Source organism: Ptychodera flava, unplaced genomic scaffold (assembly GCF_041260155.1).
Source record: "Ptychodera flava strain L36383 unplaced genomic scaffold, AS_Pfla_20210202 Scaffold_83__1_contigs__length_492613_pilon, whole genome shotgun sequence".
Lineage (NCBI taxonomy): Eukaryota > Metazoa > Hemichordata > Enteropneusta > Ptychoderidae > Ptychodera > Ptychodera flava.
Genome location: NW_027248405.1, coordinates 42,614 through 186,792, shown reverse-complemented (window position 1 = coordinate 186,792; position 144,179 = coordinate 42,614). Strand labels below are relative to the sequence as shown.

The 144,179-nt window shown below is 38.0% G+C and overlaps 2 protein-coding genes and 1 long non-coding RNA gene across 9 annotated transcripts; 2 read left to right on the top strand and 1 right to left on the bottom strand.

The window, feature by feature from the left end:
• The first annotated feature begins 52,729 nt into the window (after positions 1–52,729).
• Positions 52,730–59,852, top strand: LOC139128988 (uncharacterized). 6 transcript variants are annotated; one of them, XM_070694668.1, is made up of 6 exons: positions 52,730–52,853; positions 54,926–56,191; positions 56,461–56,529; positions 56,978–57,313; positions 57,624–57,753; positions 59,537–59,852. In XM_070694668.1, exons 2-5 carry the CDS (start codon positions 56,113–56,115, stop codon positions 57,740–57,742), a joined length of 603 nt encoding a protein of 200 aa, XP_070550769.1. In that variant the 5' UTR covers positions 52,730–52,853; positions 54,926–56,112; the 3' UTR covers positions 57,743–57,753; positions 59,537–59,852. The 6 variants fall into 6 exon arrangements, 3 of the variants coding, with proteins under 3 accessions (XP_070550769.1, XP_070550768.1, XP_070550767.1); XR_011551477.1 differs by having other exon boundaries at positions 56,978–57,753; XR_011551478.1 differs by lacking the exon at positions 59,537–59,852 and having other exon boundaries at positions 57,624–57,830.
• A 10,986-nt stretch (positions 59,853–70,838) lies between these two features.
• Positions 70,839–89,318, bottom strand: LOC139128990 (uncharacterized). 2 transcript variants are annotated; one of them, XR_011551481.1, is made up of 4 exons: positions 89,125–89,318; positions 75,757–75,875; positions 74,194–74,344; positions 70,839–71,931 (listed from the first exon to the last, which is right to left on the bottom strand). It is a non-coding gene; the product is annotated as an uncharacterized lncRNA (long non-coding RNA). The 2 variants fall into 2 exon arrangements; XR_011551480.1 differs by lacking the exon at positions 75,757–75,875.
• Positions 89,319–129,085: 39,767 nt separating this feature from the next.
• LOC139128998 (galactosylceramide sulfotransferase-like) lies at positions 129,086–138,278 on the top strand. The gene is made up of 3 exons (XM_070694674.1): positions 129,086–129,346; positions 132,834–132,984; positions 136,841–138,278. The coding sequence occupies exons 2-3, from the start codon at positions 132,854–132,856 to the stop codon at positions 137,946–137,948; spliced, it is 1,239 nt and encodes a 412-aa protein (XP_070550775.1). The 5' UTR covers positions 129,086–129,346; positions 132,834–132,853; the 3' UTR covers positions 137,949–138,278.
• The last annotated feature ends 5,901 nt before the right edge of the window (positions 138,279–144,179 follow it).

Sequence of the window (144,179 nt, the reverse complement as noted above, 5' to 3'; positions counted from 1 at the left end):
CAGCACACTAGCACGATGCCATCTCGTCGTACTTTTTGCATAATCTCGTGCAATTATCAACCACGAACAAAGGTCTCAAAAATATCTAACACCTGTGAAGCTCATTTTAATATGAAAAGGCCATAGTCTACCCAGACGACCATGGAACAAAAGCCATGCCGCGTTGCTAGTCTGTTTGTTCTATTTGTCTGTGCTTTTATCTTACATGATTAGAGAGTGGATATGAAACATGAATTAAACAATTGATAAGTTATGCTAAACTACTAGTGGACTTTTGATGAACATCATACATGTAATACAGTGTCGTGGTCATTAATAATTTGAGACATTGCCCAATAGGAAGATGACCAGCCATTAATACTTGATGTATAGGAAGTTTCAGAGCCGATGGTTACGTAAGATAATACAAATACCCAGCATATTTATAAAATGACCTGAAACATAAACTTGCGTTCATATAGTTTCCTACACGGACTGCATATCATAAATCTAAACAATCTTGGATATCTTTACCCTATGTTTTCAAAGTACCGCAGTTTCACCAAACAAAATGAGTAGCACAGAACAATGATTGTGTACACAAACAAACAGAACGTTTTTACTATTTTACGTACTACAAGATATTTGACTTTGGGGCCAAACTTCATTTCTTCAATTTTAAAAGATTTTGAGAGAAGTGGTCGCAATGACAATAATTGTGTGTTCCTTGACATCTGATAATCCATGTTCTATGGGATACAGACTTTTTTTGGCAAATTGATTTTCCGTACTTTGTTGGTTTCAATGACATATAATAAAAAAAATCGACACGACAGGAACTAGTTTGGGATAATTGGATCTTTATTTTGAAATTTGTCAAAAGCGTTGTGTCCTATAGTTGAATGTTGCGATATTACAAATTACTCATAAAAACAAGTGTGCAACTTAAAAAGAAAAGCAGATGAGGTTTTATATCGACATTACTTCACCATCCAATTATCCCAAATTAATTCCAATCGTGTTAATCAAAGTCGATTATTAGTGTTCTTTAGTAATGTGCTCACCCGTTATTTCATGGTTGTCCTCTCGCACTTGCATCTTCCTTTATTGAGAGTAACAACCCAAGTTGGATGTAACTTACCAAAGTTCATTGTTCTCAATATCTTCTCTCACAAATAAATCTACGCGATACAGTGCAGCTTGAGTCATACCAACGTAAGAACATCGTAAGATTTGTGCATGTATGCACAGTCATTAGAACTTGCAAACGAGGTGGATGGACGCCCTGTGTACCAGTTAAAATAATTTACCTGTAATAGAAAGCCGAAGGTGGTATGAACGATTACTTAGAACTACATTGTTGCCAGCTCTGCCTATTACGGTCGTTTCCATGAGGTGTTCATACCGGCATAAACTGCAACATAGTTTTGAGATCTCTTCATCTAGCAATTACTTCATAACTTATTTATTATGACTACAATTAAATAATTTATTTTATATCTTGCAGTCGGTTATTTGGTGAATTAAGACTTCATTTACTTAAAATGATAAATTAATATTAATGCAACACACTGAAACAAAATAAAAAACAAAATATCCTCAGCTCGAACTCTGCAGAAATTACGATATTGACCAGGGTCGCTATGTACTCTGCAGGAATTGTCTTGTAGATTTACGCGCTAGGTTCTATCACTACTACGCCCGAAGCTACTATTCGTCATTAATAGGACAGTCGTTATTTTTTTACGTTTCTAACAGACACGTAATTAGTTACCTTTTAACTGTCATCCGTCCCTGTAAATGATAGAAGCCAGAACCTGAAAACGTGTTGATAAAAATGTTGGCATGAATTTCCTTCAAGCCCGCTCGCAAAGAGACAGAAATAAATAAAACTATAGTTTATAATATCTATTAGCAATATTCACTCTTAAACGAACGGAAGCTCTTCAAGCCGCCAAAACTTATCATCACTATCATACTTTTTATTTACTCCGTCATCATGCACACAAAGCGTTTGATGTCTTGTTTGCGAGTGAATAATCGCTTGAAAAGACACAACAGTGTATCGTCTCCGAAGTAGATTACTCATGGAATGTGTTTCTATAGGACCCTGCTGCACCATGCAATTGGCCTTTTATCCTAGATTAGACTTATCTTATTATTGTCAACGATAAGTAAATATTATTAAAGTGTCGTTTTCAAATCATCAACTTCATCCTCCTAAACACTAAAATAATGCCATGCGGCTTCTTTGAAACGCCAGATTTATTAAAGCTCACCTCGGAGATAGGCATCCTCGAAAGCGTCGTCGATCGTTGCAAGTTTCGCACCTCGAATACTACATTGACTTTTTGCTGTAGCCCAAGTGAAATGTTGGTCTGGATAGATGAAGTAACAACTTTTACCGCGGAAACATCTCCATCCTCGTCCGACTACAGAGAAAATGGAAACAATAACGAATATTTGTACAATTTTTGGACAGGCTTGGACAGAAAGTAGTTTATCTGCATTATAAAATGCCAGCTTCACCAGCTTTAGGTGGCGGTAAAGGCTAGAGCGTCAGTTATAAACTCCAATAATACTATTAAAATATAAAAGTAGTCAACATTCTCTGTGGAATAAAAAACTACACATTTGGGGTCAAAGGCATTGCAGAGTTATAGCCTGTTGAAACTTCTGAAAAACTGACCAAAGAAGAAGAAGTTGGGGAGTCCTTATTATATTAACTATGGTAGAGGTCCCCTAGCTTTTAAAAAAATGTTTGAAAAGGGAAAGTCATTTTTCGTTGTTTTCAGGAAAGTTTGACAAGGCAGTGCTTGCATTCAGAATGCGTGACTGCTATTGTAAATGCATTTTAGATTCTTTGAGTGTCAAAGTGGTTTCAAGAGTGAGATTAACTAAAAGGACTGCTCTGTGACTTCAAAAGAGGGGTGTAAATATGGCTTGTTTTCAACATTTTTGACAGAATAACAGTTTTCCTACATAATTTTATGCCAATTTAATCCAACCTTTGAAATGAGATATGGACATGGAATTTTTACAGCCTATTAACAAGGTTACAGACAAGATGACTGGGCTTATGGCACAATTTTCCTGTATTTGGAGTACTTTTGAAAAATCACATTTTGAAATTTGAAAGAATTTTTTAATAATTTTTTGATATGTAAACCCATGTAAAATCATAAAAACAATTTATTTACAAAACATGCCGTACACATCTTACAATTAATAGTGTCAATATATTTATAACTAATTTGGTAATATTAAGTACTGTCCAATTATTATTAAATTCAAATATGTAAAACAATATGAAAAATTAAAGTTTAATATTTACTGGTATCATATTTCAAAAACATGGCTGCAAATATACAATTTTTATATTTTTTGGAGAAAGTATTAAGTAAGGGATTTATCCTGAAAATTTGAAGTTAATATCTTAATTCTAACACTTGATACTTGACATTAACTCTGAGAAAAGAATTGGTGCAAAAATAGCCTTTACCGCAACCTTAACCGTTTCAACATCTACGTCATCGTTCACGTCACTGTCAGCTGTGATAGCAAAGTCGTCGACTTGCAATTCATCTGTGTCTTCTACAACAGCAGAGTGGATCCCGACACAGAGAACCACTAAGAGTAATACAGCCGTCTTGCTAGATGAGACTTGACAAAGCATAGTGTCGGCAACTCTGTGTTCATACGGGAGTCAGAACACTGATGATTCTAATGGCACTGTTGCTACCTTTTTTATGATTTTTAGCCTTCCCATCCAGCTGATATGACTTTACCGCGATATCCCTCACTACCTCAAAACTCTGTGGGACGTTTGATGGATTGCCATAATCACCATGTCAAAAGCTATGTTAACAATCAGGAGTCACGAAGTAAATAACTTTTCTCTCAGCACCGTAACATGATTTCATCATCTGAAACACTTTTGAGGTCACACAGAAAACCGACACATTGTCTCCACTATATCTTTTAAGTATGTAAAATGGTGGCACTCTGAGTTATTGCTGAAAATCACTTTCTTAATCACATATTACAGTTACATATTGCAGATAATCGTGGCAAAAGCCCTTGTTAATGTTTAACTTGATCCAGCAGTACGATTCGCAAGTACACTGCTATTGGACCGTCAGAGAGTAAAGGCTCACTGGCTGTATTAAGGAAGTTGAAATAAAAATATTCGGATGACGGGACGTGTTACCTACCATGAAGAAGATGAATTCTTTTGTGTCCTTGGCAAGGAGTGAAAGAACAACAGCGTTTGATGGAGTGTTCGTACTGTTTTATACATGGTAACATTTTCAGTTCTGTCGGAATAACTGGTTAGTTAAAATTAAATTGCACCATTGATATGTTGACTTACCAGTTGATTTAAAAGAAAAAAAAACTCTTTTTTGACGACCCAGGAAGCACTTTTGTGTTTGTGGAGGCATTTATTGTCCAGTATTTTACACAGTGTGTTCGACACTTAGGACTACTGAAGGGACATTTTATCAAACACCAAATTCTATAATCATTCCGTAAGCTGCTCCTCGATACCATTCTGAGTTCGTCAATATGTCAAACTTTAAGCAGTTGACATCTTAATATCTTAATTAATAAGTCTTGCATAATGTAATCACGACAATTTATATCATCCAAAAATATATGACTCTCTCTCTCTCTCTCTCTCTCTCTCTCTCTCTCTCTCTGTCTCTCTCTCTCTCAAACATACATTTGTGTCAAGAACACCTAGGCCCAGTGAAGAGCTAGGGCTTTTTAACATCACGACATACAGCAAACACGGTTTAAACAAATGTTGTGAATGCAATAATGACAAATCCGAAAAGTTAATATTTCAAATATTAAGTACTCTATCCAGTGAAACCGATTACCTGTGCTTAGTTCACCAGAAATTTCTACAAAATCAGCAGGACTGATTCAGTTTAAATTAACATCACGTGTTATAAAGTTAATACTGTGCATGGTCAGCTGAAAAGAACCGCTATTAAGTCGTTAAATTTGTATTGTAAATTATGTTACTTGTCGTTTTCAAATTATATTGCAGTAGTAAAATTTATTTGGCTTTCGGGATACATCTTGTTTTTCTACAAAACATCTTGTTTTTTCTACAAAACATCTTGTTTTTTAACACAGGGAACTCCTTCTTACACACATGCGCGTAAGAGTTCCCTGAGTCAGCGCTAGCTATGACTGCGCCTAACATCAGTATATACTAAAAATAATTCCCAGAACTACTCCAATATGCGGTAACCCCCGGAACGGGCTTTGATATGGCTAACAGATGGTTATCTAAAAATAATCCAGTGAGACATGAAAGCTGCTGGTAGGTCACCCTACATGAATTGAGGGTGACCTCACGTACGTGGACAGCCGGCACTGACGTCACTCATTGACAGATTACTCATTGTAATAGCTACCGGAAACTGACGTCAGTTTTTCCTGGTATTTCAACATCTGTATAGAAAGAAATAGCCACATTTCAATAATGGCTGGAGACTCTTCAACACAGACTGGCACTTTCAAGCTCTACAGATGGATTGGAGTCCAGAAGCCCTGAATGAGTGAATTAGGCATTGTGTGTGTGATATAGTTATTGGAACCAACACTGAAAGAACCGGTAGAATTTGAATGGTTGTTATATTTGATGACCAGTGGATCCATCCTCTACAGTGTACATGTAATTTATGTGCAGCTACATACCCTACCAGAACCGTAGGGATGTTGCGCAATACCCCTATCGGGACGTTTCCAGAAGGACTTTCCAGTGGGACTTTCGCAATACCGTTCCGGTTGCTTAGTAACTTGTGATGTCATGATTGAGATGAAACATTCTAGGTTTCATATCCATTTAATCCATAATGTCGTAGGTATCGTTCCAGCGGTGGACTAAATCCTTCTTGTTTTTGTATTTCTAATGCCTGCTTGAAAATGTTCTGAATAAGTTCTGACCCCGGGGCCTCTGTTGTTGCGGCTTTTTCTTGTATTTGTGTAAGCAGCTGTTTATATTGAACGTAATAATGTTTATATTTCTCTCGTCTCTTTGCTACACCAGTTTTTCCTTGTATTACATCAATAATAACACCTGGTATAGGAGTTAAAGCTAAAAGAACTGGAACTGTTGGAATTGCTGCTATTACAGCAGAGCTTACAAGAATTCCCTTAGTAATATTAAGAGCCATATCAATTCGACCCATTAATTTATAACTTCGTCGATATGCAGCGCTAGTTCTTTCTATGTAATCAGCCAATTGTTCAACGCTTTCAACAACTGAGATGTGCATTTTTTTACTGTATATGTAAGGGATGATAAAAAATAATTGTAGTAATATAGAAAGACAATATGGCAGAAGGAGGAGAAGATATACCACTCCAGGATTTCGATGATGCAAATTTAAATGATGATGACGCTACTGCTGAAACATTCTTTATAGACGATGATAATGCTCTTGCAGAAGCCGATCCTTTCCTGGCTAGCCCGAAGGCGGGTCTTCGGGCTGAACTTATAGTAGATGAAAAATTAAGTATGGTTAATAAATTCTTAAAGGAGAATAAATTACTGATTCGGATGCACTAAATGTATTGGCTATGGAATCTGAGATTAAGGATGGAAAGCTGTATTATAAAAACCTCAAGCTGTCTAAAGATAGAGGAGGTGGATTTTATAAGCTCACCACATTAATGAGAGAAAAAGGAGGACATGAATTTATGAGAGATGTATTCGGAGGTCGCTCTAGCGCAGAGCCCGAATATGTGAGTCGTACATTGTATTCTGAAGATGTGAAAAATGATAAAATACCGGCTGAGAAGATGACACCAGAAGACATGGGTGTATACAAAGATGAACTGACATTCTTACGGCAAGATGCTTCCGGTAATGCACATAAAATACAAGCTTTTGAAAATAAAATCGAACAATGGAACAATCTAAACCCCGAATATAGAGCTTTTGTTGATGAATTAAAGATGGCAAATATGCGTCTTGATGAGCTTTACAGTGAAAGAGATAAAATTATGTCAGAGCAGACAGAACTTACACCTGAACTCAGAACAAGACTAGCTAAAATTAATAATCGAATTGAAGTACAACATGATATGATCAGTGGGGCACGTGAAAGACTGGCGTCGACTAGGTCTCTTCGTGATGTAATTTCTGATCCAGAATTATCACTGAGACTGAAGCTGACAGAATTATTTAAACGAAATGGTATTACAATCGCTGCAATACTGACTGCCCTTGGAATGACAATATCAACAATTGCCCTGGCTGTGACTAGAGGAGGAGGAGGAGGAGCGGGAGCAGGAACTGGAGCAAACGCAGGAGGTTCAGGTCCGCCCAAAGTATATACAAAAGCGAAAGAAATTGTAAAGCAATTTGGTGAATGGTTAAAAACCTTGGCCGCAAAAAGTGCTGCTGCAATACCAGGTTTAATCGGTTCCCTCGTCAGTTTTCTATTAAACATAGGGCCAAAGTCCCTGAAGCTACAATAGACATGGATACAAAATTAAGTATTTCCTGACTGTATGAAATTATCTCACTAAGGTCATCCTAGGGACATGTAAACCAAATATTAAAGCTGTCTGACCAGCGGTTTGAAAAAACAAGTGACTCAACAGTTGACAGAGCTCTGCTGTGTTATGTAGAGAATAACCTTTTGTGACACATGTATTGATGAAGAAGGTGGATATCTTTGATAGCTCATTTCAGGATGGCCTGACCAAAAGTGGAAAATAATTCCGTAAAAATACAGATTTGCATATTTCATCAGACTATATTAGTCTATAATAGCAAATAAACGAGAGTTAATTACTTTCTAATCAAAGTAAACAAGACTTGCTTAAATCAAGATTAACGTCATAAAAAAACAGCATATCTGTCAGGTTATAAAGAATCTTGAGCTGGTTATCTTTTAATATCAGTATTTTCATCCTATTAACCAAGCACATTTTAACTTTCAAATTAACATTGTAAGGAAGTTCTGTTGAATAAGTTGAGACTGTATTACTCAGAGAAAGCACACTGAAGAGACAAATGTTTGAAACTTAAGAAGTTCAAGGTCACCCAAAGCATTATAAGGAATCATGTTACACTTTCATTGCACTGTTTACACAGATTGCACAAGTGCTATAAATAGCACATGAGGAATCTTACAGCCCAGCTTTACCATAAAAACCCTATCACTTTGACCACTCTTTTAATTGACCACTCTATTTTTTTCCTCAAAAAGTAATCTTATTTTATCCTTACCAAGTCAACCATAAATGGAAATTAGAACTTTCTCTATCTCTATTTATTTGACCACCCTATCATGACAAACTATTATGAGCAATTTCTTGTAGATAACATAAATGACGGTTCAGAATATATCAAAGTTGGGATTCAGGAAAGTTGCCTTTACATGTTTTAATCCTCCAAGATGGTAAGCATTTCACTTTGAACTGTCAAAAAAAGTTGAACTTTCTGATAATTCCACACTAAAATTATTTTGGCTTTGATGATTTCCTAATTAATTCAATTATTTAAAATCATATTAATTATTTTTTCTGGGTGAATTGATAGGGTTTATACTGTACAAGAATTCCATACAATGTAAGTCAAATTTTGACCAAAAATGACAAAAAAATTCCTTAAAAATACACATTTGCATATTTCATCACAATTTGAACAAATCTAAGTTGGGTCATCCCTAGGGACCTGTATACCAAATAACAAAGCTGTCTGACCAGCGGTTATGAAGAAGAAGATTTTTTACCAAAAATGCCTTTTTTGGCATTAATTTGCCTATTTTCAACAATATCAAAAAATTAATAAAAACAGTTTCTCAAAATCATATTTTTCATCTACACAACAAATATCAAATCAGTAAGTACTGCGGTTCTCAAGATATTTGAGTGGACGGACGCCTCACAAACGGACATACATACATACATACATACAGACTGACGACGGACGCCGGACAGATACCCATCCCAATAGCTTCTATAGACTATAGTCTATAGTAGCTAAAAAATGCAGGATCGGTTGTCGGATTTGTTGGAGAACAGTTATGGATATTTTTAACTGGATTAACATTAGTCATTATAAATAAAATTATGTACTAATATATCACACTCCCCTATGGCATCGACATGTTTGGTGAAAAGAATATTGCAAAGTTTCTTTCTAAAAATAAAGACCTGTTTGGTTTCTCTGTCGAATTGGAATGGTGCAAACTTCGGCGGGTAAATCGCCATATCCTTCGAGCAAATCCAGGTGTCCGACTCAAAGATGATAATCTTTATCATAACATTTTAGCTTTCGTGAAGGAATGTCAAAAGACTAACTTCTTTAAGCGACTAGAATTCATAGCTGTATTCCAGGATACTGAGGATGACCAAGAGGCTCATCATCTCCAAGAATATTGGGTCCTTCGATTGATTCGCGACACAGGCAATCGATTTATCTTTCAGTCAGACGGAAATATTTATGTAAAGATGTGATTAATTTTCTTTTTTCTTCTACTATATACATTACACGAAAAATGGGGTACGATAGAACATTATTACCGAATTTCACCAACCGAATACCGAATGGAACGAAGTCAGAAAGAACTCATCACGTGATTGCTCATAATCCAAGTGAGGCAGATCCAGGCCAGACACTTATCATACGATGTCCAAAGTTAGAAAGCGGAGTAGTACTAGTTCCAGATACTTTCGACCTAGTTTTTGATCTCGAAGTAACGGGAGATGAATATAACCGAGTAGTACAAAATGTTGCAAAAAATTTGGTGGAGCGTATGGAACTCAAATTTGAGGGGCAGACACTTTCCGATTTGAGTAAATATAACTTTATTGAATGCTATCGTGATCTCTTCAAACATAAAAAGGAGAGAACGAACATGACACTGTATGGAATTCAGAACGAAAATCTAAGAAAATTAAGAAGCGGTGCGACCGATGCAGATGCCGCCGTCGTGGGCGATAAGTTACTTTTCGACACATATAAAACAAAATATGCTATTCGTCTCACTCATCCCCTCGTGACAGGTCATGGAGTTGCATATCCAAAAGCGTTAGGGAGTCATATTGAATGGGAAATTACGTTGGCACCCGCCTCCCAATTACTTGTCAGTAATCAGGTTGTTACAGCCAATTATAAATTAAAAAACATTCAAATGGAATACGAAACAATAACTGACCTCGATCTCGCGAGGTCAACTGCTGGTTATTACAACAGTGGGAAAAGTTACCTTTACGAGTATATACATTATTTTAGAAAAATGAAATATAAATGTACCACGACGTAGCATTAGAGGTATCGCTATACTCTTCACTAAAAATCAGAATCAGACAGAACTGAACAGTGAACTTTTCTTTAACCCATCCATTGAATCTGTGACTGTAATGATTGAAGGCATTGCAAATAAAGTGTACGCTCAGAAGATGATACCAAGACAATTTTGGCGAGAGGTGCGACGGTATTTTGCTGAAGATAAAGATTGGTGTGAAATTGATATAGATGAGGTCGATTATTTGAAGAATAAATTCTGTCTGTTTATCGATCTGCGTAGTTTTAAAGATATTGAATTTCATGGAAATGGTCTTAAAGTTATAAACACAAAAGATGGAATTCAACTTGAGATCTTGAAGAAAGATGCCTCGTGGGGTGGCGACGACGCTCACAATGATAATATATTTGCCCACATTTATGTTATCAGTGATGCCCTGGTCTCTGTTGAAAATAGTAGATTAAAGTCTTTACAATTTTAAACCGTAACCATGACCCGTCATTCCTATCGGCCATGTTTCTGCCAGCCATTCGCCCGTGTCCGGATTATATAACTGCACACGTTTGATATCATTTGGCGCCATCATGATTTTACTGCGCTTTTCACTACAGATTTCTCCAGCCTTTTTCCGTACAAACTGTACAAATTGTGCCGGCTCCGGCTTCTTCCCAGTTTCAAATAGATCTTTATAATCTTCAAAGTTCAAATGTTTTCTAACACAAACATCTTTCACCCCTTTATTTTTTTTCGTCTCGGAAACGGGAGTTCGAAAAGCATACACTTTCGAGCGTATGCCGACAAAATCAAGAATAGGTACACCATTCAACTCATCTTTAAATTTACCTATCACTTTTTATTAATCTTCGGAAAGTTGGGCCCACTCATCCCACTAGTATCATATATAGACTTCTCACCATTCTTTTCCACATCTTCTCGGACTATATCATTGAAAGTTACGTCCGGGGAAGGTATCGGTACACTGTAAACAAAACTGTCAGTATCCATGTAGGCTAATCGTATTCCAGGGAACTGGGTCCGAAAGTAATTGTAATGCTTCTCATACATAAGCAGCTTAGAAAGTTCCAGTACTGCCGCGCCAATGAAAACTGGTTTTACATATCTATGCTCATCCGTTTTCAGTTCCAGTAGGGCACTGTCGCAGGAATCGCCATCCTCTTCGGAAGTTATGAAAGTTATATGTTTCATCTTTGGATTATACTTCTGAATCTTTTTACGTCCACTATCCGTGCCGTTCCAGTCCGAAACAAATTTAAAGTCTCTGTACTTTCGAACATCTTCTATTGTCTTACCGAACATTGCATTATTCATCAGCTTATAGAAATTCTTTTCGAAATCTGTCCCCCCCTTTGTCCTCATTTTAGTGTTAAAGTCAATATATTTCGCGAGACATGGAGCCTCATCGAAAGCAAGCACCCGATAAATCTTTTTCAATCTCATTCCCATCCGAAGATAGAATTCCAGCAACTTGTAGTGTAAGACGTATCTCTCTCTGTCCAACACACTTGTAATCAGTCGAGTGCCCTGCCTCGGAAATTCATAGTGATGCGGCGCTAATGGCAAATCGCTGTGTTCTAGATGTAATTCGGGGGGATATTCTAAGTCTACTTCTAGAAAACTTGGTGGAAAGGTGGAACCAGGTCCCCACCCTCCGGAACCCGCTCCGCCGGCTCCCCCTTCTTCCCATTCCTCCCACTCTTCCATCGTCATCCAATGAAGTCCGCCCGTAGGCATTGGTTGACTCATTGCCCAGCCGTAGAGATTGTTTGCATCGAGATATTTTATTTCGGTCACCGGCTTCTCTGGATCCCAGTTCCCGCCAGCTCCGTCAACGTAAGCAGGATGATTTGTCTGTAAGTAATGAATATTACACTGGCTGATACCGCCTCGAATCCCCCTCTGTACGAAATTCATCTGCTCAGCATCTTGAATGAGCCCAAATTTATTACCTGTGTAAAGTAACATAGCATCCCATGTTAGACCGGGCGCCGACATATAGTGGGCTGGATCTAACTTGTACGCTTCTAAACATGTGTCACGGAAATTTTCGAATATATTCGCAAGAAGTAGAACGTCAGTCTCGCAATAGAATTCCATATAATCACGAATCGTCTTACACTCAACTTCGTCCCATACTCGCAATGCATGTTCGTAATCAGACTCAGAAATCCCCTCTTCCGTCAATTCGCTATAAAATTCCCCTCTCTCCGGGAGCTCCTCCTCTCCCAGTCTGTCAACCGAGTCTAAATATTCGTAGGGGAAGAAACCTTTCGCCCTTTGAATGTCCGGGTACGAAAGTGGTACCGTCCACCCATCCTCCGGCACAGTTTTTGCCAACTTCGCCAATGACCCCATCATCAACTGAGCACTGTCCATAAACTTTATAGAAAAGAAACGTTTCTTTATCTCCCTCTTCCGGTTCGGCCACTCTCCGCCGACAACAACTGAGGCACTAAAAATAAATGTTTTCGAGAGACCCATAATTCCTCCATTGCTCGTCTTAGCTATGATATTAGGCTCTGGTCCGGTACCCCCATCATCTATTTCATGTAATTCTTTCAAAATAAAAGAACCATCGTATCCCTTGAGGTTGTGAAAGTAGATAGGAATGGTTCTCGACGGGCGACATCCCTCACAATAAAAAGTCGTCCCCTCCTTCACTACTCGGTATCCTGCCGGCTCTCCACATGCAATACAGACTGGATCACATCCGTCACGCTGGTAATTAGAAGGATCTTTCATCGGTTTTATTTTCCAATAATACGATTTCGAATAATTCTCGGCCCGTTCTTTCATATCCTTTAGAAATTCTGTAACACAGGAGAGACCTGTGAATGTTCTTTTACCATAAACGGTGGGCCGCCGTTCCAAAGGAGCCCCCACCCCCGTTCCACCATAACATACGAAAGACAAATTGGAATATGTCGACCAGTCCCCTTCTCAATAATTGCCTCAGTATCTGCATAGACGACGTAGGGAGAAGGAACCTTCTTCCGATGTCCTTCAAACTGAAACACTTCCTTAGGAAAAACTGGCTGGGCGTCGTCTGTTCCACAGTATACCTGATGTTTTTCTAATTCTTCTGTTGACTTAAAACCTCTTTTACAAACCAGGCAAATACACTTCCGTCTGTGCTCATTCTTTCGATTAGTATGAGAATTAAGAAGACGATTTAACGAAGTAATTGGCACGAAGTGACCGTCTCTTCCCTCCCCACCAACTATCAGTAATATATTTGCTACCCGATCCGCTCCCCCTCGGCTCCGCTATATAACACAGTTATGTCTGACGGGTCGGGATCGGACTCGTGGATCTGAAACACTTGAAGTTTCGTGCTCGGATTTTGCTGCTCGAAGCGCCTGAATACAGTCAGATCAGCGGGCGTGGGCGTGGGTATTCCCTCCCAACAGTAGTCAGCAATAAATTTGTAAAACGTATTCCATTTTCTCCTTACCTGACCACATTTCTTTTTGCGAAACTCAGGATCGGCCAACTTTATACTTGCTACAACAGCATACTGAAAACAATTCTCAGCCCCCACCGGTAGAATAAGATCGCTAACACAATGCTTATTTTTTAACCATCCGGGAAGTTGGACTGCGCCAGCCCGAGTAAAACTTCTACTAGAATTACTTCAAAATTAAGTATCTCCTCGAGAACGAGGCCAGAACCCTCAACAGCTTCAATTGTATCAAGCATATCGTCGTAGCGTTTTACTAATTGTCGTTTCACATCCGATTCCGCCCCTACCAACCCTTTTGTGTATGTATTTTTTAATTTAACAGGCAATGTACGATTTTGTGTATTACCAGTTTTCGGATCCGATAATTTGACTTCCATTTCAGTATAAACAGAGTACATCTTTCCCCCTTTGGCCATACCTTCAATATCCACCAGCTCCCCGATATCCTTGACTCGCTTGACTTCAGGAAATTCTTTTCGTAAAACTGCTCCCTTGAATGCTGTATGTAATCGACGGGCCATAATAATCTTTATGATATATACTATCCTAAAAATTTTTAAAATGAAAAATAATTATTCTATGATAGGTCATCAAAATCCACTATAATATTTTTGTCAGCATTTATTTGTTTATATATCTCACCTAATCTTTCTAAGTCGACTAGTTCTTCCGCATCTTGAATTTCTGGTTTATTAGGCGCAGCACAAAATAACCTCTCAACAGTGAAAGAAAGAGCACGCTTACTTAAGCGTGGTTTAAAAGCTAAGAATTCTATCTTACTACCTTTCCGGATATTACGAGGTACAATAGCAGGATTTTCTCGGACTGGCAATGGGCTCACTGTTTTAAAAGCACAGTCAATTTCTTGAACCATATCAATACATGTAGCGAAATCAGAAGCCCCTCTTTTAAACCGAAATTTAAAATACTTTATCTGCATCTCGCTCCCTCGCTTCTGATACACTTTAGATGGATTGTAAAATCCAGTAGTATTCTTGGAGTGAGCGGCCAGGCTTGCAGCATAACTTTTAGCAGTGCTTGCATCGAAACTTTCACCTAGGGTACGGAATATTATTAAATCAGTAAACTTTTGAAGACTCGGTTGCCAACGGACACACATTTCATCGCATGTAGCAGGATCTTTAGAACCGTACTTAGGTCCGATGGGGAAAACTACTTCTAGCTCACTGTCTACGTATATGAAAGGATCTACCAAATATTCTTCAAATATGAGTTTGCCGTCACTGATTCGGACGCCTTCTCCGGTTTCAAGTATTTTTATTGCAGTTGAAATAGAAAGGATTGTCATTGTCTTATCGTATATATCTTAATAAAAAAAAAATTTAAAAAAAATTTTCTATGATATAGTATCCCCAAAATGTCATACATATTCATAAATGGACCAACTGGAAGTGGTAAGAGTTACGATGCAGTAAATTTGGCGGCGACTCACGTACCAGAATTTGACACTAGTTTTTCCAGCAACATTGCTGACTTTTATAATGGGCGCCACGTTTCGATTGCTGATTTTCAGAATCAGTTTATAGAACATACTCTTAGTTTACAATGTCAGGCTGGGAGGGAGGGGGAGGGTTCCCTCCCTTCGGAACGCTACATTATTTGTGACTCTTCCATAATTCAACATCTAACTTTTTCTCGAATCCGGGGCGTGGCAGCGGAAGAAAAAAAGATTGTTTCTAGAGCATTTGACCATTTACATAGTTTCATTATCATATTCAAAGATATGCCTTGGGATTATTGCAGGCGGAATGTGTTGACTCGAGCCAGGTCGTACGAAATAACCGCCTTAGAAGAACTAGAAGAGATTCACAACAAGTTCAAACAGACTTTCTTAGAAATTTGCCACGACTACAGGCTTCCATGTTTGGTAATTCGGAACGCTCTTACGCCCCTCGTTCTCAATAATATACTTAATCCAACAATTGATACCGAGACAGTCGGACCAGTAGAATATCCACAAGCTTTTGACTTTGGAATTGCATGGAGCGGCGGCAGCCAAGGATTTTTAATAGACGGTTTCAGCAAGGAAAAACTTGAAAAAGCGTACTTCCCACCTGGACAAGAACAACTAGAACAACCACGAGTCTCACTCAAGAACATACACAAACTTCTTAACGCTTGTGAATCTGTGTGTGCTTATAATGCTCCGTTTGACCTACGAGCACTTGACATTATGAAAAGGGGGGACTTTGAAGTTACTTGTCTATGGCTCATGTCAGTTGTGTACATTATACTTCAACCAGAACTTATCGATAAAGCTGAAAAAGGGGGACTCGAAAGAACGGACTGTGGTAACATGAGAAGTCGTTTTGAAGATCTTGCAAACTTAATATGTTCAGGAACTGAGGGGCCCCCACCTCATCCACATACTGCTGAAAAAGATGCAATAAGTGAACATTACTTACGACAGTACATGATAAATACTTGGCCAGGTGGTTGGGAGAATAACGGTAAACTGACACTTTCTTCTTTCAAGAAATTAAGACTTCCTCCATGGTTCTTATTGAGTAACTTTCGTAAATACTTACGTTAGTACTTACGTTAGTACTTGCGTTAGTACTTACGTTAGTACTTACGAAGTACTTGACAAGTACCAACACAGGAATTTACGAAGTACTCCTTCGGAACGTTACGTAGTTCTAATAACATTTTCCTCCGGCTCCCAACTATTGAAACTTTCTGGATAACCTTTCCATTTTATCAGATAGTATTTCTTTCCTCTAATTTTTTTCGTCTTCAAAATTCGTTCTACTCTGTACAGCTCGTCGGCTCCCCGTTCCGAAAGGGCGCTCTGAAGTTCATCGGAGTAGAAAGTGCCGAGTATTTCCTCTCCATTCAGATCTTTTATTTTGTAAACTGGTGGCGTTCCCAAGCCAGCTGCGTACACAACTTTTGAAACCACGAAAATCTCCTCTGTCCAATTTGGTAAATATCCTTTCTTAAAAGTGGTCTTGTATTTTGTAATTCGAACCCGTTCTCCCGGCTTGAATTCAGGGTTAACTCCCGCGGCTGCCAACTCAGGGTAAAGTGTATAAAATGCCTGCCAATCGTTCTCCTCTGTTACGTCCCTGGGTTTCATTTTGATACTTCCGTGAACGGTGTTATTGTAATTCTCAAGAAGTTGTGGTAGAATGGGGAGCCAGGAACGTGTCTGTCTGTATGTGAAGTATTTCCACATCATCGTCTTGAGGGTCCGATTAAAACGTTCAACAACGCTAGCTTTTTGTCACTGTAGGTGTGAAACCAATGAATGCCTGACTCCTGGAGCCACCCCTGCATTTTTCGATTAGTAAATTCCCGCCCCTCATCTGTCTGAAGTTTGTTTGGCCTTCTCCCGGTTTCTTCATCACGTCTTGTAGCGCCTGCAACGTATCATCAGCTGTTTTTGACTGTATCGGCCTGGCCCATGCATATTTGCTTAGCACATCGATTACTGTTAGCATGTATCGAATGTTACTATTCTCTTTTGCGAACGGGGAGGGAATTCCACGAGGTCAGTCTGCCAAAACTCGTCCACTGATGTTACAAAAACGCGCTCCCGCCACGAGTACGAGGTACCGGTTTATGTAGATTATAAGTTAGCTGAGTTTTTAACCAGTCCTGCACCTCTTTCTTAGTAACGTGGAGTCCGCTGGCCCGTGCTGCGTCATACAATTTTTGTACACCTCCAAAACCAGTTTTCGGGTTGTAATATAATTCTCTAAGAGTGCCTTCAGCTTCCATAATTGCTATATTATACGAAAAATTTTATGTCGTACGGATGCTGTAAACGAAATACTAGTTTACTGAATTGTGTATTTTGCAATCGACTGATTAGTGAATCTGCCTTCTGTTTTGACATCCTCATTCCATATTGTTTTATAATAGTGTTGTTGTCTATCTCGCTCGGTGTGAAAATAGTACTAACATCTGTATGTTTTCCCTGAATGGTTTACTAATACTAGTATATTGTTGAGTCAGAACCCAGACAGATAATCTGTCGTGTCTTGAGCTGAAAGCAATTTTGACTAAATTGTCACTGCGCTTCTTTATATCTTTGGACGCGGCGCAGTCGTCGAGTACTATTAAAGTGTTTGTACCGGCCCATTCGTTCCGTACGTAGGCTAGTGTATCATCCACAGCATCGATGTCGACCGGAAACACAAATACTTGGTCATCGGCGAAAATGAATCTTTTATTATATGTTTCATTGTTCATGAATGTCGGACAAATGAAAACTACATATTCAAATTTCCTTAAGTACGGACCGGTGAGGAGGTCCATTACAAATTCTGTTTTGCCAGAACCTATCGGTCCAGTTATAATCATGTTGAATGGTGGGTTTACGTATATTGACATTTACTCTGGATCTATATATTGTAAATAAATGTAATAAATATTGCTAAAGATAACAAACCAATTTTACCATATTCGTGAATAGGGTCTGCGCTGGTCACGGCTGCTGCCTTCCGTTCCGAAGGCGGGGGGAGGGCCTTCGGGGACCGAATCCGAGTCGTGTCATTGTGAGGTGGTGGTGACTCTCCGGGCTCGTCCTGCCACTTCACGGGATCCTCTTCCCCTTCCATCTCATGTATAGCACTTTCTCGAACTTCCGTGTTTATATCACCGTTCACCCCGAAGGACATAGATTCTGTTGCGTATTGCAATTCATTATTATAACCCGAGATTGCCGGGCCCGAAAGGATGACCATCTCAGACGGTAAGAGAAGTAAATTTGGTGAGACTGCCATATCAAGTTTGACACCAGTATTCATTATTGTGTCTTGATATCGCCTATAACTGATTACTTTGTCTGTATTACGAATTTCATCTTCGAGGAGAACGCCGAATTCTTTTCGGACTTGCTCTGCACTGCCAGTATCGCCCACTATGGTACTACGAATATACACCTGTGCGCCAAGTATGCAATATACGTAGGCTTCAAGGCTTTCATTGAGGCGGGCTAGGCCAGCCTTTGTCAATCCAGAGTCTCCCTTCAGAGGAATGAAACTATTGTATTGTCCCTCCGATCCATCATTTCGGAAGAAATAGTAGTGCGGTCGTTCTTTGTCGGACAGTACATGTTTTTTCTTTCCAAAAATGGTATGTGTATAGAAAACGCCTCCGTCGGCGGAGAGGAAAAAGTCATGACCGTTGTATATCGCTTTTGGCTGTCGAACAGGCCCACGATTAGTGTAATATTCATATCCATAACCAAGACCCTTATTTTGACCTTTTCGATAACGAAAGTCGGACTTCGTTGGGCTTCCAAATTCTGTACATAGAAGTTCATATTGGACGAGATTGTACGGATTGTCGCCGGCTTTGAAGGTGGGGGTATCGTCTGGAAGTGCAACGCCCATTTCGTGAAGGATACGACGTATTGTAAAATATACATGGAAACGGCAGAATGATCGTATTTGCGGAGGAAATTTCTTATCGACGAGATGGGCGAATGATATACCGCAACCAGTAGTGCTGCACCATACGGCGAAATTTAATTGCTGGTCCCAGTATTTCATGTGCGGGCTGCCCAGCCAGACATTACTTTCTTTAGCTGATCGATGAGTGATTACATTATCTTTAAAAATATCCCGAGGATGAAAAGTAAATTTTTCTGTCGGCGTTACATATATTTCTAAGTCCATGAGAATAGGTTTTATTCCTCCATTCGGTTTGGTAGGAATATCAGCATGCTGTACTGTCGGTACGCTCGTCTTATTCAATTGAAAAGCAACTGGGAATAAGTCTGTACTCATTATTTGTGTTTCTATATACATATAGATTTAATGGAGGAGAATTTTCCGGAATCCCTGTCGGAATCGTTCCGTTAGGGGTACTAACATTCCAGACTATGTTAATACTTTATTTCGGATTCAGGTTTAAACGAATTTTTATTTTTTTATTAAGAATAGATAACATACTGCAAACAATGGAGAATTTATTAAAGACATCGGCAAATACAACTGTGGCACTACCAACCGCAGCGTCGGACGCTCGATCCATAATAGAGACGAAACGTGAAAAAATACTCTGTGTCATCGCAAGTGGTCAAAGTAAGTTATTTTTTGGTAAGGAGTTTACAGTTGTGGATGTAGAAAAATGGAAAGATGAAACGGTGGATAAAGCCTTCAAAATGTACGAAGCGAAATACAGTTCTCTTATAAGTGATACCATCACTCAAAGTTTGATAGATCTAGGAGCCCGTGCAATAAGTCAGGTAGTTCCAATCGATGATCGAGATAACTATGCCACTGATCTTAAAAGGATTTTATTCTAAACAGTGAAATAAAACGATTATCAGGACGGATAGCCTACACATGGGGGCCCTGATTGCTCTAATTTCCACCGGTTTAATTACGGGTAAACATTTAAATTTTAAAAAAATCGGTTTTAATATAGTACCTGAAATAAATGGATTCAACTTCGCAAACGGTTCCGACTCAGCAAACGACTCCGTCAGAAGCCCCGCCGACGACGGGGCCCACACCGCAAATGGAAACGACGACCTTCCCTACGCCACAGCGCAACATAGAGAAAGTGACGTTACCGCCGAAGCATCCAGGGAGAGTTGCTGCGGGCAAGAAATTAGCGGAATGGAACAGGAAAAACAAGGAGAAGAAACGCCAAGCAATGGAGGGGAATGGGGGGAACGATGCGGTAGCGACTGAAGCAAACTGTATAGACCTACCGCCTATAATGAAAGAACAGTGTGATAATAAATGGTATAATAAATGTTATCTTGTTTTAGGAATTGTGGGAGTTTCATTGACTGCATTAGGACTATATTGGGGGCGTGCTCGGCATATTTGTCCCCTCCGGAAAGATGAACCGCTTCAGAAAGCGAAAAAAACAGAGCCCGTAGCGGCTCCGGGGGGAGGGGGGAGGGGGGAGGGGAGGTTTCCAGCTCCTCTACATTGTATGAGATGGATTAACTCCATAATTATTTTTATTTTCTATTTTATATACTAGTCAGCAATCATGGATACTAAAACAGTTGTAAACACAATGTACGATGGTATTGTAATCGCAGGACTTGCGATGGGGTATCTTATGATCTCCAGCAAATTTCTGAAAATAGATATGGGCGATCCAAGTCGACCAAATTTAACTCGATTGGCAAAATTAGGCGGTGCGACTGCTGCCGCGGTTGCAACCAAAGATCTCCTTGAACAGAAAAATATTATTCCTGCAGAACCTTATACTTTGTAATGGGCACCTTCGGAATATTATTCATCAAAAAAATTATACTTAGTAATATATACAACGTACAACGATGATCATTTGGATTGAAAGCCAAACAGGTGAACCAGTCACTGTTAATTTTTACCCTTGTATCGACACGACACAGTTTACGAAGATAAGACTGCTAGAGTGCGGACTATATAATTCATGGCATAACATAACGAGGGCGAATAATGTACTAAAATATCAAGAAGGAAACGACCCAAAAATAAGACAACAAAATCAATACGTCCGGGTAACTACAATATTGATACGTTAAACAAGGCAATCGGGTTGAAGCAAAAATTAATTTTGAAAAACATCTACCGACAAACCACGTTTATCTAACTTTGGCTGAAGATGTTAAGTTTATTTCAATGCTACAGGTAGCTTTGCCAACGTAGTTGGTTTTTCAGATAAACCTGAGGACAACCCAGTTATAAAAAGTACTATTAGTCCGAAGAAAGTGGATTTCTTAACAGTCACTAAATATATAGTTCATTCAGATGTAGTCGATGTTACTGGAAATTATGTTTCATTTGGTTCGGGTGAATACATACAGGGGAAAGTATCGAACTGTTTACAAATACTTCCCATCCGGGATACGAGAGAAATAAGTGAAAAGGTTACTTACGATTTTAAAGACGGAGCAATTTCTATGCCATTGAGAAAAGGGGGAGATTGGATGAATTCAATTCGTATCTGGATAACGGATCAGGATGGAAACATGGTGAATTTCAATAACTGGCCAATTAGCTTTTGTATTGAATTATTGTAGCTAACGTAAACCCCTACCGGTGTAACATAAACCATCCCACGACCAATCCTCCAGCAATATAAATCATTTCATATTTCTTTTGCTCAGGACTGGGCTGATAATAATCTGAGAATTGAACTGGACTTGACGTAGAGTTGCTTTGCACCGCTTCTGCTTCTTCTAGGATTTCTGCATCTGTATCTCTTAATTCTGCCGCAGCATGCGCATCCTTTGCTTGATTTTCTCTTTCCCAGTCAGCCTGTAGTAATCTTTTTTCTGACCAGACGTTGCGATCATGTTCAAACTTTTCTAATGCTTTATCATGTCTAATTTTCTCTTCAATAAGAGCCTCACCATTACCGGAAAGCTTTTGTCCGATAATATTTCCTCCTGTGAATGCCGTTGCATTTAATACAGCACCGAGAACTGTCATTCCTATAGCTGAAGCCATGGTTGTGTATATTACAAGGTATTATTTTAATTTTCACTGTATATAGTATAATTATGTCTGATCCAAGTGGCTTCGGTCTAGGTACAATTCGTGTACAAAATCTTGAGCTTGAAGATTTAAGTGATGTTAAAGTTAACAATAATACTAAGATAGCAGGTAATCATAATAAGGATTACGTTCTTCGTTATAAGGACCGCGAGAAACTTTTTGTCTTAGCTTTAGCCGACGTGCCACCCTCCCACGAGCATGCTGTAGAATTTTCTGAACTGAAAGACATTGATGAGTCCATAATAGACGCCACAAAGGCTTCGAATGATCCTACTCCTTTTGCTCTGACGTGGGATGGAGATAGTCAGAAATTCATGCCTTATAACGTACCGCGTAACATCTTAGATATATTGGATAGTGAAATTAGTGGTGGAGTTGCTGAACTGCCAGGAACTCCAAATGTTATTTATTTCGATAGCAATGTTAACAAGTACAAGTTGTTAGATTTTCGTAGTTGGCTTACTCCTACGAATCCATACATTGCACTTCTTGGTATACCGATTCACCTTAAAATTAGTCCTCTTAATACAATAATGAAGGCAGATAATACACTAAGAAGGTGGATAAACGAGGGGGAGAATTATTGCTCGTATACAGCTAGTTCCAGTAAGATTATTTTGGGACACAACTTTAAAGAAACTGGGTCTGAAAAGTGTCGGTGATGAGGCAGCTGTTCTCACTTTACAGACAGCAAATCAACAGATGACTGATAATATGAAAATACTTCAACATGGTACAGTTCTCATTAGATGTGTAAAGTTAGCTACGGGAGATGAATTTGACGATTTGGTTGGATATTATGCTATGAAAACAGATAACAGAACAACTTGTGATATTATCATAAGTATTGATAAAGATCGCAATGAAATGAGTATTGAATGTTTTGTTGGTGGGAATAGAGTAGAGAAGACTTAGGAACTACATTTGTACGTAGAGATAAAAGAGTGAACACTTTAGATATCAGTACCATTCATCTGAAACGACTCATATTATTTGAAGTAATGGTCTTTCGTCATATTTTAAGTTCAGAGGAAATTACTACAATTTTATCTATCGGGTGAACAAGTTCACACAGATAGTAGCCCGTTCCGTCTCCACGGTTACCGCATATTGGAGCAGTTCTGGGGAATTATTTTTAGTATATATTGATGTTAGGCGCAGTCATAGCTAGCGCTGACTCAGGGAACTCTTACGCGCATGTGTGTAAGAAGGAGTTCCCTGTGTTAAAAAAACAAGATGTTTTGTAGGAAAAACAAGATGTTTTGTAGGAAAAACAAGATGTATCCAAAAGCCAAATAAATTTTACTACTTATTGCCCTTACTGGAGTCGATTCGCGATATTCCAGTTGCCGGCATGCGTCAAAAAATAAACATTTTCACTTCCCTCTGGTATGCGTGATTGAAAGTCATAAAAGGCGAGTGATCAAAGCCTAACTGCAGTGTTGGAAGCACTACAACCGTGATCGACCAGTTCTTGCCAGGCCTATTAGCTCCAAGACCCTCATGATGAAATACAAAAGTGCCGTTGGAATTCCGTTCGTGTTGTTCATAACATGTCTCTATTCTGTCAGAGCTGGTGGAGAAGCATTCGAAGCAGACAACTCAACCTTCGGCGTCAGTTCCTCTGCCTGCATCCGTAAGTGATATCTGGTTTCGATGTGTACAATCATACTACGATGGTAATCAATGACTCTGCTTGTGATGGTTTACTCATGGAGTGCGCCATAACCTTACGTCATCTTAAAACTGGTTACCTTCCATCATGAGGGTCTTGGAGCTAATAGGCCTGGCAAGAACTGGTCGATCACGGTTGTAGTGCTTCCAACACTGCAGTTAGGCTTTGATCACTCGCCTTTTATGACTTTCAATCACGCATACCAGAGGGAAGTGAAAATGTTTATTTTTTGACGCATGCCGGCAACTGGAATATCGCGAATCGACTCCAGTAAGGGCAATATAATTTGAAAACGACAAGTAACATAATTTACAATACAAATTTAACGACTTAATAGCGGTTCTTTTCAGCTGACCATGCACAGTATTAACTTTATAACACGTGATGTTAATTTAAACTGAATCAGTCCTGCTGATTTTGTAGAAATTTCTGGTGAACTAAGCACAGGTAGTAGATAGATAGATAGATAGATAGATAGATAGATAGATAGATAGATAGATAGATAGATAGATAGATAGATAGATAGATAGATAGATAGATAGATAGATAGATAGATGGACGGACGGACGGACGGACGGACGGACGGACGGAAAGACAGACAGTCTTGATAGACAGAGAGATAGATAGATAGACAGACAGACAGACAGACAGACACACAGACAGACAGACAGACAGACAGACAGGCAGATAGATAGAGAGATAGATAGATACATAGATAGATAGATAGATAGATAGATAGATAAATAGATAGATTGACAGATAGATATCTGTGATGCAAGCGTACATCAATAGTAACGAATCATCCATCAATCCCTTGGCCGTGTACGAGTCCGTTCGTCAAGATACACCTCCATACGTTCATATATTAATCTGTTTGTACAAGCGTGTATACGTAATGTTTCAAATATTGATATTTATTCTTTGTGACGATTTAATAGGGTTGTATTGGACGATTGGAAAGATACATCAATGTTGGAGTGGTGAAGGTGGATAACCTTACAGATCTGGATCTTGAAGTTTATCTAGAATTTAATTAAAAACAAAACAATCGAGATGTTTGCCGTTTAAATGTCACAATTGCAAATACTCACATACACAGTCTATCAAGGTGGGATTAGCACTAGCGACATATTTCCAAACGTTGAAAGTATTTCCATCTTCATCGTTGTACATTTTACAATCTTATCGTATTTGCTTTTGGCACAAGTCCAAAATTTTCACGACTGTACCTAATCGATGTAATTATTGCTAATAATAAAAGATAAGTTTAGGATACTTTGTCCAGGTGAAAGGTTAAAACTTCATTCTGGAGGTGCGTACAACATAGCAATAGTCTAAATATTGGTTTGTGACTTTTCATTCACCGTATATACTAGGTGATCAGTATCTCTTCTCACACAGATATCCATACGTTGAAGTACAGGTCGTGTCATGTCCATCGTAACTTCTATGCATGAACACACAGTCATACGTACTTGACGAAGACGTGTATAGGGGTCCATTAACCCAGTTCAAGTGTTACGATTGTAATATTATTGTACAAGTCTTACACTAGACATTTATAATTTTGTTGAATCCATGACGAACATTCACTAGGTGGGTGGGAATACAAACAATTGCACAGGGTAAAATATGGACGGTCTTCCTTTTGTTAACTCAACTATCATTACCGGTGATTCTTTTATTATTCAAGTATCATTGCAATGTGCTAAATAACATACAATGCAACTACCAGTCGGTCAATTGAAAGAGACTGGAAAACAATCAACAACTTTACTTTTCATTAAATACGGACAAGATGTTTACTGACATTGACCATGATACCGGTACTTGAATGGACACTTAAGCTAAAACAATAAAGTGTGACACCGATATGGTTAAGTCACTTTGGTCAAGGCCTAATTAACTTTGGAATGAAACATTAAGTCATACATATATACTCAAATTTTGGCTCCACACCATGTAACGTTAGCAACTATTATTTTTAGAAGTCAGCATTTGTCATAAGAACGTCATAAATATTAAAATACGTCGGTTGGTATGCCGAGTCAGCAGAATAATATGAACATCTTTAAACTTTCTCCCAATCAAGTATTTGGATTTTCATTTTTAATCCAATCAATTACTTTTCATACTTTTTAGCCAATGTACGATTACTTCCTGTAAAGTATTTTACATGTTCAGGTACGCTTTGAAAAATTGTCTATTTAATGAGAAGTTTTGAGATGTAAGAGCAGACTTTTGGTTGGTCCCACCTGACGGCTTATTAATAAACTTCATCCACTTCAATCTTACGTCTCCGCGTAGTTTAATCTTGTTATACCTCTCACCCAGCTAATTCCCTGACTGTAGCTGTGGACGTAAAAAGACGCGGGCAACACAAGTATTCCACCTACAAGAAAGAAAAGAGAAGAGTAGATCACATGCCATTGCTTTGTTCTTATATTGATGTACGTTATACTTCTATGTCAACAGTTCGATAAGTACTTCTACCTCATCAAATCAATGTATACTGCGTAGATGCCTTGTATAAAAAGAGAAACGTATCCAGAGAATGGTAAATTGTTGGAATTTTATTTTATTTATCATATGAAGTGATCATGACTTTCTTAAACACTCCTCTAAATATTTGTAAAAAACAAAATCTTTTAAGCTGTGCATGTTACTTTAGCTACACTCACAGTAGAGCCACTGTCCCATCGCCTGTAGCCTTCGATGGTAATATCGGTGAAACCAATCCACATACTGCCTTCAAGTCAAGCAAATTCTGTGAATATTTGACATGTCTTTAAGGCATTGTATTATGTTACATACCGGTAACGGAGAGGCTCACCACACCACACAACTCGATATAAAATACTTAAGATAGCGTGGATACTCGCTGGAAGCAAGGCTGGGAGTAATTTTTCATTCAAACATACTTTAAATCACAGAAGGGTGGCAGTTGAGATCTTTCAAATATTATTTTCCGTTTATAGAAAGAATCGTAGGACTATCGAAAGAAAACATAATATTCCAACGTCATGTTCATAAACCAGCTATGTTTCGACTTCTCCTACCTCTAAGGTATGCATCCTCGAATACGTCGTCAATTGTTGCTAGTTTTGCATCACGACCACTACACTAATTTTTTGCCGACAATCACGTGAATTTCTGGTTATATGAAGTAACAACTTTTCCCGGGGAAACCTCTCCGTCATCGTCCAACTTCAAATAAGTTAGAGTTTTATCGATGACGAATTCATTCCTATACTTTATTCTATCACCAGTACTCCATGGCGTTAATGGTTAGCGAACATGCGCACAGGCTTTCGTGCATAAAATGAAGTGATGAGAACAAAACATTAAAAATTAGAGAATATGAAACGGAAAGAATAACAACAAGTAGAGGTGTGAACGAAACCAGGAAATACATCAGACAAAGTATCAAACAGAACTCGAAAGTTGTAAAATATTTACAAATTTTATGGAAGTGTCTTTTCTTGCTATAATATCACTGAACATTTGAATTTCGAGGAATTCGGATGTTTCCCTATTTTCCATTTCGACTTGTTAGTTCAGATTTCGGTGGCAGTTTGGTATAATTTGAACAGATACCCACACTTCAAAGCGGACACATCAGGCATCGTTATCGTTGTCGTCAGCTCTGACAGCAAGGCCGCCATCTTGAATTTCATCGGACTGACTAAGCCGTGCGTGAGTGCTTCACGAACTCTACAACGTGTGGAGCGGTCTCAGTCAGAAAAAATGTAACAACTTAGCCGGCTATTGAACCACTCTTTTTTGGGAGTGGAGATTTAGCCGAGTGGTTCTCTCTGTGGCCTCTCCGCTAGGCGACTGATGCCGTATGTTGTGGGTTCGAACCCGATTGAAAACTTGCCGTTAAAATATAATATCTCAGGGTATATCTAACGCAGCTTCAACAATTGAAGCATACTGAGACAAGAAATGCTGTACGTTTCCAACAACTTAATTTGGCTAATTTCATTAAGCATATCAAACAACAGTTTTCATTGCACTGCTAATGCAAAATCTGGTAATATAAAAGCTAAACAAAATGGTAAATCTTCTAAGAATGCTGTGTTACGTACCTTTGCGCCACTGTCCCATCTCCTTTATCCCTCCGAGTCAGGTGTGATGTCATTGAAATCGATCTACATGTATCCTTCAAGTCAAGCAATCTCTGAAAAAGTGACATGTGTATTCAATTATTACTCAAAATTTCACTCTAAAAGTAAAAAATAACCAACGGCCATATTGAGAGAGTCTTAATGTTATATGGCTCGAGGCAAAATATGTATTGCACATGACTTACGAGCTATTCTGTCGCTTGAAGATGTATGAAGATGTCCTGGTGAGATTAAACAGAAAAACATTATTTCAATCGATTTCCATTTTCGATTGCAATAAAGGTTTGCACGGTGTGAGTTAGGTACATATGGGACAATGAGAGTACCTTGTCAAATAATATGTCCCTTCCGATTGTAAACAAAACCATCGAATGACTCACTATTACAAAGCTGTCGCAGTAACAAAACTTGATCATCGAGTGTACTACACTTATGATAGATACTACACTTATGATAGATACTACACTTATGATTTTGCAAAGTGTTTGTTTTCCTCAGTCCTCTAATCTCACAGGTTTGCATCAATCTTTACATGCATAGACGTTTGCTGACATCCCATCTGCTTGTATATATGAAAAAACCACCCATTTGGTAATACTATGTCTCTGCTTTATCCATGCGTAACTCTCGGTGACCTGTCACCTCTTATAAAAGCATCCTTAAAGTTGTCGTTGATGGTAGCAAGGGAAACAAATATGAAAAGTAACGTAAAAAAACTTTAACAAAGGTCAACGTGTATGGCACATTGGTCAGAGATCTAAAGCTGGTCAACAACGTGCCCATTTTGTTATGTCATCCATCTAACAACAAAAGTTTCCAGAAACCTTCCTCTCGCAAAAATGTTGCCATGAGTTGGTGAGTTTTTATATAATCGTGAACGTGCAGACACGCAACAACCAAACGACCATGGAAGAAGAGAAATCTTCCTAGTTGTTGATAGTACTTGAAGTTAAAATTTTTGCTAGGGTACAACTCATGCAGTCGTATGTAATCAGTGCGATAGATCGGCTATAATGAATGGCACATGAAGCTAGACCAACATCAAATCAGACAAGACGAGAAGAGATACTAGTAACACTTACGGTTACACGCTGACGAACTAACACTGACTGTCGATCTATACCAAAAACGTTTTCTCAGTTCCACCTTGTCTCCGCGGTGGAAAGTTATAAAAGCTAGCTGATTAAAGCCTGGACTACTGTTGAAAGCATATCCAACTCGAAGACATGATGTTGAAATACAGGTCTGTCTGCATTGTCTTCTTGCTATTTTTAGCATATCTTCATGCTGCCGTAGCCGATGTGGAAATAACGAAATCTGGTTACGTTCAAGTTGTGCAAAATACGTGGGTAGTTGAAGACGTTTTGGTTATTTCCTCTCATTAAAATGATTCGAAAGTCCCTTGATTTTTGAGAGTTCTACGAGTTCTATCATCACGTGATCCTGGCGATGTAGAAAATTAAAGCGACGATTGCTTTAACAGTTGATAAAATCTTCATTATTTCAACTCCAGAAAAATTTTACTTTTCCATGAAGTAACTTAAAATACAAAACATAAGCAATGCTCATAAGATGCATCGTGTACAACATTCAATGAAAATGCTATTGTTGACAAGTTAATTCTTTCCAGTTAAATAGAATTCAGCTCTCATCAATAGATAGAGTGCTCGTATAGTCCTCTATGATACCACCACAGTGATGAAATGTCTACATTGAATTTATAGTTTTGATTAAAGTCTCTACTCAACACACGTATTACAGTTGGCATTATCAACATTGACAGTTTTGCTTCTGCACTGTGAGACGGAAAGGAGTAGAAGTATCCAACTATGGTTTTTGTATTTGCTTGCTTCGAGCCGTAAATTATCCATATTACATGCCTATTGTTGTTTAAGATGATTTTTATATCTTATGTTAATTTTTTCATGCTCTCGATCTTTCATGACATGATATTGATATTGCTTGAAAAGTTTCGAAACTTGCCAGACATTGAGGGCGCTCTTGCCTATTACTGTGCATTTAAGTATGCTGCTGGATCTACTTGTATTTTCATCTGGGTTATGACGATTCGAAATCATACCAGCGGTATATATTGAAATACTTCTCTTCTGAAGCAGGTACTATGTGGTAGTCTCTGGTGATAATGAGATGGCAGTGTCACGGCGTCTCATTCACCTTTAACTTTGCAATGAAAATACTATGTAAAGAAATACAGACAACATTTTACAAGTGATGTAGCCACAAACTGATGACGTCAAATTACCGTACACAATACACAGGGCCTAAATTACAAGGCATCTGTGTTTTGTGTACGGTGATTTGACGCCACCAGTTTGTGGCTATACCACTTGTAAAATGGTGCCGAAATACAGAAGCTTTAGAGTAGTTCAACAACAGCACTAAGACTACGTCAATGTCGTGGTATGCGTACAATTCCGAAACCATTCTGCAGGAATGCCATTAAGAGATGATAACTAAATCAACGGCAATATGAGCAATTCGACTCGGTTGTCTCTGATCACATCTGGCTAAATAAAGGCATATTGCGACCGAAAATAGAACTTCCTTGATTTTATGTTGTTCGTCACACCGCTTATTGATATATGTTTGATGTTGAATTTGAAAGTTTAAAAAAATTGTTTCAAATCAAAATTGTGTGAAGTGTGAACTGACTCCTGTTTCCTGTTTGTTTTGATAGCACATGCCAAGACATAAAAGCTGATATCATCAGTAGGAAAAAAATTCTGATGCTGACTTTTATTCGGGCCCTTATTCGTGAAAACTGATTAGTGCCAGCCTTTAAATGTCACTCACCTCAATAGTCTGGTTAACCAATAGCAATAATGGTTTTAACTTTAGTCATTGTAATGTATTGAAACAATTTACACGTATGTATGTATGTATGTATGTATGTATGTATGTATGTATGTATGTATGTATGTATGTATGTATGTATGTATGTATGTATGTATGTATGTATGTGTGTGCAGGTATGTGTGCATGTATGTGTGCATGCATGCATGCATGCATGCATGTATGTATGACTCAACTCAAATCGTTCACCATGATAAAGTCACTTCCTACTGATACAATTCATTGTTTTCATCACATTATTTACATTTGAACAATGAGATACCATGTCACATGGTTCACTGGCAGTCTATTTTTGGTGCTAACGCCATAGTACTTACATGCGCTATTGTCCTTTTTATCTAATTTGACAAGTCAGAAAATTATTCAGTAATATTGAAATAGTTGAAACGTAGAAAACAATAGGTGGACATTGAACTTACACACGCCAGCTTAATGTGATAGTTGAAAAGTAGAGTTCATGGCAGTTTTTGAGAACACGATATGAAAATACGTGGCAATTTTTTCGGGAAAGGCTTGTAGTCTACTTAGATTGCTACAGAGCGAGTTTTATTTTAGTCTTTGTTTCTGCTGAACATCGCGGTAAGTTCTTTTGCCTGTGTATTATTCTGTCCTTGATTTTTTATCATTTTTTCGATCGTCACGTGTACAAGTACTGCGTAAGTCTCTCTCTCTCTTTCACGCCTGCGTACTAAGCGGGCCGTCTTTCAGTCGAATGTAACTTGACCATCAGATTGTTGGTATTTTCCTAAATAATCGGATATTATGAAAATAGTGGAGAATAAAAGACAATACTCAAATACCCTAAATCACTCCTTTCACCTATTAAGAGTAATAAAATCCGATCGGGCGATTTAAAACGACTGACCCATGCCAAAGTCATATTGCAGTGAAGAATTGTAGGGACGGTCCGATCAGTGATCATAAAACATCGACACCCCGATGACATGCCACTGAACGATGTTCTGATGACCACTGTAAATGTCACTCTTTCAATTCGTTAACCTGCTATAAAAAACGTTGAAATATCTTGATTTCATAAAAAGTTTTTAGTATCACGTATATGTAACTTCTTATTCGTGTGTTAATTGGATCTGGAATTAAAACTTACTTGGAATCAGCGCCGTGAAATAGAAATCAGACAAAAGATGGCATACGTGTGGCCAAATAAATATCGGTTTCCGTTAATAGCAATTGACATCACAGTGTAATGACACTATTTTGTTTTTTGTTGATCATTCAGGTGATTGTGAATAGCTGCCATACGAGTCTAGTGACCTATGACCTCTGGCTGGGAAAACAATAGGAGAATATATGACGCGTACTTAATAATAGAATCTAGACTAACACAATATAAAATGTATAAAACACTGCTTTATTCAATTGTCCAGCATACGCTGTCCGTGACACTACTCAGTCCACTCTGCATACCATTACCACTGAAAGATCTATCTCCTTTGAGGTGAGTCACATAATGATATAGTCCCTCCGAGTACAGAAGTGAAAATCAGTGATTAAAGAACAGTCACTCCAGAGGGACTGTGGTTAAATGTAACATATTTTGAATTATGCTCAACATTCGTGCCTTTATGACATTCTTGTCCTGGTTGAATCTTGAGATCTTTCTTTGATGAAACCGAAAAAAAATTTTCGAACAACTGGCTGACTATCATTGAAGTATCATGTTTTGCATGATAAAAGTTAATTTTTTCAAGTCCCTTCCAAAGTGACTCTGGATGTTCCTTTCCACACCACAAACATTGAATTAAATGAGTGATCATTTTCAAAGCAATGCAGTAGAAAGGTGTAGCACTTCGATAAAGAAAACACAGTAGATGAACAGAGTGGGTTTTGAAGTGACAGATCCTGTGAAGATCACATTTTTACGCTAACTTGCGTCATCGACAGTTGATTGTCTAATTTTTTTCCTACTTTTCTTTAATGATTCAAAATCAATAACATTTGGAGATATACATAGACTAGCTTTTCTGTAGGATAATTGAACTCGAGGTATTTGATGGCAAAATGTATCGTAGTTCAGAGACGATGCATTCTGATACATTGACTTAAGTTGTCTTAATATTAATGGTATGTAAACAGAATGGTTTGCTCCAAATATTGTAGTCAACCATGCAGATACCGTGTCCCCTTTCTTGTTTGCATTCTTCAATAAGTAGTTCTGCTAAAATCACTGAACAAAAGGCGTATAAATTGTGTGCACTATTATATGTGGATGACAGTGAAGACGAAATGAAAGCCATGCTTGAACATGTGAGCAATTTTTGTTCTAGTTAATTGTACCTGGTAAAAAACTCACCCATTTCAGAAATCAATGCAAGACGTGTATTTTGATTTTCATATTGGGAAAAAGTTACTTGATTATGTCCATACCATAAGTATCATGAGCTATTGATGAAGTTTTCGATTTTTCTGTAAATCCTAACAGATTTACAGCTGCGAACAGAGCATCGCGCCTTAAAATTCAAAAGATAAAATGCTGAAAAAAACGTTTGGTTTGAAGTATAATGCAAGTGTACTCTCGTACGAAACTTCTGCAGTTTTGAGTTTAATCAATGCATAAATCCAAACATAACCTTCTATATAATTATTTTAAGTATTTTCAGTTTTGATAATTTATTGAGTGTCCACGATAAGTACACATTTTTGTTTATGTTGGGGAATGAGAAAATAGAATATTGTATCAGTCTCTTCTGCTTTTGATGAATAAACGACGACGCCTTCCTTATTATGGAACACTGACACTAACCGTTTCCTGATAAGCAAGCCGACAATCAGTACAGTTTCAGCGATACATTTCGGATAAAATACGAATTAACTAGAGTTTATGACAGAAAATCGGAACAATGTACACTAGACGTTGTGATATGTTAATGTTATACCTCCTGTGCATTTGATCTTCATGTTATTAAGTACGCATGTCTATAGAAAGCCTTGACTAACTCAAGTGGTCTTACATCATGTTGTAATGAGTATTATCATGCAGTGATTTACATTTATTTAAACATGATGTTTAAAGCATGTACAATGTTGTCCAGCAATTAACAATATTTTCCTGAGCATTCAACATCATGTTGTGCTGGGTATTTTAAATGCTGTCGTAGGCGTTTAGAATGTCGCCCTAGGCATTTACAAAGTTGTGCCAGGTATTCAGCATGTTGTCCTGGGCATACAACATGTTGTTCCGGGTATTCAGCTTGTTGTTCTCGACTTAGACATTCATAATATTGGCATTAGCATGTGTACTCTCCTATGTGTTGTTCTAGGCATTTGCAATGTCGTGCTAGCTATTCAGCATTCTGCCCTGGGTATTCAGATTGTTGTCTTACACATTAACAGTGTTGTCCAAAGCACTAAACATGTTGTCCTAGGTATTTGCAGTGTTGTCCTAGGCTTTCAGATTTATTCTCCCCGGCTTTCAATATATGTTGGCCAGGAAACGAAACTGGCCACAAATATCTAGATAAATAGCAAGATAGCTTTAGTTCACTTCATAATCAGATTAAAAACAATTTAACAAGGCCTGTAACCTTTGAGACTAACCCATGGAACAGGCCGGATCCTCAGCATAAACGGTACAGAGATGTTACAGTTTTGTGAGGCATGTGTGTCCAAAATGCTGTAAAGACACTGCTGTGTTCTGCGTCATGGACACAGTGTGCGTCAGGTAGACTAGTATGTCCGGCTAGCGCTGATATGGCCATACACAGAGATCAATAATTCTCCGGGTAAGCACTTCATTCAACACTGGTGGTTGAAATCAAAATACAACATTTTAAACAAACACCATTTAACACCAATAAAAACGATCATACCTAAATTTACTAACAATACTGTCATATAAGATATATGATGTTACCTTTGAAATGATCACCAAACAAATTTATGTAAAGGAGATAACACATGCTGGCTCATTGATACATGGGCTAAAACAGAGTAGTCACATAGTTCATCGTTTATGTCTCTGGCAGACTATGTAACATACATCACTGCATGAAGGCGCGACATAGGCTTTTTCTTTATTATCGGATAATATCGTCTAAAATGTCTAAGTTAGAGAGTTCCAGGAACATGAGACCAAAGTGATCTAATAGGGATAATATTATCGATTTTATCCGATAAAGCAGCGTTTTTAGAATTTTCCACCCATCTGCTTCTACTATTAGACTCTAACTTAGATTTTAGACGATGTTATCGATTTTATCGGATATTATCCGAAAAAACAGCATGTCGGGCATCTGCCTCTTCCCCACTAGTCTAATATTAGACTCTAACTTAGATTTTAGACGATATTATCGATTTTATCGGATATTATCCGATAAAACAGCATGTCGGGCATCTGCCTCTTCCCCACTCGTCTAATATTAGACTCTAACTTAGATAACTTAGATAATATTATCCGATAATGCCTATAGTGCCAATGTCGCGGTATCCTCCATCACTGTAGACAATACAATTTAAATAGCTTTATATCGCAGTATAGTATGAAGATTGATAATTGCATTCTGGTTCAATTGTTTTGAGCACTGATGGCTCTAGGGCGGGAACCAATGACAAAAGTTGTATCAGAAACACTCACCTGAGTCAAAGACGAATTATGCTGACTGGTTATCAATTTGTCTATCGGTCTACAGGATAAATTTATAGGTCTTGAGACGTTAATGATTTTAAGTTTGAAAAGACCAATAGGTATTAATTCATTTAGTTTTGGAAGAGCCTGCAGAAAATCGAGTTTGTGTTGATAATCAGATTTTTTCGTTTTTGGACATTACGGAGATGTAGTAGGGCTATTAAAGACGATCGGTGACACAACGGTGACGTGGCATGATAAAGAAATGTTTCGTGAAGTTATATATAGAAGAGCACAATCTTTTAGCTTATATCATTTTAAATGGTCTACATTTACCATCGGGTTATAGTCATGTACTGTTCACATGAAATTTTATCAAAATAAATAAGTCTAATTGTGAGCTTCAGATGCCCATTCAATGAAAGACGCCAAGAGTAAAATTAACACGTGTTATTATTCAAAATGTATACAAGAACAATATTCAACACGTCTTGCCAAAGCTGCTATTGTCAGTCTGTCCTGCAATAATGGATGATTGGTACTATCAGAATATGTCTCAATGGTGAGATATGGATAAATTCCACGAGCAGTCTAGATTTTGGTGCTGTTTCTGACGTATTCAAAATACCTTTGCACGTGATATTCTAACCTTTAGCTAGCTTATTAGGAGGTATTGAAAAATGTTAAAACCGATGGGTGGACATTGTACTTAACGCCAACAATGCAATGATAAGAGATACCACTAATGGTGTACTTTGACCGATGAGATATTTATATCTAGCCTAAGGGTGCTTTCTGTTATCACAAGGGGGGCCGGGGGAGGGGAAATCAGGTTTGTCACATCATGTAAAATGTAACGCTCATCTAATACTGCTAGCTGCAATGTGACCCTCTGCCTTTTTCAAATTTGTAAAAAATTACAAACCGCATCTTCAAAGTTCAAGTTCGGAGCTTGAATGCGAGTGTAATCTCACCAGAACTGCTTCGCCCATAGACTTCCCTGTTTACCCTATGTTGACGGCCCTCGTTTATGCCCTCTGTCATTTCCTTACTCTTTGGAACTTGACCTTGATTTTCACTATGCCAATATACTAGTACGTTCATATCAATTAATACAGCATGTGGTTCAAGTCTGTGATTTGTGAATGTTTGAATGGAGTGAACGCAATGATATGTATTTTGCTTTCATGTGAAACACGCGAGTGAGTGAACGCTATACAGGGAGTTTCACCCGGAATCCGGCAGAAACTAACTCACTATAGGCCTACTGCGCAGACTCAAAGGTAACGCATTCAATCGTTGCAAAGACAAACATAGACAGATTCGCAACGGGTATTGTTTAAGGCGTGAAGCGGTTACGTAACCATCCATATTCGCCTCGCCTCAGGTTGCTCTCGCCTCTCTTTTCCGAAGAGTGCCGACCATGCATCCTTCGGTAATTTTCGGACTTTCGCCAATTGTTAAGCGAAAGTATGTTCGGCAAAGTTTGTTGTTGTTGTCGTGTGCTGCTGAGCGGAATTGACTTGCTGGCGAAAACGGGAGTGTTTTGAGCTTCAGGAAAGTGAGTTTTACCATTTTAAAAATTCCTCTCATATTTTATGAATATATAATGAGTGTGTTTGAACCAAATTTGAAAGTCTTTTATCGATACTGTCTGGTTTTACTCAATGGTTTACGGTCAGTCATACCGTCTTTTACACGTGCGTCAAGGAAGGACATGTTTATGAAACTGCTGGCGTGTTATGTTTTGATTGGCGTGAAGCAGTGTTTCTGGCCTGAGAGCTCACAAAGTAACTATGGTTGCTACGCGACTGGCAGTACGATGCCATCTCGTCGTATTTTTCGCATAATCTCGTGTAATTATCAACCACAAACAAAGCCTCCAAAAAGTTTAAAACCTTTGAAGCTCATTTTAATATGAAAAGCCAATAGTCTACCGAGACGACCATGGAACAAAAGGCATGCAGCGTTTCCAGTCTGTCTATACTAATTGTCTGTGATCCTTGGGAAAACCTGGCCTGGGCTACCAAATTCTGAATAGGTTTGTACGAAATAGGAGAGACACAAGAGAAAAAATGATTTTATTTTTTAAAAATTCACCGACTTGAACAAAGTCTAGCTATTTGGCTATTGAGCTCTTGTTGTTTTAATTATAAGTTTACTGGTGCCGATTACCACTGGTGCATTAGCCTTTGCCTGAGATTGACTACCTTTGTAAAACATATGATTGTGGATTTATGCTTTATTACTGATATGAATTTACTTAATCGTATGAGATGTTTAGAATTTCATAAATATACATAAAATATGATATTGACATTTCACAAAAAAAATGTTGGTTTACTACACTTTGGCGTTTACAATGAAAATTAATAACAATCTGCTCAATTATAAAGCTATTCTGATACAAACCGTATACAAACCATATTAGTTGCAAGTGCACAGAGATGCCAAATTCCCTTTACGAGGATGTTTACGAGGTTTCGACGCAACATGTGTTTGAATGTTATTCAAATAATGAAAAAAGAACTAACACTGAATGAAGATTCATGAGAATTTCACGTGATGGGTTTGCAACGTATAACATGAGTTTAAATGTTTTTCTGACATGTACATTGAAGACCAAGAGCTGTATTGGTGTTTTTGATGAAAATTATAGTTTTATCTTTATTTCATATCTTTCGCGTGATCGAAGCCACGTCTTTTATATGTTGTACATACAAACTCAGTAGTTCTATAATATCAGCAGGGGAGCACGAGCACGAGGAGAGAGAAGGCTCCACAACCTCTATCTCTGAGACATGTAACTTCTACGCGTATGAAATAAACGATGTTAACTTTGAAGACTGAGAGCCACTACTCTGTTCGTGTATCCCGACGTCCTCTCGCATGGCGGTATAATAATTAAGCTGGCATAAGCTCTCGCAGAAATTTGTATGAGAAAAAGCTGTCATGAGAAGATTAGTGACAATGTAAGCTTAACATCAGTTTCCAGTATTGTACGTGTGAAGTGCCGACACGCTAGAAGGAAATGTTAGCATAGAACATTAATAAGTGCACGAAAACTACAATAAAGAAAATTATAGAATACGAAAACAAACTTATTATGTAAAATCGTGAAGAGTTGAATAATTACTGTTGAATCGCCAGCTTTGCTGTTCGATGACGTCTAGTGCCCAAACATCAACTGTCCTTCAAGAAAAGTTGCTCCTTTTTAATTTTCTACTACTCTGTGATAAATAGTAAGATACATGAGTAGGTTGCTTGTTTAACACTTTAATGATATTATAATTTTACACGTAATCACCTCAATGCATGATTTTGCATGTATTTGGTACCATTGTGTGTCAATATTTACATTTGATATACCTTTACAGGTCACAGTCATGCGATGCACACCATGTTAAGGCGTGGCGTACGTGGTCAGAACGTGATACTTATATCGTTGTTTTCCTACAGTACGAAACCTGCAGTACTTAACCTACCTTTGACGTCATACGATGTGTTACCTATCTGATGCTCAGATATTTGTGTGACATATCTATAATGTCAAATGTCTGTAAAATAAAATCATTCTTGAACCCCATATGATGTTGGCTGGGGTTTTTTTTTGAATAATCATTGAATGTTTCCTCGACAACAATTTTATTATAAATCAATATTTTATCAACTGTCCTTGAGATCTTAGGTGGTCGAGAACACATTATTTCCTAAACTAACATAAGCACCCGCGATTATTTTTTTAGGGGGGGGGAAAACATAGAATATATTTTAACACGCCACATGCTCATTCCGTGTCGCGATTCGCCAGAATACGTCACGTGATGAGAAAATAGATACGTCTAGTCCCCACTGAATCGACAAAAATGAAGTCAGAGGGTATTTTTAAAGCTTTTTCCCTAGGGAAATAGTTTAGACCACATTTGGAAAAAGTGCCCGGTCACGTGACCGTAGTGTCGTCTGCAGCTTTGCAACAATGGCATGTGACTGGAACGTGATATGCGTCCAGGATGAGCGACAAGCCTCTCTCTAAAATAGATTTTCCGACATTCCAACGGTGTAGGAACTTGAACAGCTCATCGACGAAAAAGATTCAAGTGCAACCAAGGATGTTGCTGGTATGCTTAGAATATTTTTCGAAAGAAATCGGTACCACGTACAACTGTAACACATGTGGAAATATCGCCAAGTATACTTGTCACAATGGATTGTTGCGGTGCAAAATATCAAAACACATTAAAAACTATAACATAATACTAGTACAACATGAGTATCCGGTGTGTTATAAAACACCTATAACCTGGTCTTTATTCGGGCAGTGTGTGTTACCAGAAACACATCGCTATACCCCTCTTTATTCGGGCCTACGGCCTCGGGGAATAGCGATGTGTTTCTGGTAACACACGGCCTCTCGGGGTAATAAACGTGTGCTATAGCCCTCATGACAAGGTAATAGGTGTTTACTATTTCACCGTGCATGCTGACTATCATGTGTCGTCCTAAGAGTGCAAAAAACACAGGCCATTGTTCAAATCCATGTCACCGGACTACGTTTTTATTAAAAACGAACAAACGATCATTGCGGTGCGACTTATATGCACATCAAGTTGTTTCTATGTAAGATACAATGCTCGGGTACAGTGTTGAAGTGCCACGACATTTTTCAAATCTATGATGTCATTACTATCAACATTTTAAAACAACACTCAAAGATTATTTATCGAAAAATTTTGAAAATTTTAGACTAGCATTTAGCATTATCAGATGGCCAAGAAGGTACAGCCTGTCTGTCAGGTCTCAACCGTTTTTTTTATCTTATGAGCAGGCGGATTATTAAAAACATGTCGCCAAATGATAGGAAAACTATACAATTCTTGATTACTGTTGGAAAAAATTTGCTTTTGGACCTCTATTTACTCCAGTTATCCCTCGATGTTGCGTGTGGTGTTGACTTCACTGGAAACGTCGTACAGCTGTTTACATCAATATTTGCACAGTTATGCGTATGGCGGCATAGCAACAAAGCTCGAAAGTTTACGGGTTTTCTGTACCACACTTGTAAAACGGATCTGCGCATGGGTAAATCGCTAAACCATTTGTTGCCAAATATTGCCTCGTCAGACACGAGACTAATATGACGCAGCACATTATGACGCTTATGCTGACACGATAACATCGAAACAGGTGATTTGGTAATAGCGTTTTCCTCTAATTATATATTTAGTATCAGTCCGTAAGACATAAAAATAGAACTTTACACAGGTATGCAAACATCGACCTCCTGTATTTTTTCTCCAAAAATGAATTTGAATTTACTCATTCGAAAGGAGAACTGATATTTAGTTCCGATAACTTTGGTCGTACATGAGGTCTACTTCTAGGTCAAATGTGACAGTTGTCTGTACATATTGGCACTTTCATGTGTCTGATAATATCCAGTTAACTCCAGATGGATATTTAAGTATCTCCATTGCATTTGATAACAAGATGTGGACTCTCCTTTTTCGTCGATTTACCATCGTCGTAACATCACCAGTAAATATATTACAAAGACTAATGAATTCAATGATTTCAGCGGGGAGTTATGTCTGATTGTCACACGGTGTGAACGGCAAGAGATGCCATTTGATTCATGAACTATTTTTGTACTGACATCATAGTTTTTATTCAGACCTCTCTTCCTTATCAATGATTTGGTAATAAATGACATGTTTCATAACGTAGAAATTGATAAATGGTCATTGAAATAACATAAGGCCATTGAAAGAAAATTCTTTGTTTGCCGTCCCTGGATTTTTGAAAAACCTACCTACCAGCCAGGGAAAAAAAACAAACACAGACAGAAAACATAAGTGTATTAACGTATAAGCTCAATTTTTAGGTGGTTTCTTTTGGAAAAATAATATTTTTACGTGGAATAGTGTTGCGATTGTGTTTGCTTTCTTAAATTTCTCTGAAAACGTACCAGCATGCGTAAGCAAACAAAGAATTTAATTAAAGCGCCTTAGCAAGTTGGCGAGGTGGTTAAGAATAGAGCTCGTGATAATTCACCTGACTGACACAATATAAACATTTGACAAATATTCAACAAAAAGGGCTTATATTCAACTTCGATTTCAACACGTTTAGCTAGGTTACACCAGTCTGTATGGCGGAGGGACATCTGGGAGGGGAATCATTTGCTCTTGTCACTGTGGTTTTCAGTTTTGCTTCATCATATGTAATACGTGTGGGTTTCTGCATTTATGTCTGCCTCTCAAGTATACGAACGCAGCGAGCTGCTACCCGAAAAACTTTGTGTGCGATGACTGACACTATGAAAGACAAAGCTTTGTCAGGTTTCTGACTGTTTTACAGTCTGCTCTGCTATTTTTGAGAGACATGCTTCTTGTCGACGTCAATGGCTTTGTCTATTCCTAATCACCTAAAAAGTTAAAACAATAAAGCAAATTGTATGTTATTATCTCATGACTGTTTTCATTTATTTTAACTTACTTTCGATAAAGTAAAGATGAATGTTTTTGTTACCTAGCAAGACATATTGTAAGTCGTTTGGGAACTTTAATTGTTTTCTTTAGAGTGTAGTGCGACCATTAAAACAAAACAAGATTTTTGAAAGATTGGTGACTATAGATATTTACTCAATGTTTATTCGACAAAAGGTGCGCTGAAGCCTGCTACGTCACTTTTACAGTAATGTATATGATATAAGAAAATATCAAATATTCTAACTATTCGACTGTGATTTTTGAGTATTCACTTACCCTTATACAACTTTTTAAAAAGCATTCATGATTTCTGAAACTATTTCTGGAATTCAAACATACTGCAACAAACATGAAGTAATAGTAATACGATTTAGGACTGCGTTATAACTTTGTAAGTAATAAAGTCGTCGATATTGCTATAAATATCAATGACTGATGATATCTTTTTGTTTCTCGTAATAAATGTGCGGTTGAAAAATTGCGAAACAAGTCCGGTGACCGATGAACTTTAATCGCGAAAAACAATGGGAATGGCGAGTGTCTAATAATAGAATCAGGTTTTGCGCAATATAAAGCGATGCTTTATTCAATTCCACAGTATATGCCGTCCTGGATACTGCGCGGCTCTGTCATTCTTTGACTAGTCAGAAAACGCTGTCGTTTCAGGTGAGTTGCATAATGATACAGTTCCTTTGCATAGAGAAGCAGAAATCAACGGTTAAATGTAAAAAATAAATTATCCTCAATACGTTTATCGTAATGTCAATTCTCTGTTGTAATATTGAGATTTACCCTTGCTTGGTTTTTTCTCTTTTGTCTTTCGCCTGTTATGTTACCAAAAGGTAGCAAACGGTAGAAAATTCGTCACCAGGTTACCATCAAATATCATCATGCTGAAAACGTGTCATCAGCATTTCATGCGCTAATGGCTTTTTTCTACATGTAGTAGGAAGATACACGCTATTTTACAAATTATATCAAACTTCAAGAACTGCCAACTGAGAAAGAAAATGCTTGACCGGTTATCTTTCTTCAGTTCTTATACATGTACTCTTTAGATGAGATTGGCGATGGAAGTTATTAGTTTTGTCGTTGATCGATGTTATATCACGAAAATATGTACAATAATACAATAATCATCGAGTCGAGAAATGATTTTGCCTAGGAAAGTAATAATCTAGAAATGTTATCTATTTAAAGAATATAAAAAGGCTTTATTCTAACCGGTTTATCTCCAAAAAAAACTTACCCAGAGTATAGTTTCATTGAAGGGCGATTGTCATTTTCATTTTGTTCCTAACGCCACGGCAAAAATTATGCAAACAGTATTAGTTTCATGGATCAATAAGAAACTTAAGGTAGCTTTTTACCTTTGCGACTTCTTCTTTTATAAGGTGAATTTTGCCGTCAAGTTATGTATTTATGACTAAGTAAAATTTATTTTTATGAAATCTTTTATTTGATCAATATTAGGTAAACTGACGAAAAAAAGTTTTAAGTCAGAGTGGAAGGGGCTATTGTCTAGGTTTCAACGAGTAATTGCACTTCAGAGTTAAATCAAAGTTTATCAACCGATTAGTCTCACAATGCCTTCTAATTTAGCAGCGATAACTCGACTTTAAGGATCACGTTTCAAAGACATTCTATTCGACAAACATCTGTAAAAATCTGGTGAACTTCCGTTCACGCGTTCTCGAGTGAAACTCTATTGAGCGTACTAAAATAGCGATTTAGTAAATTGGTTCGGTTTTTTCTTTTGAATGGCCATAAACATTTTACTCGAAGGATAAAACACCAAAATAAGATATTGAAATCAACTATTCAGCCCAAACAGTATATTCACTCATTGAAATCAGTGTCAGCGGTTAAAATAAGGCTAAAAAGAGCGATTTTCGGGAGCGATGTACCCTCCCAGAGCACAATGTACACAGTGACCAATGACTAAATAAACTTGAGGAGTGCCCGGGAAGGGATTATGCATAATATGTTGACGGATTAGCTGTAAGATTTAGACAGAATATTAACTATTCAAGCAAACTGTCGGGACAGCTACGGCATCTCGATGCCGTCGACACAAGCGTAAATATAATATAATTTTATGTCAGCATTCGATCTCGGAAAGGGTTCATAGCCGCCAAAGGTTCTGATTGAGCGATCCCGATAATGTGTGACAAAGCGAATTTAAAATTGGTTGACACCACAACTAAAAACCTGCATTTATATGTAGATGTAGATTGGCAGTGTCTGTGATCATTGAGGTAAAAAACCTCCATGCTTTGATTCAGTCAGTTGCTGTTTTTTTTCGAACTTCACGCGCCTTGAAACCCGATTACCACTACCCAACTTTTCAGTTTGCTTTCGCTCTTTAAAACATTTCTTTGGTGAAAACCGTTTCTAGAGTCATTTGGCTGACATTAACCAATCGCCAGTCAGTGGCAACAAAGTCAAAGGAGAGAATTTGAGACAACTTGAACATAAAGACAAGAACGTCATATCATCTGAGCCGCTGTTATCGTCAAGGGGTGTCCAAAACCGTGTCATCAGTATTAAATGCGTGTCATCCGTACGAACAAACTCTCACATCATCGAGCATCGACGTTTAAGCTTGGTTGTAGTGTGATCCTTTGTCTGACATTCGCAGGCTGTTTTTTACACTTGTTGACATCGGTATGGTTGTTGTGGACTTTCAAGGACCCTTTTTCCGTTTCCTTCCTATAATAATGTTGTTTCCATCTCTGCCTTGATTGCTGAACAAGCACAGGTATGTCACGGTATTCAGGTATTCTCTATGATATCACTGAGGCCTCTGATGGAACGTACCATTTATACGGGACGGCCGCGGCCTCTCCAAAAGATGCAGACTTAGGGTGCTTTTTCGCCGACACGAGTCGTCTGACTTGAATTATGCTGCCAATATAGCCTTTGGATTCTGATCAAAACTATTGTCTGCCCTTAGGATCATTGAAATGAACAAAACCCATGGGCAATCTCTGAAAAGCGAATATGATGACCGGGACTTTTTTATCACTTGTATTTGATAATAACTACAGGTCCTGCCATTACTCATGCTGTAGATTGTAACACTCGATATATGCTGCTATTTTGTTACGCACTAATCTGAAATTAGATCGACAAAAAATATAACAAGGTGCCTCGTTGTGTCGCTAATACTTATAAGTTGCCATCTCTTGGGTCGGCCACTTCTATGGGAAAAATGGTACGATCCACCTTTCTAGGCCCTATCGCTACACACACACGATCATCTCAGTGAACGATAGGTGTCAATATGATTTTCACAGCGAATGCTGTCCAAGCGCTTAGCTTAATCCATTGCCAATCGAGATTTAACGGCAGTCTCAAAACGCAAAATCGTGCATCTCTTCCTCTTGTAAATTTTTATTGCAAAATTTCAGCCAGAAACAGAAACTTCCAGACCTAAATATTCTTCAAACTTGAAGGTCAATATTGCAGCAATACTTTTCAGAGAAAAAAACAACAACTTTTCCTGTTTTCGACATACAATACCGCGATAAAGGTGCAAAGCTACCTTAAATTAACCATTCCAATAGATAGGTATCAACAATTTCCTTGGATTGACGAATACAAAGAAAATAATCTGTAATTTTTTATGAGAACTTTTGAACCACTCGTTCTAAGGGTGGGGATTAAGCCGAGCGGTTTTGACTGTGGTGTTTTCGTTTGGTTTGCGGGTATCGTACTTTATGAGTTCGAATCAGACCGAAAATATACAAATTATATACACGGGTTGAGGGTCTAACTAACACGGGTTTTTCACCAAAACGCAAAGTGCTAGTGCTAACATAGCCTCGCAAGGCGTATATAATTGAATAGTGATGTTTCGCATTCGAAAATAACATTTCTGTGACCCGAAACCAGCCAATCCTGGAGTTGTTTACAATAATTTACGATTACTGCGTTTCAGTTTTTGTTTCGACAATGTCCATATTTTTCAGTGACTGCAAAGATTTAACGATTCGCTGACTTAAGAAAGATTTGACGGCTCATTTCATTTTAGCGACTCCGAATCCGAGCATTTGGAATATATAATGTTACACCTTACCAAAATAAGCCAATTGAAATGTAGCTATAACACTTTTATCATTTCATTCTTTTTTTTTTTTTTTTTTTTTTTTTTTTTTACGTTTTTATTGGAGTTATCAAAAATTTTCAAATACATGTCTCATTAAATCTGAGAAAAAAAAAAAGACATTACAGAAATCAATAAAGTAGTGATCATACATCATTATTGTGTATGTCTGTTGTGCTAGGGTCTTGGTGGATATTAGTACTGTAGATTCTCCACTTTTTATTATGGGCAAAAATTTTATCTTTTCTCAAGGCAATGTGATACTCAGTTTTTTGTATAGAGTTCACAAATCTTTGTATGCTGTAAAGTTAGGCAAGGTCTTTTTACAACGACAAATATAAATGTACCTTTTACCAATAAGCAGTAGGAAATTCACAATACTAGAAAGTTTGGGATCACCTAGTATGATCTGCCATATTTTGGTCTTACTCTCAATTTTAATTTTTGTCCCCATAACATGAAAAATGCTTCCCAAAATAGTTGCACATGTTGACAATCATGTAAAATATGGAGTAAAGTTTCTTCTTTGTTCTTGCAGAAAGAACAAAGAGCATTATCAACTGTGGGTATGTTCATTTTACTCAGTCTAGCATTCGTATACAGGATATTGTGTAAAATTTTAAACTGAAATTCTCTCAACTTACAGTCGATAGTTACCTTAAATGGAAGATGATAAATTTCGTTCCAGTTAGTAACATTGATTTGAAATTCATGTTCAAAATACAGTTCTGATTTTGGTGGTATAAAATTAATGTCATTAATCAGCTGTGTGATTACTTTTATATTACACAGTTCCACACTGATTGACCTGTGTTTCGATACAATTTTTACTTCATCTTCATCATCAGCTGTACTTTGCTGATTCACTTGTATGTTGGCTGGGATAACACTTTTTAGTCCAAACCATTTCAAAATGGATGATTGAGGGATACCATTATTGTGTACAGAATCCCAGTCCCGCTTTTGGCCATTTTCGTTGTACAATTGTTCTAAATATAGGAATCCTGCATCTACAAAAACCTGGTAAAAAATAGAACGTTTTCCAATCAAAATATCCTTATTGTTCCATAAAATAGTTTTTCTTGGATTCAAATTATTTTCACAGTGTGGTTTTTTCAAATTTAACTCTTCCCATGTTTTCAACATACTGTAAAAGAAACCACTGATTTTCAATGGCAGTAATTCTACTTTAAAATTACATTTCAGTAATAACTTTAAACCTCCAACTGGTTTTAGTAAACTAGTAAAAATAGTTTCCATGGGTGGTTATTTTGTTCATTAAAATACCTTCTGATCCAATCTATTCTTGTGGCATTATACATTGCAAAAATATTTGGCATTCTTAGTCCTCCATTTTCTACATTTCCTACCATTGTGTACCTGGCAACCTTATCTGGACCTTTCCATAGAAATTGAAATAACATTTTGTTAATTTCTTTTAGTTTGTTTTTAGGAACCATAGTCATACTCATAATATATTGAATTTGGGACAGGGCTAATGATTTAATTATCTGAATTTTACCCAGTAAGGTGAGATCTCTAGTTTTCCACATGTTTAAGGTAGTTTGTAGTTTTTCTATTGGTCCAACAGTATTCAGCTTGCCAGCTATCTCATGGTCGTGTGATACATAAACACCAACAATTTTATAGGGCCTTTTGGCCATTTACCCGGAGGGGAGTTTTCTTCGATTTTTTCATAGTACCTAGCCACATGGCTTCAGACTTATCATAGTTGATCTTCAGACCAGAAACTTTATGGAATTTTTCAAGAAGACCAAAGAGATGTTTTGCAGATTTTATGTCATGCAAGAAACATGTCAAGTCATCTGCGAATGTAGCATTTTTTATCTGTTGATTATTTATATTTATACCTCTAATATTGTTATTGTTACGCATTGAAATCAAAAACAATTCCAAACTCAGAATAAAGAGAGCCGGAGAAATACAGTCTCCTTGTCTGACACCTCTGCCCAATGAGAAGTACCCAGTGGATGTACCTCTATTCATTACACAACTGGAGATGTTTCTGTATAGTGATTTTATCCATTTTATGAAACTTTCTCCAAAATTAAAAGACTTCAATGAATTTATCAAAAATTTCCATTCCAGACTATCAAATGCTTTCTCGAAATCTATAGTTAGTAGAAGTCCCGGTACTTTCCTCTCATCTGAATATGTCATAATACTTTCAACCAGTCTTATCACATCCCCAATGTATCTATTTTAACAAATGCAGACTGTGTCTCATGAATTATTTTTGTAACACTTTATGTAATCTTTTAGCCAAACTCATTTCATTCTTTGCCATATCCATATCTTTTTCTCTGAAATAGAAACTCAAATGGGTACACGCACGTTTCCTCTTATAATTTGTTTAACCGATATGGTACTGACAGGAAACCGTTTGCATGTATAGATATATACACTATTGCCAATGCAAGAACAAAAACTATCTAAAGATATAGCTTGTCTGCGAAACTTTGATTTGATTTGATCAAAACGTGATGAAGTTTGATATACCAAACATAAAACTATCAAACAAGGAGTTTCAATAAAAATATTGTGGCTACAAATGAGAAATTCGCACGAGACAGTCTACTATAAATTGGCCCTTCACACTGACGCTGGATGTAGTCTGTGAACTTTGCACGGACCATCGTCAAGCTTGCAAGCCAAAGGACTTCCTCACCCAATCGTGTGCCCGTCTACATCAAATTCACAGGAGACTAATAATTTATTGGCCGCCCTTGCTGAGATAAGTAGCCTGTAAACTTTTACAGTTTGTAATTTATCACTTAAGCTAGTATATGTTTTTATTTAATAAATTTATTTTAAATTTATGTCATTGGACCGTATGCTAGTACTAAAAAGCATTGATATTGACCTGATCTCTGCTATTTAATTAAATATACTAAAGTCTAATTATTCTGACAGTTTGATGAGCACGGCATTGCCCTTATTTTCTGCTTTGCCTATTTAATGAATTTCTTCAATAAGGTTATACATCAACTGGATTGTTGATTTTGACTTGACCTCTGCTACTCATTGAATATACTCTGTCAAACAGTCATGAAATCTCAGTCAGGTTCCCTCTTTTGTTCATATCCAAGATGCAAAGAGACCTACAAAGGCTGGCCTGTTTCATTAAAGGTTCTGTCTTAAACACTTAAGTGATCCCGAAAGTCCAACAGAAAATCTGTACAATCCTGTATTTATACTAAAATGATTCTTTCCAGAAAATATCAGAAGGATTTAGTTGATATGATAATTACTGTTCTAAAGCTATCTTCACTTGTAGTAAACATAACCTTCTAGAAAGTGCTGAACTAATTGGAGTCACGGTAATGGAGGAGAGTGACCCTAAACACATGACCTTCAGAATGTTCTAGACTAACAAAACCCAGGTCATGGATGGGGTAGAATGGGGTAGACCCAGGTCGTGGATGGGGTAGAATGGGGTAGACCCAGGTCATGGAAGGGGTAGAATGGGGTAGACCCAGGTCATGGATGGGGTAGAATGGGGTAGACCCAGGTCGTGGATGGGGTAGAATGGGGTAGACCCAGGTCGTGGACGGGGTAAAATGGGGTAGACCCAGGTCGTGGACGGGGTAAAATGAGGTAGACCCAGGTCATAGACGCGGTAGAATGGGGTAGACCCAGGTCATGGAAGGGTAGAATGGGGTAACCCAGGTCATGGAAGGGGTTAGAATGGGGTAGACCCAGGTCGTGGAAGGGGTAGAATGGGGTAGACCCAGGTCGTGGATGGGGTAGAATGGGGTAGACCCAGGTCGTGGATGGGGTAGAATGGGGTAGACCCAGGTTGTGGATGGGGTAGAATGGGGTAGACCCAGGTCGTGGATGGGATAGAATGACCTGCATAACAATGTGAGTTTATAATATGTATTTCATGCTAACCAAACTTTAAGCATAAGTAAACCTGAGTGTGATCATCAAGGAATTCGGAGGTCTACTTCAAATTGGTGGATTCAGTAACATACATGGCCTAATTACCGGAATAATTTAATAAGCATATCATAGACATCAAATATATTTCTAGATTTAGTATTACAAGCACAATTCAAAGTTCTCAGGAAATTACTCTCTTGAATTTTGATTTATGGCTTAATTTACGATAATTCTTCAAATATTCAAATGGCATTATAGTCTAAGCCAATGAAACGTTTAGCATAGCATGACCGTACAACGATATGAGTGTTTGCAGTTACATCAACCTTGTTCTATTATCCGGTAAGCTACGTCTGGTGGCAGCATAATAAATAATACAAGCAAGTCTGTACTTGACAGTATAGCGCCCGCTATCGTTTTATGTCTTACTCAATTCCTAACACTCGTGCCATTATAATGATGAATATGAGCACCACTTATATAGAAACCATCAACTAACAGGTCATATTGGCCCTCATTTCTCAACTTTGTATGCTCGAAAACCTGTGAGACATGTCATTAACATCCATTACACGATTGAAGTAATTTGTGAAGTAATGTCGATTTCAACTGCACATGTAAGCTAATCTGCTTTTTAAGTTAGCCTTATACACATGTTTTTATGAGTAACTTGTAGTATTGCAACATTCAGCTGTAGGGCCCCTAATACTTTTACGAAATTTGAATATGTGAAAATCCAATTCTCCCAAATTACTCACATCAATGCCATACACCGTATAACCAGTTGTATAAGTGGATAACCAGTTGTGAATTGTATAGCGGTGACAATGTCCATGTTAGCCAGGCTTTATCCGTTCTTGGCAAACTGATGACAACGTTGTAGGTCTCAAAGCTGACGATAAACCAGGTGAAGTCCTTTAAAAATATTCAACACTCAAACTGGTGCATTTCAAATGCATCGCTATTTGAACTCTTCGCCTAATTAATGGGGCCCAAAAGGGCAAAGAATTGCATCCCGAAAACAAACTCCTTTACTCCAGTGTACTTGTAGGGTCAATGACCCCGAGTGACCCCATGTCAATCCAAAGTGCAGGAAATTGTCTGGGGTTTTTTTGCTTGTTTTGAGAGGTGTGATGTTCATAAGCAGAAAGTTTCCGAGTAATTTCAGCGTAGAGTTAGTAGTGGAAGCAAGTTACGAAGACCGTGCAACTTCTACTTACTGTCAGTACCGTTGTCGTATAATATGTAAGGGAACGCCGCACCAACATACACTTGCAGCACTGAACTCTCCATCTATCAACTCTGCTAATTATTTAGGATTAGTGCTGTGAAGCTTTATAAAATCGTTTCGAAGTACGGGTCCAACATACGTATTTTTCTGTTCGTCATCATAATCGTGTCACAAAGAAAGTAAATCCCCTTCTGTTTGATGAAACTCATACTCTCAGGCAATAATTTGATAACAGATGAATTGACAGAAGTAGCATGTCGAAATTTCTGGTTGTTCATAATAATACGTTGTGTAAAACGTTGATACCACAATCAATTAGACTTTTAAAAGCTAATTTTCGTTCAAGAATATGAATCGTTTTCTGAGGCTATCCGCCGTCTCTTTTTTGGTACATTTGTACAACATTTGTACATTTCTCCGCCTTTTCGAACTAGTATTATATTATGTGCATTTTCCAGTTGTTTTTCATTTGTAACGTGTATTTGGCAAGAGGATTTAATTACCCTTCAGGATTCTAATAGCGTGTCTTAAGCAAAGTATTATTGGGTCGAGCTTTTCGCTAGCTCGTCAAGTCAGACCAAAAGAGGTTGCATTATTGTTTGTTGTTGTCACCTTTATATGAATGGAGTCCATAACAGCTAGCTTCGACAGGACTGCTGGTAGATGCCCATGCTGCAGCATTGCAGCTAGATTAAAAAAGAACTTATTTTTGGAAGGCTTGTTTTGTACTATGTTATTTTTATTATTGTATTTATTATTCTTTGTCACCTGATAAATTTTCACATCTCATATATTATTGACCTTTGTATTTAACCTATTACCGCATGCCCAAATGATCTATGAAATATTTATCAAAGCATATAATACATTTATCAGAGTATACTGTCATGTACCAGTTTGAATGTAGCATATGCAGCTATCTTAGAAAAGTACTCTTCTTCGTGTGACTAGTTGCCTTATCATGATGCATTGTTAGAAACAGTCATAACAAGAAAATTTTCACATATTTCCCCGAAGAAACTGTAAGTTTCACTAATTTCCTTTAATCGAATGCGAATTGTTTTGGTCAGAAATCGCTTGAGAAGCTGCAGACCATACTGAATTTCAGTTCCCTATTCAAATAAGCTAAAGGAGCAAGTGATGCAACCGCTAGCGCTGTTTTATTGTAAGAGTGACATCCCGCGATAAGCAATCCTGTTTGTTGCTTCTCACATAACTTTAACAGAAAAATTACACTTGCATCGGAAAAGATAACTAATCTTTAATATTAGCTATATGGCATTTTGAAGTGTTTAGTCCTGCAATTATTGAAATGTACAATTCAGAAATTTTAGTACTGAGCTTTGAAGCAAGCAGTTTAACTTTGTCTTCAGACAAACCAAGAATAGAGAATCTGTGGCATATTTTGGCCATTTAAATGGATGATGATTGGGTCACTGTCACTCAAAGACCAGTCAAGTAATAACCTGCAGACAGTCGATTTTATTTTAGCGTAACAACAACATATCTTTTCAGTTTAAGGAGTTAAGGAGAATCACGATGAAACTGCAGAAGAGACAGCGGTTGGTGACTTTGTATATATACATGTTTGCCATAGCATTTCACTGGGAAACAACAGTGTCATCTACAAATAAAGGTTTATATGCTTATTTATGTATTTATTTATTTATTATTTATATATTTCTTTACCCCTATCACGTTCTGGAGTAATTTACCGATAATGTGGTTCGGAGAGCATACAAATTTCATAAATTAGACAATGAATTAAATTTACAAAATAAAACTTACAGTAACAATGTAATATATCAGAAAAATTATCTCCACTCTTTTGGTAATTGATTACAAATTAAATTAATCCGAACATTCGGCATAATTGAGGCTGAGTACTATTTGTGTTAATTTCCATTTCGGTAGGGATGCAAATTTGTGAAATCAGTGACAAAAGAGAAGGCCTGGGCGTTAATAAAATAATAGGCTTATATCAAAGTCAGTCAAATACAATCACACATTCTAAATTAGATTTGCAAATGTGTGGTGGTAACTCACACTTTTGATCATAAATAGACATGCTATAAGTCATGGACTTCCTTTCAAAATATTACTTATGTAACATGATTAGAGTAAAGACAAAATGCAAAAATGTGTTTTTGAATAGTCACATTTCTATCCTTTGCAAAATTTGTGATGATATAAATCCGTAGCACATTTCGCCCAACCAAAAAACCAATTTGCACCTTAAAAATAGCAAATTGAAATGGAGCTAATTTTTAATGTTCAAATGGTTTTATCATCTTGATTATTCATTTTTAGGCCTATTTTTAAATTTAAAATCTTTGGTCTGAGATTGAAATACAGGAAACAGATGTATACTGCTGTGAGGATAGCACTTTGAGGTCATTAAAATTTCCCTATGACAAACTCTATTTTACACAATGCACATTTCCGGGGTTTTTTTCAATTTCCAATATACTAAATATCCAATCTTCCCATTTCATTTGGGGCGTGGCGCAGTATATTTGGAATCTTTGGATACTATGGCGGAAATAAATGTATCGAATTGGAATTAAAGTGTAATGAATGTACTTGGGGAGGCGCTCGGTAAAGATAATTGCAGAAAATAATTTTTTCAAATTAGCGGGAATAACATCGTCTCACGACCGACATAGTTATACGGGAAGAAAATCAAACAGTGTTCTTTTTGATAGAGTGCATGTACTTCAGGCAATGAATTTAAGTTGGTGCGTTCAGCCTCAAGAAATGGTTGATAAAGGAAGAAGTCACCGAGAAATATTGGTGTTCATCTCCAAAATGTTTTGCCCAGTGCAAGTGGTATCTCGGAATGAAGTGTAAGACGATACTGTCTCAAACTTGATATCAATCGTCTTCAAGTTCAAGATTTGGATCGGGCTGTAATGGATGCAATTTATGAAGTGGGCCGCCATAAAAACTATTACGGGGCACTTAGATCATTATGCGGAGAACATCGTTGCGTACAAAGATTGACAGCTGAATAGATTAATCAGATAAAATGAAATATGGATGCCGCACTCTGATTGGGCTGATGGCTGTCACAATTTTTTTACAACGTACAAGTTTGCGACATTGACGGGAAGCGCGCAAAACTTTAGCAGGTCAGGTCAAACTGATTATATCGGACTTTCCTTTCCTGCGGAACACAATTGTTCTTTGTATGTTCGTTACTCGATCCATTGAAATAAGTTGCCCGCGCAAATAATTGTCACAATTTGATGCATTCCTGGGCCAAAGATAGATACTATCAGCTGTCACGCCCAAAATAAAATAGGAAAATGAGATCTTTGGTAAATTGAAAATCTGGAAAACTTAAATATGTATTGTGGGAAGTAGAGTTTGTTATATGGAAATTTGAATGGCCGCAAAGTGCCATCCTCATAGCATTCCTATTTTCTATATTTCAATCTCAGACCAAAGATTTTAAATTTAAAAATAGGCATAAAAGTTAATAATCAAGATGATAAAACCATTTGAAAATTGAAAATTAGCTCCATTTCGATTTTCTTTTTTAAGGTTCAAATTGGTTTATTGGTTGGCCGAAATGTGTCTCGGGTTGATATAGTTCATAAGCTACTCCCACTTGAATGCACAAGCTACTTTATCTGCTTTAAAATAATAGATTCATAGGGACTTAGCATTTATAACATTTAACTTGCTTCCTACTACCCATTGCAGGCACTGGCATTTTAGTTGTGAGCACAGAATGGTGGCCGAGGTCTGGAAATATCCCTAGAAGTGTACTCCAAGGAGATTTGATGAAACTACTAACACACCAAGGACGGGTTTATATGACTATCTTCGAACCTTCTGAGGCTGAAAAAATGGACGCCGAGAAAAAGCAGATCAAATTAATAGAGGCAGAAAATTTTCAAAATGATAAGTTATCACTCACAGAGCGACTTCTCCGACACAAATCCTATTTCCCCTCTCTTAAAAATGAGTGTGCTGACGTCAAAATTATAATAGGGTATTCTATGGTTAACGGGACGACAGACGCTGCTAGGAGCATTCATGAAGAAATTTTTCCAAATGCTCATTTTGTTCCAGTCTTGTCATACATACCGGAAGACCTTAACAAAGAACCGAGTGACATCCAAGATTTGGAATATGAAATAATGGAATATGTTGAGAAAGCTAAGTTTGCCATTTCAATCGGACCCAAAGTACATTCCCACTTTTCGATTAAATTTAACGCCCTAGAAAATAAACCAGAGCATATAGAATTTTTACCAGCGGTAGATGATCAAATATTTGATAAAACGATTTCTGATCTTGATATTAATGATCAACTACATTTATTAACATTCGATTTCTTTTCAAGGACAGTCGAGAAATGTACAGAAAGTTTAGAAACTGTCGCTCGTGCATGTGGTAAAATCGCTAATTACTTTGCAAACCGAATACGCACAAAGTTAAAAATCCGAGGTCTTCCTGAAAAGATTGGAAAAGAATGCCAAGAAAATTTATTAAGGATTTCTGGTTCACCTTATCTCGATATTATTCATTATCCTTCTCCTGTAGCTATTACTCATTTACAAAACACTATTTTGAATGATTTTAGTCAATGTCACCTACATCTATATGCCCCTATCATATCACCTTTTGGCTTTATAAGCTTATTAGCAAGTGCTGCTTGAGTTCCATCCCTGAGCACAGGACTGTCAGGGTTTTCAGAGTTCATTAAAAGGGATTTGACATATTATTATGACACTGTCATTATCAAAGAAATTGGAATTAATCAGCACTATAATGACTCGGCAGAGATATTGAAAGATAAATGTATCGAAACTTTGGTAGAACCCCGATTATATGAAACGTTTTTGAAGAAGACGAAGGACCTACAACGAGACTTGAAGGAGAGTATGACAAATGGAGCTATTAAGGAATCACATCATAGGTTGTCGAAAACTTTTAACACTGTCATCTCAGAAAATAAGCTAGGTAAGTGAGCCAACCTAAGAGCTATGATATACTTAAGAAATGATACATAGTTGTTGGGATAGACAGGCAAACTAAAAAAACACACTGATGGAGTAAGAGACTGTACGGAACAAACAGACGCACTGATTGACTAAAGTTAGACGAAATGGGTCAAAAGCATTTGGTGAGTGACAAACCTAATGTGTGGCCGACAGGCTACGCAAATGTATATAATGTTGTATATCCTCTTGATTGTTCACCTTTGACTTTGTATGCATTTGATCCTTTAGACTCGACAGCTACACAGGAATCAACTGAAAGTGAAGACAATCACAATTCAACAAGTGCATCTACAGAAGGTAAGCGGAAAATCTTTCAGTAGATATTTTCTACAATGCTTTGTAAGTGCCTGTATGACAAGTAGAAACAATGCTTATAAGCATACTGGCTCGCTTAAATAATTACTCAAAATCAGTTTCCTTCTGATAAAGTAAAGGCTTGCTGAAGTTTAAACTATTTCTTGTATATTTGATCATCAATAATGTCAATGACATATTGCATTATTTGTTCTTATTATAGCCATTTTGCGAGGCCGTGTTTACATTTGGAAAGGAGACAAATTTTACATGTGGATTAGCGGAATGAATGTTATTGTCTGAACGATCGATGAAAAGTGACCATATGATTCATTTCTAAGAAACTTTCAAACAGTGTCTGCTATTATGTGGATGTCATTTTTGACGAATCAATAAATTTGATAAATTTACGTTATTGATAAAGATGGATGCTTTTTTTATTTGTTTTCAGTTTTCATCCAAATTGACGTAAAAGTCACTGCACCAGCTGATGATCTATCAAAGGTTGAATCCTGTGATAGCCTTACAAGACTAAATGAGTTCTTAAGTCTTATTGGAAGTAGATGTCAATGTGTAAAAAATAACAGTCCGCTGAAAATTCGTGTGTCTTGCCCAACATTGCAATCGGTGGAGGGCCTCTGGGAAAGCTACAAAAGTGATTTTCTCCTCCAAGTGATCTGCTCTGATGTTTTGCTGAAATTTGATAGTGATGGTATCTGTGACAAAGTAATTATTGAGAGTTGGCGATATCGTAAAGCAAAACTAGAGTTGAATTCTCTGTACTTAGGTAATTTTACAGATATATGACAATATTTATGTAATTTTGAAAGCGTGACACGTTTGAGTTAAGTGGATGACGGTTCTCTACTGTCAATATCCAGAGATTTGTTTCACAATACGTTACTTATCTTTAGCTAAGCATTTAGAATAGGTCATAAAGTCATCAACATATTGGAAGAATTACGTTCCATCCTGATGCCTGTCTGTCATCAAAATTAATTATGAAAAAAGGCTTCTACAATTTTTGGATTGGTATTTCATCTACATAATGGTTTTAAAAGGATTCTCACATATATTGTTTTGCTACTTTCGTGGAGGTAACCATGGCAATAATGGCAATGGTTCAGTGAGAGACCCTGTGAATACCAAACCTGATAACAAAACTGGTAATGGTAGGAATGGTGGTAACCAGGTACAAAAAATGACCATTGATTAGCATCACTCAAGGTAAGTAATTAAACAGGCTCCAGAAACAAACAGAAAGTGACAATGCCAATAGGTAATCTAGACCACCATTGCTGTGGTGGTTGTTGACACGCATCCGGAATGGTTAAGCGTAAACTTACAGCATGCCACACCGTCAAGAATGACCCGCCATGATAGGTGTAGTGCGAATCAGCGAAGCAACTGTTGTCAGTTAAAGTTCGTTATACTGTCGCTCATAATTTGAAAAACAGACATGTCATCATTAAATGTCTCTCGGTAACTACCATAAAACTTTGTCAATATTATAAATATTCTAGTTCTGAAAAAATCCTTACCTCAACTTAGGTGCTAATAAGCTGTACCTCACCATCGTATCTCATGAGTTTTCACGCCACATGTGTTAAGTAGGTTAAGACCGGTTTGATGTAAATTGAAGTTTTGAAGTCAAAGGTTCATTACCATGCTATTATGCAGACCTATGAACACCACGGTCAGGGTCTTCTTCAGCAAGCTGTACTGTCTCCTTAGATCTGCACAACAAATACCTGACATTGTCATATTAATTCCCAATACCTCGATAGACCATCAACAGTTTATAATTACATTATTGTGTTTAATATTCTGTTTCAGTTTTTAGCATCAGGTTCAGAGATATCATTTTACGTGTATCCCGGATAACTTGTGAATGACATATATAGACCGCGAAAAATTCTAGCAACCGTCCTATCGGGCTCTCAAACTGTTCGAGGGAAGGCATAGATTAAGCAACACAATGTATTACATATGGGGAACGCCTGGAAATGGTAAAATATTACGGAACAGACTTTCCTACCGCTTTTTATCGCACGCAAAGTTCTATCGTTCTCTTTTGAGGAGCTCTTAACATACGCTATAAATCCAGACAAATTTGATATTACACAATAACTGTCGATACTCGACCCAATGTACACTCCAGTCTCGAATGTAATATGCATTATGATAAGTTTAATCCTTTAGTTACTGACTTATTTGGATTTTGATTTCTTTCGTAAATTATTCAGTACAAAGAAACAGAGGTAGCACAAAATTCCTTACTTAACTTTTAAAAAGTCACAGAAATTCATTTTCCGAGGACTACACATTGACAAAGGGTTAAACATATTTTCACTGTGTTCCTCACATATCCGATGGTAGGCTATTTTAAATTTTCACAGAGTGTCTACGCCGAAACTGTACAGTGGCTTCTCTGTATGCAAATCTACAATGGTTGGGTAGCTTATGGAAGCCAGGGCAATAGTAAGAGAGAGCGGAAATAATTTCCAAATCGATATTAGTAATGTATTATGACTTGCAAAGGGAGTATTACATACATCCTTGTTAGATCGATGTTGGTGACATATTTAATCTAACAAGATCGTTCTTTTTTGGTTTTCACCAACAGTGCAGCCAAACTTGACAAAAAATTCTAACTGTGACATTTGTTTGACATTTCTTAAAGGTTTACCACAAAACATCACTGTTGTTTTCTTCATCAGGATAGAGCGATATCATTATCTATCTGTGCATGATATTCATGAACTGGTAGATAAAGTAACTTTTAACTGTTTCATAAATTGACGGTAGTTTTCCTCATGCAAGCAACTGATTCTCATCATAAATGCTGATTTGGAAATGTTGACTTATCACTCCTTTCCTTATTTGGACCCACTATAATATCATTTTCTGAATGCCTCCCAGGGGGCTCCACCAAGGGGCTCCACAATTTAATGCTACTCATTATACTTCATTAATTTCCCTCTTCTTTTTCTTTGGATGTCGCGCAAAGGATATTACAGATCGTTCTTCCATGATCGAAGTCATCGCATATCGCCATTTACTTGTACAAGAGAGGCGTTCGGGTTAGCTGTTAGTTGCCATAGCGATTTCTTTCAACATAGACAAAACAGCCATCGATCAACAATTTCACATTTCATCTACAACTGTAAACGAACTTCAAATATAGAAGATTTACGACAAATAGGGTAGTTGATATATATATTCTCAGAGGGGTAAAGTGCTCGTTGGAGGGATGTAGAGCAATATTATAATACAATGCAATAGTATATATATATGTATATATATATATATATATATATATATATATATATATATATATATATTCATATATATATATATATATTCGTGTGCCTTATGCTTTACTTTGTAAGATGGAGTTGACATATCTTAATGCTGTACAATTTTATGACATGAGTTTTGAGTAACTGTTGAATATCGTGTTAAGTACGTTTGTTTTATATATCAATTGAAAGTTCTCGTTCTACTCCCCTAAGCATGTTCAATCTGATTTCAGTTTATCAAAACAGCCTATGTCCGTATAAATGCACTGTTTTTTGTTTAAATTTGAATTCTTGTTCAGACCACAGTTCGCTTATTAACGATACAATGCAGTTTACACATGTAAAGGCTGAGTTGACAAGCTGACTGCTGTTTATCGCAATTTGCTTTTGGGAGTGAACACCACTAAAATAATAGTGAAAAGGTTAATTTAAGTTGAAACATCGACACAATTAGTTTTCATCCGAATTTTGGTAAAGGTTTATAATGTATCAGTTATTTCTTGTTCACCCCTGTTACTTATGTCTTATTCCTTGTCATGTGACTGCATAGAAAGGGAACTTATTGTAGACTTACACAAGTTCACACCAGGGAAGAATACAGGATCCTTGACAATAACTGTCAGGTGATTACTTAGGGAGTAATGTAAAAGTTATAAGGTGTCATATATGAAGGAACAATTTAAAGTCACGCGATGTTTTTTATTAGTAAATGCACCATTAAACATTTGCTTACTGTACGTACAGTTACAATTGAAAGCCCACCGTATGTATAAAATTCATCGCAAACACACAGAAAACAAAATTTCGAAGCCGATAGTAACATTGCTCTTGTTAACGCCTTACAGTGCAAAAAGATACGTTTCTTTGATCGCATCCCTTCTGTAAAATTGAAAATCCAAAAACTTTGTGGCAACAAAATTACCGTCCGTGTGCCATGTTTTTCAAAAGGTACCTTAAAAAATAATTTTGATTATTACAGTCTTAGGGTCACAAATCAATCTCCCTTACAGTAAATATTGTAAGTAGGGTGATTATCTTAACGTGGCTCTATCAATTTACTTTCACTAATCACTTGAACAAGTTCATCTCCCTATCCTTTGCATGGTGACATTTTTCTCTACCTAAAGCTTGGACTGTCTTTCAATTATCATGGATATTTTGGCGATCTTCAAATACATTCAGTGTGTTTGCAGTGGAAATATCATACCATTTAATGCACTGACCCTAATTACTAAGATGTTAGTTAGCCTCACAGAATAACTGCACAAACATTAACACATTTTCACTTGTTCCACATTCTCTTGAATACATATGCTAAATCTATTATTACCAGGTATCGTCCGTTCCTTGTGTCGTACCAGCGCAAGTATTATTTAGCTGTGTGAGAAAGTAAACTTAATTAGTGGATTTGTAAAGTCCTCGATAACATTTTCCAAAGCTTTTATTCTCAAGTGAAACTTTATCAACGAGACAGATTGTTGTCAATATAACATTTCAACACTTACTAATTAGGTTTTTTCTGTCTGTATTTTCTTCGTTTTTTCATTTATTTCTCCTTGTCATGAGTAATTTATATGTATATTTACACTTGCAATCCCTGTGTTACTATCAATGCTGACTTTACATGACAAAACTCGCACTTTCCGTGATGATTTAGCATATATGTAGTAGACACGCTGTAAGTTGCGATGTGTTTTCCATTATGTTCGTTGCTGTCATAAAGTACAGTTTCTTGAACAACTCCCGAAATCATACCTACTGAATTTAAGTCTGGTGTAGAATTCATTCGTCAACAAACACATTACCTGATGTACACAATGTGTAAACTAGAAAGGTTTATATTTGTCTTTCGTAGCATAGGGTGAAGAAAATAAAACTAACGAAAATAATGAAGATATCATTAAAAATTACAGCTATTGATCATTTAAGCAGCCTTTAAACTATGTATCCAGTACTGTAAACAGAAGAATTATTTTGTATATTTGTGTATGCCGAGTGATTCATGGTTATAATAAAATATTCTTAAATTATATGACTGATTACCTGTTTATAAGCATAAAAAGCGACAACTGCTTATATTATCATATATATTTTTGTAATTTAACAGTTTTAATGTGATTTAAGAAATAAAATCGTTCGAAGTCCCCTCAGTATGCTTTCTATATTTTCTTAATGATGATGATTGATTTTTCTAGATATTAGACTTCACGTATATTGTGAATAATATATTTAGGACTTCTGCCTTTTTGAATTGCGGTTTCAGTTATGTAATCTTTGTTATAGGAGAAAAGATTTAGAAATCCGACTATGACGAGGAGATATCAAGCAAGAAAGAGCAAGATAAGTAGACTAAAGATTAAAGTGTAAGTCCCGCATAAATTCAAAGTTAATTTTGCTTAAAATGAGCCATGCTATATGATTTTGCCACCCCTACTTTATCAAATAAACGCATCATCCCAAGAAAACGAGGCGGTTAAATATTATAAAAATGCAATATGTTGTGCGATTTTGAAGTTGGCTGCCATTCGTGTCGTTTTGGAATTCGCGGGCATTGCAACCGGAAATGACGTAACTAATTGAACGTACGAGTGAACGTGTTCACCACGGCCATAGCGAATCCTTACGCAGGCGGCAGAAGTTGCAACTGTAAAATGACCTGAGGGCAGCGCTGCCCTCAGGGCAGCTTAGAGCAGAGTGAACATGTGCACAACATTCAATTACGTCATTGAGGAACTCAGATATGGTGCCCTCGGGGCAGATTGGCATATAGGACAGGAAATGTATGTCTGCCCTGAGGGCAGCTCTGATATATTGCTGCCCTCAGGGCAGATTGATAGATATACAATTATGCAATGATGTGCGAGCATAGAAAACGTATGTTGCCCCGAGGCAGCAATATTTGTGAGCTGCTCTCAGGAAGACATACACTTCCTATCCTTAAAGTATTGCATAATGTATATCTACCAATCTGTCCTGAGGGCAGCAATATATCAGAGCTGCCCTCAGGGCAGACGTGCATTTCTTATCCTATTTGCCAATCTGCCCGAGGGCAGCAATACCTAAGCTGCCCTAAGGGCAGATATACAATTCCTCAGGGGCGTCATTAGATGTGCACATGTTTACTCCGCTGTGAGCTGCCCTGATGGCAGCGATGCCTCAGATCATTTTTCAGTTGCAACTTCTGCTGCCTGCCAATGCTTACCGCTAACATGGTGAGAAGTTCTGCTTTTGCTGTCTGAAGCAACTGTGGTCATTGCAGTTTAATATGCATTTTAGGATGCCGTATTAGCATTTGCAAAAATTACAAGAAAGTGTCGGAAAAGAGGCATTCAGAAAAGCGTTTTTTTGCGGTGCACACTTTCGGTGCCTCTCATGCCGTGCCTTGGCCTTGTGACTTCGCGTTGAATATAGAGTTAGATGTACTTACGGTAAGATAGACTTTAGTTCCTGGAGCTAGTCCATCGATTCTGTGATCGAAATGCCTTACCAGTACGACCATTGTCACCAGGAAGTGTTCGCGTGTATCATCATCAACTGAGGTGGACAAGAGCGAGAACAGCAGCAAGACTGCGACAGGTTGCCCAAAACATATCGAGGGGTCCAGGGCGTGAAGAAATATGGCCGTGTTTACATCCACCAGGACTGAACGCCGATTCAGCTGCTTTACGAAAGTGGTTGTAAATAAAAAAAAAGTACTACATCTCATGTATGTGTGACTCTATAATTACATGTTGTAACGTTAGGAGATATAGAATTTATTCAGTTGTGATTATTGACTGACTTTCTGCGAGACACTATCAGTGGCAACATGTAACAAAGTTTCATTCTGTTGACGAGGTAGTCACGTTGTCGTCATCTGTTCCCTTCTGTCCGACTAAGTCTCCCCTAAAATATTTTAGCATCTCTGAGAATTTTGTAGTCATGAAACAATTGATACTGTGCTTTACATCGCTGTTACTTAACAGTGACTTAATCAAGTTATACCACTCCCGGTCATGTGACCTATTGTTCTTGCCATCCATTTATTACTGAAAACACGACTGACACCTATTGTTCTTATGCAAAATAAGTAATCAGTCATACTTTTATTCATATGTAAATAAGTAATCACCACACTTTAATGAAAGAAAATCATTATCATATCAATAAAAGTGTAGTGATTACTTATTTAAATATGAAAAAAGTATGACTGATTACTAATTTGCAAGAGAACAATAGGTCAAGTCGAGATGTCTAAAGCATTCACACACATTCAATAACAAAATGAAGACAATTTGTTCAACTGATATGTTATAGCATCACATTTTATAATTCAATTTTAACTTTCTTTGGACCATGCTCAATGTAAGCAACATGATTTGTTGATGAAGAATGTCCATCTTTAGATTCGGCGTCTTCTTGGGTTGGACCAATCTTGTCTGTTTTGCTACATTGTTTTGTCGTAACTTGAGAAACTGGTTTACTTACAGATTTCTCTGATTAAACACTAGATGGAGGTGGTGGTAATATATTCGACACATGCTTTTGTTGTGCAGTAGACATACATTTGAGGCGCGTACACCGTCATCTGATCTGTGACCTGTTTGTTCTTTGATAAGCTGCTCATCGAATCCCTGATGGTACAGAGATGTTGCCGCATTCACCTGAAATTATCAAACAAAAGACATATGTGACAAAATATCATGGAAATAAGTACAGCCTTTTTGTAACGTTTGTGGAATAGTCGAAAGAAATTCTGTGATACTGCCGCACACACAACAAATTGTTTTGGTCAATGAATTTAATTTTATAACTTTACAGAATTCGTTCTGTGTATAAATATTTTAGTAAAAGAATAAATTACCTTGCCAGAATATCCAGTGTGCTCTCAGTCTGGCCAAGCCATCTTGTACATGTGCTTTGTGTAAAGACGTATATTTCCTGGCAGGAGACTTGATTATCCCTTGGCAAGGGTCATCGATAGTACAATCCCGTCCGGTGTTATCATCGCAAAGTACTTTTTTATAAGTTGAAGTACACTTTATAAGTTGAAGTACACATCGTGGATTTTATGCGCTCTGTAGTAGCGGCTGCTCTTATAGGGCAGTTTGCCCGTGTAAAATCCACTTTGGTTGTTTTTACATGGCCGTCCATGGAACTCTGGGGAGTCTCTTGGGTCATCAGATCAGACAAGTTGACAAGGTCCATCTTGACCAGTCGAAAAAACGAAAATGATATTGAAAGCCTGATGCATCCACGAGGCAATCACATGCATCTACAGATTGAATTCCTTCTCGCAAGCCAATAGCCAACAAGATAGAGTAAGGCAAGCCATTTTATTTAACCAATCAGACTAAAACAGTTTCCTTCTCCACAGGTGCATTATACCACTCTGTAACCCTTATTCAAATGCAGATTTGCAGTTGTCCAGAGCCCTTGTCCTACTTGTCTGGGATAGGTCATTCTCCCCGGACTCGCATGCCAGGTGCATGATGACCTCTGTGAACCTTTCGACGTACAATGGGTCACTCCATTCCATTGTGGGTATTCAAATCAAAAGTAGATTTATTGACGGTAATTTTCAAATTTTAGAGAAGATTGGCCTGTTTTTCGTGGTATAAGTCGTTAATCGCACCTCGTAGGTGTGCTGTTACAGTTGTAATCACCACACTTATGGTCAGGAACTTGTAAACATCACGAGGCCTTCGGCCTCGTGATGTTTACAAGTTCCTGACCATAAGTGTGGTGATTACAACTGTAACAGCACACCTACTCGTGCAATTAACTATACAAATAACCTGCCGAAGCGTGACTGATTACTCCGTCACAGAAATGGCCAGCTCAGCCGCCCGGCCTCGGGTGCCATTGTGCCCGATATTTACACCATGTCAATTTTAATTATCTCTTCCGATAATTTAGCTGGACATGTCTTCACAGTTATATGATTTTAAAAGTGCCAAAACTTATGTGAGGTTTCATAACGTCAAAGGTTTAGCGGCGAGAAAACAATTTTTTTTTATGCTAACTTGACCCCCAGCCGGTTCGATCCACTTCAGCTGTGGATCGGAAAGATGTGTAATTTTCAATTGATCTCTACTACAATTATCTACAAACGTCATGGTGTCATATAAATTTTTGTGTACATATTTTGAACGAGGCAATTCATGTTGAGAAGTAATAATGAGGTGGGATGGCAACTCCAGACTTCGTTTATATTTTGGTAGCTTGTGGTTGTATCACCCAGTGTTGTCCTTATATTTAAAAGTAGCCGGGTAATTTAAGAAAGTAGACGGGTGGACTGCGAGGAAGCGAAGCGACCGAGCGGCGAGTGAGCGTAGCGAACGAGGGGGGTTGGGGTGACCCCCCTCTCGCAAGGCGAAAAATGAAATTTTGGAGTGGAAATGGTGTTCTCTGGTGGCATCTGAGGTGACATTTAGCTGAGACTGAAACAATTCTTTTGTTGTGTGTCTTAGACGTGGCTCACATACAACAAAACAAACAAACATGATTTTTGTTTTGTTTGTATTATTTATAACACACTTATGGTTTTATTTGCAGTGAAGATGTAACATTTAATCTTAAATCACCCGCTGTCTGCTCATTTCTTTGCCCATTTCCCATTCTTCATTACCACATAGTTGTTTCCCAAAAACCATCAAACTCATTCTATTCAAATTAAAACACATTCGCTTTTCTTAAGAACAACATCGGTAAGATAATTCACTGTAACAGTGCTCGCATTTACAAAAAAAATGCGTATATAGAAAACTCATAACAATGAAAAAATGCGTAGAGAGTCGATCGCATTGGATTGAGTCTCTACGCATTTTTTCATTGTTATGAGTTTTCTATACGCAAACGATAATAGTAAAATGTTTGCGAAAGCACTCTCCGCGACTGAGCTTAGGCGACAACAAGACGAGATGAGTGCCCGCTTAACATTAAATTTGTTGCAACATTTCTGTCAATGACTCATTTTATGTGGAAAGTTTCGGATTCTCTGAGTGTAGTCTGAAAAATTGGCATCGTCGAGTCAGGGGCACGTTACCATGTCAGTTGCTAATTTTCAGGCTAGCGATAGTTTCTGAAACTTATGACACAAAGTGAGTGATTGACAGAAATGTTGCAACAAATTAAATGCAAACTACGCACGATCATCGCGTCTCGCTGTCCCCAAATTTGATAAAAGCAGATATGCAGCAAGGCGTCGGAAGGAAACAACTCTATTTTTTTTTCAAATTTTCTCCACGAGTCCGTGAAAAAAATGATTCAAAGGGTCCACCGAAAGACACTATCGGGCAACCCAACATGGAGAACATGGAGAAGCGCAGTGAAATTGAACCCATGCCGGAATCCACGACGAATTGTCCTGTAGTCTTAAGCAACAGGGGATCAGAGCCACAGTGAAGCCGTGAGCCGTGACGATGATGCGCCGGTCGGCAACGGTCGGCAACACACATGCCTGTCACCGTGGATTCTAGTATGTAAAAATAATCAATGAAAAAAAAATACCCATTCAAATAAACAGTTGCTTCTAATAAAATCAGTTCCAGCTCATTTTTTTAATCTAGAAAATGCGTTGGTATTGCTCTGAGAATAACTTGATTTGTTTAGAAGATCATACTGGTAGTGACCGTGACGTTGGCAGCCAGCGCGGCGGCGTTTACAAGCTGCAGTCTCATGAACTTCGAATCGTCGATCAAAATCACATCTTTTCGGCGCTTTTTTCTCACAAATTCAGCGAAATTGAAGTTTTTCATACATAAACTAAATATCTTTTTGGAATCAAGTATACCTTTCGAACGGGCTTTCTTCGGGTAAAATATTCCATCGGCAAGGTGCCAGTGGCCGACGCCACATTTCTTTTTGACGCCATCGTTAAAAATCATAACCTAAGATGACCTTCATACTAATCAAACCAATAACACTGCTCGTAACAAAGACAGCACCATCAGCCAATGACACTATTTAACAAATAAAAGATCGGGCTCAAAAAGCCACAAACGGGTATTTAGAAACTGTTTTATGTTTGTGCAGTTCCATGCGGGGAAAGGAGTCGCGAAACTGCTAATCGTACGCGTGTGCCGTCTAACAGCTGGCAGTGCAATCCCGAAATTACAGGTCTATAAAATAATCTGACGTTAAAAGTAGCCGGGAAAAAAAGCAAAACAGCCGGGTTATTTACCCGGCACCCGGCTCCTAAGGACAACACTGGTTGTGTGTACGGTATAGCTTAGACTCTCCACAGTCGCTGTGCCTTGTTGTGTGCCCAAAGTGGGCCTGCATTCGAAGGCTACGCTGTGCTAGCTGTGAGCAAGCGCTGCCAGACACTGCGTGGCAAGGCTGTGTTACGGGCGTTATACGGCACAGTAAGTGAGGTTACCCACAATTCCTCTTGATTTGTTCACTCAGACTTTTTTTGCTAAAGGCTTTTTCAATTTTATCAGTTTCTTAACAATTTTTTACTTACAATTTAAGTTCAGGATAATTTGTTAAAACTATGTTCCAAAATTATTGATTATGTTTCAAAACTCAAGAGTAAATTGAATGAGAAGTCGATGTTTGGAGGTACTAAAAATTGCACACTTGTCAAGATAAAGTTATCAGCAACTAAGATGGTCTCATCATACCACCTGTCAGACATGCAAATTTCCTTTGTCATCATGAACATTAAAAAAATCAATACCCTTTCTTTTGCCAACACAGATGCAACTTATTCCCTTAGTTTCCTTGACAATATTGTGTATGGCTGTCAAAAATCTATGTCGATAAAATTACAAAATTGCTATCTCCTCCGCGGAAAAGGGGTTGATCTCCTCATTATTCTCAGTGAGAAATCAGAAAATTATGATTATCAGAATATGTTGCCAGAATTTTGAAATATGGACCGAGTAGTTCTGTGTACAGAAGAAATTTGCTTCAGTTCAGTGAGTGATCTCCGTGTGTACAGATCATGGCGAATTGTGGGTAGCCTCACTTACTGTGTACGGTGGGAGGCCGTATAACGCCGGTAACACACAGCCCTGCCAAGCAGAGCTATGTACGGTAGTGCTCTAGTGTGTTGGACTGTAGTGATCTCGTCATAGACGACCAACAAGAGTTCCTTTCCTGTTCTCGTTAAGGTTGAGGTCCCGATGGCTGAAATCTGCAGGCCTGTAAATTCTGAACAGCTTCGTCATATCTTCTGTGACGATAACATTCTCAGTTGCACTGATTTCACTCATGACATTATCACTATCACCATAACCAATGCACTATTAGTGCAAAGTCGCCATCGCATGTTCTATTAGTGACGTCACAGCTACTTACGCCAGAACGGGACGAGCTCGGCAATTTCCGGGAAATGTCGCCATGATTGCAGTCAAAAAGTGTAACTTTTCCCGTGTTTTTTTCGTCAAAATAACACAAAACAAGTCTAAAAACCGCCCCAATAAGCTTCAGTTTGTGTGCGAATGTTTGTTTTATTGACAACACGATTGGAACTAATTTGGGAAAATTGGATGGGAATAATTTTTAGGAAAATGTAACGAAATCGAAATTTTTATAGCTGAAATTTTACAAAATGATAGAATAGTGTAAAATTTGAAATATTGTTCTCATCGAACAAAACAACGAAAACACAACGATTATTGCTTACCTCTTTCATCGGATTCATTTTCATGAAAAAAAGGTTCATTTTTGTGTAAATGTACTAAAGAAACGAGACAAAATGCTTAAAATTTCTCTTAATGATTTTTGAGTCGGGGAACTTTTGAAATGCCCCTGACTTTTGAATTTAAGGCTTCATAAACATTAAATTGAGTCAGGGCACATTTTAAACGACCCTGACTGACTTATCAGTAAATCAATCGAAAAGCTTCATTTTGTTCGTGGAAAAGTGACAAACTGAGATCATTACTAGCATTATGTAGTTTTTAACCATTGCACTCAACAAATAAAGTTACTACTGTCTGTAGCTTTCGGGTCCGTCCGTTAACCCTTCATCAGCATGAATGACACTGGCTGACAATTGGCATCAGCCACGTAGTGTTCGGTGATCACATGTAAATCACGTGATTGAATTAGGCTACTAAATACTGATGGTAAGGCATAGCGGCCACGATCACGATTCAATTCAGGATTAGAGCTGGCGATGTGTATTGCTTCCTTGACTCCATGTCGAATCCGAATGTGTTGTTTAGGTTGTCAATTTCAATCTTTAATGTTTGGCTAATATTTTTGGTGGTTTTGTTTTGTGTATTCACCTCAGTTTCTTGTTCTACTCCCTGAAGCATGGTGAAAAGTACGCACAGCAATATGTGTACAGTCAGCATTAAAATTTAAAATTGAATTCAAGTCCGGATTAGAATTCATTTGTCATCAATAACAATTACTGTGGTCTTTACACACGCGTATACAGAGTACTTGCCAACGGAATATTTTCATTCTATCATGCTGTGGGGAGTAGAACAAGAAACTGCCCTCGGTACACAGAGCAAAGCATACCTGATTGGCCGAAAGGTACACCTAATGTCCCTTTTATACAAATATGTTAATTTCGTCCAGTTTTACTGACAGATGAGGGAAGCTATCCTGTTCCCAAACCTATTTATGTGATCACAAAAGGGACAATATCTATTAAATGTATACTTTCATTTATAGAGAGGTTTGTAATTGTAGAGACAGCACTATTACTATTTTGTTAATAAATTTATTACAGCCTAAAGTCAATATTTACAACACCCACATAAATACATATACATTTATATATTACAGATATAGCTAGTTTTATCAGGGAAGATATTTAGTAGATTACCTATAGACTACCATGAGAAGTGATATTGGTAATATTCCAATTTCAGTGTAATGTGGCACTATATATAACTTTTCTTGTGTTGGATTGCTTGCTTGACAGTGTTTAAGTCCAGGAATTGTATTGAGGCAAAATAAGCAGTATTGCTATAGATTGTCATGTATTTTCCAATCATTACGTTATACTCTTGACACTGAGCATATCAAGTTGGTAAAAACAAAATGTAGCCGTCACCCTTGTGTGGGAAACTACTGTGTCTGGTATATTTTGTCTGCATCAGTAATTTTTGATGTTTTGTCAAATTGTAATTTGCTGCAGCCTCCTGCTTAAGCATGTCGTGAAACTGTCCATTATCAATCAAAGCTAGCCTGCATTCAGCGCTTGCATTCGCCTTCATTAAAGGTTTATATACACGTCCTGACGTTCGTTCCGTTTTGTTCATTTCGACACAATCTTCTTGAAACTCTTGCAAACGGGTTCGATACTCACGTACGTCCTCATAGAAATCTGTGCCGTAACTATGAACTTTCTTCCAAAAGTTTGATTGAAATGCTCGTACAACTTGACGTCAGCTTTGTTCCACTTCAAAATCTTTTTAGCGACCGATTTCGATATCGGATACCGTTTGCTGTCAGTTCTTATGAACTTGCTGATGTACAATAGGTCATCTAGTTTCCAGCATAAAGCCTTTTTAACAACACAAGCGATTCATCGAAGTAGTCAGATATTAAAACTAAGTCAAGTTCTCTATCCAATCTGTCAATCATTTCATTAATTGCAGAATCATTGTCATGAAAGCGATGATCAAATCCCAAAATAACGGACATGCCATTCCTTAGAAATACTCCCTTTCGTCCTCCGATTTTCGTGACATATTTGTCAGGTTCCTTCATGAATTCTTTGAGGGCGTTTTCACGTTTATTTAGTCCAACTTCGCTTGCATATTTAAAGAAGGCAAACGCCGATTCAAACCTCTTTACAGGACTTCGTATTATGGTGATATAGGTGGCATTAGGAACAACTTTATCAAGTTCAGGTCTGTTGTATGTCATATGGCTTGCTATAATGTTAAAATGAGCGCTCTGATTACCTGGTGGTCTTTGGTATTGTAACTTTCTATGAGAGAATGGTTGCTGTTCATCAAAGTGATGTCCATGCTTCGGCAAGGCAAACGCCAAACTACGATTGTATCCAAAACGCTGAAAGACAGAATTGGTTGTAGTACTAGCTGTCTTATGAGTCTTGATAAATACTATTTGAGTGATTTCTGTGCACGAAATTCTTCTCTTTCCATGGGGTCTGGGGGCGTTTCTTAAAGCATCCGAGGCAAACCTGGAAGTAGTAATACAAACGCGCATGATGAAACAAACTTCACTTTCTTCAGAAGTCGTCTGTCGGAAAGGCATATGTGTACAGTTCTTGATTACCAGCTCTTGTTGATTATATTCAAATCAATTTACAACATTTCATAAATTATCTTTTCCAGTGCAATTCCTGACTCTAAGTTGTATTTGTGTATACTTGTAGTAAATAAATGGTGTTGATGTTTCCCTTTCATTGATGTTCATTTCTCAAATCTTTTCCTGTAAGTTTCAGATTTTGTAAATAAATGATGCAAAATGTGTCTAGATAAAGCAAATAACAAACATTATATGTATGATTATTATAATCTTAAAATAATATAGCACGTCGCAGTTTTAAATACGTAAGTAGAACGGGTCTGCGCTTTCGTACATGTATGAGTAGAAAAAAACTGTGCAAAATGGTGAATATATGCCATACGCGAATTAAAATCCTGAAAGGGACACAGTGTTACAATCGACTGAGTCCCATGCCAGTAAATCTTTTCACAGTCTCTGGTTTAATGATAAATTTTGAAAAATGGAATTGTAAAAAAAGAGTTAAAATTGATGCATTTTGTTACCAATTGTCTTTGTCTTACAGATTAACATTGTTGCTAATAAGCAGCGAAAACCCTCTTCTTTCAATGGATAGAATCCAAAATATATCGGAGAATATTACAAATAACTGTGATGTCAATAAACAAAGTATGAATAATGCGTCCAGTTCAGCATTCCTTTTTTCACCTTGTACTGAAAGTGATGTTGTCAATACCATTGTATCTCTTGATACCCGCAAGACTGGCCATGACTTCATAAATGTAAGGCTTGTAAAAGATGCAATTTCTGAAATACGTAAATCACTCTGTCATATCATAGATTTGTCATTTTTCGGGGAATTCCGCAATGACTTAAAAGTTCCAAGGGTTTTGCAAACTGGGCTTTAACCTAGATGTGACGTATTGGTACGATGCCAACAGGCTGACAATAAACTCTAAAAAAATAAAATATGCAATCATACAGTAATACAAAAGACTGTGTTTGTCACAGGTCGCTCGAATGAAAAATGAAATAGTAGAAGGAGTTGACTGTGCATTTTTTTGGAGTAACTATAGATAGCAATTTATCATGGAAACATCACATTGTACAAGTCAGAATGAAAATCAGTAAGTTAACAGGTATGTTCTTAAAATTAGGTCATCTAGTAGCGCTTTTCACACTAGTATTGGTATACAATTCCTTTGTTCTACCCCAAATAATATATGGCTTGGAGAGTCTGGGGAAATACTTATTCTACTTATTTGAAAGATATTTTTCTGGTCCAACCAAAACAGATGGTTCGTATAATGACCTTCAGTGATTATAGCGCAAACTCATCACCACGTTTTTAAGAAACTTGGTATTTAGATATATTTAAGCAACATAAATTACAGCTTGCAGTTTTTGTACATGATGCTTTAAAGCATAGACTACCAGACGCTTTTAAAGATTTTTTCCTTCCGATTCGACATACGTACAGTACAAGACAAAGTGTTCGTAACGATTTAGCCATACCACAAATGAGACTTAAGGCAGGTGAGTTTACTGTAAAATACGCTACAACAAAGGTCTGGAATGATATACCCAGTTATATAAGAGAAATACCCAGTAGATATCACTTTGAAACTGGAATATAGAAATTATCTTCAGAACAGTCTCACCAGCCATTAATGTACATTGAATCCTTGGTTTTCATTTTCACAAATATTTTGATTTTGCAAATTTTGAAATAATTTATCTTTAACTGTCCAAGTAAATGTCATACACATCTGCTTTTTTGTCTTCCTGAGAGCTGTACGTCTCGATACTGAGCTCCTAATTTAAAGGTTAATTAGCACATTCTATGTAATTTCAGTCATAACAGTCAGCCCATATTGTGAGTTTGTCAAACAATCAAGTACTCGGCAGTGAACCGATTAGGTTGCTAGACAACTATTTTTACTCTCGTTTTCCCAGCCATGTCATAGTTACTTTGGTTCTTTACATAGGAAGTAAATAGAAAACAGTTTCGGTAATATCTCCACCCAAGATTTGTGAACGGTGACACTACCTGACAACCTACAAAATTACCTTCTTCGTTGATCGGCTTTCATCCTGGTAGCTCCAGAAAGCTACCTTACTTTAAATGATGTCTTTACCCGTTTTAGGTTGATGTCAATTCTATGAAAAGAGTCATCCAGACTATAAACGTTATTCTGTAAAAATCATTACTTACTGACGGAAAGATGTGCTCAACTTGGTAGCTGAAGCGAGGACGTGACCGTTCAACATAGCAATATAGCAAGCCATAACGAAAAATGTTATTGCTATGATGCAGAGGAAAGCCGTCTTTCTTGTAACACCCATGCTGATTAATGTAGGAGTTTCTGAAATGAATGAAAAGATTTCAAGAACAGCTAATTAGACAAGCAAAATAAGAGGGTAAAAAACAATAAAATTGACATTTTATCCACTTTCACCGGGGGGGGGGGTATTTTTCATCCGCAACAAGACAGCACAAGGTGCGTAAAAGAGTAAAGTGAAACCAATACTGATAGTTATTCTTGAAATATCAATGATTAATAAAGTAAAATCGATAGTGATCAGTAATCTTGAAATACCAGTAATTAATAAAATGCAGAAGGAAATGTTTCTGAATAGCTCAAGTTTTAGAACTCAACGTGTTTCGAGTTTATTTTTCTCAGATTTTTTCTCAGGTTTGCGTGGCAAATTTGTTTTTGTACAAGCATCACTCAATCCAATGAGAGTTCCCGGCCGAACGGCAAACTGTCATACTAACGGGTTTTTTTATCAGTCCATCATCCAACCGGCGTTAGCCCAATTACAAGATGAGGTACCCCCAGCGTAGGATTGTCATGGTATAATGTCCTTATTAAGTTTCGGATGAAATTGATGTAGACGTCTGCATAATAGATCTTGATTTGACAATGTGTAACAAATGACTGTCCGTCCATATTGTGATATAAGGTGGCATACACAAACATCTCTTGAGGGGTGGGAGATTTCAGGGGGGAGGGCGTTGGAAAAGATTGCAGTGATGTTAAATCTTTAAAGACTCTGTATATCGCCCTGGTACGCAGCGGCTTCGAATACTTTCATGTTATCTGGAATCCGTGGCAGCAGAATTTTGTTGATAAGGTTGAACGTGTTCAAAAGAAATTCATTAAGTACTTGTGTTTTAAACTGAATATGCGTTACTGTTCATCAGGATACACAGAATTATGCAAATTTTTCAATTTGCCTCCTCTTTACAATCGTAGGAAGGTTTCTGATTTTAGCTTCCTGTACAAATGTGTTCATTCTGTGGTTAATTGTTCTCATTTAACTCAAATCCCATTGAACGTTCAACGTACTCTACAGGTAAACCTAACATTTCGGGTACCTTTTCCAGAATCAATGTTCGTAAACACTCCTTTTTGCCACGTGCTTTAAGCACTTAAAAAACTGTATTTCAAAATTACGCTCGAGTATTGACAATATTGACAAATTTAGCCTTTTTAAAACAAGAGTAAGGAATTATTTTTATTCATGATTTGTATGTTCTTTGTAATTGTTCTTTGCATTAATTTTGTGTTAGTCTGTATTTTGTGTATTTCTATGTTTTGCGGAGCCTGTAATTGGATCCCTGAGATTCCTAGAACAACAACGTTATGGAAAATAAAGATTCTTTTGAAAATTCGTTTTGAAATGCATATTTGATACTCGGATATATTGAGATAAAAAACTGGGCTAATTCAGTCCACGAGTCCAGTTCACAGGTCTAGTGTACAAAACTTACGCAAAATCTCAACTGGCCAAGCGGGCTAGCAACTGAAAAACAATTACTGGCCCTGAAGGAAATCAATTGGTCCGATCCTCAGATTAAATCCAAATATAGTGCAGATTTTTAACTCGTGCCTAGAACAAGATTGAAAAAAAAAGAAAAAGACACTTCAACATCCTAACATGAAATGGTTTTTCTTGCCTTTTAAATTATTTTAAAGGAAAGCAAAGAAGATGACTATCAAAAGCAAAAGTTTGGGCAACTGACGTCCTACATATTTCTGTCATACATAACAATCTATATATCGGGTCTGAGATTGATACTAGACGATACAAGAATGCCTTCTGTGGCGACACGCTGGGTTTGCGAAATTGCCGATAATTTACATCAGGCTGATACAAATTGACGATTTTAGGACTCTCAATCGATACTGGACAATTCTAGAATGACTTGCCTTGCGCCTCGGCACGCCAGATCTTTGAAATCACAGATATTTACTCAATATTTATTGTCGTTTGGAACTCTATATCGACACTAGAATGACTCTGGTCTATGTAAAAACACCGATGTTTATCGGCGATTTCAGGACAAATATCCGATATATAAGCTTAAGCCAATAAAAATAGAAATTTTGTTTCTCCTCATTGCCCGTGTCAATCCAGACCCACTGCGTCCACCTTTTTTCTCCTCATGAGGAAATAAAATTAGAAATTTAAAACCGCAAAAATGCGTGACGATACCCAAAAAATTTTGTGCCCGTAGTGCATAACACAGTGCCGTACAAAACAAAACTATAAATAAAATAACTGACACTAACATTCCATTCAGAACTGTACACATATGTCACTGTTCGATTAAGCTGTCATGTAACTTTTGACCATTTTTTACCTCGGAAAATTCCATGTTGGAGGCTCATATTTGTTGCAAAATGTTGTTTTACGAAGAAACAAACATGATTAGTGATGTTATAGCCACATAAAACTGCTAATTTTTGTTCAAACGTGGTGCCCTTCCGAGCTCGTTTGTTGATATCTGGCATGCTCAGGGTGCTGGGGAGAACGCAGATATGGTGACGCCGCGATCACGCGAGATGTACAAGTTCACGTTTATTGCAGGATCAAAACAACATTACGTCGTGGATTGCCAGACATCTGGCCACGCAACGTCCTCGGACAATGGACTACGACGTAAGTACCGGGCATAAGTAATGAATATTTATTTTGAAATTGCTGTAAATGGCTCGCGCAGGTGCAGAAGAATGCCTACGTTGCAATCCGCGTGTCAACAGAGTTTGTATTTCTGTCCGGACAAAAATTGAAATTTTCGTTGTAAAATCACATGTTAATTAGTTTTAGGGCACGTAATGTTTCCGAATCATATGCGATTCTCTGTTATTTGACAGGCTATTCAACATGAGCCAGCGATCATTTCAATCAAAACTAACGGAAAAATCGCCAGAAGATACAGCTAATGGAACTTTAACAAATGAGGAGCATACTGAAAAGCGCCACTACTCTCGCCAGAAAACGAGTGAGTGTCTCTTTCGCTTTGATGCAGTACCGATCAGTCAGTTCACTTTTTATTTGTGAATTCTACGTTTTGTAAATCTCTTAAAAGAATAAATTTCCTATATTTAAATAATTCTGTCAGGTATTCAGCTTTGCGAAACATTCTGGTAAACTTCTTTACATATAGGGGAAGTTACTGACCTGCGTCTTTAGGAACAGCAGGACATCGGGGGCGACTTGCAGCGATTTGAAAGCTTTTGTCCAATTGGTTGGCAGAATCTCACCATTATATTGAATAATGAAAATAAACTCCCTAAGTTGCTGTGAATAATGACAATCGACCAATCAGATATAACCTTGCAAACACGCTGCAAGTCAGCCGGGACATCTTTCAAGAGTTACGGGTCCTGCCTGAAAACTGCCGGTCTCGGGCATCGGGTTAGGGTGAATTTTTGCACGCTGCACAGGTCAGGTCGACGGGTCCAGTCCATGGGTTCGGCCCACGAGTCTGGTCTACTAGTCCAGTACAGGTTTTAGACACTGCCGTTAAATCTAGACGTTCATGAGCCAGCGTCGGTAGATTACTTACATTTTCTTTGACAATCACTTTGCTGACCGTCTTTAGTTAATTATAGATGCATACCAAGTGTTATGTAGGTCATTTCCCCCACACTCATCATGACCTGAGTTCAATTAGTCTAGAACATTCTCAAGGTCACTGCCCTTGATGACCTCACAACCTTGAATTCAATTAGTCATGTTTGGAATGTTCTGGAAAGTTGATTAGTTGTGTAAGGGAGATAATTTTAGAACAGTAATTAGCATGTCAATAAAAGTTCTAGATTGTTCTTATATGCCTTTATAAAAGGGACGTGCACAGCTTCCAGTCAGACTTTTGGGATCGTGTCTCTTGTGTGTTACTAAACTCCAGCAGTAGTCATTCTCAAGACTTTTCAAGACCTTCACTGTCAACGCTGGATTTATACTGTGGACTTTGTGCAGCTTCAAGCCTGCAAGGACTGTTCATTCATCCAACTGACTGTTACAACTCTGAGACTGGAGCTTTGCCGTCCCAGCTGAGATAGTAGTCTGTACACTTTAAAGCTTGTATTCTATCCCTAACTTAGCAATTAGTTTTATTTTTGTAATAAATTTTGTTTAAACGGAAACTGCTGAGTTCACCCTTTTGTTCGTTTTCTCTGCACGTAACAAAATTGGGGGCTCGTCCGGGAGACGAATATTTTGAGCCGTTTGACAACATTTTGACAGCCTTTTCAAAACTACATATACTGTGAACTCAGCGAAATTTAATCATGGCGGAATTTAAACCAGAGGAAATGGATGACCTTGATCAGGACACATTTGATTCCCTCAGAAAAGACGACCTCATAACACTGGCCAATTTCCTTAAGGTAGAAGTTAAACGATCTATGCGCAAGCGAGAAATACAGTTCAAGATTGCAAAAACATTTAGTTAAATCAGGCCATTTGAGGAGTCTGCCTTAAAAGATTATGAGCCCGAGTCTACCTCTGAACTCAGAAAATTAGAATTAGAAATGCAGACAAATTGGAGATCAAGAAACTAGAATTACAAATGAGAGAGAAAGAATTACAAATGGAAGAAAGACAGAAAGAGAGGGAATTGGAAATGAAAGAAAAAGAATTGCGAATGGAAGAAAGACAAAGGGAGAAAGAAAGAGAGGAAAAAGAAAAGGAATAGAGAATGAAGAAAGACAAAGGGAGAAAGAAAGAGAGGAAAAAGAAAAGGAAAGAGAATTAGCAGAACACCGACTGCAGTTAGAAATGAGACGTTTAGAGCTTGGAAAGTCAGGAAAATTCTTCCCTTCAGACAATTTTGACATCACTAAGCATTTCAGGTTAGTTCCCCCTTTCCAAGAAAAGGATGTTGATAATATTTTCTCCATTTTGAGAAAATTGCTCAGAGTCTGAATTGGCCTAAGGAGTCCTGGTCTATGCTTTTGCAGAGTGCTTTGGTGGGTAAAGCCAGAGAAATTTACATTCAGTTGTCAGTAGAGCAGGCTTCAAATTATGATTCTGTGAAGGAATTAATTCTCAAGGGCTATGAGTTGGTGCCTGAAGCTTACCGTCAGAAATTTAGGGATTGTGAGAAGGTGAAGGATCAAACTTATGTTGAATTTGCTCGAACAAAAGAACAACTGTTTGATCGTTGGTGTTCTTGGAAAAGGTCAGTCAGAATTATGACAAATTACGACAACTTGTTTGATTGAGGAATTTAAAAGGTGCATCCGGAGTGACATCAAGACGTTTATCAATGAACAAAAGGCAGATACATTGGAGGTTGCTGCACGTTTGGCCGATGATTATTCATTGACCCACAAATCTTCATTTCTCAGCAAACCATCCCAGTCCTTTTCATACAGAAACAATGCAGGTAAATTAACTCGTCCTTTTCATCCAAGAATTTTTCAAAGGAGAGTAGAAAATCAAATGACAACAGTTCACAGAGTTCAAGTAACACTCCCACATCATCAGATCCCAAGTCTCAATCTCCTTCTGACAAACAGTTTGGTACACTTTCTTGTAATTATTGTAAGAAAGACGGCCATTTAATGTCAGAGTGTTTCAAATTGAAAAGAAAACGTGAAGGTCAAAGTGGTCAAAGTGGATCTAAGCCCACCGGCTTTATTTCTTCATCAACTCAATTAGAGTCTAATAATGTGTGTAACACATTTTCTGAGGTTAAACCCCTCTTATCCCCAATTAATGAGGTCAAGGTCAATTCTTCTCAAGATAGCATTATGGGTATTTTCGAACCATTTATTCATGATGGTTTTATATCACTTTCTAGTGATTTTTCTTCTGCTACCCCTGTCAAAATTTTAAGAGATACCGGGGCTTCCCAGTCTCTTTTGTTGGCAGATACCCTGCCGTTTTCTGAAAAGTCATTTTCAGGTTCTAAAGTTCTTATTAAGGGGGTAGATTGTAATGACTACATTCCTGTTCCTCTCCATAATGTCTATTTGTCTTCGGACTTTGTTTCTGGACCTGTGGCTTTAGGTATTAGGCCTTTTTTGCCTTTTGAAGGGATTCACCTTCTTCTTGGAAACGACCTTGCTGGGGACAAGGTCATTACTAATCCACTTGTGACTGATAATCCTAGTTTAGATCAGGATCCAGAGCCAATTGAACAAGAGATACCCGATTTATTTCCTTCATGTGCCATTACTCGAGCCATGTCAAAGAAAACTTCCGAGAATCAAAATACTCTCAAAAATAATGTCACAGATGTTGACTTAAATGACACCTTTCTCAGTCAGGTGTTTGACACGGATCATTCCGTTATCCCTCGAGGATTTGAAACTTCCAGTAAAACTTCTGCTGACCAAAGTCAGACATTTTCTAGATCAAATCTCATTGCAGAACAACACAAAGACCCAGATATTTGTCTTTGTTTGACAGGGTAGATGATGAAGGTAAAACTTCAGATAGCTCTGTTTCCTATTATACAAAATCTGGTATTCTCATGCGTAAATGGAGACCTCCAGACGTTTTGGTTGATGACGATTGGGCTATAAAACATCAAATTGTGGTTCCAAAGCCCTATCGTGCTGAAATATTGCGCCTGGCCCATGAAACGCCCTGGGCTGGTCATTTGGGAGTAAGGAAAACTTATCATAAAATTCTCAGTCACTTTTATTGGCCTAATCTCAGGCAGGATGTAACACATTTCTGTAAAACTTGTCACACATGTCAGATGGTAGGAAAGCCGAATCAGACCATTCCAAAGGCCCCTTTACAGCCAATTCCTGCATTTCAAGAACCATTTAGTAGGATACTAATAGACTGTGTTGGGCCCCTACCAAAAACAAGATCAGGAAATGAGTACATGCTGACAATAATGTGTACATCAACTCGGTTCCCAGAAGCCATACCACTGAGAAACATAAAGACAAAGACTATAGTGAGAGCTTTAGTCAAATTTTTCACTTATTTGGCCTCCCCAAATGTGTCCAGTCCGATCAAGGCTCCAACTTTATGTCTGGAATTTTTCAACAAGTAATGGATCAGCTAGGCATTAAACAGTATAGGTCATCCGCCTATCATCCAGAAAGTCAGGGTGCTCTTGAGCGATTTCATCAAACTTTGAAAAACATGATTAGGACCTACTGTTTTGACACAGAGAAGCAGTGGGATGAAGGAATTCATTTTCTGCTCTTTGCTGTTAGAGAGTCAATTCAAGAGTCTCTTGGTTTTAGCCCATTTGAGCTTGTATTTGGACATACAGTCCGTGGCCCACTTAAGCTCATTAAAGAGAAATTCCTATCAGACGATGATGATTGTCTGAATATTTGCAATATGTGTCAGATTTTCGTACAAAACTCTCTAAAGCATGTGAATTAGCCAGAGAAAATCTTGAGTCATCTCAGCAGTCAATGAAAACCAAATATGATAAAAGCACCTCAAAACGGAAGTTTGAACCAGGTCAAAAAGTTCTTGTTCTACTTCCAATTCCTGGCAAACCACTCCATGCTCGTTACTTTGGGCCATACCTAATTGATAAGAAATTGAGTGATTTAAATTACATCATAATAACACCTGACAGGCGAAAACAAAAACAGCTATGTCACATAAATATGCTTAAGCCATATTTGGATAGGGATAATCCTACTATAACTCAGCCTGTCAGTGCAGTCAGTTCAAACCATTATGAAGATAGTGATACTGAAACTGACTTGAGTGAAAAAACTCTAAACTCAAAGCTGGGCTCGGTCAAGCTTCAGAACTCAGAAATCCTGGAGAAGCTGGAGTCTACAAAGTTGGCACACCTCCAGCCAGAACAACAACAACAGGTGAAAGAACTGCTCCACGAATATAAACACCTGTTTCAAGATGTTCCAACGAGGACAAACGTCATCTATCACGACGTTGATGTTGGGGACAGTAAGCCTGTAAAACAACATCCATACAGACTGAATCCAACAAAAGCGAAATATCTCCAGGAAGAAGTCAAATACCTGCTGGACAATGACTTTATTGAACCCAGTAAAAGTAACTGGAGTTCGCCATGCATACTTGTTCCCAAATCAGATCACAGTTATCGTATGTGCACGGACTTTAGGAAGGTCAACACTTTAACAAAGACAGACACTTTCCCAATCCCGAGGATTGATGACTGCATCGACCGAGTGGGAAAAGCCAAGTATGTGACGAAATTTGACCTACTGAAGGGATTTTGGCAAGTCCCTCTGACGGATCGTGCTCGTGAAATATCCGCCTTTGTTACACCAGACGGATTGTTCCAGTACAAGGTGATGCCATTCGGAATGAAGAACTCTCCGGCAACGTTCCAACGGATGATCAACGACGTCATATCCGGGCTAGACGGATGTGCAGCTTACGTTGACGACGTCGTCCTGTATAGTGATACCTGGGAGGAACACATCAAGCTCATGCGGAAGTTCTTTGAGAGACTGAGCAAAGCAATGTTGACTGTCAACCTTGCCAAATCTGAGTTTGGTTGGGCGAGGGTGACTTACCTCGGACATACTGTAGGACAGGGTGAGGTAAAACCTGTTGATGCCAAAATCAGTGCCATTTCAAGTTTTCCCATACCAAACTGCAAACGACAACTGATGCGCTTTCTTGGTATGGCTGGTTACTACAGAAAATTCTGTCCAAATTTCTCCACAATTACTGAGCCTTTGACTAACTTACTTAAAAGAAAGTAAAGTTTGTTTGGTCAGAGCAATGCCAACAGGCATTTGATACACTTAAAGCCATACTGCAAAGTGCTCCAGTGTTGTCTGCACCAGATTTCACTTTGCCATTCAAATAGCTGTGGATGCTAGTGATACGGCTGCTGGTGCTGTTTTATTGCAAGAGGATAGTCATGGTATAGATCATCCTGTTTGCTATTTTTCACGCAAATTTAACAAATCCCAGAGAAACTACTCTACAATTGAAAAAGAGTGTTTATCTTTGATATTAGCTTTACAGCATTTTGAAGTTTATGTTACTTCTTCAAATCAGCCAATAGTGGTTTATATTGATCACAACCCTCTTGTTTTTCTGCAGAAATTTAAAGGCAAAAATCAGAGATTGCTAAGATGGAGTTTAATGTTACAGGAGTTTAATCTTGACATTCGACATATCAAGGCAGAGACAATTTAATTGCAGACTGTCTCTCTCGTATTTAGAGTTTATTGTTGTTCACTTTCAAGAAATTTTACTGTAGAGTAAAACAAAATTTGAGTACTTAAATCCTTTTCAAGATTACATTTGCAAACGAAAGATTTTTCTTTGAAAAATTTTCTTTTTTTTGAAGAGGGGGTGTGTTATGTAGGTCATTTCCCCCACACTCATCATGACCTGAGTTCAATTAGTCTAGAACATTCTCAAGGTCACTGCCCTGATGACCTCACAACCTTGAATTCAATTAGTCATGTTTGGAATGTTCTGGAAAGTTGATTAGTTGTGTAAGGGAGATAATTTTAGAACAGTAATTAGCATGTCAATAAAAGTTCTAGATTGTTCTTATATGCCTTTATAAAAGGGACGTGCACAGCTTCCAGTCAGACTTTTGGGATCGTGTCTCTTGTGTGTTACTAAACTCCAGCAGTAGTCATTCTCAAGACTTTTCAAGACCTTCACTGTCAACGCTGGATTTATACTGTGGACTTTGTGCAGCTTCAAGCCTGCAAGGACTGTTCATTCATCCAACTGACTGTTACAACTCTGAGACTGGAGCTTTGCCGTCCCAGCTGAGATAAGTAGTCTGTACACTTTAAAGCTTGTATTCTATCCCTAACTTAGCAATTAGTTTTATTTTTGTAATAAATTTGTTTTAAACGGAAACTGCTGAGTTCACCCTTTAGTTCGTTTTCTCTGCACGTAACACAAGGCATGACAGTAATGTAGATTTTGAGACGATTTAAGTTTATACTCTTTCTAGCGAGAGTCATCCCCGCATTCGACTAGACACAAATTTGTAGACACTCTGAGACCTTTATGTATTGACTTCAGTGAGATGCCCAGTCTGTTTGACAGTCACTATAGGAAAAAATTCCGAGACTGGAGCGAGAAAGTGACGCTTTCTCGCAATTGGTGAGAATCTCTTGTTATTCTCACCGCTGTCGGTGAGAAGTTTTTAATTCTCACCGGTGAACTGCGAGAAATGCACTCCTTGGTGAGAATAAAGTATGATAACAGATTCTCACCAGTGAGACTGGAAATTCTCACCAAGCACGGTGAGAATGGTAATTTTCACAGTGAGAATGTATCATACTCATCATTTCCTGGTGAGAATCAAGCAGACTCGCTGTTCACTGGCCTCTTTTCTATTCAATCTGTTTATCAAAAATTAGGTGGGCTTTCTATCTCAAGTGCTTTTAAACTATTTGATTCTGTAATTGTACCTACTATCCGCTATGAAAGAGAAAAAATGGGGTTATGAATATTCTGATGAGTTAGAGCATATTCAACTCAGATTTTGTAGATATCTACTAGGTGTTAATAGCAATGCTAGTAATTATGCTGTCCTTGGAGAATGTGGAAGATTGCCATTATGCTGTATTTATTATAAAAGATGTATTATGTACTGGATAAAACTTCTTGAAATGAGTGACAATAGACTACCAAAGGCTTGCTATAGTATGTTAAAAAAACTTGATGACGCAGGTAGAACCACTTGGGCCACCCACATCATAAATATTCTTTTTAAATATGGTTTTTGGGTGGTCTGGATAGAACAGCAAGTTGGGGATAAAAACAATTTCTTACATGTTTTTCACAAAGAATAAAAGATTGTTTCCAGCAAGAATAGCATGATAATATAACAGAGTCACCTAAATTAAGTCTGTACTGTAAATTTAAATCGCTGCTCGAGCCGGAAAAGTATCTGAGTCATCTCAACGGTATTAATAAGATTATTTTTTCAAAGTTTCGTTGTTGTAGTCATAGACTGAATCAAGGGGATGACACCTAAAATTGCTACTTTAACAGAGAATTTGTATGCATTGTAAAATTGTAAATGACGTTGAACTTGTAGAAAATGAATTTCACTTTGTGTTTATTTGCCCACTTTATAGTGATATAAGAACAAGGTATATATCCACATTACTGACTACATTTCCATCCGATAAAAATCGTATTCATATTTTATCTTCGCAAAATATTCATGAGATCCAAAAGTTTGCCACTTATCTATCTATCTATCTATCTATCTATCTATCTATCTCTCCATCCATCCATCCATCTATCTATCTATCTATCTATCTATCTATCTATCTATCTATCTATCTCTCTCTCTCTCTCTCTCTCTCTCTCTCTCTCTCTCTCTCTCTCTCTCTCTCTCTCTCTCTCTCTCTCTCTCTCTCTCTCTCTCTCTCTCTCTCTCTCTCTATATATATATATATATATATATATATATATATATATATATATATATATATATATATATATATATATCCTATTTAGGGAGTAGTGGTACTGCCGTTGCATGTTGATATGTTGCATAAGCTGTTCAGTCAATCATTTCCATCTTTTTTCAATACGCTATTGTCTCTCACACTCACACGCACAACATACATTATATATATGTATATTATATATATATATTATATATATATATATATATATATATATATATATATATATATTAGTATATCTTTTCTTTATGTATATGCATCAGTGTTTACATTTGTCTGTTTATTTGTTTGCATGTTTTTTATCCAACGTTCTATTATATTGTATATTTGTTTATTTGTTTATCTATTTTTATGTTTGTCTGTGTTTATTATTTATTTATACATTTGTGTGCTTGTTTGTATGTTTGTTTATATTTTGTTTATTAGCCAATCCTGTCAATCTTTTTTTAATATGCTGTTGTCTCTCACACTCACACACATACATTGTATAAATAAATAAATACATATATATATAAATATATATATAAACATATATTTATTTATATAAATATATATACATATAAGTATATTTAGGTATATGCATGAGTGTATACATTTGTCTTTTTATTTGTTTGCATGTTTATTTCTTCAACATTCTATGATAATTTATGTTTGTTTATCTATTTATGTTTTTCTGTGTTTTATTATTCATTATGTATTTGTATGCTTGTTTGTATGTTTGTTTATAGTATGTTTGTTTGTATGTTTGTTTGTTTGTTTCCTGAGCGCCCTGTGGTTTATTCTCACCAGTGAATGATGAGTATAATGACAGTCCCCTGTGGTCTATTCCGCTCTGCGTCTATGCGCCCCATAGATATTTGCACATATGCCTGAGAAAAAAAGGTATATGTACACACGTCTATGGGGCGCATAAACGCAGAGCGGAATAGACCACAGGGGACTGTGGTATACTTTATTCTCACCGTGCTTTGTGACAATTTCCAGTCTCACCGGTGAGAATCTGTTATCATACTTTATTCTCACCAAGGAGTGCATTTCTCGCAGCTCACCGGTGAGAATTAAAAAATTCTCACTGACAGCAGCGAGAATAACAAGAATTTCTCACCAATTGCGAGAAAGCGTCACTTTCTCGCTCCAGTCTCGGAATTTTTTCCTATAGTGGTGTGGTGGACCACGTATCAACAGACAGCCGACCTTTCTAGACATTGTAATCATGTAGGAGTACTAACTATCCGAATTATGATGTACTACTCGCCTGTATGTGCTTTATTACCGGACCTGTTACACGAGTAAAGGCGGAATAGCACAGACTAATCACGAACAACATACGTACCGGGACCATCACGACCTAAGGGGCCGGGGATAATTAAAACATGCGCACAGTAAACGAAACTTAGTGCGTTTGTCCTCAAATCGCCCCCACCCCCCACATACCACCTCTAAAATCAATCTCTGTTCAGCGCAAAATCAACAATGACGCAACCAACAGAATGAAATAAAACAGTGTATACAAAATGACTGTTATGTTACTCGTGCAATGATTCACATAGATGTCAATGCTGGTGTAGCGCCGGTGTCGTACTGGCCTGGTACACGCCAAACAATATAGCGCGATATTTTGCGAATAAAACAAAAATGTGTAGCGAGATGTTGCGATAGGAAAACTTTTAGTGCGATTTTTGCGCACGCTAATCGAAATACAGCCAAACCCCCTCCCCCTAAACAGAAGTTTCGTTTACCGTGCGCGTGTTTTAATTATCCACGGCCCCTAACCACTGCTCGACCAAGCCACATTACATATTGGTGCAGGAGGGGAAATGATCGACTAAAGCCAGAAGCCTTTGCCGTTATTGTGTTTCATCGGTATACTGTTTGCTGTGCTATCATTTTGTAATTGCAATTACCGAAGATATTTTCACACTGCACTTTTGTAATGAATGTATTCTTCTGGTGAAGTACATTGACGTGATGAAAATTGACGACTGATAAGCTCATGATTTCATGACAGCAGAAATACGGACATTGAACGACTTGAATTTGGGCATATTGCAAAGAGGCTAGTGAATTTGAAAATGTAAACGGACTATTGATGTATTAAATTCACATTGTCACCGACGACGACGACGAATATAGCGCGTGTAGCCGTGGTGATGACTCCAGCGCGCGAAGACGATCATCAGCCCACGTTCCGGTCTTTCGCGGACAAGGACCGACGTTCCGGCAGAGGCTTATTACTGGCAATCAGCCAAAGGAGGCGATGGTGATTTGTAATACCAAGTAGATCTGTTTCACGAGGATGATGTTCTCCGGTTCTAGGCAGACGTACCTTGACGAGAACCATGATAGCGACCAAGGCGAATTAGTGGCAACCGGCCCGGATGAGTTGTTGCCCGAAAGGTAGAGCTGCGTGAATCTTTCCGAGACGGATGTGTGCCCCGAGCAGACGACACAGCTGGACGAGCTTTGTTACAGTATGGAATACTACCTCTTTACGGACATTGACGAAGATAAAACAAAACAGATAAAGGAATTCGCCGACTTAAAACGCAACGCCCGTGTTATGTAAGTACCTGCTTACCAGTGAACTGTAGAAACCAATACAATCAACGTACGTATGACAGATAAAAATGACACTGAAACTATCAAAAGTGACCATGTTACAAATAGACTCTGTGATATTGGATTTGAATCGTCTTTCGAGATCAATAACAACGTTGAACTTGTAAACGAAGAACATCATCGCACTCTTACGAACTTCACGAAATGATTGCCACTGTAGTGAACTTTGGTATCTGTAAAACCTGTATTCATTGATTATTCTCCCTTCTATTATGATTTTTGACTTTGTTGATTTTTGATATTGTTTTATTGTTTTTGTTGTTTTTGATTTGGAGATCTAACAAGACCGCCTATGGACATACTTCAGACGAAAGGACGACCACCCCTTTCTTCAGTATCTACACCAATGAGTGACAGTATAAGTGTAAGGTAAATCATGGCTATCTCACTGGTCCAGTCCTGCAGGTGCTTGGTTTGATGAATACTCTTTGTAACGTCACCTTGAAAGCCATACAACCCCGCCATTCCTATCAGTTTAATTTTTCAGCTCTCTGAAACAGCTGTATATTATGTTGATTTTTGATATTGTTTTATTGTTTTTGTTGTTTTTGATTTGGAGATCTAACAAGACCGCCTATGGACATACTTCAGACGAAAGGACGACCACCCCTTTCTTCAGTATCTACACCAATGAGTGACAGTATAAATGTAAGGTAAATCATGGCTATCTCACTGGTCCAGTCCTGCAGGTGCTTGGTTTGATGAATACTCTTTGTAACGTCACCTTGAAAGCCATACAACCCCGCCATTCCTATCAGTTTAATTTTTCAGCTCTCTGAAACAGCTGTATATTATCGGTAGTGATGGTATGCAAATTGTAAGGTTTGTAGAAGAAAAAATACGATTACCTTGTAAAGTCTCCGTCGCCTTTTACAAATATGTAACATTGATGTTGGTAGTCTTAGACAAGCCTTTCCCCGGACTTTTCAATGAGTGAACTTGCACACTGTGTGAAGACTTTCACGAGTGAGCCCGGCTTGTGATACCCGATTCGCTGTCTTGCAATAAATTGTAAAGCTACGACCTCTGTTTTTTTCTTGTAACAACTCTCTCAAACACCGATACAATCATGGTATAATCACTGGGTATGTTGATTACGTGGCATCCATTTGCCTATAAATGATCGAGGCTATTTGGGTATTCATCTGAATCACTACCACAACAATAGTGTTTGCATACCAAGTGAATTATCGGCCACTCTATGGTCTACAACGGCTGTTCAGCCGTCAATTGATGGCACTCAAACACATTGTCTCGATGTACATAACTCATGATTTCAGGATCTGTTTGTGAACATTCAAATCTGCCGATATCGGACATCCCTGCAAGAGCTTAATTTTACATTAACTCCTAATGATTCAATTCGTATCTTCATAATAGGCTAAACGGTGTGATCATAAAAAATGTCTTTTCTGAGAGGACAGCTGTTGTTTCGGTCGTTCCTCAGGGATCTCATCTTGGTCAGTGGTCCGCTTTTATTTATTTTTTCATTAATGGTATATGTGATAACCTTATGGAAATCCGGTCACGACCACAGGCGACCCATAGGTTCTGAGTTTTTCTCACTGTTTTCTCTATCATTTTCTCTTCTTTCTTCATGCTCTGAATGATCGGAATAAATAAAATAAATGGTTTATATAACCTAACCTAGCCTCTGTGACTCTTTATTTATTTTACACTCCATTACAAGGACGTATATCTCTCATACACACATGCTGTAATTAATTAGTCAACACAACTAATTATGCTAATCCGTGGACTTATCAGAGGTTGGTCAACATCGGAAAGATAGTGATGTTAATGAAAAAGGAGAAGGTATGAAGATCTTGGGAAACATGTCCCGAGGACGTCCGTAAACCTAGTGGACGCTTATATATTCATGATATGCGCAAACAAACACTGCTCATTATTCAAAAATAAACGGGAAGTTGGATCGAAAGGAACGCTGGAAACGCGCATGCTTTTCGTTGCCAAGCGCAAAATTCAAACATAACTAAGCAGACATGGCCTGCCCTGCTCCCTGTAACAAATGCCAACAGGAAAGTATCGACCGACCAAGCAGAAAAAGATCGCCGGAGTTGCCGTTTCATGAGTTTTTCAACAAAATTATATAGATGTATGCTTCACGTCGTCGTTTTCTGCGAGTGTATATACCGAGTATAATTTACAAACCGCGTCGTGATTCAAGGCACAATGGTGACACATTAGCAGGAGCACACACTGGAGAATTTTGGCCAGCACTGTGAATTTTTTAAACCAGTCACCTTCATTTCTCTGCACTCGCTATTAACTCCATGTCTACCGCTAACATATCGTTATTTTCTGTCTCAAAGTACGTACCAGCAATAGGCCTTTGACGTTAGTAGTAAAGAAAAGGTGGTCAACTGGGACGAAGTAAGAATTTTACACCCCATTTTATTCATTTATCTACATGAAGTGAAGGAAAAATTAACCATCCATGTAACTAAAGTATAACCCTGACCTATATACGAACTCACGCATGCGCAACAGGGGTTTGGCGCAGCAGTGCATTGTCCTGAACTAAGCAGGAAATTCCCTGCTGAGCATGTTTATACATGTACGGGAAATTCCGTGTGAGTCATCACCATCAAACTAGCCTATATAAAGGAGCTTTTTTTTTTTACCCCCGTTGTCAGTCCGGCCGGTCGCGGAGTCTAGCTGATGTTGAACACGAAGTTCCTATCGGTACGAACTAACTTTCATATCCATTCAATCCATAATATCGTAGATATCGCTCCAGCGGCGGACTAAATCCTTCTTGTTTTTGTATTTCTAGCGCCTGATGAAATATGTTCTGAATAAGTTCTGACTCCGGAGCCTCCTCGTTCCGAAGGGTTGCACCTTTTTCTTGTATTTGTGTAAGCAGCTGTTTATATTGAACATAATAATGTTTATATTTCTCTCGTCTCTTGCTACACCAGTTTTCCCTTGTATCACATCAATAACAACACCTGGTATAGGAGTTAAGGCTAACAGTACCGGAACTGTTGGAATTGCTGCTATTACAGCAGAACTTACAAGAATTCCCTTAGTAATATTGAGAGCCATATCAATTCGTCCCATTAATTTATAACTTCGTCGATATGCGGCGCTAGTTCTTTCGATATAGTCGGCCAATTGTTCAACGCTTTCAACAACTGAGATGTGCATTTTTTTACTGTATATGTAAGGATGATAAAAAATAATTGTAGTAATATAGAAAGACAATATGGCAGAAGGAGGAGAAGAAAATATACCACTCCAGGATATCGATGATGCAAAAATAAATGATGATGATGACGCTACTGCTGAAACAACTTTTTCCTATGATGATAATACCCTTGCAGAAGCCGATCCTTCCCAGGCTGGCTCACGAGATAGTCCGTATATAGATCGTGCGACTAAACAGAGAGTAGAACTTACAAAGCAAAAGGCTGAAGGACTCTTAAACAAATATAAGATTACTAATCCGTATGCACGAACCGAATTGATTTTAAATGCTAAGATTATTGGTGGTGAACTGTATTATAAAGACATCAGAGTTACAATGGATAAAGGAAGTAGATTTTTAGAGAAATCCACATTAAGGGGGAGGAAAGGAGGATCTGAATTTATAAATGAAGTATACAGATGGAGTGGAGTCGAATATCACTCAAGCGCAGAGCCCGAATTTGTGGGACGTGCATTGCATTCTGAAGATGTGATAACCGATAAAATACCGGTTGAGAAGATGACGCCAGAAGACATGGGTATATACAAAGATGAACTGACATTCTTACGACAAGATGCTTCTGGTAATGCAGATAAAATACAAGCTTTTGAAAATAAAATCGAAAAATGGAACAATCTAAACCCTGAATATAGAGCTATTAATGATGAATTAAGGATTGCGAATATGCATCTTGGCGAGCTTAACAACGAAAAAGTTAAAATAAGGCTAGAGAAAAGAGAAGTTGAAAAACAGTTAAAGGAAATTCCTGAAGAACACACCCAAGGAAAAGAAAAAGCCAAGAAACTACTAGCTGAACCATAACAAGAGAAGCTAAAAATTGACAATCGAATTGAATACGAACATGGTAAGATCAGTGAGGCACTTGAAAGTCTGGCTACGACTAGGTCTCTTCGTGATGTAATTTCCGATCCAGAATTGTCACTCAGGCTGAAGCTAACAGAGTTATTTAAACGAAATGGTATTACAATCGCTGCAATACTGACTGCCCTTGGAATGACAATATCAACAATTGCTCTGGCTGTGACTAGAGGAGGAGGAGGAGGGGAGGAGCGGGAGCAGGGGGAGGAGGAGCAAACACAGGTGGTTCAGGTCCACCCAAAGTATATACAAAAGCGAAAGAAATTGTAAAGCAATTTGGCGAATGGTTAAAAACCTTGGCCCTAAAAAGTGCTGCTGCAATACCAGGTTTAATCGGCTCCCTTGTCAGTTTTCTATTAAAAACAGCGGGATCGGTTGTCGGATTTGTTGGAGAACAGCTATGGATATTTTTAACTGGTTTAACATTAGTCATTATAAATAAAATTATGTATTAATATGGCATCAACATGTTTGGTGAAAAGAATATTGCAAAGTTTCTTTCTAAAAATAAAGACCTGTTTGGTTTCTCTGTCGAATTGGAATGGTGCAAACTCCGACGAGTAAATCGACATATACTTCGAGCAAATCCAGGTGTCCGACTCAAAGATGATAATCTGTATCATAACATATTAGCTTTTGTGAAGGAATGTCAAAAGACTAACTTCTTTAAGCGACTAGAATTCATAGCTGTATTCCAGGATACTGAGGATGACCAAGAGGCTCATCATCTCCAAGAATATTGGGTTCTTCGATGATTCGCGACACAGGCAATCGATTTATCTTTCAGGCAGACGGAAATATTTATGTAAAGATGTGATTTTTTCTTCTAAGTTATTATATACACGAAGTGAAACGTAAGATGTGATTTATTTTCTTTTTTTCTTCTACTATATACATTACACGAAAATGGGGTACGATAGAACATTATCACCGACTTTCACCAACCGAATACCGAATGGAACGAAGTCAGAAAGAACTCATCACGTGATTGCTCATAATCCAAGTGAGGCAGATCCAGGCCAGACACTTATCATACGATGTCCGAAGTTAGAAAGCGGAGTAGTCCTAGTTCCAGATACTTTCGACCTGGTTTTTGATCTTGAAGTAATGGGAGATGAAAATAACCGAGTAGTACAAAATGTTGCAAAAAATTTGGTGGAGCGTATGAAACTCACATTTGAGGGTCAGACACTTTTCGATTTGAATAAATATAACCTTATTGAATGTTATCGCGATCTCTTCAAACATAAAAAGGAGAGATCGAACATGACACTGTACGGAATTCAGAACGAAAATCTAAGAAAATTAAGAAGCGGTTCGACCGATGGAGATGCCACCGTCATGGGCGATAAGTTACTTTTCGACACATATAAAACAAAATATGCTATTCGTCTCACTCACCCCCTCATAACAGGCCATGGAGTTGCATATCCATCAGCGTTAGGGAGTCATATTGAATGGGAAATTACGCTTGCACCCATCTTACAATTACTTATCGCTTATAATAATATTTTTACAGCCAATTATAAATTAAAAAACATTCAAATGGAATACGAAACAATTTCTGACCCCGACTCGCGAGGTCAACTGCTGGTTATTACAACGGTGGAAAAAGTTACCTTTACGAGCATATACATTATTTTAGAACAATCCCATTCAAAGAATCGGACACAGTTATCAATGAAAATATAAATGTACCACGACGTAGCATTAGAGGTATCGCATACTCTTCACTAAAAATCAGTATCATGCAGAACTGAACAGTGAATTTTTCTTTAACCCCTACATTGAATCTGTGTCTGTATCAATCGAAGGCATTGCAAATAAAGTGTACGCTCAGAAGATGATACCAAGACAATTTTGGCGAGAGGTGCGACGGTATTTTGCTGAAGATAAAGATTGGTGTGAAATTGATATAGATGAGGCCGATTATTTGAAGAATAAATTCTGTCTGTTTATCGATCTGCGTAGCTTTAAAGATATTGAGTTTCATGGAAATGGTTTAAAAGTAATGAACACAAAGGACGGAATTCAACTTGAATTCTGAAGAAAGACACCTCAATTAAGGTTGGCGATGACGCTCACGATGTCAATATATTTGCTCACATTTATGTTATCAGTGATGCCCTAGTCTCTATTGAAAATAGTAGATTAAAGTCTTTACAATTTTAAACCATGACCCGTTAACTAGCGTCAGTCCTATCGGCCATGTTTCTGCCAGCCATTCGCCCGTGTCTGGATTGTATAGCTGCACACGTTTGATATCATTTGGCGCCATCATGATTTTACTACGCTTTTCACTACGGATTTCTCCAGCCTTTTTCCGTACAAACTGTACAAATTGTGCCGGCTCGGGCTCCTTCCCAGTTTCAAACAGATCTTTATAATCTTCAAAGTTCAAATGTTTTCTAACACAAACATCTTTCACCCCTTTATTTTTTTCGTCTCCGAAGTTGGAGTTCGAAAAGCATACACTTTGAGCGTATGCCGACAAAATCAAGAATAGGTTCACCATTCAACTCATCTTTAAATTTACCTATCACTTTTTTATTAATCTTCGGAAAGTTGGGCCCACTCATCCCACTAGTATCATATATAGACTTCTCACCATTCTTTTCAACATCTTCTCGGACTATATCATTGAAAGTGCTGACGCGTGAGCCGTCCGGGTCCGGGGAGGCGTTCGGGATCGGTACACTGTAAACAAAACTGTCAGTATCCATGTAGGCTAATCGTATTCCAGGGAACTTGACCCGAAAGTAATTGTAATGCGACTCATACATAAGCAGCTTAGAAAGTTCCAGTACTGTGGCGCCGATGAAAACTGGTTTTACATATCTATGCTCATCCGTTTTCAGTTCCAGTAGGGCACTGTCGCAGGAATCGCCATCCTCTTCGGAAGTTATGAAAGTTATATGTTTCATCTTTGGATTATACTTCTGAATCTTTTTACGTCCACTATCCGTGCCGTTCCAGTCCGAAACAAATTTAAAGTCTCTGTACTTTCGAACATCCTCTATTGTCTTACCGAACATTGCATTATTCATCAGCTTATAGAAATTCTTTTCGAAATCTGTCCTCCCCTTTGTCCTCATTTTAGTGTTAAAGTCAATATATTTCGCGAGACATGGAGCTTCATCGAAAGCAAGCACCCGATAAATCTTTTTCAATCTCATTCCCATCCGAAGATAGAATTCCAGCAACTTGTAGTGTAAGACATAGGACTCTCTATCCATCACACTTGTAATCAGTCGACCGCCCTGCCTCGGAAATTCATAGTGATGCGGTGCTAATGGCAAATCGCTGTGTTCTTCATGTAATTCGGCTGGGTATTCTAAGTCTACTTCTAGAAAACTTGGTGGAAAGGTGGAACCAGGTCCCCACCCTCCGGAACCGGCCCCGCCAGCTCCACCGGCTCCGCCTCGGGCATACCATTCATCCCACTCTTCCATCGTCATCCAATGAAGTCCGCCCGTAGGCATTGCCTGACTCATTGCCCAGCCGTAGAGATTGTTTGCATCGAGATATTTTATTTCGGTCACCGGCTTCTCTGGATCGTAATTCCCGCCAGCTCCGCCGGCGACGGCCGGATGATTTGTCTGTAAATAATGAATATTACACTGGCTGATACCGCCTCGAATCCCCCTCTGTACGAAAGTCATCTGCTCAGCATCTTGAATGAGCCCAAATTTATTACCCGTGTAAAGTAACATAGCATCCCATGTCAAGCCAGGCGCTGACATATAGTGGGCTGGATCTAACTTGTACGCTTCTAAACATGTGTCACGGAAATTTTCGAATATATTTGCAAGAAGTAGAACGTCCGTCTCACAATAGAATTCCATATAATCACGGATCGTCTTACATCCAACTTCACCCCATACTCGCAAAGCATGTTCGTAATCGGACTCCGAAATTCCCTCTTCCGTCAATTCGCTATAAAATTTGCCCCTCTCCGGGAGCTCCTCCTCTTCTAGTCTGTCAACCGAGTCTAAATATTCGTAGGGGAAGAAACCTTTCGCCCTTTGAATGTCCGGGTACGTAAGTGGTACTGTCGTCCATCCGTGGTCCGGCACAGTCGTTGCCAACTTCGCCAATGACCCCATCATCAACTGAGCACTGTCCATAAACTTTATAGAAAAGAAACGTCTCTTTATCTCCCTCTTCCCTCCGGAAACAACAATTGAGGCGTGAAAAATAAATGTTTTCGAGAGACCCATAATTCCTCCATTGCTCGTCTTAGCTATGATTTTAGGCTCTGGTCCCCCTCCGGCGTCGATTTCATGTAATTCTTTCAAAATAAAAGAACCATCGTATCCCTTGAGGTTGTGAAAGTAGATAGGAATGGTTCTCGACGGCCGGCATCCTTCGCAATAGAAGGTCGCCTCCTCCTTCACTACTCGGTATCCTGCCGGCTCTCCACATGCAATACAGACTGGATCACATCCGTCGCGCCGGTAATTAGAAGGATCCCTCATCGGTATTATTTTCCAATAATACGATTTAGAATAATACTCGGCCCCGTTCTTTCATATCCTTTAGAAAGTCTGTAACACAGGAGAGACCTGTGAATGTTCTTTTACCATAAACAGTGGGTCGGCCCGGGCCTCGTTCCGAAGGTCCCCAGCCCCGTTCCACCATAACATACGAAAGACAAATTGGAATGTGCCGGCCGGTCCCCTTCTCAATAATTGCCTCAGTATCTGCATAGACGACGTAGGGAGAAGGAACCTTCTTCCGATGTCCTTCAAATTGACACACTTCCTTAGGAAAATCTGGCTGGGCAGTGTCTGTTCCACAGTATACCTGATGTTTTTCTAATTCTTCTGTTGACTTAAAACCTCTTTTACAAACCATACAAATACACTTCCGTCTGCGCTCATTCTTTCGATTAGTACGAGAATTACGAAGGCGATTTTCCGCAGTAATTGGTACGAAGTGAGAACGGCCGCCGTCTTCACCAACTATCAGTAAGATATTTGCTATTTGATTCCTATCACCTTCGGAACGGGCTTCACCTTCGTCTCCGCCAGGGGCACTATATAACACAGTTATGTCGGACGGGGGAGCGGGATCATTTTCGTAGATCTGAAATACTTGAAGTTTGACCCCTGGATTTTGCTGCTCGAAGCGCCTGAATACAGTCAGATCGGCGGGCGTGGGCGTGGGAATACCTTCCCAACAGTAGTCAGCCATAAATGGGGCGTACGTATTCCATTTTCTCCTTACCTGACCACATTTCTTTTCACGAAACTCGGGGTCGGCCAACTTTAAACTTGCTACGATGGCGTATTGAAAACAGTTCTCGCTGCCCGAAGGTAGCACCAGATCGCTCACACAATGCTTATTTTTTAACCATCCGGGAAGTTGAATCCCAGCCCCCGGGCCAGCCCCGAGTAAAACTTCTACTAGAATTACTTCAAAATTAAGTATCTCCTCGAGAACGAGACCAGAACCCTCAACATTTTCAATTGTATCAAGCATACGATCGTAGCGATCTATTAATTGTTGCCCCACATCCGATCCCGATCCTCTTACATCTTTTGTGTATGTATCATTTAATTTAACATACAATGAACGCGGTTGTGTATTACCAGTTTTCGGATCCGATAATTTGACTTCCATTTCGGTATAAACAGAGTACATCTTTCGGGCCCCTTTAACCATACCTTCAATATCCACCAGCTCCCCGATATCCTTGACTCGCTTGACTTCAGGAAATTCTTTTCGTAAAACTGCTCCCTTGAATGCTGTATGTAATCGACGGGCCATCTTTATGATATATACTATCCTAAAAATTTTTAAAATGAAAAAATAATTATTCTATGATAGGTCATCAAAATCCACTATAATATTTTTGGCAGCATTTATTTGTTTATATATCTCGCCTAATCTTTCTAAGTCGACTAGTTCTTCCGCATCTTGAATTTCTGGTTTATTAGGCGCAGCACAAAATATTAATCTCTCAACAGTGAAAGAAAGAGCACGCTTACTTAAGCGCGGTTTAAATGCTAAGAATTCTATCTTACTACCTTTCCGGATATTACGAGGTACAATAGCAGGATTTTCTCTGGCTGGTAGTAACGGGCTCACTGTTTTAAAAGCACAGTCAATTTCTTGAACCATATCAATACATGTAGCGCTTTTAAACTGAAATTTAAAATACCTCATGCCCGGCTGAGGCCCCTCGCTCCCTCGCTTCTGATACACTTTAGATGGATTGTAAAATCCGCAGGAATTATTCTTGGAGTGAGCGGCCAGGCTTGCAGCATAACTTTTAGCCCCGCTTGCATCGAAACTTTCACCTAGGGTACGGAATATTATTAAATCGGTAAACTTTTGAAGACTCGGTTGCCAACGGACACACACCCCATCACATGTAGCTGGATCACCTCCCGAACCATATTTAGGTCCGATGTTGAAAACTACTTCTAGCTCACTGTCTACGTATATGAAAGGATCTACATATTCACCAAATACTAATTTGCCTCCATCATCAATTTGATGTTTTCTCCGGTTTCAAGTATTTTATTGCATCTGAAATAGAAAGGATGTCATGTCTTATCGTATATATCTTAATAAAAAAAAATTTAAAAAAAATTTCTATGATATAGTATCCCAAAATGTCATACATATTCATAAATGGACCAACTGGAAGTGGTAAGAGTTACGATGCAGTAAATTTGGATCCGTATCACGTACCAGAATTTGACACTAGTTTTTCCAGCAACATTGCCGACTTTTATAATGGGCGCTCCCCCGTTTCGATTGCCGATTTTCAGAACCAGTTTATAGAACATACGCTTAGTTTACAATGTCAGGCTGGGAGGAGGAGGGAGGAGGGGGAGGGGTGTACCCCTTCAGAACAATACATTATTTGTGACTCTTCCATAATTCAACATCTGACTTTTTCTCGAATCCGGGGCGTTTCCACGGAGTCGGAAGAAAAAAAAGATTGTTTCTAGAGCATTTGACCATTTACCAGTTTCATTATCATATTCAAAGATATGCCTTGGGATTATTGCAGGCGGAATGTGTTGACTCGAGCCAGGTCGTACGAAATCACCGGTACCGCCTTAGAAGAACTAGAAGAGATTCACAACAAGTTCAAACAGACTTTCTTAGAAATTTGCCACGACTACAGACTTCCATGTTTGGTAATTCGGAACGCTCTTACCCCCTCGTTCTCAAGAATATACTTAATCCAACAATTGATACCGAGACAGTCGGACCAGTAGAATATCCACGAGCTTTGACTTTGGAATTGCATGGGGCAGCCCTTCGGCACGCGATAGCGGCAGCCAGGGATTTTTAATAGACGGTTTCAAGGAGGAGGAACTTGAAAAAGCGTACTTCCCACCTGGTCAAGAACAACTAGAACAACCTCGAGTCTCACTAAAGAACCTACACAAACTTCTTAACGCTTGTGAATCTGTGTGTGCTTATAATGCTTCGTTTGACCTACGAGCACTTGACATTATGAAACCCTACGGTTCTGTAACACCGGACTTTGAAGTTACTTGTCTATGGCTCATGTCAGTTGTGTACATTTATACTTCAACCAGAACTTATAGATAAAGCTGAAAAAGGGGGACTCGAAAGAACGGACTGTGGTAACATGAGAAGTCGTTTGAAGATCTTGCAAACTTAATATGTTCAGGAACCGAGGGGGTACCACCTCATCCACATACGGCCGAAAAAGATGCAGTAAGTGAACATTACTTACGACAGTACATGATAAATACTTGGCCAGGTGGGGGGTGGAAGTGGGGTGGTAAACTGACACTTTCGGCTTTCAAGAAATTAAGACTTTTTCCATGGTACTTATTGAATAACTTTTCGTAAATACTTACGTTAGTACTTACGTAGTACTTGACAAGTACCATGGACAGGAACTTACGTAGTACTTACGTTAGTACTTGACAAGTACCATGGACAGGAACTTACGAAGTTCTAATAACATTTTCCTCTGGCTCCCAACTATTGAAACTTTCTGGATAACCTTTCCATTTTATCAGATAATATTTCTTTCCTCTAATTTTTTTCGTCTTCAAAATTCGTTCTACTCTGTACAGCTCGTCGCGTTCTGAAGGTGCGCTCTGAAGTTCATCGGAGTAGAAAGTGCCAAGTATTTCCTCTCCATTCAGATCTTTTATTTTGTAAACTGGTGGCGTTCCTAGTCCAGCTGCGTACACAACTTTTGAAACCACGAAAATCTCCTCTGTCCAATTTGGTAAATATCCTTTCTTAAAAGTGGTCTTGTATTTTGTAATTCGAACCCGTTCTCCCGGCTTGAATTCAGGGTTGGCTCCCTGGCTGCCAACTCAGGACCGAATAGTGTATAAAATGCCTGCCAATCGTTCTCCTCTGTTACGTCCCTGGGTTTCATTTTGATACTTCCGTGAACGGTGTTATTGTAATTCTCGAGAAGGTGGGGTAGAATAGAAAGCCATTCACGTGTCTGTCTGTATGTAAAGTATTTCCACATCATCGTCTTGAGGGTCCGATTAAAACGTTCAACGACGCTAGCTTTTTTGTCACTGTAGGTGTGAAACCAATGAATGCCTGACTCCTGGAGCCACCCCTGCATTTTCTGATTAGTAAATTCCCGCCCCTCATCTGTCTGAAGTTTGTCGGGTCTTCTCCCAGATTTCTTAATCACATCTTGTAGTGCCTGCAACGTATCATCGGCCGTTTTTGACTGTATTGGCCTAGCCCAGGCATATTTACTGAGTACATCGATTACTGTTAGCATGTATCGAATGTTATGATTCTCTTTTGCGAATGCTGCAGGGAATTCCACAAGGTCTGCTTGCCACTGTGAGTCTATCGATGTTACAAAAACGCGTCGGCCGCCCGAACCACCCCCACGAGTACGAGGTACCGGTTTATGTAGATTATAAGTTAGCTGAGTTTTTAACCAGTCCTTCACCTCTTTCTTAGTGACGTGGAGTCCGCTGGCCCGTGCTGCGTCATACAATTTTTGTACACCTCCAAAACCAGTTTTCGGGTTGTAATATAATTCTCTAAGAGTACCTTCAGCTTCCATAATTGTTATATTATACGAATAATTTTATGTCGTACGGTTGCCGTAAACGAAATACTAGTTTACTGAATGGTCTACTTTTCAATTGCTTGATTAGGCCCACGGCTTCCTGTTCTGACACCTCCATTCCATATTCTTTTATAATAGTTTTGTTGTCTATCTTGTTCGGTGTGTAAAATAGTACTAACATCTGTATGTTTTCCCTGAATGGTTTACTAATACTAGTATATTGTTGAGTCAGAACCCAGACAGATAATCCGTCGTGCCTTGCGCTGAAACCAAGTTGGACTAAAACGTTACTGCGCTTCTTCATATCTTTGGACGAGGCGCAGTCATCGAGGATTATTAAAGTGTTCGTGCCGGCCCATTCTTTATGCACGTAGGTTAATGTATCATCCACTGCATCGAGTCCGACTGGAAATATAAACACATTATCATCGGTGAAAATGAATCTTCTATTATACGCTTTATTATTCATGAATGTTGGGCAAATGAATATCACATATTCGAATTTCCTTAAGTACGGACCGGTGAGGAGGTCAACATAAATTCTGTTTTGCCAGAATATGTCGGTCCAGTTATAATCATGTTGAATGGCGGGTTTACGTATATTGACATTTCCTCTGGATCTATATACTGTAAATTAATGAATCTCTTCTAGTTCTTTTAAGTTACTGGTTCGAGTTAGATGAAACCCAGTCACATCGACAGCATCTGAATGAACTATATAGTTAGTGACTTTATTCCAGTACCTACAATAGTAATGAATATTGCTAAAGATAACAAACCAATTTTACCATATTCGTGAATAGGGTCTACGCTGGTCGTAGATGCTGCCCGTTCCGGGGAGGGGAGGGGGGGACCGAGTCGTGTCATTGTGAGGTGGTGGTGATCCTCCGGGCTCGTCCTGCCACTTCACAGGATCCCTCCCCTCCTCCCCTCCTTCCATCTCGTGTACAGCACTTTCTCGAACTTCCGTGTTTATATCACCGTTCACCCCGAAGGACATAGATTCTGTAGCGTATTGCAATTCATTATTATAACCTGAGATTGCCGGGCCCGAAAGAATGACCATCTCAGACGGCAAGAGAAGTAAATTGGGTGAGACTGCCATATCAAGTTTGACACCAGTATTCATTATTGTGTCTTGATATCGCCTATAACTGATTACTTTGTCGGTATTACGAATTTCATCTTCGAGGAGAACACCGAATTCTTTTCGGACTTGCTCTGCGCTGCCAGTATCACCCACAATGGTACTACGAATATTTGCTTGTGCGCCGAGTATGCAATATACGTAGGCTTCAAGACTTTCATTGAGGCGAGCGAGACCGGCCTTTGTTAATCCTGAGTCTCCCGTCAGAGGAATGAAACTATTATATTGTCCCTCCGTTCCATCATTTCGGAAGAAATAATAGTGTGGTCGGTCTTTGTCGGGCAGTACATGTTTTTTCTTTCCAAAAATTGTATGTGTATAGAAAACGCCTCCGTCGGCGGAGAGGAAAAAGTCATGTCCGTTGTATATCGCTTTTGGCTGTCGAACAGGCCCACGATTAGTGTAATATTCATATCCATAACCAAGACCTTTATTTTGACCTTTTCGATATCGAAAGTCGGACTTCGTTGGACTTATATTTCCAAATTCTGTACAGAGAAGTTCATATTGGACGAGATTGTATGGATTGTCGCCCGCTTTGAAGGTGGGGGTATCGTCTGGAAGTGCAACTCCCATTTCGTGAAGGATACGACGTATTGTAAAATATACATGGAAACGGCAGAATGATCGTATTTGGGGCGGAAATTTCTTATCAAAGAGATGGGCGAATGATATACCACAACCAGTAGTGCTACACCATACAGCGAAATTCAGTTGTGGTCCCAGTATTTCATCTTTGGGCTGCCCAGCCAGACATTACTTTCTTTTGCTGTTCTATGAGTGATTACATTATCTTTGAACACATCCCGTGGATGAAAAGTAAATTTTTCTGTCGGCGTTACATATATTTCTAAGTCCATGAGAATAGGTTTTATTCCTCCGTCCGGTTTGGGAGGAATATCAGCATGCTGTACTGTCGGTATGCTCGTCTTATTCAATTGAAAAGCAACTGGGAATAAGTCTGTACTCATTATTCGTGTTTCTATATACATATAGATTTAAATGGAGGAGAATTTTCCCGGAATCCCTGTCGGAACGATTTCTTTAGGGGTACTAACATTCCAGACTATGTTAATACTTTATTTCGGATTCAGGTTTAAACGAATTTTTATTTTTTACTAAGAATAGATAACATACTGCAAACAATGGAGAATTTAATAAAGTCATCGGCAGCGGCAAATATGGCAGCGCATTCCGAAGGGGCTTCGGCACCTTCAGCGCCTTCGGACGCTCAATCCATAATAGAGACAAAACGTGAAAAAATACTCTGTGTCATCGCAAGTGGTCAAAGTAAGTTATTTTTTGGTAAGGAGTTACAGTTAGAGAAGTGGAAACGTGGAAAGATGAATTCATAACACGAGCCTTTAAAGTCTATGAAGCGAAATACAGTTCTCTTATAAGTGATACCATCACTCAAAGTTTCATAGATCTAGGAGCCCGTGCAATCAGTCAGGTAGTTCCAATCGATGATCGAGATAACTATGCCACTGATCTTAAAAAAGATTTTATTCTAAACAGTGAAATAAAAAGATTATCAGGACGGATAGCGTACACGTGGGGCCCCATACTTGCTATAGTTTCCACCGGTTTAATTACAGGTAAACATTTAAATTTTAAAAAAATCGGGTTTAATATAGTACCTGAAATAAATGGATTCAACTTCGCCGACTCAGCAAACGACTCCGTCAGAAGCCCCGCCGACGACCCCCACACCGCAAACGACGACCTTCCCGACTCCGACACAGCGCAACATAGAGAAAGTGACGTTACCGCCGAAGCATCCAGGGAGAGTTGCTTCAGGGAAGCGACTAGCGGAATGGAACAGGCAAAACAGGGAGAAGAAACTAAAAGCAATGGAGGGGAATGGGGGGAGCGATGCGGTAGCAGACCTACCGCCTACAATGAAAGAACAGTGTGATAATAATTCACGCTGGTATAATAAATGTTATCTTGTTTTAGGAATTGTGGGAGTTTCATTGACTGCATTAGGGTTATATTGGGGGCGTGCTCGACATTATTGTTCCGTCCGGAAAGATCCTCCACAGAAAGCGAAAAAAACAGAGCACGTAGCAGCTCCATCCGGAACAGTTCCGACAGGGGTTCCGAGGGGAGGGGAGGGGGAGGGGGGTGTTCCCAGCTCCTCTACATTGTATGAGATGGATTAACTCCCCATATTTTTTTATTTTTTATTTTATATACTAGTCAGCAATCATGGATATTAAAACAGTTGTAAACACAATGTACGATGGAATTGTAATCGCAGGACTTGCGATGGGATATCTTATGATCTCCAGCAAATTTCTGAAAATAGAGGTTGGCGATCCAAGTCGACCAAATTTAACTCGATTGGCAAAATTAGGCGGTGCGACTGCTGCCGCGGTTGCGACCAAAGATCTCCTTGAACAGAAAAATATTATTCCTGCAGAACCTTATACTTCGTAATGGGCACCTTCGGAATATTATTCATCGAACATTTATACTTAGTAATATATACATACAACGTACAACGATGATCATTTGGATTGAAAGCAAAACAGGTGAACCTGTTACTGTTAATTTTTACCCTTGTATTGACACGACACAGTTTACGAAGATAAGACTGCTAGAGTGCGGACTATATAATTCATGGCATAACATAACATCGACGAATAATGTAATAAAATATCAAGAAGGTGACCAACCGAAGAAGACTAAATCAATACGTCCAGGTAACTACAATATCGATACGTTTAAACAAAGCAATCGGGTTGAAGCAAAAAATTAATTTTGAAAAACATCTGCCGACAAACCATGTTTATCTAACTTTGGCTAAAGATATTAAAGTCTATTTCAATGCCACAGGTAGCTTCGCCAACGTCGTCGGCTTTTCAGATAAACCTGAGAACAACCCAGTTATAAAAAGTACTATGAGTCCGAAGAAAGTGGATTTCTTAACAGTCACTAAATATATAGTTCATTCAGATGTAGTCGATGTTACTGGAAATTATGTTTCATTTGGTTCGGGTGCCTCCGGAGGATACATACAGGGGAAAGTATCGAACTGTTTACAAATACTTCCCATCCGGGATACGAGAGAAATAAGTGAAAAGGTTACTTACGATTTTAAAAACGGAGCAATTTCTATGCCATTGAGAAAAGGGGGAGATTACATGAATTCAATGCGTATCTGGATAACAGATCAGGATGGGAACATGATCGATTTCAATAACTGGCCAATTAGCTTTTGTATTGAATTATTGTAGTCCCGAAGTGGGGCCGGTGTAACCCTATCGGAAGATAAACCATCCCACGACCATCCTCCAGCAATATAGATCATCTCATATTTCTTTTGCTCAGGACTGGGCTGATAATAATCTGAGAATTGACTGCCCCTTCGGAACGGCTTTGCACCGCTTCTGCTTCTTCCAGGATTTCTGCATCTGTATCTCTTAATTCTGCCGCAGCATGCGCGTCCTTTGCCTGATTTTCTCTTTCCCAGTCAGCCTGGAGTAATCTTTTTCTGACCAGACGTTGCGATCATGTTCAAATTTTTCTAATGCTTTATCATGTCGGACCTTCTCTTCAATAAGAGCATCACCATTACCGGAAAGCTTTTGTCCGATAATATTTCCTCCTGTGAATGCCGTTGCATTTAATACAGCACCGAGAACTGTCATTCCTATTGCTGAAGCCATGGTTGTGTATATTACAAGGTATTATTTTAATTTTCACTGTATATAGGTCCCTACGGAGTATGTCTGATCCAAGTGGCTTCGGTCTAGGTACAATTCGTATGCAAAATCTTGAGCTTGAAGATCTGAGTGATGTTAAAGTTAACAATAATACTAGATGGCTGCTAATCATAATAAGGATTACGTCCTTCGTTATAAAGACCGCGAAAAATATTTCGTTTTAGCCAATGCCGCGGTGCAATCCCACGAACATGCTGTAGAATTTTCCGAACTTAAAGACATTGATGAAACTGTAATTGACGCCACAAAGGCTTCGAATGATTCTACTCCTTTTGCTCTGACATGGGATTCGGCTAGTCAGAAATTCATGCCTTATAATGTGCCGCGTAACATCTTAGATATATTGGGTAGTGAAATTGCAGGAGGTGTTGCTGAACCACCAGGAACTCCGAATGTGATTTATTTTGATAGCAATGTAAACAAATATAAATTGTTAGATTTTCGTAGTTGGCTTACTCCTACAAATCCATACATTGCACTTCTTGGTATACCAATCATCTTAAAATTAGTCCTCTTAATACAATAATGAAGGCAGATAATACACTAAGAAGGTGGATAAACGAGGGGGAGAATTATTGCTCGTATACAGCTAGCGGAGTTCCAGTTAGATTATTTTGGGACACAACTTTAAAGAAACTGGGTCTTAAAAGTGTTGGTGATGAGGCAGCTGTTCTCACTTTACAGACTGTAAATCAACAGATGACTGATAATATGAAAATACTTCAACATGGTACAGTTCTCATTAGATGTGTAAAGTTAGCTACTGGAGATGAATTTGACGATTTGGTTGGATATTATGCTATGAAAACAGATAACAGAACAACTTGTGATATTATCATAAGTATCGATAAAGATCGGGGAGGGGAAATGAGTATTGAATGTTTTGTTGGTGGGAATAGAATAGAGAACGACTTAGGAACTACATTTGTACGTAGAGATAAAAGAGTGAACACTTTAGATATCAGTACCATTCATCTGAAACGTCTCATATTATTTGAAGTAATGGTCTTCCGTCACATTTTAAGTTCAGAGGAAATTACTAAAATTTTATCTATCAGGTGAACAAGTTCGTACCGATAGGAACTTCGTGTTCAACATCAGCTAGACTCCGCGACCGGCCGGACTGACAACGGGGGGTAAAAAAAAGCTCCTTTATATAGGCTAGTTTGATGGTGATGACTCACACGGAATTTCCCGTACATGTATAAACATGCTCAGCAGGGAATTTCCCTGCTTAGTTCAGGACAATGCACTGCTGCGCCAAACCCCTGTTGCGCATGCGTGAGTTCGTATATAGGTCAGGGTTATACTTTAGTTACATGGATGGTTAATTTTTCCTTCACTTCATGTAGATAAATGAATAAAATGGGGTGTAAAATTCTTACTTCGTCCCAGTTGACCACCTTTTCTTTACTACTGACGTTAAAGTCGGTTGTTTTCTGGTATACGGTAGCAACCAAGCTCATGATTAGAATGACTGTACGGCGTCAAAGAGTCGCCGGTTTCTTTTTTCGCATAATAAAAGAGAGTTGGTCCCTACGTGGAGCTAGTTTCTAGCTCCATGGTCGCTACTAGTCTAAGGAATTCATCGATTTTCAATCGTGTCTTATGTTCAGCAAAATTCCCGAAAGAAGCGGCGCACGGGCTATAAAACTTCGTTTGTACTGTTAGGCTAGCTTTGGGTCCATAGCTGTGCTGTTTTCGGACGGGATTTCTGCCTTTTACGGCTGGTTTTCACTTTAACGTCACCACCACAGCCATGGGAACGTCCATGTTCTGCCCGACAGCACGCTTGTCGCAACTTTGTTTGTCGATATTTCGAAAATTTTTCAACCAAATTGCCAACACTCATCGACAACATGGTTAGGCCTATTAGGGGCCTACCACTACCAGAAATCCGCTCAAAAATCACCAAACTATCGCAGTTTTCCAGCTTTTTCCTACATGACTACTCGCAGACCGTTCTTTTTCTGGCGTACAAGCAATTGACGAGGCTCAGAGCAGCCCGTGAGCGGTGACCTCGCAACATCGAAACACAAACTGACATCACCGATGATGTCGGCCACTACGTGAAGAAGCCTGTGAGAATTTTACCAGCACTGTGAATTTTTTAAACCAGTCACCGCCATTTCTATTCACTCGCTATTATCTCCATGTCTGCCGGTAACATATCGTTATGGAGAAGTTTAGTTACACGTAATGATTACGTTCCATCATCAGCTGATCAGTGATACCCATACGTCGCGTACGTGTAGAACATATACGTTCGGAACGGCAAACAACACCTCTACACATACAAAATGTAGTCAAATTACGTGTAGTATTTTTAGATTATTCTTGATGATTTCCGCGAATTTAGACAAGAAACCTTGTAAACTATCATGGAAAACATCTTTGATACATAATATTCGTAGAGTTTGCACCAGCGCAAGAAGTACTTGCTATATGATTTCCTTACATGAACGAAATGTTGTTGTCTCATTCCACTTGTTATCTGACGCCGCCCCAAAGAGTTCTCCAAACCATATAAAAAACTGTATCAAAGAAAATCGGCTGATTTAATTCGAGGATACGAGCTAGAATATTCCTCATATAAAAATTAATGTTTCTTAAAACTTAAACGAATTTCCAATGTTTGTGAGAAAAAATACAGCAAAATTATCGAGAACGCACAGCTACCTCGCTATAATCAGGAGCATTATGGAAAGCGCGCTTTTTCGGTAGCTGCTCCCAGGCTGTGGAATTCCCTTGATGTTTCTATTCGAAACGCACCTTCCCTGTATTCTTTTAAAACACAACTTAAAACCCATCTCTTTAGGAAGGCTTACGGGATGCAATAATTATATTTCTTACAGTGAGTTTTTTATCTAACTCCATTAGTGTTTTTCCAATGGTGTTTTTAAAGTTGAACCTTTTAGCGTGTACAATTTTGATATTTTACCAGATTGCTTAGTTTTACATTAGCTCGAGTGTGTGTGTGTGTGCGTGTGTGTACGTGTATGTTTATGTATGCTTGTTTGTAATGTTACTTATTATTTTTATGACAACTTTAATGTACTTTCTTTTTATCTATAAGTGTTGTAAAGCGCATTGAGATTTTATACTATTATGTAATGCGCTATAGAGAAATAAATATTATTATTATTTATTTTAGCTAAACTGAAAGGCAGACCACCGTCCGTACACCCACGGACGGCGGGCAGACAAAACCTTAGCAACACCATTCGATTGAGAGAACCACGCTTAACCACACGAACTTTGACCCTAGTCAAAATCAGACTTGTCCCTGGGAAATATGTTTACAAGTTTGCCCACATATAAACAACGTAAAGGTCAAAGGTTTCAACTTCCGACTTCCTGCTTTACGGACGTCCTCATGCCATGAACTGCAGGCAAGGCACTGGCAGGGTTTGCACTGTTCGCGACCATTTAAACGTTTGAAATAAGAGTAGCTGGCTCTCCTCGGCCATCGAAATACATTGGCTGCAGTAGATTTTGGATAAATGGTAATGACTGGCCGCAATTTGGTAATTTCTGGACACATTTCAGGAGAGCTTCTTACCTTCCCGTTTTAGTAACCATTCCTATCTTTCGCGATGTTGACCAGCCCGTAAAATCCCTGATAAGTCCACGGATTAACATAATTAGTTGTGTTGACTAATTAATTACAGCATGTGTATATGAGAGATATACGTCCTTGTAATGGAGTGTAAAATAAATAAAGAGTCACAGAGGCTAGGTTTAGGTTATATAAACCATTTATTTTATTTATTCCGATCATTCAGAGCATGAAGAAAGAAGAGAAAATGATAGAGAAAACAGTGTGAAAAACTCATAACCTATTGGGTCGCCTGTGTCACGACATGCGACATGCGACCTGTGACCTGCGACTTCAAAACTGTGACCTGCGCCCTGCGAGTTTGAAACATACGACCTGCGACTTCGGTATTTAGACCAAGGTGTAACCTGCGACTTCACAACAGCGACCTGCGTCCTGCGTGTTTGTCAAAGTGCGACACATTCTTGATTTGTTCGCACCATTGCTGTGAACACGAGCCCGAAAAACACGAGGGACACCATTGCACTGTATTAAAACGGTTAAAACAGCCGGTTTACCGCATTCTCGCGACCAGAGCATAATTTTCGCACCGCTGGCCTACGCAAAAATCGGCCAGCGAAAGAATTCAACCAGCGATAGAAGTGCACGAAGGTGTGACGGTAGAGAATTCCACAAACGAAGAGCACAAATTTATTTTCCTTCTTACGAAAGGCAAACTGATCTGAAATAATGCAATAGCAATAGGGTTTTAAACGTCTACATCAGAGTTAGTTTCTGGAACTTTTCTGCCCACATGATCTAAAATATTATATACACACAAAAAATAATATGTACATATTATAGTATGTACATATTAGGCTTAAACACTGAAAATAGGATTGTAGGAGGGTTTAATGATGTCCTGTTTTACAGTTTTAACTCGCGTTATCTATAAAGAAAGTCGGTCACTGGCTATTCATGGTTAGCAAATATGTTTGTACTTCTGTCAATATCAGTATTATTTTAACTGCTTTACTTTGCATATGTTATTTGTGTAGACAAATGTAGTCAGAAGTAAACCAGTAAGAATATTTTATTTTTCCAACTGAACAAAAGTTGGATCAATTCGATTTTTTGACGAAAAAGTAAAAATTAAATTAGACGAAAAGATGGCAACTTCCGATGATCAATCACTGGAGAATTGGAACAAAACTGGAAATGTTAGAAAATGAACGACAATAACTGAAAATTCTAATGTTTGCAATGACACTGACGCAGTTATGATACAGGGGGGACAACTGATGAATTAAACAGACAGCTAGATGGTTATACCACAGTGAAATGAGGATAAATACCAGAGATATCTGAAAATCAAAGGTTTGTCGATAACATAAAGAAAGAAGCGAGGTAAGGCAGACGAAGAATATCTAAAATAATTTGAAATTATAATATAAACATATAAATGCCTATCACGTAGCATATTATTTTCCATGCATTAACACGGACTGTCAACATTTCCGTCATAAAATTGTCTCTCCAGATGAAAATGAGTGAACTGGTGTGTACATGAATTGAGTTTTGCCAGACTTGGTGAACGATTTACCAAAGCGAAAGCAATGGCTTATCAATTGAACGATGTTTTACCCTTTGAGCGCTGTAATTTTCTCCCACCAAAATTTGGTGCAAAATTTTACCAATTGTATGAATTTTCTGTAATTTGTTGATAATTTTGGACCAAATCGACATCACATTTTATTGGCTACAGGTTTTTCCCAAAATTTTGCAAAAATTGGAGAAAAATTGACTGGGGTTTATTATATAAAGGGGACAAATAGACTTTGGCGCTCAAATGATTAAAGTTCACGCAAGACGCCTCCGATTTAATACCTCAGTGTTAGATTGGAGGCGTCTTGCGTGAAAACACCATGAAACGTTACGAGTTGTTGTCGCATGTCGCAGTTGTGAAGTCGCAGGTCGCAGTTTGACAAACATGCAGGACGCAGGTCGCTGTTGTGAAGTCGCAGGTTACACCTATGTCTAAATGCCGAAGTCGCAGGTCGCATCTTTCAAACTCGCAGGACGCAGGTCGCAGTTTTGAAGTCGCAGTCGCATGTCGCATGTCGTGACCGGATTTCCATATAACCTCGTGTCAGACTCGTTACTCTTGGCTGATGACATGAAGATTAATCGCATTATTGATTTTGATAATGACCCTGTCAAGGTGCAATTTAATCAAAAATAGAATAGTTAGCTGGTCTACCACTTGGTTATCAAGTTTTAATCCTACCAAATGCAAGTTCCTAACTGTTGCAATGAAGAAATGTTCTTATTTTCCCGTACAAACTCGATAGCCATGCACTGATTAAAGTCAATCATAGAAGTAGCCTGGGGGCGGGGTGTGCAAAGTGCAATTGAATCACAGAGATGCTGATCAAATTGTTATTATATCATACCAGTATATTGATGGTGCAAAATTCCAGTGATCTGATCGGTCGAGACGCGAAAAGAAACGGGTATATTGGCGATATACCACGGCTGGCATACGCGTTGAGCAAAAATCCGTTTTTTGACGTCACACGCCAGAATTTCAATATACTGTTATGATAAAATAGCAATACATCACATCCAGCGACGGTATACCACTCGATTTTGACCAGTTCACTTCATATATGCACTCGCTTTCGCTTGTGCGTATATGTCGTGAACTGGTCAAAATCTCCTGGTATACCATCGCTGGGTGTGCTTTATTAATCCGTGGCACAATTCGGCCAACCAATAAACCAATTTGCATTTTCAAAAATGAAAATCGAAATGGAGCTAATTTTCAATTTTCAAATGGTTTTATCATCTTGATTACTAACTTTTAGGCCTATTTCTAAATTTAGAATCTTTGGGCTGAGATTGAAATATAGGAAACAGGTGTATACTGCAGTGTCAGTGTGGTTGTAAAGTTCTAGGGTGGTTGAGGACACCAAAGTTCAATGTGAATTTACACTTTTACAGAGGAGTAAAGAGCACAGGCAATTATTCATTTCATGTCTTTGTTCATACTGCTTGAAAAACTGACTTGTACTATTTTTAAATTTCTGAAATGCACTTGACATAAATAATTCAATATTGTGAACAGAAAGCTTTTAGCAATTTCCAGTTTTCCATTTCTTAGCTAATTAATCATCAATGAATAGAAGACATTTCAAATATGCTGAAGTCACATGATTGGGATACAATGTTGCAGTTTAATACATTATTAGATACAATTTGTCAAATCATTATTGTTATATCTGTGTACACAAAATGTTTACAGTTGTGGAGTTTATGTCTGGTATATAGTTACCCTCTACCGTTTGACAAAGTTTGATATACATTCACTTCTATAGCGATTTTGACTGCTCATATAATGCCATGTAATTTATTGCAGGTTCAAGTTTGCGGGGGTCACAGTTTACAATTGATAAATTAAAGGGGTCAAATTTTAGAAATTTGATTTGGAGGGAGTGTTGCTATTTTGCATTTTATTTGTAGCTTAAGTTCCAACCGGCACCCCCTCCCGTAAAAAACGAATGCTTCCTAAGTATACCATTTTGTAGGCTGTCAAAGGAAAAACGTCGTTCAACATGACGCCAGGTCGTATGCATGCATCGCAGTGACTACGAATGTGGTCGATATAATCTTTAAATGGCAGGTAGGTCTCGTTTTGAAATATTTGGTGGCCCTGAAAAGGGCTGTTTGGTTTGTGATCACTGTGAATCAAGGCTTGGAGCCTGCAAGTTTTCCCTTTCGGTACGGGCAAACTGAAACTGTTACGATTGTAATTTTCAAAGTAAAAGTATTATAGGAAATATGTACAATTTTGTTGAACTCATAACGAACGTTCACGGAGATAAACAATGTCACACGGTACAACGTGGAGGGTCTTTTCTTTTGTTTACTGGAGTATTATTACTGGTAGTTCTTTTATTACCTCAAGTATCATTGCCAAGGTGTAATTAACGAACAATGCCACTATCGGTCAGATGAATACGAACAAAAGATGTTTACTGACATTGACATTGATACTGGTACTCGAAGGGACAATTAAGCTAAAACAATGACGTATGACACCGATATGGCTACATCGCGGTGGTCATCATTTAATTGACTTCGGCATGAAACAATGGCTCATACATACATAATCAAATCCTGGCTCCACAAGTCTTGACCATGGAACGGTAGTTACTATTATTTTTAGAAGTCGGCATTTGTCAAAAGAACATTATAAATATTAAAAAGCGTTAGTTGAGATGCCAACTCAGCAGAATAATTCTGAATATTTTAGAAACTTCTTTCCAATCAAGTACTTGTATTTTTATCTTTTACCCAATCAAGTTTCTTTAATACTTTTAGCCAATGTACAGTTACTTCCTGTAATGTATTTTACATGTTCAGGTTACGCCCTGAAAAATTGTCTATTTAATGAGAAGTTTTGAGAAATAAGAGCATGACTTTCTGGTCGGTCAAGCTGACAGCGTTTGCAATAAACATCGTCCACTTCAACTTACGACGCCTCTGTGTAGTAGCATCTTGTGTTACCTCTCAGCGAGTTAATTTCCCAGCTGAAGTCTTCAACCGTTAAAATAGCCGGCAACAAAACGTTGCTGCATTTTTGAAGTAGGCTTCTACTAATATAGCAACAGCACACAAACATCTTCCGGACTGGTCAGTTTCTTGGGCCTAGGGCCGATGGATTATTATTTGCCTACGTCAAAAAGTGGCTGACCCCCCTATTCCAACTTTAAAAAACAGGGTGACCCCCCTGCGCGCGACAAAGTTAAAGCCCCAATAGCTGTAAATCTGTAACAAAAGGATCTCAAAATATCCCAAATTTTCCAAGAGTTTTCTTTGAATAAGACCCATTAAAGACTGAAAAAGCATATAATACTGCCATAAGTGCCGAAAATGACATGTAAATTCAAACGTTTTACATCATTTTAGATTTCCCGCCATTTTCAAAAACTAATCATATGACAGAGAAAATAAAGATTACAACAGCAAAATGTTAGCCATCGTGTATTGTGCATTCAAATAAATGGCTTCATGCTTGTTTCTGGTATGATCACCATGTGTACGTGCAGGAAATAGTGTTTTTCGTACTTGTCCGTGAGGGTGCCATTTTATGAGTGCGGCACCCGTTTATTATTCAGCCTGTTAAAATGTGTACGCATGGTCCAAATCAGCAAGCAGTGATACTTCTATACATGTCCTTCAGTCAGAACATTTACATGAACCGACTTTTGTTTGAAAATAAAATCATGAAAATAATGCATAAAATTTCCAGCTATTGGGGCTTTAAAACAGAAGGTGGTATATAAATTGAATAATTCAGTGTGTATTATATATATATATATATATATATATATATATATTATATAATATATATATATATATATATATATATATATATATATATATATATATATATATATATATATAATTTTGGGGTATATTTTAAACATTCAGTCATTCTGTATTTCAATGAAATTGTTGTTGTGTCAGTTGTAAGATAGGAACTTAAAAGTGTCAATTCTAAAGTTTATACAATTTATTTTGAATGAGCTGTGAATGTACTGCACTCTTTTTATGCATAAGCAGATGTCCAGAACTGTTGTAAGAAAACTGTGGCTGTGAAATATTAGTGCATGTTGCTTTCTAATACTGAGGTCTCATAGACGAAACAGAAAAGTATCAGGAACTTGTAATACTTTTCATATGAACTGAAGATTTCATAATCGTTAGTACACTTTGAACAAGTTATTGACAATGACATAGTCCCCACTTGTAATAGGAGTATTAGTCTTGAGTAATTGATCAGCTGTCCTTGGAGAATGTGGAAGATTGCCATTATGCTGTATTTATTATAAAAGATGTATTATGTACTGGATAAAACTTCTTGAAATGAGTGACAATAGACTACCAAAGGCTTGCTATAGTATGTTAAAAAAACTTGATGACGCAGGTAGAACCATTTGGGCCACCCACATCAAAAATATTCTTTTTAAGTATGGTTTTTGGGTGGTCTGGATAGAACAGCAAGTTGGGGATAAAAACAATTTTTCACATGTTTTTCACAAAGAATAAATGATTGTTTCCGACAAGGATGGCATGATAATATAACAGAGTCACCTAAATTAAGTCTGTACTGTAAATTTAAATCGCTGCTCGAGCCGGAAAAGTATCTGAGTCATCTCAACGGTATATAAGATTATTTTTTCAAAGTTTCGTTGTTGTAGTCATAGACTGAATGTTGAAAGGGGACGACACCTAAAAATGCTACTTTAACAGAGAATTTGTATGCATTGTAAGATTGTAAATGACGTTGAACTTGTAGAAAATGAATTTCACTTTGTGTTTATTTGCCCACTTTATAGTGATATAAGAACAAGGTATATATCCACATTACTGACAACATTTCCATCCGATGAAAATCGTATTCGTATTTTATCTTCGCAAAATGTTCATGAGATCCAAAAGTTTGCCACTTCCTGAGAAAAGCATTTAAAAAGACGAGACGAAAGTGTAACAGATTTAATTTAAATGCGATTGTAAACTATTTCATCATTGTGTTGTATTTAAATGTTATTTGTCAACATTTGTATTTTGTTAATTTGTTTAGTGATATGTTTGTCACCGACCATCATCCTTCTTTTGTATTTTTCTTCAATTGAATTGTACGATGGGCTGAGGCCTTGTACTGCAAAAAATAATTATATATTATAGAACGTTGAATGAATAAACCTTAAAACAAATAAACATACAAATGTATACACTCATGCATATCTATCTATCTATCTATCTCTATCTATCTATCTATCTATCTACTATCTATCTATCTGTCTGTCTATCTATCTATCTATCTATCTATCTATCTATCTATCTATCTTATATATATATATATATATATATATATATATATATATATATATATATATATATATATATATATATATATATATATATATATATATATATATCCTATTTAGGGAGTAGTGGTACTGCCGTCGCATGTTGAAATGTTGCATAAGCTGTTCAGTCAATCATTTCCATCTTTTTTCAATATGCTATTGTCTCTCACACTCACACACACATATATATATATATATATATATATATATATATATATATATATATATATATATATATATATATATATATTTATATATATATACATTACTATATCTATATTTATTTCTTTATATATATGCATGAGTGTTTACATTTGTCTGTTTATTTGTTTGCATGTTTATTTATCCAACGTTCTATGATATTGTATATTTGTTAATTTGTTTATCTATCTTTTATGTTTGTCTGTGTTTATTATTTTTTATAGCTTGTTTGAATGTTTGTTTACATTTTGTTTGTTAGCCAATCCTTTCAATCTTTTTTTAATATGTTGTTGTCTCTCACACTCACACACATACATTGTATAAATAAATGCATATATATAAATATATATATACATATACTTATTTATATAAATATATATATACATATAAGTATATTTAGATATATGCATGAGTGTATACATTTGTCTTTTTATTTGTTTGCATGTTTATTTCTTCAACGTTCTATGATAATGTATGTTTGTTTATCTATTTATGTTTATCTGTGTTTTATTATTCATTATGTATTTGTATGCTTGTTTGTATGTTTGTTTATGGTATGCTTGTTTGTATGTTTGTTTATTTGTTTGTTTGTTTCCTGAGCGCGCTGTGGTTTATTCTCACCAGTGAATGATGAGTATAATCACAGTCCCCTGTGGTCTATTCCGCTCTGCGTCTATGCGCCCCATAGACATTTGTACATATGCCTGAGAAAAAAAGGTATATGTACACACGTCTATGGGGCGCATAAACGCAGAGCGGAATAGACCACAGGGGACTGTGGTATAATTTATTCTCACCGTGCTTTTGTGACGATTTTCCAGTCTCACCGGTGAGAATCTGTTATCATACTTTATTCTCACCAAGGAGTGCATTTCTCGCAGCTCACCGGTGAGAATTATAAAATTCTCACTGACAGCACCCAGAATAACAAGAATTTCTCACCAATTGCGAGAAAGCGTCAATTTCTCGCTCCAGTCTCGCAATTTTTCCTATAGTGGTGTGGTGGACCACGTATCAACAGACAGCCGACCTTTCTAGACATTGTAATCATGTAGGAGTACTAACTATCCGAATTATGATGTACTACTCGCCTGTATGTGCTTTATTACCGGACCTGTTACACGAGTAAAGGCGGAATAGCACAGACTAATCACGAACAATATACGTACCGGGACCATCACGACCTAAGGGGCCGGGGATAATTAAAACATGCGCACGGTAAACGAAACTAAGTGCGTTTGTCCTCAAATCGCCCCCACCCCCCACATACCACCTCTAAAATCAATCTCTGTTCAGCGCAAAATCAACAATGACGCAACCAACAGAATAAAATAAAACAGTGTATATACGAAATGATTGTTATGTTAGTCGTGCAATGATTCACATGGATGTCGATGCTGGTGTAGCGCCGGTGTCGTACTGGCCTGGTACACGCCAAACAATATAGCGCGATATTTTGCGAATAAAACAAAAATGTGTAGCGAGATGTTGCGATAGGAAAACTTTTAGTGCGATTTTTGCGCACGCTAATCGAAATACAGCCAAACCCCCTCCCCCTAAACAGAAGTTTCGTTTACCGTGCGCGTGTTTTAATTATCCACGGCCCCTAACCACTGCTCGACCAAGCCACATTACATATTGGTGCAGGAGGGGAAATGATCGACTAAAGCCAGAAGCCTTTGCCGTTATTGTGTTTCATCGGTATACTGTTTGCTGTGCTATCATTTTGTAATTGCAATTACCGAAGATATTTTCACACTGCACTTTTGTAATGAATGTATTCTTCTGGTGAAGTACATTGACGTGATAAAAATTGACGACTGATAAGCTCATGATTTCATGACAGCAGAAATACGGACATTGAACGACTTGAATTTGGGCATATTGCAAAGAGGCTAGTGAATTTGAAAATGTAAACGGACTATTGATTTGTAATACCAAGTAGATCTGTTTCACGAGGATGATGTTCCCCGGTTCTAGGCAGACCTGCCTTGACGAGAACCATGATAGCGACCAAGGCGAATTAGTGGCAACCGGCCCGGATGAGGTGTTTGCCCGAAAGGTAGAGCTGTGTGAATCTTTCCGAGACGAATGTGTGCCCCGAGCAGACGACACAGCTGGACGAGCTTTGTTACAGTATGGAATACAACCTCTTTACGGACATTGACGAAGATAAAACAAAACAGATAAGGAATTCGCCGACTTAAAACGCAACGCCCGAGTTATATAAGTACCTGCTTACCAGTGAACTGTAGAAACCAATACAATCAACGTATGTAAGACAGATAAAAATGACACTGAAACTATCAAAAGTGACAATGTTATTGATCTTTACAAATAGACTCTGTGATATTGGATTTGAATCGTCTTTCGAGATCAATAACAACGTTGAACTTGTAAACGAAGAACATCATTCACTCTTACGAACTTCACGAAATGATTGCCACTGTAGTGAACTTTGGTATCTGTAAAACCTGTATTCATTGATTATTCTCCCTTCTATTATGATTTTTGACTTTGTTGATTTTTGATATTGTTTTAGTGTTTTTGTTGTTTTGATTTGGAGATCTAACAAGACCGCCTATGGACGTACTTCAGACGAAAGGACGGCCACCCCTTTCTTCAGTATCTACACCAATGCGTGACAGTATAAATGTAAGATAAATCATGGCTATCTCACTGGTCCAGTCCTGCAGGTGCTTGGTCTGATGAATACTCTTTGTAACGTCACCTGAAAGCCATACAACCCCGCCATTCCTATCAGTTTAATTTTTCAGCTCTCTGAAACAGCTGTATATTATCGGTAGTGATGGTGTGCAAATTGTAAGGTTTGTAGAAGAAAAAATACGATTACCTTGTAACAGCCATCTCCGATTTGTTTGAGTGTTTTTTAATTGTAACGTACAACCTAGAACTACATGTACTAGATGTCAAAATTTTTTACCCCAAGAATATCACCTTTCATGCTAGCAGTCCCACAAATTAACAAACGTGTTTCACGTAACTTTCATTACAGTCCTTTTATCAATCGCCCATGAAATTATTTTGAGGGCGTTAATTTCCTTTTAATTCGACAATTTCGAATCGAAATCAAATTCTTTTTTTCGTTCCTGAAATAGCAAGTGAATAGGTATGTGGATCATCGGGTGTGTATAATTTGGAAATGCCCATTAGTGATGTTTCAAACTTAGAACGTCGTTTCGAAACATGTTAAAACACGACCAGCGTAAGCTGTGTAAGCACATAGCAGGGATAACTCATTGTAGTCTCTGGTCGTCTATTAAACTAAAGTACCCTTTTAGAGTTCGATTGCCGAAGTTCCAGGCAGCTTGCTTGCACTCAAGGATGTTCAAAAAACTGTAAGCGTACGTTTACCACCATAGCCGATCTGAGCTTATTTGAGAGCAAATAGATACGCAAATAAATTGCCATCACTCATTATACACCACGAAACCCTATCACCATCCACGTAAAATTAACGTGAAGCTGTTATTCCGTTGGCTGGAGGGGCCCACCGTGCACCCCCCCCCCCCAACACACACAAACCTACTCCACGGGTATTTTTTTGTTCTTTAGGGTCTGCTGAGCTAGAAATTGATGTTAACATTGGATATTTTTGGATGCACTACCTCTCTGAACTTGTTTTTGATTTGCATGTACCGCGAAAAATGACGAAAAATCTGAAGGGGTAGGGGTACTATATCCTCCCCTACACAAAGTAAACTGGCATAAAATAACACAAACCTTACACTTTTGGAAAGCTCAGATGCTGCTCTTTATTGAAAACACTTATTTTCTTGTTTAATATGCAGAATAATTTAAACACAGAAAATTGTCAAAAGTTTGCTCCATAAAAAGTAAATCACAATTGTTACATGGTATTTTGGGTAAAAATTTCAAAATTTTCAAAAACATTCATTTTAAAGTCGTTCTATTCTATGTACACAAATTTATTTTCCTAAAGTTGGTGTTTTCCATATAGGGCAATATCTGAGTTTTCTAAAATGTATGTGTTATTTCATACAAGTTTACTTAATGCATGGGAAGATACAGTACCCCTTCCCGTTTTTCGCGGTACATGCAAATCAAAAACCTGCCCAGAGATGTAATGCATCCCAAAATATCCAATGTTAACATCTTTTTTCCAGTTCAGTAGATCCTAAAGAACACAAAATACCCATGCAGTAGGTTTGGGGGGATGCATGCTGGGCCCCTCAGCCCATGGACTATGGACCCCGGGTCCGCCAAAGCGGCCTTTAATGGCAAATGAAATATGACATGTAAATTTTTGATCTTTTTCCTATGTTATTTATCTCGATGTTGATGGTATCACCAGTCATGGTACTAACCTTGTTCATTTTTGGCTTAGTGTTCAAACACATGAGCTAATGTCGCAGCGATGTCTGTCTATCTATCTGTCTGTCTGTCTGTCTGTTGGCCCAATACCTTAAAAAACGGCTGATCAGATCAGAATCAAATTTGGTACATCGATTGAGTTTGCAAATGGCAAGAGCTGATTAGTTTTTGGTGGGTGTGGCTTGTTTACTTTTTGCTCATTTGCATAATTAATGATTTTAGAAAAAAAATTGATATACAATGAGAACGACTGCGCTTAATTTAATGAGATTTGCTACAAATGTTGATCACAACAAGATATATCAGCCGTAAAGGGTATCAAGGGGTGACATGAAAGATAATTGCTAATTTGCATCTTTAATGAACTTTCCTAATTACGGATATAGATGGATATAGATCTGAATTAACTTGATCAAAATTGACGAAACTTGATAAGTATATTGAAGACTCTATGATTTAACATTATTGAAAGTTAAGCATTACTTCCGCCAATTCCTAATTTGCATATTTAATGAATTTTCCTATTTAGGGATACAATCTGAATTGACTTGACCAAAGTTGACGAAACTTGCTATGTTCATTGAAGATACTTTGATACAAATTTATTGCAAGTTACTAAACATTTTCACTTCAACTAATTCCTAATTTAAATATTTAATGAACTTTCCTAGTTAAGGATATTTGTCTTGATTGACTCCGCTAAAGTTGACAAAACGTGCTATGTTCATTAAAGATGCTATGATACAAAATTATTGAAACTCACTAAACATTTTTACTTCAACCAATTCTTAATTTGCATATTTAATGAACTTTCTTATTAGGGATATCGGTCTTGATTGACTCAACCAAAGTTTACAAAACATGCTAAGTACGTGAAAGATACATTATGCAACATTATTGAAAGTCATTAAGCACTTTTATTTCAGCCCATTCCTAATTTGCATATTTAATTAACTTTCCTAATTTGGGATATTTACCGGGACTATGTACGTAAGGTTAAATATGCAGCTTGTCAACACAGCCTATACAGAAAGCAATTCTATAATTATTGACAATTGAATATAAAGGTTCATCTTCCATACCTTTGTTTTGTGCATAAACCAGAGTTTCTTGTTCTGCTCTTTATTGCATGTATTGAAACACAAAGTATTCACTTCTGATATCATCATAATTAAATTGTATGTTATTATTTGAACAACTGAATTGCAGTTCAGGCTGGAGCTGACTGTATAACACCCACTGTCGGTAAGCCGAATACATGTTTTTGGGGAGTAAAACATTAAACTGATGACATACAAAACATTCGGAAAAAAATGTGATCAAAAATTGCTGCGACTGTCCCCTTCACAAGTCACAAGTGAAAATAAACATATTATAGAGCCTGTGCTAGACAAGGTGAATATATGAAAATTTCGGCATGATTTGCGGGTAGAATATGTAATTGTTAAAGCCGCAATCTGCAATAATCACCCGGTACCCTTGTATAAAATGTATCGACAAAGTAAATAGAAATCACGAATTTTGAAATGTGGATGACTGATAAATAATTTTAGATATTGACGGTAAATTGTAAATGGTCAGGAAATTTTGCTAAAATCCGATTGATACATTTTGCAACGAACATATTATCCATAGAGAGTAACATTAATTAAATTTGATATTTTTATCAACATTTTCATTCTGTGCGTCAACATTATTTTCTTGTACGTATTAAAACAATATAAGTTGAAATGCTTTCAGTTTTTTAACACAGCTTGAATATGAATATGCAGCAGTTTTATTGTAATATTGACATTTCAATTTTTGGCCGAACTGAATTACACCTGACAGCAATATAAGAGAAAATAAGTGAACGAAACATATATGAAGGCTCTTGATGTTTTTCTACCCGTCAAAACAGGAGAAAGTGCAGAAGAAAGGACGCTACAATATTTAGTGTTGCTCAAAGCAAAGTGGAAATTATAGAGCGTTATTCACCGCTTGAACTCACATGTTACATTAATTTGCTGCGTCTTTCCGTCTTCCCTTCAATTTAGAAAAAATAAACTTGCTTAACAGTCATATGTTTGACCTTTTTGAATAGCTGCAGCTCCCTACCAGGTGAACATTTGCATGAAAATTTCCACATGTCAAGAATAAAGATGACATTTAGCCACTGAATAATCGTGCATCGGCACAATATTTGTCCAAAATTTGTCGGGACCAAAAACTGCAAACCATGACATGCGTGACACTGTTCTACTCGAGTAAACTTTCAAGGTTGTTGACCTTGATTGTGTAATGTCAACAAAAAGAGGACACAATTGGTTTTTTTTTTGGTTTTTTTTTGTTTTTGTTTTGTGGTGTTTTTTGGCAATCTAAATTTTCCAAGGTCGGTGGAACCTTCCTGGAGATTTGTTCATTGTCATGCGGAGTGCTTTGGTTACCCATGAAGATAGCACATAAGAAAAGTAATTGTGTTCGATTTTACAGCTTCAGCCATCCTTGGTTAGCTTGAGCTTAAAGTGCCTATGCCATGCCCAGAACAACAACTTTTAAAATTAATCTGCACGCTGTAGATAGTTATAAGCAAGTAAATGTTGCCGGTAGGTGTGTCCCCAAAAGCCCGCTCGGTCAAATTTTTTCGCCTTTTCGAAGTTCACACGAAGGTTTATCTAAGTATTTCACACCTCTGAAGCTCTCCCTGAAAATAACAGTGAATTTCGAGGGACTCTGTTTACACAATTGTTATATCGATGAACTACGTCACTAGGTACCATTTCTCCACTGACCATGGTTTAAGGCTTTCGTTTTGTGGCCGCAAGAACAAAGGCGGTTCGGGGATGAATTGTACCCAAGTTCCTCATTCTTACCTAACTTGATGTCCTCCAAAATTGAGAGAATTTTCGCACGTCTGTACCGGCAAGAAAGTTAAAGAATATTCGATGTAATTCATTCAGAGTCAGATTTATTGTGTTCGAGTAATACACATTGTACCTCATCAACGTTAAACCAGTCCATCCCGTTTAGTTGAATCTGAAGATGTACTATTTTGTCACATGAATGCGGGCAATGTGAGAGGATCCTAAGGGGATTGTGAATTTACTATGTTTGTGACCTTGTTCGATTTCGACTAGTTTGTGTAATTTGCTGAAACCATGGAGATACCTCCATACTGAAACTAACATCGACATCTATCTAGTCAACTGCAACTTTGTTTCGTTCCTGGGACGAAATGCCAGTAAACTTAAGTGTTCTCCCAAGAGAGTTTTACTTTAATTTAGAGTATCGGGCCCTATATCGTTTAATTTTTGCTATGTTATCTTATCAACCGGCCCGATAACCTTGGTATATCTTATGAAAGTGTACCTCCCTTCAACTTGAGTTTTTCACGTCGGCCATTGTTTTTGTATACGTAAGATCAGTTTTTTCGTACTAAAGCAATGTAACATCGCATTGCATTAAGTATCCACAACAGTCGATGTTTGCAATTTCAAAGCTTGACCTGCTTGAGCGATTGACACTACGGCAATGCAATTGCCAAGGTAGAGGTGTGAATGAGATTTCAGAAGCAAAATAGACGTGAGGCAAAGCACGGTCCCTCATTTAGAGGGACTAAGGTACTGACAACTCTGTCCTAAGCGACAGGCTTAATTTTAGCTGATCACCAGTAAATTTGATTGGTATGGCCACTCATTAAATTGGCCGCAGTTTGTCAGAGCTATAGGTAACCGACCAGAGCTGAACATTAGAGAAGGTCATCCGTAGCGAGAACGTAACGTAGCAACGCGTTCCGTACGCGTAACGTTCTGCACAGATTCGGATTAAGACTTGACCGGCCCCGTCGGTTTGCTTTCCACGGCAGCAGTAACTGGCTAGCCGAGCAAGGTTCACATGTCTGTGTTCACCTAACGATCTACGTAACAGCCTATCACTAATGCGACAGTCTACTGAAGTTTATACATTCAATTCGCTCTGTTTTGATTTTATAGACTTGAAGCATGTCTAGATTAAGGTGTCTAGATTATGGTGTTTCACACAGTCGCATCGTCTAAAGGATTTTGCTTTGATATCAGATTAATAGAACACAGAGATAAAAACTTGAAAATACTGAAATTTTACTTTGTGTTTGAAAAACCGTGTAAAGCCACGGAGGTATTAACAAATGACAATGTTAATTTCAGTCCAGACTAAATGTTCTCGGCAGTGCAGAGTAACGACGTCTGCCGCGCGTATGCCGTCGTCTGCGGGTGCAGGAGGTACTTTTTCCGTTTTATTACCTAAAATATCTCAAAATCAGACAGCGATCGATAAAACCAGGAGCAACAATACAAAACGAAAGGAATGTCAGTTTTGAATATTAAGTCTATGGCGAAGCGAGCGTGAAAATCGCTCTTGGAAAAGGTACACGTACGAGAAAAGTAGCAGTGTTCACGTAGAAAACGACTGCCAAACGACACGAGAACGTGTGACATCATCAGAACATGATGAGAGCGCGCAGAAAGTGATGACGTATCCGTTCGCGTTCCGTTCCCGTATGAAGATCTACCGAGTAACATTTCTAGGCTGCGTGAACACGGAAAAGGAAATCTGCTGTTGAAAACATTGTTTTCTTGCAGTTTTGTCGGACTATGCGGGTTGGTAGGCACGCGATAGAGTTTTTAGTGAAGCGATTTTTACGTTATCTCATTATTTTAAATTAAAGCACGACATCGCCAATATTGCGAATTTTCAACACAATCTTGTAGTCGCTCAGCTTGTCACAATCATGTCGTCACTTGTGCCATGCTCTATCATGGACGTACGTACCAGCGAGATGCGTTAGATAGGTTGAGGTGGAATAGTCTGTTTTATGTGAGATTTTGTCAGTCGTGAACGGTTAGATAGGCAACTTTTCTTGCATAAAATAGGCAACATCATCAAATTATAAAATTAAATGCTCAAGTCGAGGTTTTAATTCGTATAGTCAGATCATGAAAGTATCTCTGCATAGCAACCCCTGTCACATCGTCAATGCTGGAATTTCCAAACAGGTACTATGATGATTGTTTATATTGATGAAAATGAATAAATTGTAAATTGATTTTTTTTCTTTATTGTCCAACGCGTGTTGTACAATAAAATTGCCTTCAACACAAAAATCCTCGAAAAAACTTCCCGTCGAGTCTGAAGCGTTACTGTTGCTCACATCCATGGCAATGACTGCTTCAGAAGTAACGCTATTGGTGGTTAACATATCATGCATATCAATTAGAACAATTGACGTCATTTGTACCTGGTAAACAGTATGCAAAAACCTCATGGCTTAAGATGGTCCAGCGGTCCAGCCCAGCCAGATGCCTGCAGGCGTCCTGCAGAAGTAGAAAATGTCGCGTATTTTTCACATTTGACATCGTTACAATGCATAATGTGACAAAACAACCCTGGAGGAAATTGTTTAAAGAATGTTGTTCGGGGCATGGTATAGACACTTTAAGACGTGAAACATACGTTAGTAAACAGTTTTGTGCCATCATGGAAGTCTAGTGTGATGTAACGAGCGAGCGTCAGAAAAAGGTCAAGAACCCAGCCCGTGAGCGGATGTTCTACGGCACAAAATTTATATTCTTCTGTTAACAGAGGCAGGTATTTGTTCCAGGATCGGCGGGGGATGGTTTGATCGCTTGTCAACGTAGAGTAGCTGGTTGCTTGTTTTGCTATATGGCTGGTAAGAAGCGTTTTCAAGGTTGAATGTTACGTCGAGAAAGTTGGTGATCTTGATGTTGGTTTGGATGGTAATACGGAGGTCGAATGCATGGACTCCTGATGATTGCTTAGTGCATGAAATAGCCTGTAGAGTGACAACTACAGGTTCCTAGATTCTCAGTATTACCGCCCTGTAAAAATGCATCCAGCGCTGTACTTTGCCTGCAATGACAGGCAAATCGCTTTTCGTATATAATTTATATATATAATCACCAAAGTCAAAAACCAAGGTGACCCACCATGAATCACCAAGGCCAAAGAAACTGACCAGTCCCTTATCAGACTCAATAATGCGATAAATCTTCATGTCATCACCCAAGAGTAACGAGTCTGACACGAGGTTAGCACATACGTCATTTATGGAAAGAATATATAAAAGCCGACCAAGGTGAGATCACTGGGGGCCGCCCGAAACAACAGCTGTCCTCTCACAAAGGGCACTTAATAATCACACTATTTAGCCTATATGAAGATACAGTTGAGTCATTTGGAGTGAATGTGTCTTGAGCTCTTTCAGGGATATCGGCAGATTTGAATGTTCTCATACAGAACCTGAAGGCATAAGGTCTATACATGGATGTAAAAATAGAAGGATACAGGACAGCCCTATAATCCCTTTCACACCTATTGTTATTTCTTTGTCTACGCTGGTCTTTGAAGTTGTGGCATGGTTGCCGCGATCAGGACGGCTCGGACACACCCACTTCACTCACAATATCATGTACATCAAATTATTGTTGCCAAATTCATAAAAAAAACTTTCAAACTTGTGAAATTGCTTGTGTGAATGCCCAGACTGAACAGAGCTCAAACAAACCAGACTGAGAAAATCGACGCATATTTGACCAAGTTATGACTATTCTTTGGAACCGACTTGGATAAGTCCCCTGATCGTAAATTACTCTAACTTACAAAGTATCTAACCGCGGAGTCTGATTTTTTCTTAATTAGAAGGTTCAAGGTATGAACGCTTAAAAAAATGTTTGTCCTAAGTGCTGGTTCGCCTGGCCGTTGAAGTTACGTATTCTAAAGTTGGGCTATATTTGCGGTACGCCGATAGTTCGTCCCATAGGATTGCGTGCAAATGCGTTCGTCGTTCAGGCCATGGTTCACCCGTTTGAAGTCACTTTTCCAGACGTTCAAAGACACTGCTGAAAGAACTGTTACGCCAAAACTAAAGTCATTATATAGACTTTCCGGTCTGGTCATGTTTATCGATCAGAGTACCTGGCCGAAAATTCCCTGGTGATTTTTTCGCCGAAATTCATTGCGTCGCGTCACCATTCTGCACGGTTGACGCATTGTTCAAGAAGGGGAAACGTTATTACACATGCGCAGTTCTTGTTATTCTTGACCGCGGAGTGACGTCACTTTCACCTCACGCACGCGAGTGAGGTGAAATGGGATTTGACTATACAGGACAGTGAACAATGCAGAAAATTATGTGACAAAGTACAGAACTTAGTGTTTATCATTGACATAATGTGAAAACTTTGAATACTGTTGTAAATGTTGAAAAATCCACACTTCATATTTTGTTCTCACTGCAGCGTGACGCAAAAATGACGTAAAAATCGCAAGTTCCCGGATGTCCGCGGTCAAGAATACCGTGTTTACAGGAGACAGAAAGTGAGCCAGAGCTATGTAGTCGATTGTTTTCCTCCTCGATGAGCTGCATATCATCGTTAAGATAGAAAAAGGTCGTAGTATTGCTACAACAACATTACTGGCACGAAAGACGCTATTTTTACGCTGTCTGTGGTAATGCACGGAAAGACTCGACGTTTACCGATGACAACCCGAAGGCACGCTATGAATAAAATAACACGCTAATCCGTTACGGGATTACGAGATAACGAATCGGCGGCAACTATCCCTTGAACAAAGGATCAAAGGAGTGTCCTGTATCTTATTTTTTACATCCATGGTCTATACAAAGGGACAACGTCCTTGGAAATGGAGTAACATCAGTTGTCCAAGCATTGGACAATAACACAATTGGTATGCAAACACTATCGTTTGATTACGCAATAGCCTCCCTTATTTATAGGCAAATGAAAGCCACGTAATCAACATACCCAGTGACTTTATCAGTGTTTGAGAGAGTTGTTTCAAGGTAAACCAAAGATAGTAGCTTCACACTGTATCCCAAGACTACGAAGCTGGGCTCACTCTTGAAAGTCTTCACACAGTGTGCAAGTTCACTCATTGAGAAGTCCGGGGAAAGGCTTGTTTAAGACTACCAACATCAATGTTACATATTTGTAAAAGGCGACGGAGACTTTACAAGGTAATCGTATTTTCGTTTTATAAACCTTGAAATATGTACACCGTCACTAGAGATTGATGTGAAATTATAAATTGATTTGAAAACAGAAAAGTTTTATCCACAGGCATTGTCTGGCAGTGATGATTGATAGATGGATGTCTGGTGGTGACTTGTAAACAATAGATGCATGGAGATGATAGATGGATGACACCATGTCTGGTGGTGACTTGTACATTTCGGAGAGCTGGATTAATTAAACTGATAGGAATGGCGGGAGTAACATGGCTTTCAAGGCGACGTTACAAAGAGTGTTCACCAGACCAAGCACCTGCAGGACTACACCAGTGAGATAGCCATGGTCGAGTGTTACGTTTTTACTTTACGCATCGGTGCAGGTACTGAAGAAAGGTGTGGCCGCCCTTTCGTCTTCGCGACAGAATATGTCCTCAGGCTATCTATGTGTTTGTGCGGTGCTTCATTGGTCGGAATACCAATGCAGACATCAAGTCATGGAGGTGTTTGGAATGAGTTTCTTTTGCGGAAAATAAAAGAATGTTTATCCTTCAGAACCTGAAAGCATCAGATAATAGCAATGCCAACCAATTATTATGCAAATGTTGTTGAGTAAGGCGCGGAATTGTGTCTTATTGTTCTCAAACCATTTCTACACTATGTGTAAGTGGCTACTTATGATAAATACGGCTGAAAAATAGATAATTATCACTTTCTAAATAGCTTTCAATATTTAAAAATTAGCTGGTTTAGAAAGTCGGGCCTGAAGTGATAAAAAATTTTCAAACGAAATGTCACATATTTACGATAATTATAGCTTACTAAATATACTTTAAAATATATCATTAGCTGGAGCACTATCCCTCAGGGACTCAGGTTGAAGTTTAGAAAGTCGGGCCTGAAGTAAAAAATAGTTTTCCAGCGATACATCGGATATTTATGATAATTGTTGCTTTTCTTAAAAATAGCCTTTAATATTTATAATTAGCTGAAGTTTCGAAAGTCTGGCCTCAAGAAAAATTATTTGCACGATATACCGGATATTTTCGATAATAATCGCTTTCTCAATAGCTTTCAACATTTATAGTAACAGAAGTTTAGAAAGTCAGACCTCAAGTGAAAAACGTCTTCGAACAATTACAAAATTATCGCTCTCCAAATAGCTTTCACAATTTATAATTACCTGAAGTCCAGAAAGTCGGGCCTGGACTAAAAAACTTGTCAAACGATATCTCGGATACTTACGATAATTATCGCTTTCTAGATATTTATTACACCCCACATATAGTACTGATCTCGTTATTGGCTGAAGCTCCGCCATGTGACATTCTAAAAACTGTCATTATGACATGGTTGGATTTGCTATTGCCCTCCACTCTCACCCGCTAGCCGTTCGAATGCGCGCGCACGCATTGATCAGTGTACAGGTGCCAGGAACACGTGCAAGAGATAGTTAAAATGCGTCATTCGTGATATGCGTGATATTGCCCTCGCTGTCATGTGTGTTATTATTTAAATCTTGATTTAGCAATCGCATTATAGTCCTTTGGCTGGTCTGTAGAAATATTGTGGAAGAGCCAAGATCTTAATATCGGTTTGCGAGGGGAAACATTTTTATAGCCAACATTCATCTTGTGGAATAATGATTAATAATATCACAAAGTGCTTCTGTCTGAAGATTTCAAGATGCATGAAACTTACGTAACAGATATTATTACTTTGTACTTGAAGGTTATATATATATATATATATATATATATATATATATATATATATATATATATATATATATATATATATATATATATATATATATATATATATATATATATAAATATATATATATATATCGAAGTATACAGATGTCCTCGTGGGAAATTACAGTGCTCAATGCAAAGCAGAGCGTTATAATCTCTGTCTGAAGATTGCAAGATGCATGAAACTTAAGTAATAGAATTCATTACTTTGTGCTTGAAGTAATCTGTTTATAATATATATATATATATATATATAATGCTTACCTAGTATGGTGTTCATTATCGTGGATTTTAACAATACGAGTAGAAAATTGGATGAAATAAAGTTATTGCGGTACGCCTCTGCAGTTGATTCTGACCGTTTGATCTGAGTCACTGAAAGAAGATACTATATCATGTATGTCTCATCTTATGATAAGAGACAATGACTACGACAAGACTAGCACCTCATTGTTGATCTTTACGTTTCACAACTCAATACAGAGTCACTTCTTGCTCGCTGGCATGTTGTTTCGGAACCTTGATGGCCACGACGGCAATTCATAGCATTGTAAATACAACGAGATGGTAATAAGCCAAACCATAGACAGTAGAGGGGCCCCCTCTACTGTCTATGGCCAAACATGCGCTCCATCCCACGTACATCAAACACGAAATTCGTGGAAAATGCTTCATTTTCTCTACCTGTGGACAAATGTGTGTAGACATTTTACATTTTACATTTCAACATCTTTTATAACGATCATACTCATCGTCTTATAAGTTATCAATCCCAGGTATTGTCCATAACGTTTAACTTGAAACATTTCAAGCAATTTCACGATTTCACCAACAAGTTTTACTCATATCATCAGCGGATAAATCGTTGGCAAAAATATTGTATAACAAAGCGTGCATTACTACATATACGAGCGAATTGTGCTGCAGTAACCAGTTAATTTTAGCTCAGTGCTGCAGAGCGGATGTCAAATAAATGAAATTACAACAAATAACTCACAAAATAGGATCACTTGTTTCAAAGTTGTGTCAATCCGATGTCGGATGGTGGTTGACTCCTGTACTGTATGCGTTATATGAAAAGCGTGAAAGGCAATGATGAGGAGACTGTTTGTTGTAAGCGATGCATGAATATCAGGAAGGAGTACAAAAGTCATTACGGTTGATAACATTATTTTAGATGAAAGAAAGCAATCAGAGATGACAAAACAATGTAGAATGGAATTTCAACTGACGAAACTGCTAATAAAAGCATTTTTGGGTGTAGAGAGCGCCCTCGAGCGACTAATCTTTCAGTCTTTCTGAAATAGACCTAATTTAGAAAGTTGAGAAGGGTAATGAGAAGGCGATAATATCCTAAATGTCTAATATATCATCGTGCTCAGGGGAAACGTTCTATACTTGAGCTAATCTGGAAAGTTGAGCTAAGTGTAGCTAAATTTCATAATTTAGATGAGGACAATTCGATTTTAGTTAATTTACAATTTTAAACTTGAAGCTAAACGTTCTAAAATTATATTTAGACGCAGAAAATTATAATTGAGCCTTCTAAACTTCTAGCTATACTTTCTAAAAACGCCATAACACAATTCTGGCGCACGGCCCATGGGCTACAATTATTGCAGCTAAGGTCGGCTGAGCGTTATTGAGTGAAAACATAACGTCCATTCTATTGTTTTTAACCCTGTAGTCAATTTTGTTTGCCTAATTAGCTGTTCTTCAATTCTTTTCATTCCTTCCAGAAAACTCAACATAAATCAGCATGAGTGTTACAAGAAAGACGGCTTTCCTCTGCATAATAGCAATAACATTTTTCGTGATGGCTTGCTACATTGCTGTGTTGAACGGTCACTTCCTCACTTCAGCTACCATGTTGAGCACATCTTTCCGTCAGTAAGTAATGATTTTTACAGAATAACGTTTATAGTCTGGATGACTCTTTTCATAGAATTGACATCAACCTAAAACGGGTAAAGACATCATTAAAGTAAGGTAGCTTTCTGGAGCTACCAGGATGAAAGCCGATCAACGAAGAAGGTAATTTGGTAGGTTGTCAGGTAGTGTCACCGTTCACAAACCTGGGCTGGAGATTGTACCGAAACTGTTTTCTATTTATTTCTTATGTAAAGAACCATAGTACTTGCTATAGTGAGGATGAAAATGCCGATATAGGGCTGCGGTCACAAATACCGATGGGGGTGCTGGAGTATGAAAGCCCATAAGGGACATTTTTTTGTGAGGGAAAAAAAATTATTAACTCGTGCGCACGAGATACTATCTTGTGCGCACGTCCCTTATGGACTTTCATACTGGAGGAATCGTGATTGAAATCTTTTTTTTCAGATCCCCCTCAATACCCTAAAATATTTTCAAATTTCCCTCTATATGATCAAAATTTTTCAAGTCCCACCAACTGTCACAAGCCCGTATATCAGTAAAGGATGTGTGCGCAGAAAAAATGAACTCATATCGCGCCCTTCCGCTCGCAGATGTTCAACACTATCTGTTGTGAGCAGTTTGTAAAGTCATATTCCTAAGGCAAGTTCTTAAATTGATCCATTTTTAAACGCATCAGTGAACTTTTTGGATTTATCGGCCTAAGCCAACTTGAGTTAATCCAAACTCTGGCCAGGTCAATTGCTCATGCTGAAGAGCACACAAAATGATGGTCATGAGAGAGTAGGCAAATTGTGAATTCTGGCTAATAGCCATATTGTAAAATAAACTGAGCACAGTGACCTACCTTAATTTTGTTTCAAAACTACAAGACATATATGAATTAGATGCTACTCAAAACTGACAATACTGGAAGGTTTATAAAATTTAAAGTCTCCTTGTCTTCCATGTGTTGTTGCGATGTCATGAGCGTCATTTGACCCAATTTCTTCTTCAACAACCATGTACATCAGAGTCAGAGCAAGTGAACAAGTGAATAACTCTGAAAGGTGCCACAATTTTTTATACAAGATTTGGCATTATCGTACATATTGTAAATTACATTCACTACCATACAGTTAATGCCATGGCTAATAAGCTTTTTCCAAAGTGAGGCTCTATCAATCAGGTCAAAGCTTTTATGTAATCGATAAAGGCACAAGCAACCCGTTTGCGACGAAATAAGTACAAATCTGTAATGCTTTGAAGAACAAAAATGTGATCTATTGTGTTATGACATTGCCTAAAACTAGCCTGTTTGTCGCCGAGCATACTTGTGCTCTCAACGTACCAACAAAGACGGGCATTCAGAACAGAAGTAAACAATTTCCCAAGGCAACTAAGCAGTGTTATACCTCGGTAGCTATCTGGATCATCAACTGACCCTTTGTTTTTGTACAGGGGTTTTATAACACCGATGCAACAGAATCCAGAACCACATTGAACAAATCAACTATAGTCTCGAGGATGTTGTCAGGACTGTTTTTGATGAACTCATTAATGATATTATCTATACCACAACTTTTATTATTCTTTAATTTAGTTATCAATTTACGTAATTATTCGACAGTAAAAGGAGTATTAATGAATTCATTAATGGAATGGTTTATAGATCTCGGGTCGAAAGAGTTGTCTTAGCAGGCATCATCTTTCTGGCTAAGGTTTCTGAAATGTTTGACAAAAGAGTGCATGGGGCACATTACTCCAATAGTGTTTAGACTTATTCTTTTTCAAGTGTCTAAGCTTTGTGTGTAATTCTTTATGTTACTTTTTATACTATTGCTTCAATATTTTTTGGAAGCTTTGTTCATTTGTTTGATTTCTATTCGTTGCTCGAGATCCGTAAGTTCGCAGTGGAAAAAACTTCATTGAACTTATTTTCAGCATAAAGTTGTCTTTCTGATTGAAGTCGGATTCCCTTATCCTAAAGACTGATTTATTCCTAGATGCGACAAAGAAACATTGCATTCCTTCTAAATGGGATTATATGGCATTAATAAACAATGAAAACAACATTAAAGTTTACATTTTGCCATGCGCAACGTAACTTTGGCGATCTAGAGTCATATTCAAATCCAATACTGAAGCTGTGGCAATCCAGAATGAACTGGGTCATAGCAATACAAGCCTTTGACAGTACGTTCTAATGTCCCGCCTGATCGTCATCTTTACTGAAGCTTTCCGTCTTTTCGTGTTGAAGTCTGCAGATTTGTGTCTACCTCAGTGACTTAATGTATATACAAGGTAAATAAAAGACAACTCGTCATTTATTGTCCATGTGAAATACAAAGATTGTGTGATCGCATAGACAACGTCAGCGACCCCATAGCGTACGTATGTATACAGTGCAGTCGTGTGTCATAGTCCAGTAGAGTATGTGTGTGGCGAAGGGTATTCAGTAGTCATTAATGATAATAAAGAAATATGAAAACAATATTAGGTAAAATATGAAAATTATCAAAAAATATGAAAAATATGAAAATTATTATTGTTGTTGTTGTTATTATTATTTTCATCATTGTCATCATCATAATGAAGCATCGTTGGCAATGTTGAATTCCTGCCAAAGTTCGCCAGGCGAGCGAAAAGTACTCTGTCTATGTAGATAGAGTACATACTTTTCGCTCGGCTGGCGAACTTTGGTAAGAATTCCACATTGCCAATGGTGCTTCATAATGATGATAATGATGAAACGGGATTTTTGATTCATGAAAACTAGTCGGATCTCTGTGTCCCGATTTATAATGATTTGTTGCGTTTATGTCGGTTGCGTTTATATTATTATTTACCAGTTGTATCGGCGGATGTAATAGTATGTATTGATTATTGAGGCTTTGCGAGGTTTTTCGAGAAATCGTTATTATACGTCGTGCGTGCTTTAATCGACCCCTCGCCGTTCGTGTATAATGCGTGTCGTCGTAACAGATGTGTGCATATTTTGTTGTACATGTGTATTTAATGTATGGCAGGTGCAGTCATGCATTCTGATCTGAAATTCATTGCAAAATTTACGGTCAGTCCTGCAGAAAAATATATAAACAATCGCACTGGAGAGAGCAAGCGTATGAACCGGAAGTACATGACAGAATGACCATGGCGGTAAAAAACCTCCTTTGAATGACTGTCGCGAGTTTCATCTTTGCGTGTTAGCTCCCAAGTGTGCGGAAATGCATGTATTTAATATAATATCAATTATTACTGAAGAAACACTATTCAGAACCACTCTTCTCTGCTACGAAAAAGGTGTGTTTGGGACACACTGAATGTAAGGCCTGCAAGCATGTTTTGCGAGATTGTACGACAGTTTGATGGTAATTGGATTTGTTTACAAATAGGTATGCAAATCCAACGTAGTTTATTCCACACTAGTTCGTTCAAAGGAAATACCACAGCTTTCCATCCTGTTTCTCGACTGTCTATGGTTCAACGGATAACTGTGTGTTATGGTCGAATACATGCGTATCAGTAGCCATAGAACTAGCATTTAGCTGTCCCAGTGGTGGCAGTAGTATTATTTCCAACACTTGCGATAAATTATCCGCCAATCAGATTCATAGTGGTTGGTATCATTCCCAGCTCTACTCCATAGTTATTCAGTCTTCATTTCTTACCTGCACTTATGCCATTCTGTGTGCAACTAAGGACAAATCAGACAACTCATATCAGACAAATTAAATTTATTACTATGATTGTCGAGAATGTAGTTTGCCACTGTAAAATTGACATAATCCTTTTCACGTTCATAATATATCAACAGAACTTGTGAAGAAAAGGAAATCTGTTTCATCACGGGCATTTGTATTATTACTTACAGGTTTGCCTCGGATGCTCTAAGAAACGCCCCCAGACCCAATGGAAAGAGGAGAATTTCGTGCACAGAAATCACTCAAATAGTATTTATCAAGACTCATAAGACAGCTAGTACTACAGCCAATACTGTCATTCAGCGTTTTGGATACAATCGTAGTTTGGCGTTTGCCTTGCCGAAGCATGGACATCACTTTGATGAACAGCAACCATTCTCTCATAGAAAGTTACAATACCAAAGACCACCAGGTAATCAGAGCGCTCATTTTAACATTATAGCAAGCCATATGACATACAACAGACCTGAACTTGATAAAGTTGTTCCTAATGCCACCTATATCACCATAATACGAAGTCCAGTACAGAGGTTTGAATCAGCTTTTGCCTTCTTTGAATATGCAAGCGAAGTTGGATTAAATGAAAGTGAAAACGCTCTCAAAGAATTCATGAAGGAACCTGACAAATATGTCAATAAAATCGGAGGACGAAAGGGAGTTTTTCTAAGGAATGGCATGTCCGTTGTTTTGGGATTTGATCATCGCTTTCATGACAATGATTCTGCAATTAATGAAATGATTGACAGATTGGATAGAGAACTTGATTTAGTCTTAATATCTGACTACTTCGATGAATCGCTTGTGTTGTTAAAAAAGGCTTTATGCTGGAAACTAGATGACCTATTGTACATCAGCAAGTTCATAAGAACTAAGAGCAAACGGTATCCGATATCGGAATCGGTCGCTAAAAAGATTTTGAAGTGGAACAAAGCTGACATCAAGTTGTACGAGCATTTCAATCAAACCTTTTGGAAGAAAGTTCATAGTTACGAGGGAGATTTCTATAAGGATATGAGTGAGTATCGAACCCGTTTGCAAGAGTTTCAAGAAGATTGTGTCAAAATGAACAAAACGAAACCATCGAACGGACAACGTGTAGATGCACCTTTAATGAAGGCGAATGCAAGCGCTCAATGTAAGCTAGCGTTGATTGGTAATGGACAGTTTCACGACATGCTAAAGCAGGAGGCTGAAGAAAATTACAATTTGACAAAACACCATAAATTACTGATGCAGACAAAAAATACCAGTCACAGTAGCTTCCCATACAAAGGGTGACAGCTACATTCTCTTTTTATCAACTTTATACGCTCAGTGTCAAGACGATAACGTAATGGTTGCAAAACCCATAAAAATCTATAGCAATAATTCTTATTTTTGCCACAATACAATTCCTTGACTTAAACACTCTGAAGCAAGAAATCCAACTTACAAGAAAAGTAATACAACAAATTACATGAACCGTCACACTCGACAAAAGCAATGTGTTTGTGCTAAAAGTGCGACCCACATTACAACCATTTATAAATCCATCTGATAACATTTCCTTTATAAACAAATGTAACGCTCCATGTTGACAGTGTGATGATTTTTATTGCAAAAAAAACCCATAAAATCTTTGTCAATAATGCCTAAATACAGGAGAAACAGCTACAGTCATATTATGGGTGTTTGTTTTGTTTGTTTGTTTTGTTTATTTCACCACTGACGAAAAAATGAACATTTGTAAAAATATACAATTCAGTGCAAATAAACAAAATGTATAAATATTTGTTACAATAATGTGTCTGAAATATCTGAAGTTAAGTGGTGAGGGCCATGAAGATAGTTCGGTAGAACTAATACAAGTTCATAGCCCTGGGAACATATTATCTCGTACAGTAAGATCAGATGACAGTCCGTAAAGCTGGTGATAAAACGAAAAGACAGATGTGATCGAAAAACTTGAAGTTGAACAATACAACTATAAAAACACACAACATTTGAAACACTCGAATACAATAAATTACTGGTAAAGTTATGTGAATCTTAATCGTCACTATGTAAAAGGTAGTGTTTGAGTTTAGTTTTGAATGCATGCCTTGTGGTGATCTGTTTGAGTGATGGGGAAGGGACTTCCCATGTATAGCTGCCGAGTATCTGAATTGGTTTTGTGCCAGTGTGAGGCTATGCTGTGGAATAAGGTAGTCTCCTCTGCTAGATAATCGGGTGGGATAAGAGTGTGAAGGGGTGTGGAGATATTGTTGAACATCACGGGGGTAATGGTTGGATTTTAAATCATGGATAAACATGCAACAAGCATACTTGCTAAGTTTGAAAATATTCAAGATGCCAAGCTGAAGGAAAAGTGGTTTAGTATGGGCTGTAAAATGTGAAAATGTGATAAAGCTGATTAATATGAGATGAATAAGTATTTCCCCAAATCTCAATGCAGTAACTGAGATGGGGAAGAATAAGTGTGTTGTAGAGAAGAATTAATATAGATCTGGGGACAAAATGACGAATATGTGATAGTATTCCGATTTTAGAGATTATTTTATTAGTTATGGTATTAATGTGAGAGTGCCAAGTTAAATGTGAATCAATCGATATTCCAAGGTAGGATGAAGACTCTGTAGCAATAACTGGAATATTATTAATGGAAAGGTGACCATGAATGTTAATCAGTTTCTGGTAGGTTTTAATAAACATATAGTTCGTTTTGTCAACGTTTACGGTGAGTTTCTTTGCCCTACACCAATTAGCGACTTTAGTTAATTCGTTGTTAATGATATCAAGATTGATATTTTGATTTTTTTGTGTAATGAAAAATGTTAGTATCATCTGCAAACAGCTTGAAGTCAAAAAAATTAGTTGATTTGTTAATATCGTTAATATAGATAAGAAAGAGAGTTGGACCTAGAATAGAACCCTGGGGGACACCACACTGCACCTGGTGAGACCTGAAGGATATGCTGTCTATGTAAACTGACTGATGGCGATTATCTAGATAACTTGTAAACCAATCAAGTGCACAACCTCTTATTCCATAATGATGAAGTTTCTGTGGGAATATATCATGGTTTATGGTATCAAAGCCCTTTTTTAAATCAATGAAGATCCCTAGGGTAACATAACCTTTATCAATGTAGTCTGTGATCTCAGAAATCAAATCCACTAGGGCAAGTTTGGTACTACGATTTTTCCTAAAGCCATATTGAGTATCTAAGAAGATATTGTATTTGTCTATGCACGAAATCAAATGCTTGTTGACCAGGGATTCAAAGATTTTGCTAAATGTCGGAAGAATTGAGATTGGTCTATAATTTCCAACCTCGAAAGGGGACGCCTTTTTAAAAATTGGCGTTATACGGGCAAACTTCAAAGCGTTGGGGAATTGACCATTAGTAAGAGAGAGGTTCGCAATATCTGCAAGAGGGTGAGAAATGTAATTAACAGCATCTTTAACTAAAAGAGGGTGAATAAAATCGTACCCTGCAGATTTACTACAATCAAGGGCCAAAATTTCCTTGGTGATATCATCTACAGTAATGGGGTTGAAAAAAACGGAATTCATGTTGCTATTATTGAGGTAGTTAGTTGGATGAGTGTCAGTGTGAATATTAGAAGCAAGATCTGGTCCGATGTTAGTGAAGAAATTACAGAAAATGTCTGCAATATTGGCGGGCTCTGTTGTGTAGTTATCGTTCTGGGCGTTAACTCTAATTTTGGTGGGAACGTTGCCTTTGCACTCATTTTTGTTTATCAAGTTGTTTATGACTTGCCATGTTTTGTTAGTATTGCCGGCAACTGAGTTAAACTTGTCGGTATAATAATTACGCTTAGCAAGTCTCAAGAGCTTGGTGAGCAGATTCCTGTAGGTGTGATAGTGACCTATGCGCTCAGTGTTGCGTGGCTGACGTTTCGTGCGTGAGAATAGTAAGTGCTCGGTTCTGATTGAATTACGGAGACCACGTGATATCCAGGGTTTGTTCAATGTGCTGTGTGAATGTTGACGTTTGTTAGTGACAGGTGCATGTTTGGAAGCAACACTATAATACATTCCGTAAAATCTGTCATACGCAATATTTACATCTGATGACTGATAAACTGATTCCCATGAAATATTACATAAATCTTCGTTAAAAAGCTTCTTTACTATAATATTTGAAATTAAAAGTGTGAGAACAAGGCTAAGACTTGAAAAAATGATGAAGTTCATGTGAAATCGCAAAAGTTGAAAAATGATCGCTGATATCGGTCTGCAGTGAACCACAGTCAAAGAACTGATCTGTGATATTTGTTAAAATATGGTCAATAGTTGTAGATGTGTTCATGTGAGTTCTGGTTGGAGAGGTAATAATCTGATGAAAATTGTAACAACTAAGAATTGCTGTGTACTGGGTAGTAGTTGAGTCATTACAGCTTGTGTCGATGTTGAAATCACCAAGCATAATGCAATCTTTGTTTTTTGTTGAAATATCCATTACAACACCTTCTAGGCTATCAAGAAACTAATGAATAGATGTGTTTGGACGCCTGTAAACAACTCCAATTACCACCTTTTTGTTTGCAAAGACCGTTTCGACAATAACAGATTCACAGCTGTCAAGCTGATAGTTATCAATGTGTGAGAAAGACAAAGAGGAGTGAATATATAATGCCACGCCAACACCTCTGGAATTTTGACGGTTGCAGGTGACAAGTCTATACAATGGTAAATGAAAGAGCTGTTGATTTGAACTATTTTTAAGCCAAGTTTCTGCAGCATACATTTTCATTTATAGCTGATCTTCGAAATGCTTACTAATAGATCTGATATTCACATGTAAAGGGGAAAATATGAGCTTATCAGAGGATGATTTACCTGTATTAAATTCGTCAATAGAATATGAGTTACAGTTGTACTTGATGGTTGGTGGTTCTTGTGTTGCGCTCATAGTTCATGAAAACGGAGTTGCAATACAAAACCAAGAGTCAGTGTTTAGAGTAAAGCGTTCACGCGATGCAGATTATGGAGTTTTCTGATGAGATGACGATTGCCCGGGTGTCTTCATTCTTTCTTGTATAGATTTTTCCGTTGCTTGTCCAGATATACTTCCATTTTAGTTGCTTTCGTCTTTCGTTAACTTGGTGAAAAAGTCTTTTCATATCCGGTATCAGGTTTTCGTTCATGTAGATCTTATTACTTGCATGTTGATCGAGGTTGAGTTGTCTCGGTGTTTTATCCTTTAGGAATCTCCTCGCATAATAGATGTTGTTTCGTACGGATCTTCTAACGAATCTAGCAATGATCGGGGGGATTGTTAGGCCGCCCAGTTGCTACATCTTGTCGACGACGAGGCAGACGGCAATGTCGATATCACTTGATGTTATGGTGACACCGACAGTTTTAGCCACCTGTATAACTATATCGTCCGTACTTTCATCATCATGTTGTGGTATTCCGTGTATTTCAATTTTATTGCGCCTTGTGTATTGCTGTAAATCGTGTAATTCATCTCTTGTCGTGGACAGTTCTCTTTTGGTTATTGAAAGTTCAGTGTTTAGGCGATCGTTTTCTTTTTGAAGTTCTGTGAACAGTTATTTGATGTTGGCCATGTCCTGTTTCAAGCTATCAAAACAGGTACTCACGAAATCAACTGAACGTTGTAGATCTGCTAGCTGAGTCTCAATAGTGTCAAACTTGTTTATCTTTACCTTGAGCAGAGCGAGAGAGTTCTGAATATCTGCTAGACATTCAGTCGACTTTACCGGAGACTGCGTGGTTTCGGTTCTATCGCCATCTTGGTGAGCTGGTTGTTCACTGCGAGGATTTAATTGATCACACTGTTGAGCAAATGCATACCATACTGCACCTTCTAAATGTCACTTTCAAAGAAAACAGATTTCTATGTTTAAAACTTTCTTTGGAAGTTGGATTCCACAGGGACATGAAAACAGATGTAAGAAGACGACAGCATGACATTTTGAAGAGCCTCGGTTTGGATTTGGAGGGAAGAATCAAATATGCATCGAGTTTGCTTATAGCGATAGGTTTTCCGCCAGTACACCTTTTTAAAACTCTGGCGTTAGTATGCTTAGTAAAGACTACAAACATCAGAAAACAGTGCTTACACATTACCTGTTCATGTAGCACGTCATGTTGAATGTTTTTGATAAACTACAAGCAAAATGTAAAATAAATGTGTGAACAGGCTTCAAAATCTTTTCAACATGTCGGCTACTGTAAATTCTGTAACCTCAAACAAACAAACGAACATACACACGCACGTAAGCTCTCTTGCCAACTTATATACCTGTTGTAAATATTGTTTTAGTACTGCAACATTGCAACAGCGGCACTACGGATTAATAACTTCCTCTACTATATGTATTTTAATGTTCAGTCTATTGCGTTTCAAGGCCAATGCAAGTGGGGATTACATAATTATTTTAGAGAATAAACACACAAGTCTAGGAACAAAAACAAAGTAACACACACAAGGTCTTCATCGGAGCCATATAATTACATATCAAGTAGTTGTGATGTGACTGTTGTTCTATACTTGCAAGCTTTACATACAAGAATACAAAGACTATACGGAGCTCTAAGCTTCAGATTTAGAAGAGCTCATGAGTTTCACAAATTTACAAAAGTTTGGCTCCATCAAAAATTCTTCTTGTGAATATTGCTTTCCCAAATCTGAATACTCTTGACACTCTAAAAGAAATTGGTACTCGTCTTCTACAACCGATTAACTTTGAGCATAATTTACAAAGTCTGGCTGATACATCAAGATTTTGTCTTCTACCTTCCTCTATTGCTAGAGGGATAACGGAACAACGAAAACAATACAATTTTTGAATTATGTTTGACAACATCACAACATGTAAGCAACATGGTAAGCTTAAATATTTCTCAGGCTCGAGCATTTTTTTTTGAAGTGCTTATAAGTTCGCAGTTTTTGTTTCAAGGAGAGTCTGCTCCTCCATTGTTCTTTAAAAATGTCTTAAATTCTTGTATCAAAAAGTGACTGTTGTTTACTACCTATTTCCTGTGCAAGCCAGGCATAACCCAAACCGTATGAGGATAGCATGTACTTTATAGAGATTGCCCACGAGTGTCTGCCAATGGTATCTAGATTATATAACATTGTATACTCATGTCTTGGTAGTCTATCCTGGGGCATCTCAGTAAGTTTTATCCATGAGAGAATACATCGTTTAAAGTATGAAAATGAATGGGAAGTCTTCCGCTTTCGCCCAATACCGCTTCATTTGTTCTATGGTTAGGTACACCTAAAATGTCTTGCACCAAGATCTCTGGACCTTCTTTATTAAATCATAGTAATTAAAACTCTAAATTTCCCAACTGTAGCATAGAATTGGTAAATTCATTATATCAAAAACTCTGGCAAAATCGTCTGGCGGGATAAACAAAGTCAAAGATTTACTAGCTTGACTTGCTAGATTCTGGACCGCTTTTGACTAGTTATTTTGCGGAGTGAAAATCAAACCAAGGTACTTATAGTGTGAAACAACACACAG

Coding starts and splice junctions, on each gene's coding strand:
- LOC139128988 (XM_070694666.1), top strand. CDS start 52,757: ATGAAACTGCAGAAGAGACAGCGGTTGGTGACTTTGTATATATACATG. Junction 52,854..54,925: donor AGTGTCATCTACAAATAAAG/GTTTATATGCTT, acceptor TACCCATTGCAG/GCACTGGCATTTTAGTTGTG.
- LOC139128998 (XM_070694674.1), top strand. CDS start 132,854: ATGAGTGTTACAAGAAAGACGGCTTTCCTCTGCATAATAGCAATAACA. Junction 132,985..136,840: donor TTGAGCACATCTTTCCGTCA/GTAAGTAATGAT, acceptor TATTACTTACAG/GTTTGCCTCGGATGCTCTAA.